We start from the raw sequence: 144179 nt of genomic DNA, 5'->3' as shown, positions 1-144179 counted from the left end.
CCTGCATGACATACAGTATGTATCTCCTTTAAGGAAGCAACTTATTCCTTCCTGTTATGTTTCAGCCAGGGTCATCTGCTAGGGTTCAAACTTCCCAGTTATATCTGTTTGTCATTTTTGATTGTTTACTTTGATTCTACCCCCTGACACTGCCTGTACGTCCATACTGATGTGACATCTTTCAGTGCCACTAGAGCCCTGGTGAGCCCCAAGACATCCGTTTTGTGTGCTATTCTCTATTCTACAGGTCAGCTTATTACATATTATACATTAATTACCTGTTTTTCATTCTGGATACATCTCAAAATACAGTCAAACACTAATGCCTAAAAACATATAATCTTGAAAGGAACATATATTTTTTCAATTATTCACACTAAGGAAAACTAATTTAAATTACAATTCCTTTACATTATTCTTTTAGGCATTTCATCTAAGTCAGCACAACCTCACTACAAAAATGATGTACGGTCCTTATTTTGAATATAATTATCAATTTGCCTCAGACCTTAAATGGGTAATTGTGCAGCAGTTATTTTCTTTTTTGCAAGGCAGGATTTACTTCAACCACATAATTAGGCTATTTATGAAGATGCTTACTCTCCTTCTGGTGAAACATACAAACTCCTGCTGTGTACAAACAACACAGCTTTCCAATTTCTCAATGCTTTATTAGCTGCTGTCTTACTTTTTTTTTCTCTGTACTTCTCCAGCCTATTATTCCAGCCAATTTAATATATCTTATTATGAGTAAGAAACATCTGTACTACAGCTCAGGTTAAGGTTCATCTGCTGTGAGGGGAAAATATGAATCCTTTTGAAATAAAAAAGATATTTCCAATCAAGTTTTGACACCATTGTCTTTTGTACTCATTTTTCAAAGAACCCATCACGTGGTATGCAGTTCTACTAATGATTCATTCTTTTTATTACTGCAGTTGATTCCATTTAAAAGTTTGCAATTAATTATAATATGCAGTTTCCTACAGGCTTCTGCTTTTTGTGATGAACTTTCTTACCTTCTTCACATTGACAACACCTTCAAATGGATTAGCATAATTGATAGCAAGGAAGGAAACCCAAAACTATTTTCCATCACAATCTCATTAGTTAAGATTTGTGATGTGAAGAGAAGCATAAAACCACATTTGATCAGAATTCCCAAATCCACCCTGTCCAGTTCAGGGTTATGAGAGCTGGAGTTCATCCCAGCAACACTCACTGCACTGCAGAAACCAACTCTGTATGGAGCTCCTTTAATTGTAGGGCTTGCTCATACACACAGACTATCATGGAAAATATTTTCTTCCATCTTCAAAGAAGGCAGTCACGAAGCCTGGATGTGAATGAACATTTCTTTATTTTCACATCAGTCCATGGAGTGAGAAGTCAATTAAACAATTCATCTGCTTTTATAATTTTCTCTGATTACTTAACCTCATCTAATACATAACATCATCTGACTCTTAATATGCATAACTTTATTACCTACTCCAATCAACTAATGCCTCTGGTAGTTTCTGACTCATGTTGATTATTCTGAGCACTGCTTTGTTACATTGGGGGTTTTGCAGATTGCCCTAATGATCTTAGCACTGCTTCACAGAAGGGGTGTATGACCTTTCCTGTTTATCTCCACATTCTTGCAGGGGTGTTGTTACTCATTTACCTCAGTCTAATCTTGAAAAATTACATTGGTAGTTTCTCTAAGATGAGGCAGAGACTTCATGTGCTTAAGCTTTAAGTTACATTTAGTTAACCCTTTAGTTACATTCTGTAATTTTCCTTGTGTTTAATAATTAATTCTGTTATGGTTTCATGTAGTAAATAATCTATACTAATAAAAGGCAAAGCCCTCACTGACTGACTCACTGACTGACTCATCATTAATTCTCCAACTTCCTGTGTAGGTAGAAGGCTGAAATTTGGCAGGCTCATTCCTTACAGCTTACTTACAAAAGTTAGGCAGGTTTCATTTCGAAATTCTACACGTAATGGTCATAACTGGAACCTGTTTTTTGTCCATATACTCTAATGGAGGAGGCGGAGTCACGTATCGCGTCATCACGCCTCCTACGTAATCACGTGAACTAAAAACAAGGAAGAGATTTACAGCACGAGTCAAACACGGGAACGAAGGTAAATGACATTAATTTTTGAGTGTCTTTTAATACTGTGTAAGCATACATATTAACACATGTGCAATTAAACGTGTGCATTTACGGGGTGATTTCTCAGGCTTAAAAGCTCGCCTTTTATCAAACGCGGGAACAAAGGTAAATGACGTTGTTGAGTGTCTTTTAATACTGTGTAAGCATACATATTAACACGTGCAATTAAACGTGTGCATTTACGGGGTGATTTCTCAGGCTTAAAAGCTCGCCTTTTATCAAACGCGGGAACAAAGGTAAATGACGTTGTTGAGTGTCTTTTAATACTGTGTAAGCATGCATATTAACACATGTGCAATTAAACGTGTGCATTTACAGGGTGATTTCTCAGGCTTGAAAGCTCACCTTTTATTAAAAAGGTGAATGCAAACTGTTTTCATTCTGAAGGGCACAAACCACGTTAGATTTCATGCTCAAGAGTAAGCTCAGCACACAGTTTGGTCATATTAGAACCGGAAGGACGAACTGACAACATGGTATACAAAGAGATTCTTAAGGAATAATTATTGATTCATTTTCCCTCAGTTTAAAAAGGTTTACTTTTCTTCTTAATAAAAATTTTAAAGCAGTACTTCGCCACTGTGAAGCGCGGGTATTTTGATATATATCAAAATATATTGCGTCATCACACCTCCCATGTAAGCACGTGAACTGACCCGCTGCCGTTTGCAATGCCATATTCGCGAGATACAAGTTTAATGAGAAGACACGAGGTATAAACGACAGTTTGGATCACTTTGTGACAGAGTTAAAATTGCTGTAGCGAGAAACTTTTAACTGCCGGGTCTTAGCTAACATTAAATAAACCCCGGGACATCGCAACATCACACAAGAGATCGGCTCACGTGAAGTGACTGAACGCAGCAGGAGTGATCACTTCGATGAATCAAACCTGTTCAAAAAACACATTACACAATTGGTAAGGTACGAAAACAATATGAAACCGATTGTGGATTTCCGTTCAGCCACTGAAACTTTGTGACGGCACGAGACTTCAGGTCACGTGTCTGCAAAAGAACCTCATTGAGGCAACTATTTTTACTGGCGGTGGCTCAGGGGAGAGAGTTTTTATTCCTCGCATCCCCGTTATACCCTCTGATCTCCCATTTCAATTCAAACACCTCCAATTTCCACTAAGGCTCTGCTTAGCAATGACAATTAATAAGTCTCAGGGACAGACCCCACAAAAGGTTGGCATTGATTTGAGGCAGGACTGCTTTTCACATGGCCAAGTGTACGTTGCATGCTCAACAGTAAGCTCAGCACACAGCTTGGTCATATTACAACCAGAGGGGAGAACTGACAACGTGCTATACAAAGAGATCCATAACAAATAATTATTGATTCATTTTCCCTCAGTTTAAAAAGGTTTACTTTTCTTCTTAATAAAAATTTTAAAGCAGTACTTCGCCACTGCCAAGCACGGGTATTTTGATATATATCAAAATATATCGCATCATCACGCCTCCCATGTAAGCACGTGAACTGCCCTGCTGCCGTTTGCAATGCCATATTCGCGAGATACAAGTTTAATGAGAAGACACGAGGTATAAACGACAGTTTGGATCACTTTGTGACAGAGTTAAAATTGCTGTAGCGAGAAACGTTTAACTGCCGGGTCTTAGCTAACATTAAATAAACCCGTGAACATCGCAACATCACACAAGAGAGCGGCTCACGTGAAGTGACTGAACGCAGCAGGAGTGATCACTTCGATGAATCAAACCTGTTCAAAAAACACATTACACAATTGGTAACGTGCGAAAACAATATGAAACCGATTGTGGATTTGCGTACAGCCACTGAAACTTTGTGACGGCACGAGAGTTCAGGTCACGTGTCTGCAAAAGAACCTCATTCAGGCAACTATTTTTACTGGCGGTGGCTCAGGGGAGAGAGTTTTTATTCCTCGCATCCCCATTATACCCTCTGATCTCCCATTTCAATTCAAACGCCTCTTTCCACTAAGGCTCTGCTTCGCAATGACAATTAATAAGTCTCAGGGACAGACCCTACAAAAGGTGGACATTCATTTGATATAGATATATATATATATATATGTAGATGTGTATATATATATATATATATATATATATATACATATATATGTCAATGTATGTATGTATATATGTATGTCTAGATATATGTAGATATGTATATATATGTGTATATATGTGTAGATATATATATATATATATATATATGTGTGTATATATATGTAGATATGTAAATATATATATATGTGTGTGTGTATGTATGTATGTATGTGTATATATATATGTATGTGTATGTATGTATGTGTATATGTATATATGTATATGTGTGTATATGTATATATATATATGTGTGATATGTGTATATATATATATATATATATATGTATATATATGTAGATGTGTATATGTATATATATATGTATATATGTGTATATGTACATATGTATATATATGTATATATGTATATGTATATATATATGTTTATGTGTGTGTGTGTGTGTGTATATTATATATATATATATATATGACAGCAACACTCATAACAGTGACAACACAATTACATATATATATAGATATGTATATATATATATATGTGTCAATGTATTTTTGTATGTATGTCTAGATATATATATAAGTACATATGTATATATATGTAGATGTGTATATATATGTAGATATGTGTATATATGTAGATATGTAAATATATATGTATATATATGTGTCTGTGTGTATATATATATATATATATATATATATATGTGTGTGTATGTATGTGTGTTTGTATGTATGTATGTATGTATGTGTGTATGTATGTATGTATGTGTGTATGTATGTGTGTCTATGTATGTGTGTGTGTGTATGTGTATATGTATGTGTGTATGTATGTGTGTATATGTATGTTGTATATATATATATATATATATATATATATATATATATATATATATGTGGATGTGTATATGTATATATATATGTAGATATGTGTATATGTAGATATGTATATATGTATATATATGTTTATGTGTGTTTATGTGTGTGTGTATAGCAACACTCATAACAATGACAAAACAATTACATTGACAATCATGTTACATTATTTTTAAAATGTTTGCTTTTCTTTTTCATAACCTCTTTAACACACTACTTCTCCGCTGCGAAGCGCGGGTATTTTGCTAGTAAATGTAATAAACTGTAAAAGTAATAAAATGTAATACATTGTAAAAGATAAAGTAAAAATTCCATAAAACCCATTTCACCTAATAAGCATGTCTTTGTTAAAATATACACCAGGAGAACATTCATAGTCCATATTGACAATAACCAGTGGTGGGATTTAAACCAGGATCCTGGATCTGCAAAGTTGAAACACTTAACACCACTGCCCTGGTATGAAAGTTGTACAGCATATTTTACATAAAGTCCAACACTACCCCAAGATTAATCATAAATGCCCCATTCACATCTGTCTGCTTCTGTGTACCAGGAAATTCAGTGCTCTTCACTACAGCATATAATAAATTGTTACCACTTTGTCAAAGTGGCTTCTGTTTAGGTTTGCTTAACATTTGTTAGTATGCCTTTTATTCCTTCTATCATTCATTTTCACCAAAACAGACATAATGAAATGCCTGAAAGACTTTAAATTAAACAGTGATTACCACTTACTATTTTTCAGCTAATAAGAAAACACGGCAACATTTTTCCTGATGTTTTGTTTTGCTTCCACAGGCACGTCTTTTGGCTGCTGGCTGCTATTGTACAGGATTTTTGAGAAAGTGTTTTTTAAAGGTTATAAAGCTTACAGCTAGAAGTGTCAATGAGAAATTACTTACCTACTTTAATGCCTGGCAGGGAACATTATGGCTTACCTGTCACAGAGCCAACTCTAGCACAGTTTTTATATAAAACATTTTTCTTCAAATCTGATGGTAGTGATGCATTCCTTTAGTAAATTTATTTGCACTTCCTGCCACTTTGATTCCACTTTTTACGTGACCTGTATTTATTTCAAGCATTTGTCTTTCACATCTTTCATGTTAGAATGATGCAGTTTAGATGACTGTCTTGCATATAACTGACCTACAGATATAAATAATAAAACACTGCATGTTGTTCTAAAGTAGTTTGTAGTTCTTTTCAACACTAACTGAACTCAGGACAAAGAGTTTGATCCCACCAGGGTAATAATAACCCACTGAGAAACAGAGGATGTCTGTGTAGCTAATATTAGTAATGTAAGTAGAATGCCTAATAAGGTATATTTCTCGTACATTCACTGTGCTTTTATCCATCATCTATGCCTTCTTTGGTTCAGAGATTTAGGGGCCAGAGCCTATATTGGCAGCATTAGAATCCAACCCTGGATTACTAGATACCCCTGGATGCACTTAGATACCCACATTTGATTCAGAGTTTCCAATTAGGCTGAAATTCATGTTGACTTGGGGAAAACAAGAATAACCAGAGAAGAACCCACATAAGACAAAGGAGAGATGTGGCATCCTTAGCAATTCAAATCACTGCTTTACTATAATGCTACTATTCAAAATTTATCATAGATAAAATAAAAGCACAAAATTATAGTTAGGTCTATAAATATTTGGACAGAGACAACTTTTTTCTAATTTTGGTTCTGTACATTACCACAATGAATTTTAAATGAAACAACTCAGATGCAGTTGAAGTGCAGACTTTCAGCTTTAATTCAGTGGGGTGAACAAAACAATTGCATAAAAATGTGAGGCAACTAAAGCATTTGTTTAACACAATCCCTTCATTTCAGGGGCTCAAAAGTAATTGGACAATTGACTCAAAGGCTATTTCATGGGCAGGTGTTGGCAAGTCTGTCGTTATGTCATTATCAATTAAGCAGATAAAAGGCCTGGAGTTGATTTGAGGTGTGGTGCTTGCCTGTGGAAGATTTTGCTGTGAACAGACAACATGCGGTCAAAGGAGCTCTCCATGCAGGTGAAAGAAGCCATCCTTAAACTGTGAAAACAGAAAAAACCCATCCGAGAAATTGGTACAATATTACGAGTGGCAAAATCTACAGTTTGGTACATCCTGAGAAAGAAAGTAAGCACTGGTGAACTCAGCAACGCAAAAAGACCTGGACATCCACGGAAGACAACAGTAGTGGATGATCGCAGAATCATTTCCATGGTGAAGAGAAACCCCTTCACAACAGCCAACCATGTGAACAACACTCTCCAGGGGGTAGGCGTATCGATATCCAAGTCTTCCATAAAGAGAAGACTGCATGAAAGTAAATACAGAGGGTGCACTGCAAGGTGCAAGCCCCTCATAAGCCTCAAGAATAGAAAGGCTAGATTGGACTTTGCTAAAGAACATCTAAAAAAGCCAGCACAGTTCTGGAAAAACATTCTTTGGACAGATGAAACCAAGATCAACCTCTACCAGAATGATGGCAAGAAAAAAGTATGGAGAAGGCGTGGAACAGCTCATTATCCAAAGCATACCACATCATCTGTAAAACACAGTGGAGGCAGTGTGATGGCTTGGGCGTGCATGGCTGCCAGTGGCACTGGGACACTAGTGTTTATTGATGATGTGACACAGGACAGAAGCAGCCGAATGAATTCTGAGGTGTTCAGAGACATGCTGTCTGCTCAAATCCAGCTAAATGCAGTCAAATTGATTGGGCGGCGTTTCGTGATACAGATGGACAATGACCCAAAACATACAGCCAAAACAACCCAGGAGTTTATTAAAGCAAAGAAGTGGAAAATTCTTGAATGGCCAAGTCAGTCACCTGATCTTAACCCAATTGATCATGCATTTCACTTGTTGAAGACTAAACTTCAGACAGAAAGGCCCACAAACAAACAGCAACTGAAAGCCACTGCAGTAAAGGCCTGGCAGAGCATTAAAAAGGAGGAAACCCAGCATCTGGTGATGTCCATGAGTTCAAGACAACAGGCTGTCATTGCCAGCAAAGGGTTTTCAACCAAGTATTAGAAATGAACATTTTATTTCCAGTTATTTAATTTGTCCAATTACTTTTGAGCCCCTGAAATGAAGGGATTGTGTGCATAAAAATGCTTTAGTTGCCTCACATTTTTATGCAATCATTTTGTTCACCCCACTGAATTAAAGCTGAAAGTCTGCACTTCAACTGCATCTGAGTTGTTTCATTTAAAATTCATTGTGGTAATCATCAATTTTCAGTAGCCCCCAGTTTGAATTAAATTCATTTTTTGCTTATGGAATTGGTTTTCCTTAATGAGCTGACATAGGGCAGTTAAAAATTGAATTTAATATCTTAAATGTATACTTTTGTATATGATTTCTGTGTTTATGTTTCAACATTTCTTTTTGTGTTCATGTGTCATTTCATTTTTAATGCTATAACTGTAACACCATCAGATTGAACTGGTTTGAATTATTGAATTATTGAACTGGTTTGAATTATTTGTTATGTACATAATTTATTGTTGCATTTTCTTTGGTAATTTATTTTTTATCAACTTCCTAGCCAACAGAAAACTTCTTCCCGCTTTATGCTTTTTAGGAAACTGGTCTACATCCACAATAAACCACATATCTCCACATATACTGTAGAAGAACATTCAAATATATTGTAATGGTGGTACTGGCAACTGTGGACACAGTGGCAAGCACAAATACAGTACTCAAAGCAGTAATCGGTGACTGTTATGTAAATTTAGGAGCAATCAAAAAAGCCTGCACAGATGCACCTTATAAAAGGGAAGCATCTGCACAGCCACTTGTCTTCAGTTTAGCACTGACGGCTGGGTAAGTGAGTCATTTTCAGGATAGTGAACTAATAAAATATTGCACTGCACTTTGCTACATTGGTGTCAGGAGTGCAGGATGGTGACTTACACTCCAATTCAGCAAAGCACCAAACCCCATGTAGAGGCTGTATAGATCATGAAGCGACTTCTGAGCTGTCCAAACAACAAGCTCATTTCCTCTGCCAGTTGCAGTTCAACACTTTTCAGATATCTTTGCAGCTAGTGATGAAGAATGCACACCATCCACACAGGTGACACCGCCCCCATATCGCCTGCATTGATGATGACAAATCACTGAGCAAAAGATTACAGAAAAGGCAGCTGCAGGAGTGATCAAACCCTCATCCAGTCTATGGGCAGCACCTGCCATTCTTGTACATATCCATCTTACTAACCGAAGGTTGTAAACCGGATATGGACGCAGGGTGCTGGGCACATTGAGGCGCACGCGCACTGCCGCCCGCCACAGAGTAAAAAAAGAAACAAGAGGATTCGAAGATTGTATTACAGTACGGAAACTCCAGAGGTCCACACCGCAGGGCGCTGGGTGCTGGGCGCAGAGCTCACCGGATGTACGGAATCCCCACAGGTCCATGCTGTGACAACGCGCGCGCCTACAACGCGCTTGCGAAAGGAGTCATGGCTCAAACCAACTGTGACAACGCGCTTGCGAAAGGAGTCACAGCTCAAACCAAAGAAAACACAGAAACGAGACTACGACCTGTGCACTACACCTGGGGTGAAGCGTGCACGCCAGGTTGTACAGCCGCCCGGACGCGACCGCCCACACCACCACATATACCTTCCATGATATGTCTTCATGCAGCGGCTTCACACCGAGGCGCATATTGCATGATTGGCCTCAACCCCTCAACGTCTCTGAGCTCGCAACTTCCTGGGTCTCGTGTTACATTATCAGATGTTTGTCCGGGATTTTGCCCATATAGCGGATCACTTGCATCAGCTGACAGCCCACGGCTCCACCTTCCTGTGACGATGCGGGTTCAGCTCCATGCTCCCATCTTCAGTTCGGGAGCCCTTGAACCCAACACCGTCGGTAATGTCACCAATGAGTTAGACAGTGAGGCAATAACATTAGAGCAAGGGGATGATGTAAAAAGTGCAAAGTGCTTTTATTTACAATCCAACAACAAAGTGTTCAAAGTAAAGTGCAGTGCTTCCACAATTCAATAAATAAATAATCCATTAAAAAACAAACGTGTGGAGGTTAAAAATACAAAAACACAATCCTTTAAAAATGAAGTTAAAACGTTATGCAGGAAGCAGTTTTTCTTAAAAACCCAATGTCAAGCCTGGTGCTTCTTCTAAACTAGCGTCTCACCTGCTTCTCCCGTTAGGGCCCTGCAGCAGGCGAGACGCTTTCTCTGCAGCTGACTTTCTTTTGCCACTACTTCTGCTGTTAGTCGCCATACGAATCCTTGGCTCCGGTCGGCTCCACCAGACAGCGACTTGGGATTCCCCAACGACCAAAGCACCCACGCTGGGGACACCACGTCCCAAGTCCCAACTCCCGCTGCCTTCCGCGGCCTTAAGTGGAGAGTCACTCGTCTCCTGGTCACTTCCGCCCTTCAAACTAAACTCTACAGAGTGACCACCTCTACTACTTACCCAGGAGTCGGCCAAACACCCAGGCTGACTGCTCAGCTGCCGCGAGCCTGCTCTCGCTCGCATTCCTGCACCGGCTTTCTCTCTTTTCTTGTTCATCCTTGATAGCCGGCTTGGCTTCCTGCCGAGAGGACATAGCAGCTGCAGCACATTAGCCCCAGGAACAATCATGGATGTGGGCAGTCTCTCACTTGTGCACTTAGGTGAGAAACGCCCACACCACAGATCGCCCTGAGACCTGCTACAGCCACCACGCTCCCTCGCTAAGCCGCGGGCGCAGTAATTATTTATTTAAACAAAAACTGGCCTTTGCTGGGAGAGCTGTGGACCTACAACACCACACTTCCAATGGACCCCTGAGTGTGAGGTTGCCTTTTGTTAGCTCAAAGAATCCCTTAGAACCTCATCTGTCTTGGCTGTACACGAAACCATTTATTATAGACACTGACACCAACAATCAGGGCATTGGAGCAGTCTGTCCCAACCCGAAAGGGATGTCGAGAGGGTCGTCGGGTAATTCAGTCACTGTCTGAGCAAGCCAGGGAGAAACTGTTGTGTCACTAGTTAAGAACTGCTTGGCATCATATCTGTTTTGTACCACTTCCGATCCTACTTGTATGGTAAACCCTTCACCCTGCAGATGAATCACGCCTCACTCACCTGGGTCTTAAACTTCAAAGAGCCTGAGGTGGCGTGCTTGCTCGAAACTCTGCAGGGATAGCAGTTTCACATCCAACACAGGGCTGGAATACGGCATTCCAAAGCCAACCTGTTTCTGTCCTCCCAACCACCTAACCTCACTTTATTCTTTGTTATTTAGTATTGCCTAATCATATTTTTATTTCATATAAACTTTTCTGTCTTCATTTTGTAAAGCAATTTGAGCTAAACCATTTGTATGAAAATGTGCTATATAAATAAATGTTGTTGTTGTTGTTGATGCTCTTTCTCACTGTCCCTGCCTCCTAAGTGACTGCCATAATTGTGCCCAGGCAGAAAAACACCAGGGATCCCCCACTAAGTGCCTTGCATTGAAAATAAAACTTAAATAGCTCCCCAGTAGGCATGGTCTTGGTGCAGTGGAGCTTCAAACACGTGCAGGACTTAGATGGCGAGTTGGTTGAAAGTTGGTCCTACATGGGCAAAATCTACACTGCATGGCCCCACCCTGAAGTCCTTCTGGAATTAAGGGATGGAGTGGTCTATCGGCACTGGGAAAGTCCGATTCCAGGTCGGCACCTGTGTCAACTAATGGTACCACGGAATGTCTGAAGTGAGCCACTTTGGTGTCGCAATGACTCTTGAGCGACTCCGCCAGCAGTTCCACTGGTCAGGTTGCAATTACAATGTTGTGCTGTATGTCCATTGCTGTAACCTGTGCACGACTCGCAAGAGTCCCACTTACACATCGCATGAACCTCTTTAACAGTTACTAGTGGGATCCCCAATGGAGCTGGTGGCGATGGACATCCTGGGACCTTTTCCTCGGTCTGAATCCAGAAACTGCTACATCTTCATTGCAATGGACTATTTTACCAAATGGCCAGAGGCATACAAAATTCTTGATTAGAGTGCCACTACATGTGCTAAAAGGCTTGGTGGAGGAGATGTTTTGTCGATTTGGAGCACCGGAGGATCTGCATAGTGACAAGGGATGTAATTTTGAATGAGAGGTGATGTAAAAGGTGTGCAGACTCTTCTCAGTCCACAAGACTTGGACAGCTTCTCTGCATGTCCAAAGCAACAGCCTTGTGGAGCAATTCATGTGCACCCTAGGCACTGGGGTCAACAGCTTCCTGCCATCCTGTGGGTGTATTGATCTGTCATTCAGGAGTGCACAGGTTTTACTCCTGCTATGTTGATGTTTGGAGGGGAGTTGCGTATCCCAGTGACCCTTGCTTTTGTCACACCTTCAATGTCCGGTCTCCACACCATACTCAGTCCCCAATACATTGCGGAAGTCACTCATGCCTTCGCCCAGACCCATCAGCATACAGCCAGCAACAGTCAGAAGAGGGCATATAACAGCCGCTGTTGGGGAGAATTCCCCCGAATCCTGGTGACAGAGTGTGGTTGTACGCTCCGTAGCAGAAGAAAGGGTTGGATCCTAAACTGTCTGACAATTGGCAGGTGCCATGGACCATCCTGTCTCAACTATCAGAGATAGTGTATCAAGTCAAAACAGGACACCAAACAATAATGGTTCAGCACTATCATCTCGCCCAATACCACCACAAGGGTAAGTTTGCCCTGCATGGTTCCACGGAGCCAAGCACCTTGGTTGTCCGGGCCCTGACCATCCTGACAGCCATATTATCTTCTTACTCTACAAGTGTCGCAGAAATAGTGGTGTCTCTAATGGCAGCAAAACTGCAGTGCAGTCAAAGGCAGCCACACTGCCTGGAGGTATTCGGTCACCGTCTGAGTCCTAAAGAGAACACAGCCAGGACAGCGATATTTACAGGAGGGCGGCTGTGCAATGGTGGTACTGGCAGCTCTGGGAGCAGTGGCAAGCATAAATGCAGTATAATCCAAGTGGGAAGACCCATAGTGGTTATTGAGCAACTGCTATGTAAATGTAGAAGCCACCAAAAAACCCTACTTGATGCATCCTATAAAAGCACTGATGGCTGGGTAAGCAAGTCCTTTTCAGGATACAAACCAATAAAACAACCATGAAAAAGAGCTCCAATCCATATGATCCACGCATGCTTACACCGCACTTTGCTGCAATGCCTGTATGTAAATGAAACTTTGGTATTTCTGAAATTAATCATAATATTTATTGTAAATTATCTTTTCTAATACAATGTAACACTTATCACAATAAAATGATTAGCTCAGTTTATAAATTAGGTATTGATTATTAATCATGTTTATACAGGCCTCTCCTCTCAATGGTAACTTGAAATTTGGAGTTTAAAACCCTCACTGATGTGGTTAATTTCTGGCCTTGTGCACCACCTTCTAAGTCTTTCAAATTTATCACTTGAAAATGTCTGACTGCACTTATCTTTACGGTATTACTGCACAGTTATTTTTTGGTACTACTCTCAATGTTTTGATGGTCAACAATATAACACTGCCATCTTAATCTTATCTATTTTGGTAAAAAAAATTAGTATCCATCATAGTTATACTCACATCTAAATTTTACAGAGGTTTATAAAGTGTCATATAATAAAGTTCTGTTTAATGTGTCTTAAATTAATTTATTCTTACCATGCTGTGGGAGGCACAGTGGTAGTGCTGCTGCCTTACACGAAGGAGACCATGGTTCAGGCCCTCTGAGCTCCTTTGTGAAGTCTGCATGTTCTCCAAGTTTCTGCATTGTTTCCTCCCTCATTCTAAAAATGTGGTGGATTCATAATACTAGATTTTGTGTTCACTTTGTGATGGGCTGGTGCCCTATCCTGGGACTGTTCCTACCTGATGCTTGCTGGGATTGGCTATGACTTCCCTGCAACCCCATTCTAGATTAGTGGGTTTGGAAGAGGGATGTTTCTATTTGGAAGAGAGATGTTTCTATGCTTCTTTGTTGCCTGCTAATTTCATTATTAGCATCATTATCCTTCTAATTATGTAAAATAATAATTATTTTGCAACCAGCATAATCCAATTCAGGGTGACTTAGAATCTGAGCAAACCCCAGCAGCACCAGTGCAAGTCAGAGTGTCAGTCAGTCCATAGCTGTACTCTCTCATAGATAGATAGATAGATAGATAGATAGATAGATAGATAGATAGATAGATAGATAGATAGATAGATAGATAGATAGATAGATAGATAGATAGATAGATAGATAGATAGATAGATAGATAGATAGATAGATAGATACTTTATTAATCCCAAGGGGAAATTCACCTACTCCAGCAGCATACTGATAAAAACAATATTAATTAAAGAGCAATAAAAACGCAGTGCAAGTTAAAAAAAAAAAAAAAAGAAAAATGGAGTGGAGAGTGCAAGGCAGGTATAATAGACAATAATCTTGTATGGTGTTAACGTTTACCCCCTGGGTGGATTTGAAGAGTCGCATAGTGTGGGGGAGGAATGACCTCCTCAGTCTGTCAGTGGAGCAGGACAGTGACAGCAGTCTATCGCTGAAGCTGCTCCTCTGTCTGGAGATGATACTGTTTAGTGGATGCAGTGGATTCTCCATGATTGACAGGAGCCTGCTCAGCGCCTGTCGCTCTGCCACGAATGTCAAACTGTCCAGCTCTGTGCCTACAATAGAGCCTGCCTTTCTCACCAGTTTGTCCAGGCGTTGAGATGTCCATCTTTTTTATGCAGCCTTCCCAGCACACCATAGCATAGAAGAGGGCGCTCGCCACAACCGTCTGATAGAACCTCTGCAGCATCTTATTGCAGATGTTGAAGGATGCCAGCCTTCTAAGGAAGTATAGTCGGCTCTGTCCTCTCTTGCACAGAGCATCAGTATTGGCAGTCCAGTCCAATTTATCATTCAGATGCACTCCCAGGTATTTATAGGTCTGCACCGTCTGCACACAGTCACCTCTGATAATCATAGTGTCCGGGAGGGGACTGGGCCTCCTAAAATCCACCTCCAGCTCCTTGGTTTTGCTGGTCTTCAGGTGTAGGTGGTTTGAGTCGCACCATTTAACAAAGTCCTTGATTAGGTTCCTATACTCCTCCTCCTGCCCACTCCTGATGCAGTCCACGATAGCAGTGTCGTCAGCGAACTTTTGCACATGACAAGACTCCAAGTTGTATTGGAAGTCCGATGTATATAGGCTGAACAGGACCGGAGAAAGTACAGTCCCCTGCGGAGCTCCTGTGCTGCTGACCACAATGTCAGACCTGCAGTTCCCGAGATGCACATACTGAGGTCTGTCTATAAGATAGTCCATGATCCATGCCACCAGGTATGAATCTAATCCCATCTCTGTCAGCTTGTCACTAAGGAGCCGAGGTTGGATGGTGTTGAAGGCACTAGAGAAGTCCAGAAACATAATTCTTACAGCACCACTGCTTTTGTCCAAGTGGGAGAGGGATCAGTGTAGCATATAGATGATGGTATCCTCTGCTTCTACCTTCTCCTGGTATGTGAACTGCAGAGGGTCGAGAGCATGGCGGACCTGTGGCCTCAGGTAGTGAAGCAGCAGCTGCTCCATGGTCTTCATCACATGTGATGTCAGAGTGACAGGCCGGAAGTCATTCAGCTCACCAGGACGTGATACATTTGGGACTGGGATGATGCAAGGTGTTTTCCAAAGCCTGGGGACTCTCCCCTGTTCCAGGCTCAGGTTGAAGATGTGTTGTAGAGGACTCCCCAGCTCCAATGCACAGGCCTTCAGCAGTCATGGCGATACTCGATCTGGACCCACTGCTTTGCTGGCATGAAGTCTCCTCAGCTGTCTGCTTACCAGGGCTACTGTAATTATGGGTGGGGGGAAATTCTCTCCTATGCTGGTATCAGCAGAAGGATGGGTGGAGGATGCAGTACTCTGAGGTGAGAGTGGGTTAGGGTGGTCAAACTTGTTAAAGAAGTTGTTCATCAGGTTTGCTCTCTTCACGTCTCTCTCGATGGTGGCACCCCACTTCGAGCTGCAGCCAGTGATGATCTTCATCCCATCCCACGCTTCCTTCATTCTGTTATTCTGTACCTTCTGCTCCAGCTTGCTCCTGTACTGCTTCTTCACCGCCCTGAGCTGGACTAGGAGTTTCTTCTGACTTCTCACTTGAGCTCATGCTGATCACCGCCTTTAAAAGCCCTTTTCTTCTGGTTCAAAAGGCCCTTGATGTCACTTGTAATCCATGGCTTGTTGTTAGCATAGCAGCGTACTGTTCTTACTGGAACTACACTGTCCATACAGAAGTTGATGTAGTCAGTAGTGCAGTCAACAACCTCCTCGATGTTCTCACTACGTGATCCCTGCAGGATATCCCAGTCCGTAGTTCCAAGGCAGTCTCTCAGAGCCTGCTCTGCCTCAGGGGACCACTTCCTGAATGATCGTGTGGTTGTAGGTAGCTCCCTCACTCTTGGTTTGTAGTGAGGCTGAAGCAGAACCAGGTTATGATCTGTTTTCCCAAGCGCAGGCAGCAGGATGGCGCTGTATGTGTCTTTAACGTTTGCATACAGTAGGTCAATAGTTCTATTTCCCTGGGTGTTACAATCCACATACTGGGAGAAGGCAGGCAATGTTTTGTTCAGCATCACATGGTTAAAGTCTCCAGCAATTAGCACAAGCACCTCGGGGTACTGTGTTTGTAGTTTAGCAATAGCAGCTTTGATGACGTCACACTCTATCTCCACGCTCGCCCGAGGAGGGATGTAAACAATAATAACAATGACATGTCCAAACTCTCTGGGCAATAATAATAGGGATGCAGACTTACGGCCAACAGTTCGATGTCCCTGCAGCAAGTGGAGATTTTAACGTTTACATGTCCAGAGTTGCACCACCTTGTATTCACATAGAGAGCGAGTCCTCCTCCTTTCCGCTTCCCGCAGGTATTTGCGTCTCTGTCCGCTCTAACTGTGCTAAACCAGGGTAGCTCCATGTAAGCATCTGGGATGGTGGTAGTTAGCCACGTTTCGCAAAAGCACAACAAACTGCATTCTCTGTAGGTCCTGACATTTTTCACCAGCGCAGCCAGTTCATCGATCTTATTTGGTAGTGAGTTCTCATTTCCCAGAATCACAGAAGGCACCGAAGGCTTGTATCGCCACTTCCTCACTAGCCACTTAGCCTTTAGCTTAGCGCCGGCTCTGCAGCCACGATACCGCCTTCTTACCTCGTCAGGTAAATAGGGAACCACACCAGCACAGGCCTTTGTTTTCAGCGCTTGAAGCTGACTACCTGAATAGACGAGTCTTGGCGTGTAAAAATCCATGTCCAAGTAGTAAGAAAAAGGTAGAAATATAAAGTCGTACACAGAGCTGCTGGAAAGGCTGCCACTCACGGCGGCACCTACCATATGCAATGCTCATGAACGCTGGGGTTAGTTTTCAGTTGTCAGTTAACCTAAGCAGCATATTTTGAGGATGCGGGATGACAGCCTGAGCACTAAGACAACAACATAAGTGGACACTCCACACAGACATCAGCTCGGCACTGGATTTGAATCCAGAACACTGCTTCCTTGAAACAGCAGGGCTAACCACTGTACCACCTTTTATCACATTATCAGTTTTTTAATTAAACTTTTATTTAGTTTTATTTCTATTTTTTATGTCTGACAGCCTTCCCTTTTGTTTCTTATTTTTCTGTTTTATGGTCCAGAAAAGGCAAAGGGGTAGGAAGAATGTGGTGAGTTGGTAATATGTGGCTTTCAGAAGAAATATTCTGAAATTACACCATACATTTGCTCATATTTCATAAATTGTCACATTCATTTTGTAATTGTTGTTGTGATCCAGCAGGGGGCACAGAAGCACCCTAGACACAACCTTACAGACACAAGTCCTGGGTTCAAATAAATGATTTATTATAAGAAAATACCTTCACCACAGGTTCATTGTAAAATACAGCACATAAACATAATAATTTTCTCTCTTCCTCGACTCCACCTTTGCCCTCTTCCGCCCAACTTCTGCTTGCCTGGATAAGGCAGAGCGATTCCTGTTATCAAAGACTCGGAAGAAGGTCTGGTGTTAGGACATGGTCCATTGCAAACACTTCCTGGGTCAGGTAGAAGTCCCATTAAGTAGGGATTATAAATCCCCCGCAGCATCCCCTGGCTGCACCCACTGAACCTAAGAGAACTATATTCTGGTACTCCAATTCCCAGCATGCCCTGTGGGTGTTTGAATTGCTACTGAAGCCCAGGAACTCTGGCATCTAGTGTATCAGAAGAGAAAATATTTACTTTCCATTGTCTCTCCCATTCCTTCCACTGTACTGGGATAAGAGTCCCTGTTCCATCCTGGGCAAGATGCTGGCACTTGTGTGCCATCCAACACATGGTGTAGGGGAGGTCCTGTTAATTTGTTTATGGATTATGTTACAAGTAGCTGTGTGTAGTCTTTGGGACAAAAAACAACCTGAGGACTCCCTAGCAGTTTTACTATATCTGTGAACTTGGAGAGGTATCAGCTAACTCTTAAGAATTACACAGGGCAGAGGACATGGACACACCTGTGCTTGCTGCCCTGCTGGCTTTAGTAAGATGACACTGGCGATACCATATCTTAGCCGTATCACTGGCATATGAGTCCTATTAATGTTTGTCAGGAACAAATACCTCCAGATAGACAATGTTTTTAGTGAAAACCTCAAGCCTTTCCCTCCATTGCTGAGGTGTTTCACTTGCACGTTGTTGAGCCGTGGCTTTTGTTTCCTTTTTGTGTCTCTTCATCTGCTGTCATTAGCACAATGTCGTTGTTGTGTGGTGACGATTGCTGCAAACAAGTCTTCCATAGGAAGAAGTGAGGTGCATGCTTGCACCATCTAGTCGCTGTAGTTGAGCGTCAGCAGAGAAGACAGCTCCATACACACATAGGTCTTTCGTTTATGTATGTCTAATGGTATAATACAATAAAAAAGTAGGAAAAACACACAACAACTTCAGTAGTAATGCAGATTAAGGTTGGCTGAATGTACTGCCTCATGTACAAATATGGCCATTTTTATCAGCCAACATGTCAGCCACATTCACAAAATAATGTAGAGAGCTAAAAGAACACAAGTTATGCAGTCATGTTACAATTGTGTGGCTTCTTGTATTTGTATCTGTGCCGTTACTCTCATCACTTCTCTCTCTTCTCAAATGATTCATGGTTAGCATATCCATTATCATTTTACATTATTATTTGAACATCTTGCAGTCACCAGCATCTTCATGTGTTTTCAAGGGTCACAATGGAGTAGAGTTACAACACGGAGGGGTACTGTGTGGCACAGACACTTGCGTTTCTCAGCCGACAAGCTATGCTCTCTTTCTATATTCTTGTATTTTTGTTTTATACTATGCTGTACATCTTCAAGTTCACCACAGGAGGCTGCTGTTTTCCACAGACAGTTCCTGTCTCATGAGAATGACTCCAAAGAACCTTAAACTTATTTTACTGTAGAATCCAATAGCTGGTCAAGAATTAATAGCATTGTAAAGAAAGAACCTACGGAGAAGGAGCACTTTTAACTTGCGGTGGAATCTCCGTGTGACCAGAGGCGTAGCTAGGGTTTTCAGTGCCCAGAGACAACTGAAGATTTCGCGCCCCCTCCTGTTTGCCAAAATGCAATGGGGAACATCAATTCGGTACCCCCTGGATGCTGCGCCCGGGGACAGATGTCCCCCCTTGCCCCCTCCTAGCTACGCCACTGCGTATGAGTTAAAGTGAGCCCTTAATGCGTAATATCCAGAGCCTCTGTTAATCTTTTTTATGTAGTGTATGTTATAGTATAACATACACACTAGGCAATATTAGAATATTGTCATCAATAGTAAACAAACAAGTAATACTTTTAATGTCTATATTTAAAATTAAAAGCTGTCACCATTTGGGTGCTGCTTTAGGCTGCAATACTCCCAAACCCTGGATGTAACACTGCAGTCAATAATGACTCTCAATTCCTTTTTAATATGGAGAGGATTTCATTTTAAATAGATATGAAACTCAAAACCTATTTTATAAAGCTATACAGTAAATCGATGAAATTGCAGTGGCTCAAACAGAAATAACCTTAAATAATTTATTACTAGAATAAAATCTTCAATTCCCTTGTAACAGCCACAGTTATTGCATTTGAATATTACATCGATACAAATTGATTTTTTTATACACAAATTGCTCTTTGCTTCTACAGATTTAAATTGATAAGGTCAGAAAAATCAGTACCATATTATATCAAGTAAGTATTAATGAATTTTAAAAAGGTAATCTCATAAACCAACATTGCATACTGTATAATCTATTTCCACACACAATATCATGTATCTCTCTTTATTGTAGATAATACAAACAAATATTCAAACAGAAGGAAAGAACGCATACTTGTAATTTTTATTTCTGCCATCTGAAAGGAAAATATTTCTGTAATACTGAAAATAATTTTAAAAAATACACTTACTTATTTCCAGTTTTAGAGGGGAACCTAATTTGTGTGTTAGCAGGTGATGGGCTCGCTTAATGGACTTTGGAAATAATCATTTTAAACTGTTTCATCAACATGCCTTTTACTTAAAAAGGAAAAAAGTGGGAGACTACATTCCCGTGGCTTTTGATGGGATTTTGACAGTCTGGAGGGGAAATCTTTCTTTAGGGATGCAGCACGCTATACAGAATTTTTCACAATAAGAATAATATTAATCCTTGATACTGTAAAGTAAATAGGCAGATAAAACAGAGATGTACTGAAATTATTTATTTCCTGAGCAGCATGGATCTTTGTGTTTAATCCACAACTGATGCATTCCATAATGGATTCAATAGCTGCTTATTGACCACTGAAAATTTATGCACATTAGAATTAGTTCCTCTGACCCTTAGATGGATTACGTGAGTCGGTACACAGATGGATGGATGACTGAACATAAAAAATTTTAGCAGTGAGAAGGGAAGGTTCCATATTTAAGACTGTTGATTTAAAATGTTTGCCACTTAAATGGGACTATATTTGAAATGTTAAGAAATATTTTTAGATTAAAAGAATGATGATAATAAAGTAATAATGTGGTTATTATAATGTGTACAATATTAAGTAGCCACCCTTCTCACTCTTAAAGCCTTAAAAATATTTAAGTTCAATACAAGATATTTTTGTATAGCATTCTTCACTGAGGGCGGCACGGTGGCGCAGTGGGTAGCGCTGCTGCCTCGCAGTTGGGAGACCTGGGGACCTGGGTTCGCTTCCCAGGTCCTCCCTGCGTGGAGTTTGCATGTTCTCCCCGTGTCTGCGTGGGTTTCCTCCGGGCGCTCCGGTTTCCTCCCACAGTCCAAAGACATGCAGGTTAGGTGGATTGGCGATTCTAAATTGGCTCTAGTGTGTGCTTGGTGTGTGGGTGTGTTTGTGTGTGTCCTGCGGTGGGTTGGCACCCTGCCCGGGATTGGTTCCTGCCTTGTGCCCTGTGTTGGCTGGGATTGGCTCCAGCAGACCCCCGTGACCCTGTGTTCGGATTCAGCGGGTTGGAAAATGGATGGATGGATTCTTCACTGAGTATGGGCTCAGAGCACTGTAACAAATTACAAACAATAAAGTTCACAAATTGCATAATGTACACATATGAAATACTGACCTGATTATATTTCTTGGACTTTTATTATTTTATATTATTGTACATTTGGAGGGCGGCACAGTAGCGCAGTGGTAGCGCTGCTGCCTCGCAGTAAGGAGACCTGGGTTCGCTTCCCAGGTCCCTGCGTGGAGTTTGCATGTTCTCCCCGTTTCTGTGTGGGTTGTCTCCGGGTGCTCCGGTTTCCTCTCACAGTCCAAAGACATGCAGGTTAGGTGCATTGGCGATCCTAAATTGTCCCTAGTGGGTGGGTGTGTGTGCCCTGCGGTGGGCTGGCGCCCTACCTGGGATTTGTTCCTGCCTTGCACCCTGTGCTGGCTGAGATTGACCCCCATGACCCTGTGTTAGGATATAGCGGGTTGGAAAATGACTGACTGACTGTATATTTGGATGATGCCTGTACTGTATTCATATTCATTACAACTAGATTTTAGGACAACACACATATTTTTTACAGTTGAAGCACAAGTGGGTAAAATGACTTGTTTAGGGTCAGAAGCAGGAATTCAATGGGCAGCCTCATGCTTTAAGATCTGATGCCTTGGCCTCTACAACATCCATCCATCCATCCATTTTCCAACCCGCTGAATCCGAACACAGGGTCACGGGGGTCTGCTGGAGCCAATCCCAGCCAACACAGGGCACAAGGCAGGAACCAATCCCGGGCAGGGTGCCAACCCACCGCAGGACGCACACAAACACACCCACACACCAAGCACACACTAGGGCCAATTTAGAATCTCCAATCCACCTAACCTGCATGTCTTTGTACTGTGGGAGGAAACCAGAGCGCCCGGAGGAAACCCACGCAGACACGGGGAGAACATGCAAACTCCACGCAGGGAGGACCCGGGAAGTGAACCCAGGCCCCCAGGTCACCCAACTGCGAGGCAGCAGTGCTACCCACTGCGCCACCGTGCCGCCCCTTCTGTTTTAAAATGTTCAATCTGGCAATGCTGTATAAAGTAATCAACATGCATATTGGAGTAAAAGTAGAGATACCTTTCTAAAAAGTTTCTCAAGTAAAAGTAAAATTTACCTAAGAGAAAACTAATCATGTATGAGTTGAAAGAATCTGATATCAAAATACACCTAAGTACATGTACAAGTTAATGTGAGCTCTCTGACCATTCTACTGCATATCAGTCCATCCATCCATTTTTGAAACCTGAGTATCTGGAGTAGGGATGTAGACAATTATGGTCCTTGGGAAAGATATTTAAAAGGCCATCTTTATTTATTTGACAATTGGCTTCTGGTGTTTTTTTTTTCTAATTTTTAAAAGCACCTCTCCTAATTGTCCTGAGTTCTTGTCTTGGTCCTATTTTGGTTCAGTACTGTATGTACAAGATATAGTGTGAAATTTTGGAAATACTAGTGTCACTGAGGTTTATGTTACTCACATGTTCCATTAGTTTCTTTTATGTAGCTATGACTAGTGAAATATTTAAATATATCACATGACTAGTCAGTGTCTATATCCTGAAAACTATTTTTGAGAAACATTTAATTAAGGCTAAGTCTTAGTGTTTTCAGAAAGTATTCAGACCTATTAAGACAAAGTGAAAATGTGTTTTCAGAAAGATCTGCAAATTTAATAAAAATTAAAAATAAAAATCCCCCATTCATATAAATATGCAGACCCTAGTTCAGTACTTTGTAGAAGTCCCTTTGGCAGCAGTTACAGCTTACAGATAAGCTTACAGTTTATTCCATTCTTCCTGGTAGATCCTTGGATGGAAATTGTCAGTAAATTGCCATCTTCAGGTCTCCGTACAGATGCTCTGTGAGGTTCAAGTCTGGGACATAATTAAAGTGTGCTTGTACACTTAACTAGAGTGTATTTTATGAATGGCTTAATTCCTTTCCTTTTCTGAATTTGAATTAAAATATCTTATTTCTATCTAAGATCTTTACAGGATACGCTTTTGATAGCTTCTAGAAATGCTGTCTGAATCTTCATCCTTACTATAGCCAGTGTCACTTCAGGGATAGATACAGTGAAAGGTCAGAGAGAAAAGCTGCGCAGGTTACTTTTAACAAAGCTTCTAATTTGTATAGAGAAGAAAAGTGTGTCACTGGAAGATAGAATTTGGAACTTAATAGTTTAAAAGTTGCAAATGGATGCTATTGCCTCTTCCACACATTGAATACTGCATAAACTTAACGAAGGTTGAAGCAGGTGATTTTCATGTACAGGGGTAACAGCTTTGAAGTAAGCTTCTCTTACTTAAAATGTGTCCTACACTTATTCCATACCTTTTGTAAATTGTAAGCCACTGGGTTTCTAGTAAATGGATGATAATTAGTGTTGACCCAGCAGAGCATACTAAGACAACGTAAAACAAAATTTCCTTTCCATTACTAACAAAGTGGTCAACATTTGTGGACTTCTCCCAATTTAAAACATATTACTGTACAAATATTGGTAGTCCAATAATGGAATTGAAACTGATGTAGTGCCATCTCATCTCATTTTTTTAACTGCTTTTACTACCGATGGTCACAGTGGCAGCAGGCCAAGCAGGTCAGCCAAGACTACCCTGTCTCCAGCTATAGATTCCAAGCTCTTCGTGGGGAATTCCAAGGCGTTCTCAAGATAGCCAAGAAATATAATCTCTCCTGCGTGTCCTCTTCTAAATCTGGAGATAAGTGACTCTGCTCTGGGGTTCTCCCAAATCACAGAGCTTATCACCCTATTACTGAGTGTCAACCCAGCTACCCTGTGAAGAAACTTCATTTCTGCCACTTGTATCCAGAGCTCATGACCATAAGTGAGTACAGGGATGTTGATCAACTGGTAAACTGAGAGTTTTGTATTTAGACTCAGCTCTGGCTTCACCAGTATGGACTGGTGCAGCACCTGCAGAACAGCTGCTACTGTGCCACACCACTTGTCAATCTCATATTCCCTTTCTTCATTAACAAGATCCAGAGATACTTGAACTTATCCATTAAAATCAGTAGTTCTCTCTTCAATTGGAGAGAGCAATCCAGTCTTCCCAGAGACTGAACAATACAAAACAATATAATACAATACAATTTATTTTTGTATAGCCCAAAATCACACAAGAAGTTCCGCAATGGGCTTTAACAGGACTTGCCTCTTGACAGCCCCCCAGCCTTGACTCTCTAAGAAGACAAGGAAAAACTCCCAAAAAAAACCCTTGTAGAGAAAAATGGAAGAAACCTTGGGAAAGGCAGTCCAAAGAGAGACACCTTTCCAGGTAAGATGGGCGTGCAGTGGGTGTCAAAAAGAAATACAATACACAGAACAGAGCACAAGTAATCCTCAATACAATATAATAGTGCAATAGAAATATTACAAGTACAGAGCAGAATTCAACAGGAGATGATATCACATGGTACGATTTGGAACTATAAGTTTAGACTTGGAGGTGCTGATCCTCATCCCAGCCACTTCACCCTCGGCAGTGACTTGCTTGAGTGCAGACTGAAGGTCACAGTCAGATGAGACAAAGAGAACAACATCATCTGCATAAAGCAACAATGCCAGCCCTATCCTCCACAGCTGGACACCCTCACATCCTCAATATTCTGTTCATGAAAACCACACACAAGGAATGGTGTCAAGACACAGCCTTGATGGAGTGTGACACCCACACTGAATAAATTCAATTTAATACTAAGTATTCAGATAAAGTTCTCACTGCATTTGTGTAAGGAACAAAGAACTAGCAAGAAAGGTCGTGTTAACCCCCAGCACAACATGTGATGCCACCTTCTACTTTAGAGTTCAGTAGATTTGCCTTTTTATTGCACGGTTATTTTGAGTTCTTGATAAATTATATTATAATTGAGTCTAACTTCTTAAAAAATGATTTGTTGATGTATGCATTGCATGTTGGGATAGTCTGGAGGAAGTATTGGAGCTTTGGGAGGATATTAATTTTGAAGATTCTCCCAGATAAAATAAGCGATGAGGAGCACCATCTATTAACATCTTGTTTGATGTTTTCCAACATACCTCCAAGGTTGTGTTTAAAGAGATCTTTATATTTCTTAGGTATTTAAACTGTTCTGATACAATTAGCAAAAAGGTATAAGTTCTCCTAGCAAGTTTAATACTAATGGAATAGAACATTAGAGCAATTCTTCCAAGAATGGGCAATTTAGCCCAACAAGCGCACCAATACTATTCACCTAATTTCTATAAAATAGCATTAATTCGAGTTTTGAAGGTCCCTAAAGTCCTACTGTCTACCACAGTACTCAGTAAATTATTCCATGTGTCTATTGTGCTCTGTGTATTTATATAGGAGGAGTGGTTAAAACATTATGCGCCTGACCAATTAAGAGAAACACCAGTGATGCTAAATAAGTTTTATAATTTAACATAATCCTTATAAACACTGATGCACTTGCTACACAGTTCACAAACCTTTTTGCCACTTTCTTGTTTGTACCACCACTCTTCTGTAGCTGAGATGATGGGTACATTATTACCATAGTGCATCGTGTAGAAACAGTCCTTTAGATTGGGGCACAGGTGGTAGTCACATTGTGAACAGGGCAGGTGTGGCATCTCTTTGAATCTGCAGTTTCACCGAGTAAATTGTAATCGGAGCCTTTGTCCTTGAAACAAAATAGGGTGCTTGACAGCTTTCTTCACTGATTTTCCCTGAATGCCTGCCATAGTTGTCAAAGCTTCTCCTTCTTCCTCTTCATCTTTTCTCACTTCTATGTGGGGTCAATTTATTTGATCAGCTTGGTCCACCACCTCCTTGCTGATCAAGCCCTTTTCCTTCAGATCTTCTTTTCCAAAGCATATCAGAATAAAACTGACAAATCATGTGGAACCTTTGAGAAAAAAAAGCAATATAGAGTGCCTCCTCAAGATCATAAAATATTATGTACATATTTTTGCTGATGCTGGATTGGACCTTAAATTTCTATGGTATTGGAGAATCATTGTGCTTAAGTGGTGTCAGTTGTTGCTTTATACATTTCTTCCATTCTGAATTTGTTACCTTGATATTCTGCTAAAAACTTTGCATGCAGTTATGCTTCATTCCAGGAGTTAATGTTTTGGGCACATGTTAGGATTTAAAGTCTCAAAAGAGGCAGAGATGCAAATTACTTTATAAAAGTAATTTCCTAAGAAGCAAAGGTCAGTAAGGAAGCTGAGAAAAATACCAAAAACACCAAAGTTAAAACAATAGCCAAAAATTTAAAGTCTAATGTCTAGTGAAGAGCTTGGTCCCTAAAGTCATTAAAAAATGTATTATTTTGACAGAGAGCAAGAGTCCTTCCTTTAATGGAAATTAAAGTTTGGACATTCTTACGTGTGGCATCTCACACCTTAAATGTCCAAGATTGTGTGACTGGATATGGGTACTGTAGCCACAAACAACATGGTGGTGACCATGGCAAACAGCACACAAAAATGTCGACAGTCACAAGAAAAATAATCAAATGGAATCACAAAAATATTATGAAAAATAAGTCAATTTTAAATATAAGAAATGAGCTAACAAAACATTCCAAGGTGACCCCTAAGCTCCTAACAGCACGTTATTGGGATTTTGCTCTAACTTTACCCTATACCTTGTCTTTCTTTCCTTTTCTTACCTTTCTTTTGTTTGCTAAATGCTTTCTCTTACTCTTTTCCAGGACTGATTATGGGGGCAGATGCTCTCCATTGTGGTTAAGCCTTCAGATATTGTTCCAGTTCTCTGTAAAAGAAGACACTGAGGCCTTTGTCCTTTGCTGAGGCCTTGACCAATTCTTCCATATCTACATCACCTCTTGTCATGCTGTTTGGTATGCTGGGTTTATTTTTTGTACTTCCTCAGAGCAAATTTAGGTTTTAGGCAATGCTTTAGGGTTTTTTTGGTGGGTTTTCAATTTTTCTTTTTGGTCATTTTTATTTTGAGTTTATTTTTGTCTTGTGGTTACTAAGAATTTTTTTTGGTATGTTTGATTTTCAGCTTTAATGCTAATTTCCCTTTGGTAGATTAAATGTAGATTAGATTAGAGTACATTTATGTTCTCAATAAAAATAATAATAAACATTGATTACATTTATATAGTGTTTTTCTCACTACTCAGAGAGTTTACATAGACAGACCAGAAGCATTCAACCTTGTTTTGGTTTCTTGAATTGTGAATAAATGTTTAATTTAATTCCTATTAAAATTTGTTTGAGGATTACTGTCAATTTCAAAATGATTTTTTTATCATATGCATTAAATTAAGCAAAAGGGTGGTTGTTGTCTACTCACTATACATACTCTTGTCTTTAGTTTACTAAAGAGGCAAGCGAAACACACAGAGCTTGTTCATATTCATGAAGAATGGACTCAACTGACCCATAATTAATTTGTTAATGTATCTCATACACTGTTACTCTCCTGTACGATTTGCTCAGTGGTGACATTTTGTACTGTCATTGATGTTAAAGGCTAGCCAAAACCATGGGTCATCTTGAGAGACGTCCTGTCCTGGCAGAATTCTGCAGACCATCTCTTGGCTGTGGTACATGAAGGGGAGTGGTCCTTCTACACACTCATTAGGAACGACTGAATCTCCAAAGGCAAATTGTTCTCTAGCATCAAACATTTAATGATGATGAACGTTGACATTGGTACAGAAACAAAAACAAAATAAAAACCGCAGATGGAAGAAACTTGTGTTTCACGTATTTTAGTACACAGGAGCTAATCTTTATCACAAACATAAAATACCTCCTTTCATGTTCCTCCTCAAAACATTTTTTGATCATATCATTAATGTAAATAATAGTAGTTTTTCTTGAGAAAATGAAATATTTCTTCACAGGCTGAATTGTGCTATCTCTTTTAGCTGTAACTGACAGCCTGGCTTATTACATAACGTTCAATGTCACTAAAGCAAGCCTATATACATGTGTACTGGTTTATTTTGATGCACAATGCTGTTGTAATTGCAACACTCTGTTAAGACTATTTGTCTTGTAGCTAGATTTTATTTCCCCAAAAAGAAATAATCAGGCACCCTGCGAAAAGTACGGTGATGTGCATTTGTTTGGTTTTGTCCACAGAACAACTGAGGCACACAAGAGTGTATTCTTTATTATTTAAGAACAAAAACTCACAGAAATGAAAACAAAATGCCTTTAATACCCTGCAGTGTTGGTACCAGGGTGCCTCTTTACACTGCTTGTGACTGTTCCAACACCATTGACGTCTCTGTATTATTCTCATCATTTATTTTTACCATAGTCCTCTTTTATTTACAAACCTTTTTACTTCTGCTGCTTTCAGGAATCTCCTAAAACCAAACATTTTTTCAACACTGTGCTCACTTTCATAGTGAAAATAATGGATTTTAGTGGAAATTAATGACTAGGCACAAAGTTATGCCCCTTATGTCTAGGAACATGTCCAACAATGCATGGATTGCTTTTCTAACAAAAGTACTGACTTGTCAAAAACACAGAGACCTGACATCATCATGTATTGTTCTGACTGGTGCTGAACCATTTAAAAAAGATGAGCCTCATGCACAACAATCATAGTATGTTAGAACTTTTCAAAGCACCCTTTATGTAGTGTTTCTTTCTTATTCTTCTTCTGCCAAAGAAGATCTCCTTCTTCTTTTTCTTTTTCTTATTCCCCTTACCTAATCTTCTTCTTCTTTCGGCTGCTCCCGTTAGGGGTTGCCACAGCAGATCATCTTCTTCCATATCTTTCTGTCCTCTGCATCTTGTTCTGTTACACCCATCACCTGCATGTCCTCTCTCACCACATCCATAAACCTTCTCTTAGGCCTTCCTCTTTTCCTTTTTTCCTGGCAGCTCTATCCTTAGCATCCTTCTCCCAATATACCCTGCATTTCTCCTCTGCACATGTCCAAACCAACGCAATCTCACCTCTCTGACTTCCCAACTGTCTAACTTGAGCTGACCCTCTAATGTACTCATTTCTAATCCTGTCCACCCTCATCACACCCAATGCAAATCTTATCATCTTTAACTTTGCCACCTCCAGCTCCTTCTCCTGCTTTCTGGTCAGTGCCACCGTCTCCAACCCATATAACATAGCTGGTCTCACTACCGTCCTGTAGACCTTCCCTTTCACTCTTGCTGATACCTGTCTGTCACAAATTACTCCTGACACTCTTCTCCACCCATTCCACCCTGTCTGCACTCTCTTTTTCACCTCTCTTCCACAATCTCCATTACTCTGTACTGTTACCTAATAAGTATTTTTTTAAGTTAGAATAGCAAGTTAAGTCAGTAGCACAGTGAAAATATGAAAATGACAATTTCCAAAAAAACAACTGAGGAGGACGCAGTTTGTTTTTGTGTTAAAGAGTCATGGAAGGAGATCCTGAGAACTGGAGTAAAATAGGAGAAAGCACTGTGTATTATTTAAGTTGTAGCTGCTTTCTGGACCTGTTTATCCTCTCACTGGGTTTCAGAAGTAAGGCAGGAAGCATCTCTAGAAGTGATATTATTGAATGTCAGAGCAAACTCACACACACACGCACATTTACTCATATCAGGACAATTGCTATTAATGTGTTTAACCTTTATAATGAGAGAGGATCCCAAAGTATCTGGAAGAAAAAAACTTTAAACACAGGAAGTGCAAAATCCACACAGGTAGTAAACAGACCAGGAGTTTAACCAGTGTGTGTGGGACTTTGAGGTAATAATAATAATAATAATAATGATGATGATGATGATGATGTACCACCTGTGCCAAGTGTCACAGTGGATGGATTCTCTACTCTTTACATGGCTCTTTGAGGTGGCTCACTATCATTAAATGGACTGCTTGACTTTTGCTGCACTAGCTGGAAAAATATGTGCGAATGTGCAGAGTACAGGCACTCCAACTATAGATATGTAATGCCAGCTCATTCTTTTGGTGATTCATTCCTGGTTGATGTTACTTGACCACTGCTGTTGCAGATCCCTCCCTTCAAAGTCACTACCCCCAGTGGCCACTTCCAACTCCTTGTAACAGCACACAAACTCATTGAAATGGCAGGGTGGTCTTTTCTCCCGCATTGGTGGTGCTACCAGTGTTGAGGGCAAATCAGCAGGGTTTAGGAACTCTGTATTGTCAGATGGCACAGCAGGGATGTTGTGTGTTGCACTGGCAGGTAAAACAACCAGGATTGTTAAGTGCTGTACTGTCATACGGTGTAACAGAGGTGTTAAACACTGGCTAGTTATAGTAAAGTAGACGAACCTTCTTGTTTGGAGATGCAGCTATTCTGGTCTCTTTGCTTTTTTACTTTACTGAACTGGTGTTGCAAACTGTATTCCAGGTCTGCATCTCAGCAGACTCTCCCTCCAACACCGCTTCACAATGCCACTATGATCTGCCTTGTCTTTTGCCTGCCCATTTTTACCACCGGCCCTGCTTCGTACAGCTCACTCAAGGTCAGTGGCAGCTCCATCTGCCACACTTTTTCCCAGCTCCATGAGCTTGAAGCTCTGCTAATGGACGTTTGCAGATGGAGAAGTTGTGGTGGAGCTGCAGAGGTGTCAGTCTCTAAGCTGTGTCCATCTCTATACTGCTGCTGCAAACGGCACTCCAGACTACAGATCTGAGCCACAAGACTCTCCAGCACCTCCTCCGAAGAGCCAAGCAGATTTGTTTTAGGTCTCCAAAGCACTCGGCATTTTGCTGAGTCAGAACTTAGGTCCATGTCCCGCTTCTGACTCCAATGTAGCGTTGGCGCCAAGTGCCACAATGAATGGATTCTCTGCTTTTTACGTAGCTCTTTGAGGTGTAATTGTAGCTACAGTTTATAAGCTGTCTCCAAATCACTTCAGAAATCTTGGTGGGCACAAGAAATCTCACCACACCTAGCCACAACAACCCATAATGTCATCACATCCCTGAGATATTCTCTATATTTAAGTGATTAGAAACCCTTAACTGATGTGGAGTCACTCTAAAAATCGATTCCCAGTGTTATCTTATAGGAACTCCTGGCTGCCATCTAGTGGCTTCAGGTTGTGTTACAAGTTTCTTGTCAGCACACCAAGATCGCTTTACTCACAGAACATCTTCAGTCAATTTATTGATCTCCTCTGTATCCAGCAGGGGGCGTTAGCTCCCTTGTTGGAATGAGTTCTTTTGTAATTGCGGCATGTTATATAACCTGAATCTGTATAGATATGATATTAAAAGGTGATACCCCTCCCTTAGTGATATGTAGGATCACATAGGAGAAATAAGTTATCTGCCATTTTCACCGCTGAGTTGGAAGGATTTTCAGGATCGGATGATGTTATCTCCCATCCGTCAGTTGGCATCAAAGGTGTGCTGGGCAATGTTCCAATGCTTTATACTCTTTCTTCATGTGCAGGCCCCAACTTAGGTGAATCATGCCATTCCAAACAAGGCAAAAGAGAGGATACAATTTCATGCTGATTTTGACACACAAAAATAGTATACAAAGGTCATCAGTCAAAAATGAAGCGGCTTGTGAGAAAGTGGCCTTTTAAGCCTTCAGTGCCTTCTGTGATCCTGGGAAATGTGAACTCAATATCAAATAAGATCGACGAACTGGCTGCGCTGGTGAAAAATGTCAGAACCTACAGAGAATGCAGTTTGTTGTGCTTTTGCGAAACGTGGCTAACTACTACCATCCCAGATGCTAACATGGAGCTACCCGGGTTTAGCACAGTTAGAGCGGACAGAGACGCAATTACCTGCGGGAAGCACAAAGGAGGAGGTCTAGCTCTCTATGTCAATACAAGGTGGTGTAACTCTGGACATGTAAACGTTAAAATCTCCACTTGCTGCAGGGACATCAAACTGTTGGCCGTAAGTTTGCGTCCCTATTACTTGCCCAGAGAGTTTGGACACGTCAAATTGTGAATTTCCCCTTGGGATTAATAAAGTATCTATCTATCTATCTATCTATCTATCTATCTATCTATCTATCTATCTATCTATCTATCTATCTATCTATCTATCTATCTATCTATCTATCTATCTATCCTCTTCAAGACTCCCCAAGAACCATGCACCTAGGCCAATATATTTTAGTGGAGCAGAGCCTCCTAAGTGCTTTTAGATAATTAAATGCCCCGCCTCTTCTTCCACACTCTGCACCTTCTCCTTTTATGGCCAGCTTTCCCACATGACTCTGCCCATTCTGACAGTCTGCCAACACTTTAGCATTGTGTCATTCTTCTTAATGAATGGATAGATGGGCAGCGTTGAATGCAAGGCAGAAAGAAACTGAGCATGGGTTGCCCATTGCGTAACACATCCACTCACACTAGGTGAATTTTGAGTCACCGTCTAGGATGTGAGAAAACCCAATATGGCTTCCATGGGGAGAACATGCAAATCCCACAAAGACAGTAAGTAGGCAAGGATGTCAAACCTGGGTCTTGTAGCTGTGAGGCAGCTTCATCATCCCCTGTGCTATCCTATTATACATAGTACTGTAATAGAATAAAACAAAGCAAATAATTCTAAGAAATTCAGCTAGTGCGCAGAAAAGTAAAAATATCAAACAGAGCTTGACAGGCAGTTAATAGAATAAAACAAAGCAAATAATTCTAAGAAATTCAGCTAGTGTACAGAAAAGTAGAAATATCAAACAGAGCTTGACAAGCAGTTGTTACACTCACCTTATTTTTTATTATTTCTTTCAGGAGTATTTGTCAGGACTGTAGGTTGTTTGTGTTTTATTCAGATCACTCCTGAGAATACTTGTAAAGGTTTGATTAGCATTCCTAAAATGAGATTGGCTGGAGGCAAACAAAAAAGTGAGTATAAAAAATAAGAAGAAAGAAGATGAGTGTGTTCATTCAGCCCAGACTTGCCCATGCTGCTATCTTGTCTCTCTTTCCTCAAGCGTATCTCCGCCCCCACAATCTGCCGACATCGCTTTGCTGGCTGTCAATTCAAACTGCAGCAGTTCACTTTTTGTCATGCAAGGGGGAATGTAGTGGCTGACTCTGCAAGTATGGATCTCAAGTCAGAATTGCTCAAATCTATCTGGTATGCCTTCACAGCCCTGGATGTCGAGAAAAGCGGCAAGGTGTCCAAGTCTCAGTTAAAGGTAAGGAAAACTTTATCCGAGGAACCTCTTTTTATAGCTGTGATGTACTTCAGCAAAGCCACTTCCTGACTTCTGACCTAAAAAAAAGTCTTTTTATTTTTTTTACCTAGTAGGCAATTTAAACTGCACAGATATGTGATAACATGTCTGAAATGGGTGCAAAGAAAATTCCAGAAAAGCTGCCTGATTATCACTTGAATGACTCAGCCTCAGCAGGGTTTAGTTGTCTTTGTGCAGCTGTTGAATAAAAAGAGCTCAGTTTTGAAATCATAGGCATTAATGGCTACAAGTGTGGCATGTTTGAGAAATAAAATTGAATTAAAATAACTTTTTAAAAATCTGTCCTAGAGGAAAGGGAAAGAGGTTGGGCTGTTTACAGTTGTTCATAGTTTAGTTAAAGTAAGTTTGCATTTTCTGGGCATCAGTACACCATATGTGCTGGATTGTTGATGTGTTCTTCGTAATTAACAAAGGCCTGGCTAGCTAAAAATCGGTTGTAAAGAGGCAGGCTTTGTTCTGGTGGGTGGCTGCAGTCAGGAGGCTGGATGATGGTAACCTTCAGTCTATGTATAGCTGGCTGTCTGGTTGGGGCACCATAAGAGATGTGTGATATGGAGCTGGCATTACCCCAGTCCTATTCCACTAAATGATCTGATAACACCTAGTACTCCCAGTAGGAAAACAAAAATGGCAAGTTTGTCCGTCTTCTTAAATATTGGAGTGAAGTGAGGGCCCCATATTTTTATAGAGCATTTTTTGACTTTAGGGATTTAGAGGCACAAACCCCATTAAAGTTTAGAAATCATGGTCATGTTTGTGTAGGATTCCGTGAATGTGATGTCAACAGATGAGAATGGAAGAAGCTTGTAAGAGTTTTCTGTGTGTTTTTAATAGATAAGAGGCTTGATGAGCCAACTTGTTCCTCTAAAAAGAAAGATTTCTCTATAGACAGAGCCAATGCAGTGTTAGAATTTACTTTGTTCTTTTGCCAGGTCTGGTCTTATTGCTCACCTATCCCATTCCAAATAACTTTTCCTTTACCCTGTGGTGTAAACAACATTTATTTATATGGTGTATTTTCATACAAATGATGTAGCTCAAAGTGCTTTACAAGATAAAGAAAGAAAAGTTTATAAAAAATTAAAAATATACAAATAAAATTAGGCAATACTAAGTAACAAAGAATAAAGTAAGGTCTGATGGCTGGGAGAACAGAAAAAAAAACACAAAAAAAATCCAGAGGGCTGGAGAAAATAAAAACAAAATCCGCAGGGGTTCTGAGGCCATGAGACCACCCAGCCCCTACTGGGCAAAACTAATGAAGACAACAATTTTAAAACCAAATTATAAAATCAGTACACAAGACGTTTTGAATTTTCACTGGAGTTTCGTGTAATAAATAATTGGTAATCAAATTGTTGGGCTGAATGGCCTGTTCTTGTCTAGATTGTTCTAATGTTCTAAAATAATTGTGAATGCGTGTGTCTTCTGATGGACTACCATTAGCTTTTGGCATATACTAATAAATAAGCACTTTAAGAAAATGGATGACTTCGCTCTGGAAGGCGTTTTCTCACACCCATTAATTCACAGCTAACAGTGGGCAGTTTTAGTAAAGCATTTTTTTTTTTGCACTTATTTTTTAGACTTGGGGAAGCACAGTGGCATAGTCCTTAATGTTGCAGTCTTTAAGTTCACATTCCCATCCATTCACTGCTACATGTAGCTTGTAGGAATCCCTTTGCCAGTATGTTCTCTGTCTTGAAGCTGTGCCATTTAAATCAAGTGGACGTTACTATGAGAGTGTACAAGAATGGTCCTAGAACCCTGATCAAGCTTAGTTCTGATCTTCTGTCCAATCTTGCTGTATGACATAACCCAATAACCTAACAAATAGAATAAACCATTTCAGTAAAAGGATTGGTGGATGGTGTTCAGCTTAGACTCAATGTGCACATCAGCCAGCTGTGATGAAATAGAAAGAAGGCTGGAACGACTTTTGGAATAACTGCTTTTTATTAAGTGTAAGTGTACACTGCTGATAGATTTTTCAACATTTAACAGCCAAATTTCCCCTGGGGACAAATAAAGTGATATCTATCTATCTATCTATCTATCTATCTATCTATCTATCTATCTATCTATCTATCTATCTATCTATCTATCTATCTATCTATCTATCTATCTATCTATCTATCTATCTAGCTAGCTAGCTAGCTAGCTAGCTAGCTAGCTATTGGGTGGGTTCAAAGTCTTTGAACTTTTGGTGGTCCATCCAGAGATTGTCCAGGCCCCCTGATTCCTGATTCCTATCTAAGGAGAAAGAACTTGAGACATCTAGAATTCTTTCCCTATGTGTCCTGAGGACCTAACAAGAGCAGTGGGGTGAACTAATGTCTGTTTGTACAGTAGAAACAGTGTCCTTTGAGTGCTGCGGAACGCTGGTTACTGTCATGGGGTGACTGAAGAGTAAATGGACAGAAGTACAGTTGGGCCATTAAGCAAACTCCAAAACATGTTTAAACAACACAACGATTACTTAAATTTCTAAACTAAATTCCTTTCTATCACAAATGGACTTGGAAACAGTCATTCATGTCTTTATTACATCTCGCCTAGATTACTGTAATTCCTTATATGTGATCACATCTCCCCCATTTTAGCCTCTCTCCACTGGCTACTGGTGAGGTGTCTCATTGATTTTTAAATCTTGCTGTTTGTTTTTAAAGCCTTTCATGGTCTCACTCCAAAATATATCTGTGACCTCCTTCTCCCCTATGTGCCACCAAGAGCACTGAGGTCATCTGGACGACTGCTCCTTATAGTGCCAAGATCTCGGCTTAAGTCGAGGGGAGACCAAGCTTTTTCAGTTGTTGCTCCTAGGCTTTGGAATGACTTGCTTCTGCAAATCAGGTCTTCATCCTCTATTGAGGTTTTTAAAAATCGGCTTAAGATCTACTTGTTTTCTTCTGTCTTTCACTGTGTATGATGGGATTGTGGTGGATTTTACAATTGGTTGTTTTATTAATCTGCTTTTGCATGACTGTTTGTATTGTGTTTATTTTAATGCTTTTTTGTACAGCACTTTGGCGCAATGTGACGATGCAGGTTTGCAGCATGCTCCTATCTGCTGTCCGGGAGCCCTTAAACCCAACACTGTCAGTAATGTTACCGATGAGCTAAGCAGTGAGGCAACAACATGGCAAGGGGATGGTGCCAAAGTGTCAAGTGCTTTTATTAAAACAACACAACAAAACAGTGTTCAAATAAATAAAGTGCAATGATTCAAAACAGTCTTCATTAAATAAATAATCCATAAAAACAGAGTGAAATTGTGGAGGTTAAAATCTCATTAGAAAAAAGTCTTCTTAAAAACAACAAGGTTAAAATAATGCAGGAAGCAGAGTCTCCTTTCCTCTGGCGGCTCCCCTGCTGCACCCGTCTGGGCCCTGCAACAGGAGAGTCACCCTCTCAGCAGCTGGCCTTCTCTCCACTGTCATACTGTTCAGTTTGCCTTACCAATCCCTGGCTCCGGTAGGCCCCGTCAAACAGTGACTTGGGATTCCCCAACGACCAGGGCTCTCACACTGGAGAAATCCACGTCCCAAGTCCCGACTCCCGCTGCCTTCCGCAGAGAGTTATCCGCCATTCATCACTGGTCACTCCCGCTATATGATCACTCAGTGGGAGCGACCACTACTACTTCTCCCAGGTGTCGGCCCAACACCCAGGCTCCCTGTACAGCTGCATGCGCGAGCCTGCTCTCGCTCGCTTGCTCGCTCTCCCACACCAGCTTTCTCTCTCCACTTACTGCTTTCTCCTGCAACCTCTGTTCGTTCTCTTTCTCTCTTTTTCTCTCCCCTAGCCGACTCACACTTCTATTTTATTAAGAGAGCATGGCAGCTGTAGCAAATTAGCAGCCCCAGGAACAATCACGGATGTGGGCGGTCTCTCACCTGTGCATTTAGGTGAGAAACGCCCACATTGCGAATCGCCCTGAGAACTGCTTCAGCCACACAACCACCACGCCCCCTCGCTAAGCCGCGAGCGCGGTGATTATATATTTTAAAACGGGCCTTTGATGGGAGCTGTGGACCCACTATACCACATGCAACCTCTGTTGTTTTAAATGTGCTTTTATAATCAACCATGGGACAAAAACATCAACACGATTTTGGTGTGCTTGTTAACGGCTTTAGTGACATCTGTCCATCCATCTTCAGTACTATATAGTATTTGCTTACCTTATCAATTCAAGTAAATGTAAGTTCAATGACTTGCTCAGGGAGTGAGTCTTCATTGTGGGATGGAGCCGGTTACCTTGAGGTTTACAGTTTAATGCTTTAAACAGAAAAATAAATTTAGATTAGGACAGGAACTAAGTAATTCAAAAATACCTTCTTTGGTAGCTTTAATTATCTTTGACTGCACATCTTTTACGGTTAGTGCCTGCCTGGTAGGTGATGCTGCTAGGATAGCAACTGGTTTATGTGGGTTATGTAATTTTGTCTATTTATATATATGAACTTAATTTGTTTTATTTAAATCGGTGCTGAGTTTATTGTTACATATGTAGTCCCTTCTATTTTTATGCCCTGCCCTTTCAATGTATCATACAGTGACTGATCCTGGATTCTATCTTGTTGCTTTATTTTGAATTGTACTCTTGTTTGCTTTGTAAAAGCACCTTATCATTTCTGGCTGTGTGGCAGGTGCTTTATAAAATCAAAAATTAATTGATAGATTGCACATTGCCTATAAAGTCTAGGGTGTCATATTGGTGTGGTTACTAGAGGCACTACTGCCTCACAGGTCCAGTTCACTGGGTTTTAATCTCAGTCTGGTTATTCTCTATATGGATTTTTCAGAGTCCTCCCTTTGCCGTGTGGATTTTGCTTCCTCAACTTAAAGAGATGCATATTAAGATCACTGGTGACTCCAAATCAGTACAGTATGAGTGAGAGAGAGCATGTTTGTGTGAGAGTGTGCCCCATCCAGGACTAATCTTCATCCTGTGCCCATTGTACAATACTGAAGAGGATAAGCATGTGAGAAAACATATGAATAGTGAATCATATTTAACCATCTACAATAACTAATTCTCTAGTTGTTTAAATATTGCTTAATTGTTAAAAAAGCTTGTGATGCTGTGCTCCATGAAGGGTATTATATGAAATAAAGATTACTAGAAGAAGGGATACCTTTTATTATTTAATATGAGTATATGACATTCTCGCAGAAGTGCCCCATATCTGTGATCGGGAACTTACTGTAGATTGTGCCACCCTGGTTAGTCTAGTTAAAGCAACTGTTAGTTACTTGTTTAATACAATCTACATTTGTCAAGGCTGGGAAAACTGGTGGTGAAGCAGACAAAGCAGAAATTCCATTTAGTTGATTGTCCACCTTTGATGTTTCCTTAGGAGTGGATCAATAAGCACCTACTGGGCCTTTTAGTTACTTCAGTAGTTTCATTGTCCATCTGTTTTTCTTAGAAGGTAGCAAGGAGTCACACTCGTTCTGTAACCATCAGGTGCAAGACAGTAAACAAATTAGGAAAGCTCAAGTGCATTAACACCACTGGCTTTGATGACCATGATGTGTACATACTGAAGAAGCTGGATGAGTGTGAATAAGTGTTCTTTTGTAAATAGTAATAGTTAATATATTTTAATGAGAGCATCATTCTATTAATGATAATCTGAAGAGAGTATAAAAAAGTCATCCAAGCTCTCTTTACCTGTGTGAGCATGTTGTCTATATCAGTGTTGTAATTTTATATTGTAACTACATCAGGTTTGTAAAGAATCATGTATAATTCCTAACTCCTCCCCATACCTGTCCATGGTACATTTTTAGTATTTGCATATGGTTGATGTTTTTGATCTCTTTTATACTGTATAGTCTGTACCTCTTCATGGATGCAGCGTGCTGATGTAAATCCCACAAACAGTCCTTGTCCTTACGGAGTCTGCACATTATAGTGTATTGGGTAAGAATTAGATATTCAGACCCAGAGATTGTGGGTTCAAATCCTGCAACAGACACTGTGTGAACTTGAGCAAGTCATTCATTCACCTGCCTGTTCTCCAACTGAAAAAAGGAAATGTAACCAGATGAATCTCAAATGTTGTAATTCACCTTGGATAAAGGCATCAGCCAAACAAATAAATAATAATATTAAGGGAAGTTTACTACTTATTTTATAAGATGCTTTGTATAAAAGTATCTGCTAAGAAAATAAATGTAAAGGTAATTCTGCCACTTTTTCATGTTTTCCTCCCACATCTCAGAGGTGGGCATGTTAGTTTAATTGGCGATTATAATTAGCCCAGTGTGAGGGTAAGAGTGCGTGGGCATGTGTAAGTGCATCCTATGGCTTGTCCGGGTTTGTTTCCTGCCTTGGCCCAACTTCTGCTGGAGTAGACCCCTGCATATGACCCTTAATGGGATTGCAGGTAATGTTGTATCTGGCATCCCATCCAGGCTTGCTTTCTGCCTTGCACACTATATTGAGTTAATCCCTATCAGAACTGAACTGGATTAAAGGGTTCAAAATGGATTGATTGGTACATTTATTGGATGGTAGATTTTGTTTGCTTTGTAACAAGGAGTTTATCAGCTTTAAATTACTTATAACATTTTAACAGTATGTACCATTTCAAGTAGCTTTACAAAGCAAATTTCAAAGTCACAGTGTGAGCCTTTGGGATGTTGCTAAAAAACAAGCGACAGGATTTGTTTAGTCCCATTTCTATCTGGGATGTCCTTTGGACTGCGTTTCATGTTCTTCCTGTGTTTGTGTGGGTTTTCTACAGGAACTAATCTGCCGTCAATAGTTCTAAAGTACAAAAATACATGAAGCTTGGCTCAGTATGACTAAGTGTGGGTGTACAGCAAACATGAGTGTACCACATGATGAAATGGTACCCTCATGCTGCCTTATACTTGATGTTGTTGGAATAGGCTCTGGATCTACAACTTTATGCTGGTGAAAGTTCTTACAATGGTATATGGAACTATTGCTGCCTACTATGATTCCCAATTAGCACAGAAAGCTATATTAATCTAATGACCTAATTTTGAGAAGATGCATTCTACCTTACAATTCCAGGAGACTGAATTCAAATCCCAACTTAATCACTGTTTCTGTTGCGTTTCCATATTCTTGCTATGTATGCATACAGTATGTGCCGGTGTAAGTAAATAAGTCAGGGAGTCAGTGAGTGTCTGCACTCTTCATTGGGCAGTAATGGTGCAATTCAATGTGGCTACAATGCCCTCTCCAGCATTGGTTGCTGTTCATTGCCTGATGTTACCCAGGTAGACTTTGGCTTCCTGTAACCCTAAAACTGGATAGAATGAATGCAACTGATAAATGGAGTAATAATAATTTCAACCCTGCACTTGATTCTAGTCATAGGCACAGTGTGCTGAGGGGGCAGTAGCACAGTCAACTGGGGACACAAGTTTGTGATACATAACATTGTGAAGAAGACTGAAAGTTTTCAAAGGTGATTTATAACTCCTAATAACATATACTGGTTAAAAAAGCAGACAGGGGGAGTGGAGAGTTTTCCTTTTAGTTAATTTATTGAAAGAATATATGTAATCACACGTATTTATTGACTTCAGAGTTGCTGTAGCAGATTTCAAAATGGTAACACTAATTTAGGTACTGCAAAAATGCATCTATTACTCATTTACCTTTGTGTAACAAGACCCTAACAAAGGCTTCTTTTGGTCTCCATAACACTTAAATAATCAGTAGAGATTATTCATCTCTGGGCACTACTGCAATTGATATGCTGATACAATTACTTATAATATGAAGGATTTACATTTCTTATATTTAAGTATGCAATATCAAGAGAAATATGTCTCACCCAAAACCAACTCGGACTCTTCCAAAGTGAAGTTATTTTAGTAGGTCAAATTGAACAGATAAATAACACTTTACTGAGGCTTTCTAAGTGTCATTAGCACCAAAGAAAGCCTTTGTAGTACCTAAATTAAATTGTTAGTGTACAGTATATCGTAACATACAGTATAAAGCTAAATGTGCGCAGTCCAGTTTGCAAATCAACACTCTTAAATTAATCTTTGCCAAATTTTGCCCAAAATTTCCCATATGAGTTTCCCATTTGTACAGGGGAACACCATATACAAGGCTTTTTTCCAAAATTTAGTTGGCACCCCATGTACCCCTGCTAGTATATCTATGTAGGTCAATTATAATGATCAAGTTTTGGTTCATTATCTAATGAGCACAACAGAAGAGAATTGTTTGGTGAATTGTCCTGGGTAATGGCTTTAGTTAGCACTGGCATGTGATATTTCGCTGTTTAGCAAAATGTTAAGTTATATAGCACAATGTGTAGATAGATAGATAGATAGATAGATAGATAGACAGATAGCACTTTATTTTTCCCCAGGGGAAGTTTTGCTGTTAAATGTTGAAAATTCCACCAGCAGTGTACACTTACACTTAATAGAAAGCAGTTATTCCAAAAATTGTTCCAGCCTTCCATCTATTTGATCACAGCTGGCTGATGTGCACATTGAGTCTAAACTGATTACCACCCACCAATTCATCCATCCATCCATTATCCAACCCACTATATCCTAACTAAGCTTGATCAGGGTTCTAGGACCATTCTTGTACACTCTCACAGTAACGTCCACTTGATTTAAATGGCACAGCTTCAAGACAGATAACGCACTGGCAAAGGGATTCTTACAAGGTTCATGTAGCAGTGAACGGATGGGAATGTGAACTTAAAGACTGCAACATTAAGCACTATGCCAGTGTGCTTCCCCAAGTCTAAAAAATAAGTGCAAAAAAACAATGCTTTACTAAAACTGCCCACTGTTAGCTGTGAATTAATGGGTGTGAGAAAACGCCTTCCAGAGTGACAAAATATTAAACATTAAAACGTCAACACCACCAATCATTCACTGGATCAGCAGAAGGCCAGGACATCTGTAGCTGCTAGGACCATTTGAGGTTGATACATTAGTTTTACTTTGATATTATTTTCTGCAGAAGTGCTGAAAGCTGTCCATTCTCTTTCCACCCTGCTAACCTTCCAGGGTCACAGGGAGCCATTGCCTATACAGGGAGCATTGGGTACACAAGCCCAGAGCAAGTTCAGAATGTTTTTTTCATCACAATGACAAAATCTTGCACTATTTTTACATCTGTGATATTTTAAAATTATTCTTACTTTTTTAAAGCTGAACATCAGAATCCATACACACATATACATGAAGCATATATTATACATTAAATTTTGCTAGATAGCTTTGTTAAGTACTCAAAGTCTGTTTTTGAGGAGACAAGCAAAGCTCTATTGTAAACTAATATAAAAAGAAAAGAATGCTGACATTTAACTCTGGGAGTCTGTCTTTGCACTATTGTGCAGTGGATTTGGGCTTTTTACTGAACCACATAAAACATTGTACTTTAAATCACAAATACAAGTTTCTGTTACATACACATGATTTGTGTGCAAGCGATGTGGTGCATAATTAATGCTGATGCTGCCTTTCACAGTAAGCGCATTACAAAACAAATTTCGACATTGTAGTTCAAAAGAAATAACATAGGAATTTAAATTATTTTGTAAATGAAGATCTATTTTTTTATTTGGTTAGCTAATCACTATGTTTTCTCAGTGACTCATGTAGCTGTTTGTTATAAAGCCCATTCAGCGTGCTTTTTTGCACTTTGCCATGACTCTTTGTTTAGGGAAAAGTCACCCAATTTATAACACCATAGAATGGAACTTTTGTGTAGAGTACCACTATATTTTGCCCAAAACCTTTAACCACTTTGTGCATTGTTTGGTACTGTTTCCATTACTCTTGATACTAAAACAGTGCATCACAGTGATTGTTGTTTCTGATTATTTTATTTTAGAATTACTGATATTCTGTTAGGGTGGCACAGTGGCGCAGTGGTAGCGCTGCTGCCTTGCAGTTAGGAGACCCGGGTTCGCTTCCTGGGTCCTCCCTGCGTGGAGTTTGCATGTTCTCCCCGTGTCTGCGTGGGTTTCCTCCCACAGTCCAAAGACATGCAGGTTAGGTGGATTGGCGATTCTAAATTGTCCCTAGTGTGTGCTTGGCATGTGGGTGTGTTTGAGTGTGTCCTGCGGTGGGTTGGCACCCTGCCCAGGATTGGTTCCTGCCTTGTGCCCTGTGTTGGCTGGGATTGGCTCCAGCAGACCCCTGTGTTCGGATTCAGCGGGTTGGAAAATGGATGGATGATATTCTGTTAGACTAGCTGATAGAATTGTTTCAGTTTGGTTAATCTGTTAGCTGAGATTCGCAACTTCAATAATCTATGAAAATATTTCATTGTAATTAGTGAAAAGTAATTGATGAGTAAAAAAATATCATTCACTTTATATGTACTGCATCTATGGACTTGCCTGACTGCAACCCAAAATCAGATTAAATGAATTCAACAGATTGATGCATATACAATATATATATATAATTCGTGTAATATGTATTCTTGTCATGTATTGTTCCTGCAAATGAGGGATCAGTTTAAATTTTGACAGCACTCGCTCTTCTGAAACAAATACTATATAACTAATAGCCTAAATTAGTAATAAATTTAATTTATTCCATTCACTAATATTCAGTAGCATTGCTTGTAACTACTTGATAAATGCATCTATTTTAGCAAATGTGTAGATAAAGGACATTTGTGTTTCATACTTCAAGAATCGTTATAATGATCTCAAGTGCCATGGCTTCTCCTGCAGGCTCAAGCTGTAGCTATTCTGTATGTGCATGTTGTTTTTAATCTTGCAAAAAAAAAAAAAGTATAGGTTATCATGGTCCAGACAGAATTATAACATGTAGAGCGTGAACTGAGGCGTCAGCTAATCTGCAGGATATCACAATGTCACATTTTTAACTTCCTTTCCTGCCTTCAGTCTTCTCAGGGTGTGGTTAGTTTCAGGAAAATGTGGGTGAGTGTAAGGTGGTCATTTGTGATGCTTGTCATGTCACATATTGGATTTTGTCAGGAGTGACAACTATGTATTTTGGTTGCAGTTCTTTTTTTGCATTAAAATATGTCATTGAACACCCAGACATACTGTGCAATCCACAGAGTGTAGATATAGCAGTTCTGTTTTTAAAATAAGGCAATAATTAACTGCATGGCCTGGATGAACACATCATAGGATCATTGCTATTATATTTCTATTCTTATCTCATTCAACATCATTCTGTTATTGCAATTCTCATAAAATTGTATATGTTGAATTGTCATTTTTCTGTTAACCTTAGAGAAAATGTTTTTGAGAAATCAGTTGTAACTACCACACCAGCTTTGCAGTTATTCTGGTATAGTTACACTAGGCAGCCAAGATTCTAAAATAAGACATGAAAAAGATTAAATTCAGAATTTATAGAACATTTCATTTTGACCCTGAACAAGATTAAATTCAGAATTTACAGTATAGCACTAGTTTAATCACTAAAATAATCTCAAGTATACAAATGTTTGTCCCTCTTTGTTGAACCGCATGTTTCATTAAATCACGAAGTGAAAAAGTTAACACCAGCTTTATAGAATACACACTGACACATGATGTATTGTAATGCACATTTACCAATTATTTTGTGACTTTAACAGATGATGATGAAGTTTAGGCAATCCAAATATAATTTTTTAAACTCATAACCATTTAAGTTTTCTTCTCCTTGATGAACTGCCTTATCCACTCTTTCTTATATTTTGCTTCTGTTTATCGATTCTCTGGAAAGCTGCCGTTATCTCAATGTTTATGGTTGCTTCCTAAGAATTGTCACTGTGGTGGATGCTAAGGAAATGTTAGTTTTTGCTTTACAAAATGTTCTTTTGATTATTCTTCATTATGATAATAACATTGTGACTAGAAAAAACATTTCCAGCTTCAACCTCATGTCTGTCTGGCTTATTTCTATGAAAAAGGTTTTCCTGATTTTCCCAACAGAATGCATTTGGTTGCTCTTCTCAGGTGAAGTTCTTGTGCTGCTGTATCTTTTTTTTTTTTGGAACGTGGTGACCAGAAGTGCACACCATATACCCTAGATGCAATCTCTCATATTGTGTAAGCGTGGGTTAAAACAGATAGCAATGCTGAAGACTTTATCTTGTGTGATTTTTACTTACACCAGAAAGAACAAATCCACAAATACATGCAAGCAGACATCGTCTCCATCTCTCCAACTCCTCACTCTCCCGAGAAACCCCCTCTCCTCCATCCCAAAGTAACAGCCTAACAATATACATGCAGGAAACAGGAAAATATTTTTAAGTTGACATTAGTCTTAATATAATGCCCCTTCTTATGTAATCATTTTTAACAACAAAGTACGGCACTTATTCTCCTTTTTAATTGATACAGCATGATGGACACTGCATTTAGATGGTGTGGCGGATGGCTGGGGCCATTACCTGGCCGGGACACCTCTATAGTAAAAGGACCAGGTGGGGGACAGAGAGCATATTCAGGGCATTACCTCTCCCAGCGCGCTAGATGGCAGCCCCCTGAAGTGGCAGCGGTGCCTCAGACTCCCACAGGGCTCCATGGGAGTTGAAGTTTGGCACAGCCCTGTTGGGTTCCATGGGTGCCGCCAGGGGGTGCTGCAGGAAATGCTGAGCTCTTAGTTGCAACACTTCTGCCACATCTGGAAGTGCTGCCAGAAGAAGATCATGGGACACCTGGAGCATTTCCAGGTGCTCTAAAAAAGGAGTTGCCTCACTCCATTCGGGGAGCCAGAGTCGGGAGGAAGAGAGACAAAGCTTCCCAGGAGGAGTGGAGGCAGAAGGAAAGAAAGAGAAGAGAAGAGAGAAGAAAATGTATGCTGTGTGCTGAGCTCTTGTACTTTGAACTGTGCTGTGCAGGTGGGAAATGGTGGCAAGGTGTTTCCCACGAGCAAGAAATAAAAAACGTGTGTGGTGAACTTGTCCTGCCTCTATCTGTGTCAAGTGTGGGAAGCTGTGTGCCCCTGCAGGCCACAATGGTTAACATTCTTTTAACCTGCATGTAAACTTGGATTGCTTTTCTAAATGGTCATCCAGTTATGGAGGATCATCCTGAGCTTTGTAAGCTGTTTTGCTCCCGTACAGTGTTTATCTCACCAGGGTTGGTGTTAACTGAAAATTTTGCAAGTTTCTTTCTGTACATAGATATTGTGGCCACCAAAGGTTGCACCAGCGCCCAAAACACCCGACACAACAGACACAAGGCAAAAAGTCCAGTACAACATACGTTCATTTTGGATGTGGGAAACATTTCCCAAGTCTTCCACCTGCACAGCACAGTTTAAAACACAAGCACAGTAAATAAAACAGCACTTAGTCTCTTCTTCCTTTGCCTTCTCTCTCTCTCTCTCCTTCCACCTCCACTTCCCCTCTGGAAAGCTTCGTCCTCTTCCTCCCAACTGGTTTCCCGAGTGAAGGGAGGTGATCCCTTTTATGCTGCATCTGGGAGCATTTCATGTGGCCCATCAGCATTATCTGGAAGTAATCCCAAGTTTGGTTAAAACCCAAAATAGGGCTCTGCACCTCCCCCTGGAGGGCTGTGCCAGACTCCAACTCCCATAGAGCCTTGCGGGAATCCAAGGTGCTGCTGCAACACAGGAGGACCATCTAGCGCTCTGGGGGAGGCAGTGTCCTGTGCACATCTGCTCCCCGTTCCTTCCAGTATATTGGCTTTCCTGCCGGGAAAGAACCCCAGCAGTCCATCACAATATACATTGTTAACATAATTTTGAAATAAGTTCTTTGAGTGGACTGAGGTAATATTTATTTGCTTTTCAATCAATTGCAATTGTATCAAGTACATTATAGAATATTTTACACCGATCTCTACAATAATGTATTCTGTTCATATGGAAAGTGTTTCTTTGAAATGTGTAATAATAAAGAACAATTCAACTAATATGTTTTTATAAAAACACATTATGCAGTTTAACTCATCTAACCAATCTATATTCACCTAACTTTAAAAAAAAAAACATCAAGTTGAGATTTGAAGATTCCCAAAATACTTTAATCTCTGCTCCGCATGTCATAACTTATTCCACATATCTATGGCTCCCTATGCAAAGAAAAACTTTGTAATGTTGGTGTGAAATTTACCTTTAAGCAAATTCTGGCCACAAATTCTGGTTGTTAAAGGGTTGATTATAAAGTAAGCTGGCTCTGTGTTTGATTAGCAGCAAAGCACTGCCTTCTAGTGTTTACGCATTTTCCCAATTTTCTACATGCACTCCACTTTTATTAGATATTCATGATAGATTCACTGGATGTTTTTAACTGACCCAAACACGAGTGAGTGAAGACACGTCAACACAAGTGCCCTTTGCGATCCAATCACATCTCATCCATGGCTTGAGACTGAGAATGCCACATAATCTCTGCCTTCCTATGAATATGAAATAGAAAACAATAGACAGCCAGATCCAGAGATAAAGAGATGAAAGGATTTAAAGATGAGGGTTCTGTTTGAAAAAGTATTAATCAGATCTGATAAACTGAACTATGCAGTTGGCTTCAACAGATGCCATGCTTAGGGCAAGACTTCCAGCTTACAGGTTAGTTGCTATTTAGTGTGAAAACTAGATGTTGACGCAGTGTCTCTGCAGCTTCCAACAAAGATTTCAATTCATTATTTTGAAATTTCAGTTTAAAACTGAATAAAAAATATAATACCACTTGTTTAAAATGTGTTATCACTAACTAACTAAATTAACAAATGAAACTCCGTTTAATAGAAGATACAACAAGGTGATCAGAATGATGGACTGTATTTGTGGCAGGATGCTCATTTGATTTAACACACACAAACATATACCTACACACCCACACACACATGCACACAACCCAAAAAGGCATTCTTTATTGCACACAAAAAAATTCCAACCATATGATGTCAAAAGTCAATATAATTTATTTAGAGTGGTAGTTCAGTTATTGTTAATGGTGGGGTTAGAAGAAAGACATCTTCAGACCTTATTGTGTTTTGGTGAGGATGGAAATATAACCTCCCAGTTGTAAAGATGATACTTCATCCCATGCATTACCTTAATAAATGTATAGTCCTCACTGTTGTAGAGCCTTGTTTGATGCATAGAAACTTTCAGAATTGGAAGACTGTCGTCATATGGCACGGGTGTCATTGCTGAAGGCAGATTAGGATATTCAATTGACTTCTTGTTTTTGGCAGAGAAACCAGACACATTAGTCAAAAAGAAGTAACAGTCCATCACATGGTCTTTCTGTTCTCGCCATATCATCGGAACAGCAAACGGCATCGTCTTTCGAGTGCCTCTGAGCCAGGCTCTCAGACTGACAGCACATGTCGCACAGCAAATGTGAGGCACCCATTCCTTGTCTTGATCACCAATTTTGCAGCCGAAATACAGATGATAAGCTTTCTTCACAAGAGCAGTCATCCAACATCTCTGAGGCGCACGTGTATATTCGCCACAGATATAGCAGAATGTATCATGGCTGTTACGACATTGACGAGACATATCGCCTGACACCAAAACGTCTATAGCATCAAGCTTACTTATTGCTATATTGCTACAGATACTATACTTTACTATAGTGATACTATACATACACACTGACTATCTATATTAACCAAATGAGCAGGATCAGTGTATGCAAGCCACCTTTATAGCATGCTGAGACAGCGTCAAGCTCGTTCAGACCTGCCCAGGATGTCAACTTCCACAGAACAGCTTCCAACCTGGCCTGATTCAATTCCTGGACATGCCCAGGCTGCACAAACCGTTGTTGATAAGTCACTTACGGGAGCGAAAATGTTTGGATACAAATATAAGAAAAAATCATGACAAAACTGAAACAGTACGTGATGGGCAAATTTTGGTGTGATATTCGTGATCAGCACCCAAAAATCTATAAGAAACACCCAACAGTGTTCAAGAAGCAAAAACTTTGTTGTGCAGTGTAATCTCTGGGCACATCTAGTTTACCAACTGCATGCCATTCTTCCAGCACAGTTGTGTTCAGCCCTTTTTCTGACAGCCAATACTGTGCACTCTAAAGACGATTGTTTTGGGCCAACAAAAAAAATTAACGCAACACTCTGCATTGAGCTTTTTGAGTTACTACAACTTCTGGTTAAAATTACGTAGAACCAACCCACAACACTGAGTAACTGGAAAAGGTTTTTCCTTCAGATCTTAAATTACTGAAGCACCATCTACTTAAAAAAATATAGGATACACACAACTTCTTAAATTCACTTCACATAAAAATTAAGTTGTCCCAACTCATTTACGTTACATTTTTAGAGACACTTTTAAGTTCTACATACTTAATTATTAATATATTTTAAAGTTGTGATTATGTAAAAAATGAAGATGGTGTAATTAGTGTTTTCTGCCTATAATTTTAAGCTTTATCAAGTTTAATTACTTATTACATTATTAAAACTACAGCCACTTAAAGATTGAAAGTGTTGCAAAATTTACTTTATTTGAAATATAATGTTGCATTTTTACATTTTTCAACATCTTTCAAAAACGTTGTCTAACAAGTAGCCATACTACAGTAGCAAAAATATAGGCCTCAATGTAATATCCTAACACAGGGTCACGGGGGTCTGCCTGAGCCAATCCCAGCCAACACAGGGCACAAGGCAGGAAACAAACCCCGGGCAGAGCACCAGCCCACCGCAGGGCACACACACCAAGCACACATTAGGGACAATTTAGAATCGCCAATCCACCTAAACTGCATGTCTTTGGACTGTGGGAAGAAACTGGAGCACCGAAGGAAACCCATGCAGACACGGGGAGAACATGCAAACTCCACACAGGGAGGACCCAGGAAGCGATCCCAGGTCTCCTTACTGTGAGGCAGCAGCACAACCACTGTGCCACCATGCTGCCCTTCAATGTAATATTCAATTGCCAAATATGTCAAACCCGACTTCTATTGCAAGATGAAAAAACATTTTACTCTACAGCTTCGGAGTACACTCTAAACCTTACAACTGGAAAATAAGTAAAGTCAAAGAAAGATTATTACAATTAATGAAGTATCAATATGCCATCAGGCTTACATCCAGTAAAGCAATATTGCGTCCAAAATCCTTAACCAACATACAAACGCATGTGAGAAATCATTAGAGGCTGGAACAAAAAAGTAATGTTAAGAAAATATGATAAGATGGACAGCACTAAATTTCACTAGAGCTATTCAACCTGTTATGCAAAATAAGTAAATGATATTTACTATATTAGAGCAATGTAAATAATTATTAGCTTGAAATTGCTCCTCTATCACTCAAATATTCGTTCTATCACTCACCATATTTGTTTTTTTCACTTGCAGTATGGCGTTATGATCTTGTCACAGCATGTTAAGTGGGAGGAGTTTCATGCACTCATGAAGCAGAGAAATTAAGTAGCCATAGCGTTAGATTAGGTTAGACGAAGTTGAATTTTGTTTTTCAATAAATGAAAAAAGGAATTTGAGTTTAGATTACTTACAAGTCTAAGCTAAAGTATGTACTAATATAATTCTTTCACGTCAACAGATTAAATAATGTTTTCAAATTAAAATATTTAATAAAATCATAGAACTTGAATTTTTAACCTAATAGCATGCATTTGATTAAGTGATGGTTAGAGGTCCCTTGAATTGCTTTTTACAGTGCTGCCTGACAGAGTCAGTACTGTACAAAGGGTTAACAATTACAGAAAGTTCAGCCGCAATCGTGACCCTTTTTTTCCATTCTGTCATGGTGGGTAAAAAACGAGACATCAGACAGAGAAGCTTTGGTTTGGTTTGTGAGAACTAAAGCACCTGTGTTCCTTACACCTCGTCGCTGCTTTTCAATAACAATATTTATTTGTATAGCACATTTTTATACAGCAATGTAACCCAAAGTGCTTTACAAAATGACAAAAAATACAGTTACAAGAAGAGAAAACAATTAAAAATAATAAATAATATTAAAGAATAAATAACAACACAATAAGGTAAGGCACTATTGTTCTGGTTGAGCCCACCTCTATGACCCTATGACTACGACTAAAGACAAAACCTGATTTTGTCAAGGTGAGTCATGGACTAGTTGGAGTTTGTCACACTTTGAGACTGGCTTCATGGGAGTGTGACAGTGATTGCCTCTAACTGGCTAAGATTATATAAAAGAACAACAACAACATTTATTTATTTATATAGCACATTTTTATACAAATGATGTAGCTCAAAGTGCTTTACAGGATGAAGAAAGAAAAAAAAGACAAAATATAAAAATAAAATTAGGCAATACTAATTAACATAGAATAAAAGTAAGGTTCGATGGCCAGGGAGGACAGAAAAAACAAAAAAAAAAAAACTCCAAGGGACCTCCCAGCCCCCTCTAGGCATTCTACCTAACATAAATGACCTCAATCAGTCCTCATGGTATTCAGGGTCCTCATGGAAGAACTTGATGATGACGGTCATGTGGACTTCGAAGGCTGCGACTGAAAAGTTGCATAATGTGATATGACCTTAACAGGTGGCGCAGTGGTAGTGCTGCTGCTTTGCAGTAAGGAGACTGTGGAAGATTGTGGGTTTGCTTCCCGGTTCCTCCCTGTGTGGATAGCGCTTTGAGTACTGAGAAAAGCGCTATATAAATGTAATGAATTATTATTATTATTAACATGCATGCACTGCAGGTAAACAGATAAGGGGGCTGCAAAGGGTATGGGAATCAAGGACAATGAAGATTAAAAAGGTGAAAACCAGAGTGGGTGTATAAAAGATGAACAATTGACAGGTCAAAAGGTTAGTCAGCTGTTCAATGCAAGGGGAATGTGTGAACCAAGTGTAAAGATAACTTTATGCTTGAAGGTATTGTGATAGAACATAAAAAGACGGAAAGATCAATGCCATGATCAAGCAAGTTAAATGTGCTACAGCAGGCTTGAGCTCTTTGATCTGGCATTTGACTTTAAATCATCTGCAAACCTGTCTGGTATCTCTATATATATAAAATCCAACATCTGTTTGTATGTCTGTCTATATGTCTTTTCGCTTTTCCGATGATTACAGGGCCTGAATGACTAGGCCTTGGTGGGCAATTTAGCCTGGTGATCAGGATACACCCTGCTGTTTGCAAAGGATTTTTACAGTATGACCACGGAGAGTCAGGACCTTAGTTTTATGTCTCATCCTAAGGATGGCGTCAAAAATGTGAGAGTGTAGAATGAAGACAAAGTCCTCCGGGATGCAACCCCAGGGCTCTTTAAGGCCGTGCAGCAGTGGTAGCTCTGCACCGCCAGACTGCTCTAATGTCATTCATTATCAGACTTGAGTGGGCGAGAAGGAGCATAAGAGCTCACAAGTGCACACATACAGTATATGTCGGTGCTGCCGACCCATTGACTACTCTGTAGGCAAGCATCAAAAATGATCTAAAAAGAGGATTGACATGTGTCCATCTCAGTGGGTTAAACATAAGACATGCCACTACGTTTTTGAACCCTCTATTGTGTCTTGGTAGTGCAGGCAAGTACCTCTGCCAGTAAAGTAAAGATACTGCCAGTTAGGTATCTTAAGTGCTTAATTGTAGGAGTCATTTGCGTTACTACAGAATTACATCTTGCCTGAAGAAGGGGCCTGAGTTGCCTCGAAAGCTTGCATATTGTAATCTTTTTAGTTAGCCAATAAAAGGTGTCATTTTGCTTGGCTTTTCTCTACAGAAGAAAGACATAGAAAGAGTATTTAGTATCCAAGATATGAAACAGCCAATTAGTTTGTTATTAGTTTACTGAGTGGATGTTATCAGTATATAGCAGTCTCATAGGAGTGAACCAGCTGAAGATTTACAAGGTTCTTTATCAGCAAATAAAAGACTGATAAGACTGGTCTTGCTCATTAACAGCTATTCAGTATTTATATGTAGCTTTCATTATTGTCCTTAATGTGAGATAAGCAATACAACAGTATATATTTATGAGGTAACCTTTAACCAAGTGTAAACATAACCCTTTACAAAAATGCTGCATATTTAAGAAAAGTATGCTCACGTAAAAATGAAAAGCTCATTTGTCCACATTTATTGAGTGGACCATTTAGCCATATATCTTAAGTATTGCACATTAAACTGTGGAGACACACTCCATGAATAATAGCTTCTTTTATCTCCCAGCTTAATGCTATCTGAAAAACACAGGCAGGAAACAAAACACTTGATCATTAGGGACAAAATAGCACTTGAATTTTAATGCTGATTTAGCTTCTTGACACAAACATCACATCAACATCATCAAATAACAGTCCCTGGTACAACAGAAGTATGGACTTGTTTCCTTTCGTGTCCTTTCTTTCATGTCCAGGTGCCCTGAGAAAAAGTCTAAAAGCTGGATGCACAATGACTTTCAACAAGACAGGGCTCAGATTTTAAATTATTGTGACACATGAATGGCAGCACGGTGTGGTAGTGGTCCATTTTATCATCTGATTTAGATATTGTTTACAAAATAAGTCCACAAAATAATACAATTCCATACACGCCCTTCCGTCTCTTTATATCCATTGTAGACATCAGAGGGTGCTCATTCGGAGTGGCTCTCCAAACACCCAACACAACAGACAGAGGCACAAGTCCCAGCACAACACAGGCTTTGTTTCAGTGGGGAAGCGCTTTTCCCTCGCCCTTCCCCAAACTGTAAGCACTATAAGCACAGCACAGGGTTCGCTTCCCGGGTCCTCCCTGCGTGGAGTTTGCATGTTCTCCCCGTGTCTGCGTGGGTTTCCTCCGGGCGCTCCGGTTTCCTCCCACAGTCCAAAGACATGCTGGTTAGGTGGATTGGCAATTCTAAATTGGCCCTAGTGTGTGCTTGGTGTGTGGGTGTGTTTGTGTGTGTCCTGTGGTGGGTTGGCACCCTGCCCAGGATTGGTTCCTGCCTTGTGCCCTGTGTTGGCTAGGATTGGCTCCAGCAGACCCCCGTGACCCTGTGTTCGGATTCAGCGGGTTGGAAAATGGATGGATGGATATTTGTTTATGTAACCATCTACTGATGTTCCAATAGTAAAATCTCTATAAACAATTGGACTTTGGAATGGAGCTATATCAAAATTTTCAATATTGTGGTCCAAGTTGGATACGCATTTAAAAATTAAAACTGAAGATTAATCATAATACAATCTAAACCATATGCACTGTATTTAAGAAATACTTATTTCTGTTTAACTTATTTGTTTTATTTTTGTAAGCCTTCTATTTATTTGGGCATCAAGCAAATAGCACTTTAGAACAGTAACATCACAGGACACAAATACTATTATCATTCATTAGACTGCTAATAACAAATCTCCAAAATCTTCCAATAGACAGTACAGACTGAATATTTCATTCATACAGTATGTGACAGAGGAACACTAATAACACTGGTCTACAAAAAATATTTTTTGTTTGCTACTGGGAACTTCAGAGCAGCTCTTTACTAAGTTTTTTACCCTGATTTCATATATGAAATTGGAATTAAGCTAGCACATCAGGTTTTTGAAATACACCTCATTGACGTTTTGACACTTTTGAATATCAATATAATAAATCAACACAGTATCTAGAGTTTGGACTATGTTCCACCAAAATTATTTGAATGTGTTTATTCTGAAAACAAACCAGAAGACACTTTAAAACATGTTTATGTCAATTTACCTCAATATAAAAGCGAGGTCAGTGTGTTCAAAATTGCCTGAGGCCTTTGCTTTTGCGCTTGTTCTGCACATCCGTCTCTCTTTGAATGAACCAACAGCAGTCACCAATCATGTAAATTTTCCCTGATATCAGTTTTCCATCACCTTTATACCTTGATGAGATCTTTCCCCATACTCATCTCTGACATCACTTAGATTTGGTGGAAAAAAGTTGAGATGAGAATGTAAAAAATGCATCTTCAGTGAAATTCTGGCTCCCGTAAGCTAATATACTTTCAGCATATTCTCCACAAGCTCAGTATAATTCTCTGCTCTGTGACTGTCATGAATATTCTGTACAACCCGCTTGAATGACGGTGTTGATTCAGTTGGCTTCAGTTTCCTTTTGAACTCATTGTCAAGCATCAGTTCACGTATTTCAGGGCCAACAAAAACACCTTCCTTAATTTTGGCTTCACTTTTCTCGAGACCAAACTTTTTCTTAAATGCCTTTACTGTCCAGTCACCCTAGTTGTCCAAGACCTGGAACATCATAACTAAAAAACGGGACATGTTGAAGTACAGATGAAAGAATCCCAGTAGCAAAATGCTTGTTGACCAGTGGTGGATGCTCAAAGGACTAATATCCAACTAATCATGGGGATGGAAAGACATGCAAGCCACTAGGTTTGTAATGAAGATTTCTTTAGGGATAGTTAATAGACGGATTTATGTCAAGAAACAAATGGGTTCAAACTGGTTAATAAATTCCAGATGATTTTGGGTGCAGGAATAACACAATCTTTATCTTACACAGATCTGGTCCAAAGTCCAGCTTGAAAAACTCTTTTTCCCATATCTCAGATTAGTTTTTCTGGCATCTCTAACCCAGAAACAAACATGGCTAGTAAAGAGTAAAGCTTTGAGTGTGTATATAGGAACCCCATACGGGATGTTTGTTGAACACTTGCCTGAGTATTATGAACCATTATTTTATAAAACTAGGGGGCTCTGCCCCCTGCTCGCTTTGCTCGCCCACCCCCAGGTTTGGTTTACCAGATATACAATTTAAAGAGATTGTTATTTTCATGGGAATTGTTACATATGCATTTTTTTCACTTTTACTTTAAAACTTTTGTACAAACAATACATGTCCGTTATTTCCGGCCCCGGGCGTGGTTAAATCTCTTTCTCATAGGACGTATAATGTTGCTCGTGTTGTGAAGGGGGGGCGGCTAAATGCACGCTAAGGAGATGCCGTTGGTTCAGCTGCTATCTTTCTGCTGCTGGTGAGTGGCGTGTTCTGCTTGTCGTGCTGCACGTCAATCATTTAAAAGCCTGTACAGCAGCTGTCCTTTTGCCACTTCGCGTCTCTGCTGCTCGTGTTGTCAATGGGGGGCTGAACACACGTTAAAGAGGAGCAATCGGATCATCTGCTAGCGAGCTGCATGTTCAGCTTGTCGCTTGTCGTTGTTTTAAGAGCTGGAAGCACATGAAGCGTGTCTGCCAAAAGCATTCCAACAACTGCTTGGTTAGATGTCCGTGAACTTGTTTTAAATGTTGTCTCACTGCCTTGTTTCGCGTGACGTAAAAATGTCTCTCTCCCAAGATTTTTTTTATAATAGATGATAACTTATGAAGAATTACAGTATCTATGGTAAAGACAAAGCTGTGAGGCGACTACAGAGCATAGTTATGAGTAGGCACTCATGTTGGAAATTTCCTTAGAGGCCTCTGGTAAATAAAGTTCTTAAAATTAGATCATAACTATGAGCCATCAGGTCAGCATATTTGATAATGATCATGGCTAAAAAATAAAATACCCTTCAAATCAGTTTCTGTAAAGCTGGGTTGGTGCTGAGAATATTAGGGGGACTTAAAAACTTGACTAATGCACTGGTTGATTATAAGCAGTATATTTGATATCACTTTATATGTCAGGTGGCACGGTGGTGCAGTGGTAGCGCTGCTGCCTCTCAGTTAGGAGACCAGCGTTCGCTTCCCGGGCCTTCCCTGCATGGAGTTTGCATGTTCTCCTCGTGTCTGTATGGGTTTCCTCCGACAGTCCAAAGACGTGCAGGTTAGGTGCATTGGTGATCCTAAATTGTCCCTAGTGTGTATTTGGTGTGTGTGTGTGTGTGCCCTGCGTTGGGCTGGCACCCTGCCCTTGCACCCTGTGCTGGCTGAGATTGGCTACAGCAGACCCCCGTGACCCTGTGTTAGGGTATAGCATGTTGGATGATGACTGACTGACTGACTTTATATGTCCCAAGGGGAAAATGTATCTATTTACAGAAGCTCAATAAATAAATATGTAACAAGCAACAATAAACCCACTGAAACACCCGCAAGAATTACTATAAAGAAAGAAAATTTCTGATTTGACTAAGAATAAAAGAGCAATCCCAGTCACAGTTACGCATTATGCAGGCGTATTGCTGTTGGTATAAGAAACAAGAAACAAACCTTTCCACTTAACTCCTATATTCCATCTCACCTTTATTATCAATATATCCCATGGGTGGTGGCTCTGAGGCTAAGGATCTGCGCTGGTATCCTGAAGGTTGCCGGTTCGAATCCCCGTCACTGCCAAAAGAGATCCTACTCTGCTGGGCCCTTGAGCAAGACCCTTAACCTGTAATTGCTCCAGGGGCGCTGTACAATGGCTGACCCCTGCGCTCTGACCCCAAGGGGTATGCGAAAACTAACAAATTTCTAATACGAGAAATCGTATAAGACGAAATAAAGAACAAAAAAAATAAATAAATAAATAAGTGTATAATCGTCTAAGAATTTCTGCAAGTGACGTGACCGTCTGTTATATTTGTAGTTGGAGATGTACAGAGTGAAGAAGACAGGACTGTTCCTTGTGGTGCTCCAGTGTTGCTCATATCCACATCAGAGACACAGTCTCTTAGCCTCACAAACTGTGTCTGCCTGACAGATGGTCCATTATCTAGGACACCATAGGTTTATCCACCTGTGTATCTCTGTGCTTACTCTTTACAAGGGATGGCTGGATGATTTAAAGAAGTCAAAAACCATAATCCTCACAGTCCTTGTGGAGCAGAGAGATAATTGCGTCCTCCACTCCAATCTTTGTTTGGTAGGCAAACTGCAGTGGGTCCAGGTGGTCTTTCACAAGAGGATTCATATAATCCAAGACCAGCCTCTGAAAGATCTTCATGACGTGAGTTCATCTGTAGTGATTAGGTAAAGAGCCGCATGCCTCTTTTTTGACTGGAACCATGCAGGATGTTTTCCAGTGCAACAGCACTCACTGGAGCACTATGGGAAGACCAAACGGGTCACAGAGGATACCACAAAGTAGGCCAATAGAGGCCTTAAGAACTCATGGACTGACTCAATTTGGTCCAACAGCTTTAATTATATTTGGGGTTTCCTCAGTTGTCTCATCACTTGGTCATCATTTATGGACAGCCTATACTGGTCAGAGGTAGACTCATCTGTGACAAAACCAGTTGAAATGATAGTAGTTGTTGATATAGTAAAGATGGTGTCTGTGTGCTGGTTATTGGAAGAAGGTGGCAGTGGTTGAAGGAGAGAAAATCTATTAAAAACTTGGTTCGGGATGTTAGCTTTCTACACATTCCCTTACAGCACTTGAGCCCTGGATTGCTTGAGTCCAGTAGTTATGCCCAGTTCATTCCAAACATTTTTCATGTTATTATGAGTGATTATTATTATGGTTCCCTGAAATGGAGGGACCATGTATAAATGTGGTGTGACCAAAATTTATGCAAATACACCGTACTACAAGGATGTTGTATCATGTTAGCCATTATGGATATAGTGAGAATATAAGCAAAATGACACCTTTTATTGGCTATCTTGCCTGAAGAAGGGTCCTGAGTTGCTTCGAAAGCTTGAATATTGTAATCTTTCTAGTTAGCCAATAAAAGGTGTCATTTTGCTTAACTTCTCACTGCAAATACACTTATACTTACAGCCGAATTGCTTGATTTTTAATTTCAAACTGTGGAGCAGAGGGGTAAATCAAAGAAACAGGTGTCTTTGTCCCACACATTATAGTGGGCATTATAAGTGTTCTCTTCTTCTCATTCAGGAGACAGATGGTGTTAGTGCCAAGTTCACTGTCACTGAAAAGAGTGTGGAAAGGGAAAACCTATGCAAATAGTAGTTGAGGCCATGACGGGCTTTTTCAGCAATTCAGTGCATGATTTCTTCTTAGATTTTGGAACATTGTATGCAAGTACAGATTGGCTTTCACTGTCCTACCATTAGTGTGCATGAGGGCGTAACTAAATCTTTATATTCTACAAAAATGTAATTTTGTAATCTAAATGGTGAGATATTTTTAACTGTTTATTATAAAGAAATTTTAAGTTTTGGAGGAAGCATTAGTAGTGCTGCAACTTTACAGATCCAGCCAGCATTGTGGGTTCATATGGTGTTTGTACATTTTTCACATATTTGTAAGTTAGGTGAGTTGGTGATTCCAGATTGACGCCTGTGTGAGCGGACTCTCTAAAGGACTTACATAATGTCCAGGACTATTGTCTGCCCCATAGTTCTGACGTTGTTCTTGTATGTGGTGTAGTGCATGGGGAGGACAGAACATATACCTGCAGGTTATAACATCTTAAAGACAGTGTTTTCTTAACAGCCTTCTGTTCATTTCACAAGTCTATCTAGTCCTGACATGCAGAAGTCTTTTGTTTATTTATATAGCATACTGTAGACAGTCAGAGCCTGAAAAAATGTGCAGAGGCTTGTTACAAAAAGGCTCCAAATAGGACTTTACTATGCTATTAAAGGGTGTTTGAATGTGTTTAAACTTCACTTGAAGCTGACACCGACTGACAGACGTTATTTTTTCTAAGAGAGAAAAAAATCCCTTACATTATCATATTGTTTACTTTTAAGAACACTGTATAAAACAGGGATAGGTAAATAATAATTGCCACTTATAGTTATGCATATTTTTTTTTAAAGTGTTGCATACACCCAAAAATGTATTACTCAGTAACTATGTGTCACATGAATGGGTACTGTAACCCATTTGGAAAGGAACTCTCACAGTTTTTTCTTAAATGTATGTCGCTTTGTTCACATCAATCCTGTACTCTAATTCATCACAGACCCTTTGTAGCAGAACACCATCAAGCATTCCTTCATTTTTTAAAATGCCAAATTATGAAGAAAATTAAGAATAACTCTACAATTTGGTACATAACATGTTCGAAGGATACATAGATACATTTTTGAATGTATTTAATTGTTTTTGAATTATCCTACAAATAAACATGATTACTGTATATACAGCTAGCTGTATAAGCCCTGGGACCTAGAAACTATTGAAATCGTCAGAAAATAAACTGAAATGTAGAGATGTCGGGTAATTGAAAGGAACTATTCTGGGCATCTGTCTCCTAGGAGGATTCAATTTGCCGACATGCTTGCATCGCCTGTGTATTGCGGCGGGAGGAAAAGTAAAAGGGATACTGGTTTACCGATGTTAGCGGCTAAGCGACTTTGTCTTTCTTCTGAGGTTTCGTTTTGCTGAAGTGCAGGCCCCACTTGCGTTATTAGCGGCTAATTGAGTTTTTTGTTTCCTCAGAGGCGGAGCCCTTAACCCGACTCTACCTCTAACTTCCGGGCCGGACAGACACACACACTTCCACGCGTAGACGTTTATACAGTACATAAGATACTCAGTATACCTGTTAAATGGATGAGAAATGTAGTAGTGCAGGGAGATGTTCTGGAATGATATAGATTAAAGAAGGAGATTAATAATAATTCATTACATTTATATAGCGCTTTTCTGAGTACTCAAAGATTCTATCCACACAGGGAGGAACCAGGAAGCAAACCCACAATCTTCCACAGTCTCCTTACTGCAAAGCATCAGCACTACCACTGCGACACATTAAGAGTGAGATGGAGTTTACCGAATGAATATTTTTCATTAGAGAAGCATGAAAGCAGTCCGTATGTACAGAAAAGGAGTTGTGTATTTCAGTAGGCCTAGAAAAGCTCCAGTTTCCTCCAGTTTCTATTCTTAGTACTTTTTAATTTTATGTGTTTCAAGTACTTTCTCTGGGTGTGTGATTGAATACCCACTCATATAGACTATAATGCAGGGTTTTTAACTAGGCCACAAACTAGGCCTCAAATCTCCAACGAGGTGTAGAAACATAAAGTAAGATTCCCTTGAACTTCAAGAAGCAGACCTTTGGCCTACACACACAACAAAACAAGGCTAAGGTGCAAATTCAAAAAGCAAGATAGGAACCACAAAAATTATTATTAATGATCAATCTCTCTGTTAATGAAATATGCAAAAAACAAAACAAGAGGAAAAGGTATCAAAAAGTGTCAAAAAATACTTTATTTACTTGTTTAGATTTCCTTGATTTTGAGCATCTCTAGCATTGTAATCCAAGTCTAGCAGCACATTTATTGGACCACAGATGAGTGGCAAGCTTGGATTTGCAGTGACAAGTGAGATTTGGAAACTTAATCCATAATGAAGCACTCTCTATGGTCACGTATCACAGATCCTGAAAGTGTGGTTGTCCTGTGTAGAGTAAAACAGTGCAAAAGGAAAAAAGAATAGTATAAACATTAGCCAAAAAATAAGGAACTCTGTGGTTACCTTCTCATCTGCTCCAAGGGTATGTAAATAAGCAAACTGCCATCTCTCACATTTCATGTTACTATATACAAGTAATGGCTCCTTTAGGGCTCTTTCTTCTCTGAAAAGGAAAGACAGCAAAACAATTTAGAGTGATCAGTCATACAGTGACATTTTCAAATCCTCGCCAGCTTATAGCTTAATTGTAGTGAAGTTTTTACTGGCTAACAAATCAAAGAGTAGTCAGTAAGGATTTTTTCCACAATTCCCTAAAATACATTGAAAATTCACCATCCAGAAACATACTATAATAATAAAAGCGAGGACTTCCCTAAAAGTTTTACACGCCTTTGATAGTCATACAATTTAATTTGTGACTCAAAAAGCAAGCAAGAAACATTTGGAACAGAATGCATGACACACAGTGGTGGTCAACGTGAAGAATTAACATCCTTATTTAGCTAGATTTTGATTTATGATTTTACAAAGCAGTTTAGTTTCAACTTAACCAAACAGCCGTCACTGGCTGCAAACAAAGTGAAGAACTGTGAAAAACATGATGACAGGAACTCATGTTAGTTTTTGTTCCAGTATTGATATGTTTAAACTAGCTTCTTGGGTTGTGAAGTATTTTTCAGTGTTGTCATTTTTATTTATTTTGTTTATTGCTTGCATTATTTTGTGTCACCCTGGTAGTGACATCATTGTCTTGCATTGTGCGTTGCAGCCAATGGACGCTTATCCATTTAAGTTGAGGTGCCATGTGGCTCTCATCAGTTTATCTGATGTTTTGGTGTTTAGGACCAAAAGTCTGCGGGAATGTCTTGGCAGAACTATACCCAGATGCTAAAGGAAAAACTCTTCATAACAAGAAATGATAATGTGGAAAGCTCAAAATTCCATCATAAAAAATCCAAAACATGGTAAATAAAATGGTGGCACTGTGATGTCATGAAAATAACGATGAAAAAAATCAGTATACTGAAAAATGAATAAATGCACAAAATAACTGAAGAAACGAAACTGGGAGGTAAGAATGATTCACAACACATAACACTTGTGACACAAGAAAAAAAGGGGTTGTCATGGGATTACAATTGGCAAATGGACAAACCTTACCTTGAATTAAAAATTCTTACCTTGAAATGAGATAAGTAATGACTAAATGACAGTTGTAAAATATTGATAAATTGTGTATGTAATTCAGAACTAAAATCCATGAAAACAGCTCCCCAACATCTTCAGAGAATGTCAAGACTGGCCTCACTGTGTATACCCAGACTTTCGTTGACCATTAAAGAGCTTACAGTGATGCTCTAGCTGCAATGGCAGTATGATAGAGAGCGGTCATGATAACCCAAGGGTTTTATTCTCTGTAGTGTGATGATGCGGGTTTGCTGCATACTCCCATCTGCTGTCCTGGAGCCCTTAACCCGACACCGTTGGTAATGTTACTGATGAGCTAAGCAGTGAGGCAACAACATAGCAAGGGGATGGTGCAAAAGTGTCAAGTGCTTTTATTAAAAACAGAATAATACAGTGTTCAAATTAAATAAAGTGCAGTCCCACCTACATTAATAAGCTACTGCATTTGGCCCAATCAGCTGTATCCCTTGAGACTCCGAAAACATGTCTCTGCTTTTTCCATGATAACATTATAAACGTAAATAATTCAATTAACAAAAGTTCATCCTCCTTCTTCCTCCTCTTCTCCTTCCCTCTCTCTTCAGCTCCTTTTTCAAATTTTCAGCGGTTTCATCACCACTTAGTAATGACCTGCTCCATCAAATCAGGCCTACCACTTGTATAATGGACTGACTGTTACAATAATAAATACTACCCTTGACACTGGCTATGTGCCAGCTTCTTTAAAGATTGCTTCTGGAGCCCCAATGATAAAAAAACATCTTGATGCTGACAATCTGAACAATTTCAATTTTCAGTTATCTTTTCTATCTAAAGTTCTTCAATATGTTGTACTTTTCTAAGTCTTCAGTCACTTGTAATAAACTGATGAAATTCTTTCAGTTTGGGTTCAGAGCACAGTACTGCTGCAAAATTGCTCTGCTTTTGGGTATTTAATGACTTGTTTATGGCACCAGGGCAGCATTTGATACTGCCAAGCATGATATTCTACTGTCCAGAATGGAGAACATTCATTGGTATCTCTTACAGCACCCTTCAGTGGTTTAGAACATTAGAACATTGAACCAATCTGGATGAGAACAGGCCATTCAGCCCAAGAAAGCTTGCCAGTCCTATCCAGTAAATTCTTCCAAAATAACATTTTGTTATTTTGTTCAAGTCTAATTTTGAAAGTCCCTAAAGTCCTACTGTTTACCACACTATTTAGTAACTTATTCTTATGGTATATAAATGTCTGTGCCTGTCAGTGTGAAGAAAAACTTTCTACTGTTCGTGTAAAATTTACCCTTAACATGTTTCCAACTGTGTCCCCATGTTTTTGATGATCAAATTTTAAAGTAACAGTCTTAATCCACTGTAATAGTTACCTTTATTATTTTTACACTTCAATCATGTCTTCTCTTAATATTCTTTTGCTTAAACTGTATAGGCTCAGCTCTTTTAATCTTTCCTCATAATTCATCCTCTGTAGCCCTGGAACCAGCCTAGTCGGTCTTCTCTGGACCTTCTCTAGCGCTGCCATGTCCTTTTCATAGCCTGGAAACCAAAACTGCACACAGTACTCCAGATGAGGCCTCACCAGTGCATTATAAAGGTTGAGCATAACCTCCTTGGACTTGTACTCCACACATCGTGCTATCTATATATATAAAACTAGCAAAATACCCGCGCTTCGCAGCGGAGAAGTAGTGTGTTAAAGAGGTTATGTAAACATATATATACATAAACATACTGTATATACATAAATATATACATATACACATCCACATATATACACATATATCAACATATATATACACATACATATATATATATATATATATATATATATATATATATATATATATACACACACACATGCAGACACATATACATATATATACATATACATATTTGTATATCTACATATATATACACATATATACATATATATACATATACATATTTGTATATCTACATATATATAAACATATATACATATATATACATATTTGTATATGTACATACATACACATATATCTATCTATCTATCTATATATATATATATATATATATATATATATATATATATATATATATAGCTGATTACCCAGTGGATTCGCTCACTGAGTGCAAGAGAAAAAAATAAAATGTATGTATAAAATAAGTGTAATTGCCAAATTTATTTTTGCACAAATAAAGAGCACTTACAATAACATAGAAATCAATATAAACAACATTAACATCATTATCATTTGAGAATATGAAGTAATATATAAGAAGCACATTGCATATAAATATAAATTATTAAACATTAAAATGTTCTTCTATAAAACACTACCGTGGCTATTCGTTTGTCTGTCCAGGATTTTAAATCAGCTGTAGCTCGCAAACCGTTTCACCTATTGACTTGAAATTTGGTACACAGATACTACGTCACGTGTACTATTCGCTTTCCCACACATATGAACACATATATATATATATATATATATATATATACACACATACATATACACACACATACACAGATATACATATATATACATAGTGCGTTGCAACACGGGCTGTGATTGTTACATGGGAGGGAGACGACAAATCACAGCTTCCCGCTTTGTAATCGGGCTTGTGATTGCTGCTTTGACGGATGCCCAGATCCCACAGTATTTCCCCTTAGGAGAGGCGTTAGGCAAGTGTAATTGAATAGCGGTGCTGCAAGTTATTACTCTTTTTATCTTTATTTAATTTTATTGTAGAATCAACTCACAGCTGCGCGCACCAGTGCGTGCGTGGCGGATGCGTACGGCTGACGTTTTCATTGTCTACCACCTTCGCTAATCATTCTTGAGGCAGATTGAAGACTTAAGTGCCAGCTTAACTGAAAAATTAAAGAAAACATACTAAGTTTTAAAAAAAATCATTTTTAACAGGAAAAGATGCCGACGAAAGAAGAGAAGCAGCGGGACGCTAGGGTCAAGAGCTGCTCATTAAGCAGCAAGCGCATCAACCTCTGAGCAAACGAATGTTAAACGTACAGAGAAAGAGGATAAATACTATGAATGGTCATGTCAAGTGTATTCACTCCACGTTATCGTGCAGTGCGCTGTTACTGGTATTTTGATAAAAGAATCTGAATAACATATAAGAAGCGTATAAATTATTAAACAGTAAAACATTAACATTTAAGAAGTAAAGATACATTGAGTACTACTGTAGTGCTTTCGGGTATAGTACATTTTTTGTTTGCCCATTATATGCATAAATGTATACATTTTTTGGTGTACCTACCCAAGAACACGCGACATGACCCGGCAGTTAAAAATTTATCGCTCCAGCAATTTTAACTCTGTTACAAAGTCATCTAATATGGTATTGCAAACGGCAGCGGGAGTGTTTCTATAAACTCAATTTAAACTTACTGTTTACACCGTGCTTTGAAGATGCATAGTATGCGACACGTGTTTCGCCGTAATTGTGGGCTCATCAGGAGAACACAGTCACTGCACTCCCTTACGGGAATCGATCCTCGGACGTAGAGGCGAAGCCCCTAACGTTGTGCCACGGCGTGAGGTTCGTTCATTTGACAGCATGTAGATCGGGGTAATTACATTGCAGGCATTCGTAGTCTGATTCACAATCTGATTGTATGGGTGGTTACCTACCCGGTAACGCTTGTGGTTGGTGAGCAAGTCGGCTAACTTCTGCCACGGTGCCCTCTTTCAGTTGCGAGAAGCAGATCATACAATGGTTGAAATAGTTTAATATATATAGCAAAATCACCGCGCTTCGCAGGGGCGAATATGGTATTGCAAACGGCAGCGTTTCTATAAACTTAAAGTTACGGTTTATACAGTGATTTGTTTCATATTCTTTTCCTACCTTATCAATTGTGTAATGTGTTTTTTGAACAGGTTTCATTCATGTAAGTGATCACTCCTGCTGCGTTCAGTCACTTCACGTGAGCCACTCTCTTGTGTGATGTTGCGATGTCCACGGGTTTATTTAATGTTAGCTAAGACCCGGCAGTTAAAAGTTTCTCGCTACAGCAATTTTAACTCTGTTACAAAGTGATGCAAACTCTCGTTTATACCTCGTGTCTTCTCATTAAATTTGTATCTTGCGAATATGGCATTGCAAACGGCAGCGGGAGCGTTTCTATAAAGTTAAGGTTACGGTTTACACCGTGCTTTTTTATACCTCGTGTCTTCTCATTAAACTTGTATCTCGCGAATATGGTATTGCAAACGGCAGCGGGAGCGTTTCTATAAAGTTAATTTAGACTTACGGTTTACACCGTGCTTTTTTATACCTCGTGTCTTATGAAGATGCTTGTATGCGTCACTCACTCGCTTCTTATTGTTTCGCTGCCTTGTCAATTGTGTAATGAATGTTTTCTTCTGCGCTCTTTGGGGCTCCTCCTTCTTTTCTACGTACTGAGTTCACAGTCAGTTCACGTGATTACGTGGGAGGCGTGATGACGCGACACGCAACTCAGTCTCCTACGGCCATCTTGCTGCCTACCATTACAGTATATGGACAAAAAAGAGGTTCCAGTTATGACCATTACGCGTATAATTTTGAAATGAAAACTGCCTAACTTTTGTAAGTAAGCTGTAAGGAATGAGCCTGCCAAATTTCAGCCTTCCACCTACACGGGAAGTTGGAGAATTAGTGATGAGTGAGTCAGTCAGTCAGTGAGTGAGTCAGTCAGTGAGGGCTTTGCCTTTTATTATTATAGATTCTTTTCGCGTTTGAAATGGAAATTACATATGACCACGTGATATGGAAATTACCTATGACCACAGAACATATTATAATACAGGAACTAATCACTTCATTTGTGGACGCCATTTTTATATCGTCTTTACGAATTGTTATTATTTGTGTGCGCCCCGCATCGCCCTCTCCCACCCCTCCTGTCTGGACTACAGCGCTGAGCCATCCGCCGCCAGGCATGTTCTGACAGAGAAGTTCTATTTATTTGTCCACGTGACTGTCGCTGAAACTGCCACATTGTAACTTTTTTTTAGTTGGCAGTACTTGATAGTAGAAGAGATGAGGAAAACAGCTTTGCGTCTTTCTACTTTTTAACTGCGCCGAGCTGTAAACAATGTGAAGACGAGACCACCTTCAGCTGCAAGGGGTCGTGAGAACAAATTGGATGCTGGGAGGCGTGGAATGTCGGGCAGCGTCCTCTCTTCTTGCACTGTTTGTGACACTTCACGTGCCCTGTCGGCTCCTGGGAGAGTGGAAATCTTTGCAAATGGTTTGTGACACTTCACGTGCCCTGTTGGCTCCTGGGAGAGTGGAAATCTTTGCGAATGAGTGTAATCGCCGCCATCGAAGCAGGATTCTGTTTGTAAATTGTCCTGCACAACTACTTACTGTCCCTTAAGGTAAGTTCGGGTCACTAAAACCCCACAACATTCAAAGTTGCTTTTGTGATTAATTATTTTAACAAGTAAATCACAGGCATGTAGTGTAAGGTTGTCAGGCAAAAATTTGGACAATCACATAGAAAATGTAATTTCTATACCACAGCGGTTGTGTAGCACCTTTCACAAGGGATCAACTACTTACCTGTTGTGTTATAGCGCCTTTAAAATGTAGTTTACCCGAAACCACTCCAGTAGTGCTCAATGTATCTTTACTTCTTAAATGTTAATGTTTTACTGTTTAATAACTTATAGACTACATTTTATTTTTTTCCCTTGCACTCAGTGAGCAAAGCCACTGGGTAATCAATTAGTATAACCTAACATTCTGTTAGCCTTCTTAATGGCTTCTGAACACTATCTGGAAGTCGATAGTTTAGAGTCCACTATGACTCCTAAGTCTTCCTCTTAAGGTGTACTTTTGTTTTGTCATACCTCTCATTTTGTATTCAAACATAACATTTTTACTTCATATGTGTAATACTTTACATTTACTGACATTAAATATCAGCTGCCACAAATCTGCTCAAGCCTGTATGCTATCCAAATTCCACTGTCCCTCTCTTCAATAGGCAAAAGTTAGTTAGCCATGGCACCAGCAGGTCCAGCTCAGCTCCAGTCACACAAGGGTTCTGTCCTCAGCCTTCTGCTGTTCTGTATCTACATACTTCCTCTTGGCCGTATTATTTGTAGCGTTAGACTGGGCTATCATTTTTATGCAGAAGATACTTGTGTCTATTTCAGTATTAAAAGTGAATATTCGCCAGGGTTATATCAATTCACACATTACCACAGTAAAACCAAAGTCATGCTAATTGACACCATAAACCAGTTTAAGAAAATGACTACTTTTGAATCACTCTTTGTGATGATGTCATCTTCTTCTTCTTCTACTGTAACTCCCTACTGGCTGGTGCTCCTTCTAATATGTTTTCACAGATCCAATAGGTTCAAAACTCGTAACACCCATACTGCTCTTCCTTCACTGACTCCCTGTGTCTTACAGGATTGAGTATAAAATTCTAACAAAGCTTTAAATGGTCTTGCTCCAGACTGACATGAAGGTATTGGTATGAATGTGAGTGTGTGTGTGTGTGTGTATATACATGCATGTGTGTGTCCATACGTACACACTATACACACCCACACATTCATTTGCACATCATTTGTACATCTCCTTCATAACTGAATTTTTGTGGAGCGCTTTACACATGGGAAAGGTGCTATATAAATGAAATATATTGTTATTATTACTTGCAAAACAATATACTTAGATACTAACACCTTTGTAGCTGTTAATACTTGTTATATATTGTACACTCATTATATTCTTTATTCTCTTTTTCATTTCTCATTCAATAGATTTAATAGATGTAATAAGAATGACTTAGGAAAATCATAAAAACAGCAATAATAGGACAAATGAATGATCAAGCAAGGACCCCTAGGAAAAGACATTTCTTTCTCATTTTCTTCTCAACCCAGAATACAACACAATGCCCACTAATGAAAAACTGTAAGTTTCATATGATCATCAGCAGCAGCTATATTTTTGTCCTGTTTTTCCCGATGAAGCAACATATCAAGATAGGCTAAGCAGGCCTTGCATTCCTCAACATCTTCTTATAGCCCACCTTATGTGAATTTCCCATTGGGATTAATAGGGATTAATAAAGTATCTATCTATCTATCTATCTGTCTATCTATCTATCTATCTATCTATCTATCTATCTATCTATCTATCTATCTATCTATCTATCTATCTATCTATCTATCTATCTATCTATCTATCTATCTATCTATCTATCTATCTATCTATCTATCTAAAGAATATGCTCCCAGGATAGTCAATATAATCTCTCCAGTGTTTTCTGGTTCTTCCCCTTGGTCTTCTGTTGGTGGGATGTGCCTAATACACCTCCTGATGGAGGCATCTAAAGGTGACCCACCTACAGAAGCATAGTCAGGCCCAGCCTGAGAAAACTGCACACCGCCATGTGGGCTCATCACCCTCAAAGTGAGTGGTGAAGATGCAATGCCAGTCAGGTTGACAGGCTAGAGTGGGACACATCCTGGCATTTGAGACCTTAGTGATGGAAGGAACACATGCCGAAGCCAATGTTTTAAACACTTACATATACAGTACAGGGGCAAATCCACAGCTACTCAGGTTAGATTTAAATAGTTCAATGGCTTTTCAATTTGGATGTTATAAATTGCTGTATTTTTAAATAAAATTCAAGGAAACATTAAATTGTCATTTAAGTCACTTTTCACTATGACTGAAATCTGACCTGTAAAACACAAGAAGCATTCAACAAGCTCTGGTGGGTGTTTAGATAAGCACTATATACTGAAGGTTACAAAACAGTTTGAGACACCTGATAAGAAGTAAAAATCTACTGTGTGAACTGGTGGAATGCAGTAAAGATTTTTGCCATAAATGTGGAGTTAGTGATCAGTGAGATCTTCTTAAATGAAAGCAATTTGGGGGTTTATTATTTATTTCTTTGTACATGGTTGGTTGGATTGAAAGAGGAATCCTAACCGTATAATAAGAAGGATTGATTTGATCATGAAAACATTCCAGTTTGAACAAAACAGGTATCGAATTTAGGCCTGGATCATCAACCTGTACTTTTTTTATACCATAATTATTCAATTGTTCATACAAATGAAACGATGCACCATTTTGTGCACTCTTGGTGCTACGTTTTCATTTATGAACAGCTGTTTTAAAGAAAAATGAGCTTTGTCCACACTAACATTTTCACATCATTTTCAAAATTATTTCTCACCTAGGCATAGGTGTTATAGTCTCACAGTGATTAGTGAAACTTAGACATACATAGTATCTTGTATCTCTAAAATGACTGAAAATGGATTTGATGCCTGCCCTGAGAATGTGTGTATCAGCAGGAGCAGGAAGAGAAAGTGTCCTCCTTGAAGGGATGGTTACACTGCCATTACAGGATTTATTACAAAAGTGACTGGTACATTTTTTTCATTTGTTGCATATGTGTGCTGCATTTAAACCGTACCAAATGCAATTTAGATGCATACAGGTAAGCAACACAACAAGCATCATGGAAAGCAAATCTTCGAGGTCCTTTATGTAGGAATAAGGTTTTCTTTCGTGAGGTGTAACCAGTCAGAAACTGAGACATAATATGCTGGAACCAATCAGGGAAGGGCTACATAATAAACATGAACCAATCAGAACACAACTACAGTCTGCATTTTCAGACTTCCTCGTTTTGACCCATCCACACTGTGCTGTTTTCAGAAATAAAAGGCTCTGGAGATCATTTTCAAAAGTCTCCGTTTACAATTATCGGGATAATGTAAATGGAAGGAGAAATGGAGACTCGTGTCAGCATTTTTAAAATGACAGATGTAGTAGTGTGGATGTAGCCTCAGACTCCTCCTGACTTGGTGGTTATGTAACACTCTAATACAATCAAATATGCAGCCTGCAACAAAAAGTTGCCTACAAAAGTAGTCCAATGTACATAACCAACTATGGAATTCTGAAGATGTGGCCTGCATGTACATCACACTCCTGGTGTCAACTTTAGAATGTGTATTGGTCTTGCATCCAGCAGTGACAAAAGGACAAAGTCAGTCCTTCTTTAACCAAGCAAAGTGGAATCACAGAGACATGACAAGAACCGCACCCCTTTAATAGTTCAGGCTTCTTTTAAAGTGTGCTGAATTTATAAATCCTGCCTGCTTCTCGGTGATCTGACTGGTTTTTTTTATTCAGATGATCCCTTATGTGCACACTTCCGGTTGCTGTGGGAGTGACAGCATTTGGTCAGACGGCAGTATTTATCCTCCGTCTACCTAGTATTTCATCAGCCTTTCTATGCTGGGAAAATCTTCCTGTATTTAAACATGTACTAAAATTTGTCAGACACTGCTTTCTGTTTTAAAAGGGTACTATGTAGTTGTAAATTTGTACAGTTGCAGATTGAGAACATCTAATCAAATGCTGTGTTTTTAAAAATGGTCGGTGTGTTACTTTTTGTGTTAAATTTGTAAATACTGTGGGTCACTATGATCAAAACCGTTCTTAATAAAAATGTTTGTACCAATGTCTGTAATTAAAATGTTTATTTTTCATTGTTTTTGTTTTTTTATATAAGCCAAAAAGTTCATTATTAAGTGCTGCCCACATTAACACAACATTGAGCATCACAGTCACCAGAATAGCAATTTATTGTATGTTTAACACTCTGCTTTTCATTAGTTTATTCTCTGTGATTCACTTTGACATGACTATTTTACATTGCCATTTTTGAGTGAAGTTTTCTAGGAAGAATGAAGTGGGATTGGGTTTCAGGTTTCAACACTCTTTCGTACCATGCTTGATTATTAAGCTCTGCTGATTGTACCATCCTGTTATGTGGTATCCAAGTTACAGTTTAAGTATGGAAAGAAGTAGCTCTAGCAGAAGATCTGGAAGGCTGAGCAAACAAAAATGGGACTGGAATTTGTCTCAGCAATACTGAGTGCAAGACAAACAGGAATGTGAATGTACAGTTTGCCCCAGTCCGTCACAAGGCCTATTCACAAACACAAACTCAGCTCACTCATACTGAGCCTGTTAAACACAAATGGCCTAGTGATGTGAGAAGAAAACCAGAAAAACTCATGCAGACGTGAGGGGATTATTCAAACACCGCATGGGCACTGGGCAGTAACCACTATGACACTATACCACCTTTGCCTTCATGTTCCCTGGTGTATTTTAAAGATCTATACACACAGTTCTCTTTCTGGTCTGTCTGTTCTTCATTATAGAAAGCAGAGTAGACCTGATATAGAACATTATCAAAGTAAAATATAGATTTTCTCAAATCATGTTTCTAAACTGGAGGGTTGTGATATTATGTGGACTTATGGATGCTTTGTGAACCATATTGCAGGCGTATTTTAGATATGAGTGGAACCGTCGTATGAACTGCTGTCTGACAGCTCAAGGGGTCTGGGCTCGGTTTCTAGCTTAGACACTGCCTACGTGTTTTCCCACTGTTCCTGTGGGATTTCTCCAAATATTCTAGTTTCCCATCACTCCAAAGATGTGCATGACAGGTTAATTGGCCCAGTGAGAACTGAGTCTGGGAGCTGAATCCTGCCTTGTCCACAATGCTGCTGGAATAGGCTGCAGTTCCTCATAATCCTGAACTGGAGTAAGCATGTTTAGTAAATTAATGGATGTCTGAAACAGTGGGTTCATACATGGGTGTGCATTGTTGTTTTCTCTCTTGCAATGAAAATAATACATTTTTGAAAAAAGGGATTTTATTGTCTGGCAAAGAGCAAGATTTTCAGTATCTGTACATTTTGCAAAAAATTGCATGCTTTGCTTAAGCTGGCATACAGAGGTTTCTCCACACAAGACACATCATTAAAATTTGTTTTCCTTGCTGTAAATAACAATGAAAATAAAAATACAGAGTTCCATAGCAAAATCTACTATGCCAGAAGTTTTTAGTTATCCTTAAGTTCTTTTTTTATAAGCCTGTTAATCTAACAGAACCAGAACGTTGACCAAACTTGTTTAACATGTACTAAATTAACACCCTGCTTTGTTGTATTCACTCAGTAAATGGTATTATAAATTTTATAATGTGGACTACATTTAGGACATGGAGAAGGGCAATGTCAAGATACACTTGTCATGCATTTTCCAAGCTTACCTTAGTCCACATTTGTAGAAACATACTGAGCAGTATAACACACAATTCTCAAACCTGCTGAATCCAATTCAAGATCACAGAAGACTGTCATCTATCTCACCAGAATTAAGCATAAGGCAGGAACCCACCTTGAGTGGGGTGCCAGTTCATCATAAGGGGGATTCGCATACTCCAACAACTAAGAGTCGCCAAATAACCTAATGAGCAAAGAAAAATGAATGGATTCTAAAAAAAAAAACCATATAGATATGGGGGGAAATGTGCAAACACCACACCAGCCACAGCCAGCCATGAGATTTAAACCGAGGATGCTAGATCTATGAGGCAATACCTTAACTGCTATGCCACCCTAGAAAAATGAAACTTAACATTGAAATATTAAATATGGTGAAGGAGTAACAGCTAAAACATTGTTTCTAAATTTCTTTTTTAGACAGACAGACAGACAGACAGATAGATAGATAGATAGATAGACAGATAGATAGACAGATAGATAGATAGATAGATAGATAGATAGATAGATAGATAGATAGATAGATAGATAGTGTGGGGTACAGCCCGGACACAGACAGGTAGACGTGATGTTTTCACCACACACGTTTATTTACAGCTGTTTACAATAATCAAAGTGCACAATACCCAATGCCGCAGCACCAATCACCCCTTCAGTCCTGGCCTTTCACAATCCCTTTACTGTCTTGTGTCCGCCTCCACTCCTCTCCTCCGAGCTCTGTCCACTTCCACCCGACTCTTGCTCCCGAATGGAGGGAGGCAGCCCCTTTTATTCACACCCGGATGGGCTCCAGGTGCTTCCCGACACTCCTCTGCTAACACTTTCCTGTGTGGCGGAAGTGCTGGCTGTGCACCCGGATGGACTCCGGGTGTCCCCGATCCTCTTCCCCCCAGCACTTCCGGGTGTGGTGGAAGTGCTGAGGTCCAGGGTTCCCAAGGCAGCGGGGCACCCCCTGGCGGTGACCACGGGTCCCTACAGGGTTGTACCCCTACAGGGTTGTACCCGTGGCCCCCAACACAACCAGGGTGGTCGCCCTCTCGTGATCTGGAGGAGGCACAAGCCCTCCTCCGGTCCTCCTGGGCGTCCCGGCTGGGTACCACCTCCAGCCGCGTGCCACAATAGATAGATAGATAGATATCCATCCATCCATCCATTTTCCAACCCGCTGAATCCGAACATAGGGTCACGGGGGTCTGCTGGAGCCAATCCCAGCCAACACAGGGCACAAGGCAGGAAACAATCCTCAGCAGGGTCTTTGGACTGTGGAAGGAAACCGGAGCGCCCGGAGGAAACCCACGCAGACACGGGGAGAACATGCAAACTCCATGCAGGGAGGACCCGGGAAGCGAACCCAGGTCCCCAGGTCTCCCAACTGCGAGGCAGCAGCGCTACCCACTGCGCCACCATGCCGCCTAGATAGATAGATAGATAGATAGATAGATAAAATTAGATAGATAGATAGATAGATAGATAGATAGATAGATAGATAGATAGATAGATAGATAGATAGATAGATAGATAGATAGATAAAATTTTATTTGTCCCCAGGGAAAGCTTTGGCTTTTTACAAAAAGTCTTTAAACAGATAAATACATAAACAGATAGATAAAATGATGGCATGGCCAAGTCATTCATAGTGCGAATGACTCAGTAGCACAAACTGAGTTCCATCTTAACCCACGCGGTCGGTGACCACAAGGCTGACCGAAGCACCACTGGATGGATCGAATTAAGGACGATATGAAGCATGCCGATGTAGACTCAGAAGACACTCTCGACCATGCCAGGTGGAAACATGCATGCTGGACAGCGGACACTGCACCGATGCGGAATAGCCTCTAGGATGAAGAAGAAGAAAATCAGACAGATAAAAAAATATACACATCTCCCCTCTTTTCTACTCATAAAGTTTTACTCTGGCTGTTGGCCTTCCTCTCTTTCTCATGGGTGGGGGTTGAATTGAAACGAGTTTGACTAATTTGTATGGAATGTTACTTGCTTTTAATAAATTCAATAAAATAAAAAAAATACACACACATACACAAACTATGGTCTGAACACACACCAGAATGACATAAAAGAAAGAAAATATGAAAAGAAAGAAGACTTTTGTCAAGGCACTCGCATCACAGTGAGGCATTATGCAGACATATTGCTGTTGGTATAAAGGAACCCCAGTAGCGTTTCTTGACAAACTTCTGCTGAATAATTAGTTGGCTGAAAGTCTTCAGTTTTAGTGTGTCAGAGAGAGGATGTGCAGCATTACTCATAATGGCACTCACTTTTGCTTTAATTCTCTCCTTTACTACGTCCTCCATGTGGTCCAGAGTGCATCCTATAACTGAGTTTGCCCTTTCAATTAGCTTATTAATGCAGTGGGCCTCTCTTGAAGTGATGTTACCAGCCCAGCACACCACAGTGAAGAAAATTGCACTGGCCATCACAGTTGAGGAAGATGTAAAGGATGCCACTTCCTACATTAAAGGAATGTAGTCTCCAAAGAAAAAAAATGCCTGCTCTGCCTTTTCTTATATAGCTCTTCTGTGTAATGAGTCTGGTTCAGCCTGTGGACCCCCAAGTACTTGTAGGAGTGGACCACCTCTACATCCACTCCCTGAATAGTGACTGGACACAGAGGCTCCTTGATTCAGCGAAGGTCAATAACAAATCAGTATCTGTCACTCCTATTTTTTTCTCCTAATCTTGCTTTCAAAAGAACTGTCTGACAAAAATGAAAAAAGTTGAAAATAACAAGAAAATACCTGAGTTTATTTTCAGCTTTAATACTGTATGTATGTATTTTATGATCTTTATATCTGCAACTATCTAAAAGCATTATATTATGAAATTAATCTACAGTGTGTTTAAACAATTGGTTGTAATAATAAAAAATTTTATCACCACAGGAGCAGTTTCTAAATAATGAGTGAGTTAACATTGAGTGCCGATGGGGAAAATCTGCTTTATGGTTTATATACTGCATGTTGTATCTTGTTAAAATTATACACAGTAATTGCATTATAATTGATTTGCTAATTTCCACATTACGATTAAATCCACAAAACATCTTGTTAATATAATATCAAGTACAGTATCTTAAAAAATTTGAAAGGAAAGAGAGAGCACAAAATGAACCAGAAAGAAAGAACCAACAGCTAGTATGGCCTTCCTCTAATGTACAACTAACAAGCTAATAAGTCTCAACACAGCTATCTGGGAGTTGTAAAGAAGCTATTTAGATATGCAAGTACAGTACCTTTAATCTTTCTTGACTGTAAGACTTCCTTTTACAAATTAAAGTAGTAAGATTTATATTAATAGAACTGCGGTACATAAAAATAATCTGAATTGAGTAGCAAAATTATTTTTGTTTATTTATTATAAGTAGAGTTCAGCTTTTATAGAATGTTTATTTATAGAACCCCTGTCCATTTTTCTGTTATTAAATGAGCAAAGTAAAAACATACACTCATTCATAGCACTTACAATACTTCTGAACTTCTGATAGATAGATAGATAGATAGATAGATAGATAGATAGATAGATAGATAGATAGATAGATAGATAGATAGATAGATAGATAGATAGATAGATAGATAGATAGATAGATAGATAGATAGATAGATAGATAGATCTTTATTGGTTCCATGGGGGAAAGTTGGCAAATTGGCTTTTTACAGAAGCTCAAGAAGTATTATAACAAACACATGAATAACCCCGCTAAAACATACACAAGAATTACTAAAAGGAAGAACACTTCTGACATTGGTAATGATGCAAGAGCAGTCACAGCAAGGCATTATGCAAGTGTATTGCCATAGATATAAAGTAGCATTTCTTGACACACTTCTGCAGAAAAATTCAGTGTGTCAGAGAGAGGATGCGCAGCATTATTCATAAATGCCCTCAGCTTTGTCTTCATGAGTTTTGTATTCATATTCTTTATCAGAGTGAGCATTCCTCCTGCATCCCAAAGATGTTTGTGAGAAAAGGATAATAGCTTTGTCTAAATTAGAAGTACGAGTGTTTGTGGGCTGGTGTTCCAACATAGAAAATGGTGGGTAACGCTCTCCAAATTCCTGAACTAGATAAGCAGCAAGAATTTAGATGAATAGATTAATCAGAGATGCATCATATAATGTACACGCATCAAATATTCACTACAGTACTTCAAATCCATTCATACTGAAATGCACTTAATCCAGTTTTGGGATGCTGGAATCTATCCCATCGACATCAGAACAGAAACTAAATGTGAACTAGATTTACATTTAGATGCCACTTTATTGTAGAATTTTCTTAGACATTCACATTCTGGACACATGTAAAGTGTCTAGTTAACCTAACCCACATCTCTAGTATATAGGAGAAAACAGAAGTTCCCAAACAAACCCACACAGAGCCATGAGAACAACATGCAAACTCCACAGCCATAATATTACTGTGCTACCCTACTTCTCTAAAATATAAAGCAAAATTTTGATGCAATAAAATAAGAAGGGTGCTGGTATAATAATCCAATCTATTTACTTAAGCATTCTTTGCTTAAAATCATTATATATATAATACCATTATATACCATTTATATATATATATATATATATATATATATATATATATATATATATATATATATATATATATACAGTATATACCATCAATACCATCACCATTACCATCATTCAAGGCACTTCACTGAGGCCTTTTCAAAAATGGATTATGATGGGCTATCCCAGCATCTTTACAAATTTACAAATGGAGAACATGCAGTACAACCTCAGTATCAGCTTTAAGTTTTGTTGCTCTCCAGCACAAATAGATAGCAATCTCTTGCTGGCAGGAGGCACTACTGTAGTTTATTATGTGTCTCCTCATATGTTCATTTTATAACTCAGTGTGACATGTGGGCATTGCGTTCTGACCAATGCTTATTTAAGCTTTCCAAACCCTCTTTAGTGCTAGAGGCTAGTTTAACAGATATAAGTGCAAAAAATGAACAAACCCTGAGTGGGAAGCCAGTCTACTCCACAGCACAATTTACGCACAAACTCACCCTTACTCACATCACCACAGGAAGCTGTGATTGAGATCTAGATAAACAACAGAACACTTATGGTACCAAGACATGGGGAGAAAGTGCAAACTCCAAATAGTCACTAACTGGGCTAGCTATTAAACCCACACTCATTTTAGCTATAAGGCAGGAAAACCAAGCATTACACCATTGTGCCACCTAGGTTTAAAATGTTGAAAAAGTAAGTATTTACTGTTAGTACAGGGAAAGGCAAGTTCTTTGCTAGAGGGCCATGAAAGGCTGTAGGTTTCATTTCTTAATCAATGGCTAACTCTGGCAAGTAAATGAGTCGCATGCTGCTAACCTTTGTGACTATATGGGTTTATTTAAGTAATCCAGGGGTATTCTTGTCTAGCATACCCTTGTGATTATTTTCTCTTTAACATTTTAGTATTATCTCTACCTTTTAACCCAATCTAATTATTACATATCTTCATTCTGAAGGCAATTACGTATTTCTGCCTGGGCAGAAATCCCCCCTTCAGATGAAAAAGACCATTTATTTTATACAAGTAGAAGGAAAAGCAAGAGACTGAAAACTGATCTGTCATCTAATCTGCAGACATTTCCGGAGGTAGTCAATATATTATCTCAAAGATGACTAAATTAAAATAAAAAGGTATCTAATTAAACAATTATTAGATGTAAAGTTTAAGAGACTACCAGAACTGAAAACACTGAGTCACTCTGGTCCTTCAAGGTCGAAACTGGCTTTTCAAACTTTGAATAAAAGGAAGTAGGAAAATACTAAATACTAAAGCTTTTAAGCATTTGCATGTCTTGATTTCTTTGGCAGGATTTGTTATATTTCAAGACTTCCTCTATAAACTACATCTAGAATCCTCCATAAACCATGTGCAGTTATTTTTTATTAATTTTTAATTATAGAATATTGAAAAATGATCTCACGGGAAAGAACACCAAAAAATAAACTATAATGGCATTAAAAGCAATATGGACATAAGGTGGAATAGTTAACATGCATTCCCTGTGTGGTATTCAAATACAAAAAAAAAACACACTCCTTAAGAATAAAAGTAACGTAAGCATTTCAACACGACGAGACCATTTGGTCCATCAAGCTCATTTAGTTATCTAATAGCTCATCCAGATAAGTTTTAAAGTTGTCAAGTTTTCTGCTTTGACTGCAGGACTCAGTAATTTATTCCAAGTTCCCTCGAAGTGCTTCCTGGGTTTAGTTTCAGATGCACTCCCTCTTTTCTTCCACTGGTGTATTCACTATAAATATGATTCACTGTTCAATTGAAAGAATTCTACTGAATCAACTTTATTAATGCCTTTGAAAATTTTGCAGACCTGGATTAGGTCCCCATGTAGCATTCCTTGCGTTGAGACTAAACAGGTAATATTACATAAGCCTGTCCTTTAGTCTTGCAATGTGCTTGGTTGGTCTCACCTGCACAGTTTTTATTGCTGCTGTGGTTTTTTTGTAGTGTAGTGACCAGAACTGCACAACAAAATTCAAATGAGGTTTCACTAGCGCCCTCCAGAGTCCATCCATCCATCCATTTTCCAACCCGCTGAATCCGAACACAGGGTCACGGGGGTCTGCTGGAGCCAATCCCAGCCAACACAGGGCACAAGGCAGGGAACCAATCCTGGGCAGGGTGCCAACCCACCGCAGGACACACACAAACACACCCACACACCAAGCACACACTAAGGCCAATTTAGAATCACCAATCCACCTAACCTGCATGTCTTTGGAATGTGGGAGGAAACCGGAGCGCCCGGAGGAAACCCACGCAGACACGGGGAGAACATGCAAACTCCACGCAGGGAGGACCCGGGAATCGAACCCAGGTCCCCAGATCTCCCAACTGCGAGGCAGCAGCGCTACCCACTGCGCCACCGTGCCGCCCCTCCAGAGTCTCACCATAACATTCCTTCATTTATATACAATACTTCTTGTGATAAAACCTAACATTTCTTTAATTGGTTCTGCACATCTCCTGCTCCCTCTCTAGCCCTTCCATTTGCCCTGATTCCTCCCATCTGCTATTGGGACACAACAATTATTATGTGACAAACAGGAGATATTTCAGGAACATTGTGGATGGTGGCATGACTCATGGGTTAAGTCGTAGGGGTCCGTTATCCTTTTGGAAAAGCTGTTTTCCATTGTAGGTTACAGCAAACCAGTTTCTTAGAGTTCTAACTATAATTTAGTTTCTTCTCTTCTACAAGCTACCAGTCACATTATTTAACTGATCTTATTTCCAAAAGACCGGTATTAGTTAAACTGTTTGTCAGTCTTCTTGAAGGTCTAATCCTGTCAGATTCCTGTTGTTAAACATTAAATTGAACAATATTTAACCAATCTTTTTTGTACACATTACACAATTTTTTACTGGTTTAAATTTTGTTTTTCTTGCAATACCTTGGGAATTTTAAAAGTGAAGTGTTTGTTTTAGAGTATTTTGCAGAAGCTTTTCTGACTGGTGAAGCACAGTTTCTGCTTTATGATGTCAGAGGCAGACTTTAAAACTGAATGGCTAAATGAGAATTAAAGTCAGCAGCCATATCACTTGCCCTTCATCCATCCATCCATCCATCCATCCATTTTCCAACCCGCTGAATCCGAACACAGGGTCACGGGGGTCTGCTGGAGCCAATCCCAGCCAACACAGGGCACAAGGGAGGGAACCAATCCCGGGCAGGGTGCCAACCCACCGCAGCACTTGCCCTTCAGAACAGGCAATTCATCTGCGGCTAAGCATGTTCAGACCCGGCCAGTACTTGGACAGGAGACCATCTAACAGAAGCTTGGGTCGTTGTTGGTAGAGGTGTTGGTGAGGCCAGCAGGCGGTGCTTACACTGTGGGCTGTGTGTGGATCACAATGCCACAGTGGAATGATGGGAAAACTGTGCTGCCAAAATGGCACTGTTCTTCAGATGAGATGTAAAAGGTTCTGACTCTCTTTGGTCTTAAAAGAAACCTGGGCGTTTCCCCTATGTTCTGGCTAAATTCCCTTTCCTGGCATAGTCATTCTGGCTTCTTAATCATTCCCCATTTCTAAATGGCACTCTCATCTCTTCAGCACCTAATAACTAATATGTGGTAAGTATTCTGGGACAAAATGGATGTCGTTGCATCATCAAGGTGGATGCTACACATTGGTGGTGGGTGAAGTGGCTGCCCCTCTCTACGTAAATTGCTTTAAGTGTTTTGAAAAGCACTATATAAATGCAATGTCTTCTTCTTCTTCTAATGTTCGTCACTAATATTCTGGGAACTGCAGAAACTCAATTACATTATAGCTACTATTCTTTAATGTGCAAATTCCAATATGTTTCATACTTTTTGTTTTCCATGAATGTTCTATTGGTGATTATTTACTTTAGCTCGTGAGTGACAATCTGTAAAACCGTCAAGAACTGGAGGTCAATGTTTAAGGAGTGAGTGTAAAAACGTTATACACATTAGAAAAATGCTTTATCAGAACAGGCCATAAAGCCCAACAAAGCTCACCAATGCTATCCACCTAATTCCTCCAAACAACATCACGTCAAGTTTTGAATATTCCTAAAGTTCAATTGTCCACCATACTGCTTGCTAATTTATTCCATGTGTCTATAATTCTCAGTGTAATGAAAACATTCCTAACATTTCTGTGAAATTTCCAAGTGTGTAACTGTGTATCTTGATCCTCTGTACTAATTCCTTTCATAATTTTAAACACTCAATCATGTCTTAAACTGATAAGATTCAACTTTTTCAATGTTTGCTCGGGGTGGCACGGTGGCGCAGTGGGTAGCGCTGCTGCCTCGCAGTTAGGAGACCCGGGTTCACTTCACGGGTCCTCCCTGCGTGGAGTTTGCATGTTCTCCCCGTGTCTGCGTGGGTTTCCTCCAGGTGCTCCAGTTTCCTTCCATAGTCCAAAGACATGCAGGTTAGGTGCATTGGCGATTCTAAATTGTCCCTAGTGTGTGCTTGGTGTGTGTGTGTGTGTGCCCTGCGGTGGGCTGGCACCCTGCCCAGGGTTTGTTTCCTGCCTTGCGCCCTGTGTTGGCTGGGACTGGCTCCAGCAGACCCCCGTGACCCTGTAGTTAGGATATAGCGGGTTGTATAATGGATGGATGGATGTTTACTTGTGATTTATACCTCTCAGTCCTGGAATCAGTCTAGTCACTCTTCTCTGGACTTTTTCTAGCACTTCTATGTCTTATTTGTGGAAATTAAAACAGCATGCAGTACTCTAGATGCAGTCACCCTTGCATGTATAAAGTTGAGCATAAACTTCTTTGACTGATATTTGTACCTCAGTTTGTGAGAGTCAAGGACTGTGTCTCTGATATGGATGTGAACAATATTGGAGTACCACAAGGAACAGTCCTGTCTTCTTTTCTCTTTACTCTGTACACCTCTAACTATAAATATAACACCAGATCATTGCAGAAATTCTCAAATGATTCTGCATTTATGGAGAGTATTGATAAAGAGAATGAGATAGAGCATAAGAGTCAGGAGGAGAACTTTGTTTCTTGGTGCAAAGATAATTGTCTGCAACTAAACATTAGCAAAACCAAGGAACTGGTTATTGACTGTCACTGCACCAAAGAGCATCTATGTCCTACAAGTACTTGGGGGTCCACACCAGTGACAGGCTGTACTGCTCTAGGAACACAGAGGAACTATATAAGAAAGGGCAGAGCTGGCTCTTCTTCCTTAGGAGACTACATTCCTTTAATGTAGGAAGTGACATCCTTTACATCTTCCACAACTCTATGATGGCCAGTGCAATTTTCTACACTGTGGTGTGCTGGGCTGGTAACATCACTTCAAGAGAGGCCCACTGCATTAACAAGCTGATTAAAAGGGCAGGCTCAGTTATAGCACACACTCTGGACTCCTTTGAAGTAGTAACAAAGGAGAGAATTAATTACAAAACTGACTGCCATTATGAAGAATGCTGCACATCCTCTCTCTGACACACTAAAACTGATGCCTTTCAGTCATCTATCTATCTATCTATCTATCTATCTATCTATCTATCTATCTATCTATCTATCTATCTATCTATCTATCTATCTATCTGAAATTAACATCTCCATCATTAAAGAACTGGGACTTCTTCGCTGTCCTCATTACATTCACAGAGGCTCCAGTCGAAAGTTCATCTTCCATAACCAGCCAAAGTGCTCTGCTACCAACATTCCATCTTTCTGGTCATCTGTCGCACGTTTGACGCGTCATCAGGGCACAGTCGCTCCAATTACTATCAACACTGGAAGTATCGTAAGATCTCTGCACTCTTGCATGGGATACACCCGAGCCACTGACAGAAATATCGTGAGGTCTTCCCATCCCCGGCTGGATTTATTTTGTGGAGTGGATTCTAAGCTGCGTGGAGTGGATTTTAATGTTTTGCATCCTGTACAGAGATTTACTTCACAGTCATTGGTTAAATTTGAACTATTTAATTCTCAATCTATCAGCAATAAATCCACACTGATTGAAGAACACATCTGGGAGAAAGGACTTGACTTCATGTGTCTGACAGAAACCTGGCACCAGTCAGAGGTTTACTCTGCCTTAAATGAAGCCTGTCCACTTGGCTACAGTTACTTGGAGGCAGCTTGCAGCACTGGGCGTGGTGGTGGACTAGTTATTATCCACCGTCAGGACCTGGGGTTGTCCCCTATCTCGATACCTGCAATATCTTCTTGCGAGTGCCTTGCATTTAAATGTAAGCCCCCATTTCCCATGACTGTTCTCCTTATCTATCGACCTCCAAAACCCAACTCTGCCTTTATTCCGGAAATGACTGATCTTCTCACAACACTCTGTGCTACTTCTGCCAACATCATAATTTTAGGAGATATAAATATTCATGTTGACAATCCCATAGGTTATCTCACTGTTGATTTCCTTGAGCTGCTAGATTCTCTCAACCTACAACAACATGTTGATGTTCCCACACATTCTAGGGGTCACACTCTTGACTTGGTCATTTCAAACTGTGCCCCAATCAGAAATCTACAGGTATATGATCTTGGTATTTCAGACCACAAAGTAGTGTCAATGGAGCTGCCCTTTTTCTCCCCCCATATCAAACCAAAACGACAGATCTATTTCAGAAATCTGAAGAATATCAATGTGGATGCCTTGGCCTTGGACCTTACATTTCTCTCCTCTGACTTTATCAGCTCCCTCTCTGTTGCTGACCTCGTGGATTTTTACAACCAGTCCCTGAGCAGTCTTCTGGACTTCCATGCCCCTTTAACATCCAGGTCCGTCTCATTCTCATGCTCAGCACCTTGGTATACCTGCGAGCTGCGAAAAATGAAGGCGGCTGGGCGTGTCCTTGAGCGGCGGCTCAAGGCCTCTGGGCTGACTGTCCATAAACAGGCTTACAGGGAACACATGAGGGCATATGCAGAAGCTCTGAAGGCTGCACGGTCCAAGTTTTATTCCACCATCATCAGAAATGGCTCCAGGAACCCTAAAAAACTTTTTTCAACTATAAATCATCTTCTCAAACCTCCTTTACCTGCCCATTCTGAGACCACCGATGAGAGGTGCAACATGTATATCAACTTTTTTAAACAAAAAGTTGATAGTATCCGTTTACACCTCTCTACCAAGGATATCTTGCCCTTCCCAACTGTTGACTCATTGTCTGAGACTGTCCAGCCTCTTTGCTCTTTCTCTGTTGCCACACGGGAAGAGGTGGAGGATGTCATCAGGAAAATGAAACTGTCTACTAGTTCCCTGGACCCTTTCCCCTCACCCTTGTTGAGGGCCAATATTTCTGCCGTCTCTCCACTTATCACCAGGATCATAAATCAGTCCCTCCTGGCTGGCCATATTCCTTCTGCACTAAAAACTGCTGTCATCGGACCTCTACTGAAAAAATCCACCTTGGATCCTGAAGTTCTCTCTAACTATAGGCCCATCTCCAATCTTCCATTTCTCTCTAAAGTTCTGGAAAAAATAGTTGCAGCACAACTTCATGATCATCTCAAACTGAATAACCTGTTTGAAAAGTTTCAGTCTGGTTTTCGCCCTGGCCATAGCACCGAAACAGCCCTGGTCAGGGTCACCAATGATCTTCTGATGATGGCAGATACTGGTTCTCCTTCACTACTTATCCTCCTTGACCTGACAGCTGCTTTTGACACAATAGACCATAACATCCTTCTTCACCGCCTGCAATACATTATTGGACTCTCAGGAAATGTTCTAAATTGGTTTACATCATACCTCATTCACATTTTCAATTAAATTAAACACATTTCATTTATCAGATAGCTGTTTAATTACCATTGACGTAAACAAAGTAGTGGAAAATAGCTCTAAAGGTATGCTTATTTATTAACAGCTGTGGTTTAAAAAGATGACCTATGATGCACAAAAATATTTGATGCATTACCCATGCAAGCTAATTGATTTTTGGTTTTGGATAAGAAAATATAAATGATGAAAGCCTGAGTCAGTTTAGCACCATTCACACTATGTCAAAATTTACTGGGTACAGCATAAAAAAACAAGCACAGACAAAACACATAAAAATAGATAAAGGTAAAAACCATGTATAAGCCCATGAGAGCAAGTGTCATCCCTGCGGTCAGTTTATAAAAAGACAAGCACTGCTTTCTGCTTTTGTTTGAACTTTGTTTATCTAGAGTAAACAATAAAGTCTTTCCTATGACACACTGCCTGCCAATACAAAAAGTACAAAACAACAAAGATAAAGCAACAATCCTGTTACTTCTCTGGGCTTACCACTTAGTCCTTCACACCTGCAAACCACAAAGTACCACCAAAAATTCACTTCCTTTGCCATCTCTCATACTCTCTAGCCTGTCTTCTGCTCCAGTCACAGAGCTGTTGACTCCTCATGACGTTAAGCTCACTGAATCTGTGGCTTGAAGCAACCTTACAAAACCCTACTTCTGGCCAAGACTGGAAGTGCTTTAGGGATCAGGAATGAGTCTATAAAGTCACAGTGCACCCCTTATTATGCCCTGTCTCTCAGACTGGACTCTCCCTTAGTTAAACGGGCTACCTGGTCCCATTCCTTCATCTTGGGGACAAGCTATTCTTTTCTTCTTTCCAAAGTGTAATTTGAAAGGCTGTAATATAAATATGAACAAGTATTAACTATTTTAAAAAAAAATTTTTATAGTCAAAACATACTCTAGTGATGTTACAACTGCCTTTCCACCCATTCATTTTTGATCCCACTTAGCTTTAGCTCAGGGATACTGAGGCCTGATCTTCTTCACTTCCCAACGTGTACAAGGCAGAATGCAAAAATGTACAAGGCTTCAGTCCATCACTGAAATGTTTCATGTTTCACACACACTCATAGAGGGCCTGGTCATAATGTCTAACTAAATTAACACAAATTTTTGGAACAAGAATAATGGTGAAAACCCACCGAGTCACACAGGTTGAACATACAAACTGCACAACAGTAGTGACCAGGCCAGTTTTCTAATGAGCTTCCAGGCCCACCACCATACTGCCCTCTGATCATTTGAAAAAACAAAATTACGCTCTTAAAAATCAAGGTTCTTAACTGGAATGTTATGAAATGTTCTTTATGGGGTTGTGTGGTTTCTCATAGAAGTATTGTTTGACAAAGCACCATACCATTTTGGAAAGGGTTCACTGCATATCAAGATGGTTCTTTGGGCTTTGAAAAACTTGCAAATATGTAGAAAAAAAACTGAAATCTTTAACACATGATAGGCTCCCAGGGAAGACGTTGACAAATTAAGAAAACCTAGACTTAGCCTGGGTTATTGTGGGTCCTTTTAAAATCATGACTTATTGGTATTTCACAAATCTGTTACCATTAATTCATGGTAAGTCTAAATAAATAAAAGTTCTTTCTGGAACCATCATGTGGATGGGTCTTTTGGGAACCAAAAATGGTTTACCTATGGCATCCCTCTGAAGAACCAGCCAGGCACATGCAGACACAAAAAGAGATCAAGTCCAAATGTACATCTGAACTTTACTATACAGTACTATGGTTTTATAGCAACAGTTTTGTATGACTTGCATTTTTATATTTTATTACATTCATTAAAATGTGACAGATGATGAAGCAATGTAAGCTTAAATCTGAAGCATTCCTACTTTATTATTGATTCATGAAGAATAATTTTCTGCTCCCAATTTTACGGACTGGTGGCTTCATCCCAAAAACAGAGCCTATTACTCCATTTGCCCAACATAATAATGCCATATTTAAGTTTAATTTTCTTGTGTTTTTTCTGCAGGTACTATCACACAATTTGTACACAGCACTGAATATTCCTCATGATCCTGTGTCTCTAGAAGAGCATTTTCGTGACGATGATGATGGACCTGTTTCAAACCAGGGTTACATGCCATATCTCAATAAATACATTCTCGCAAAAGTAAGTACAATGAGGTTTTAGTGTGCGGGCTGCACCGGGTTTCAGCATTTATGTCAAAGCACATCTGCAGTGTGATGATTTAAAAGGGCAAAAGTGATTTTAAGTATTCTACAATGGGGAGAGGGAGCTTCTGTATACTGAAATGAATCTAAAGTTATCAGACCTTTACTGCGAATCAGCAAGCTAAAGAACTGTCTAGAGACTAAGTGCAAAGCAGGTGCTTTCTAGTGTGACTTTGCAAGGTCAGAGCAGGATGTTGAAGTCGTTGCCTAAAATATGACTACAAGGAGGATCATGTACCAGAAATAAACCACAGCTGCTATCCATTCATTGGAAACTGTGAGGTTTCCTGTTTGTTATCTGCATTTCACACCAGAGCTACATACTTATCAAAATCTTTGAGGTACAATAACTTCACTTTATGGTGGAATCTTAATGTCAGCCTTAATACATTATGCTGTTCTTTCATTATTTACATTAAAATATACAATGCTACTCTTAAATCACCACCCTGAAATCCATAAAGTTAAGATTCTGATATATCAAGGTTTTAATGTTACACAAATGACAGGTCTCTGTTGATTATAGGAACTGAAAATATTCACAAAATGGTTTCAGAGAAATATGACCCCCACCCTAAAAAAAGCAAATTAGACCAAATAATAAAAATGGGGTTATTTCATTATATAGAATGCTAATACAAAGAAATAATTACACAGAGACATAAAGTGATAACATAAACACGGCCTATAGCTTTACTTTACACAGCCTATTGTACAATCCTAACAAAATATGATAATACAATCACCATTCCACCTTCACTATCGTTATGTTTCACCCAGGGTTCGCCCCCTGGCTAGGGTTCAAATGCCTTTTTTATATCTTGCTTTGTTTATTTTTGATTCTTTTGTTTTTGCTAGTACTGTTGGTCACTTAGTTTCTGTGCATCTATGTATCTTCTACTATGTTTTGTGTATCTTGTGGGTAGTTCCCTAAGAGGCAGGACCACCTGCCTATCTTCATCAGGGGGCAGCCCACATCCCCATAAAGGCTGAGAAAACAAGCAGTCTCTAGTAGTTCATTTGAATGCGCTGGTGGTGTTGGTGAGTCATAGTGTCTTTTTACTTTGCTTGTGATTTATTGTTCTGGAGTTTGACCTTTGCTCTTTTTTTAACGGTGCTTTTGAATTTGTGTATATGAATATTGTTTGTTAAGAGACTTTAGGTAACTTCTTCTTTGCTTTTTGTGCCCATCAGAGCCTCCTTTGCTTTTTGAAAAACAAATCTTTTATTTATAAAGATACCATGTTTGCCCTTTTGTGATTAACTTGGGTTTTATGTTTTTTTTCCCCTTTATTGGGCATTTTGAGGTATTTTTGGGACTCTGTTTACTAAGATTCTCTCCAAGCTCACAAGAATGATAACTCCCATGTTCACGTATCCTGTGGCCAGAGGAGCTTTAAATCCCCAACGCTGAAGACATCGTGAGGTCACTTCCTGTAGCGGGATTGCTCTGCAGAACTACGATATACAAGCACCCTGAATAGCATAAGAGGAAGGTGGCCACACATAAGTTAGTATGCCAGCTATCTTTCTGAGGGCACACAACCACTATACCAGTCTTCTCCACCATCCTTTTTTAGGAATGCTTATCCAATATAGTTTTTTTTCCTGGTAATTCATAAATTATTCATCAACTTTCCAAAACAAGTTAGAATTAGCCTCCGATACATGATTCCACAAGATACACTTTACATCTGACTTTGGCCATCTTCAGCTTTGCATGTGTTATTGTACATTATTTGATGTTTGGGGTTGTGTTTCTTTAAAATAAATAATTATAATAATTATCCTTCCTTCAGTCCAGTTTCAGCCCTGCTACATATTGAGAAAGCACAGAAGATCCCTGAAGTAATATTATCAGATAGCATTACAACTTGACCAAAAGTCAATGTGGGGATGTGTTTTACTTTTTATTGCCTTTCTTCATCTCTAAAACACAGCCAACCAATAGTCTGAACAGTTTTAACTACCAATAAAAGAGAAAGTTTAGCATGCATAAATCAGGTAAACTCTTGCAGAAAGAAGGAAAATGATTTAATCTTGCACTAATGTTTATCTAAAAAATATAAAAGAACAAAATACTGTTAATCGTTTTATTTTATGGTTGTCTAACAATAGTTTCAATAGGTCTGAACTGAGCTTTCTTCATCCATTAGTCTCCTGCTATGTAGCCTACCAGACATTGAATATTTCAGTTTTGTTCACAAATTAAGAACCTTTTTAATACCAAAAGAACCAACTTCATATGCAGAGAACTCATCCCAGAATGAAATGGCTCTTTATCAAGTAATGGTTCTACTTGGAACCACATGTTCCAATAAAATGTCATTACAGAAGTAATATTTTAAAGAGTGTATGAAGAGAGGCTGGACTTAACATGAACCTTTTCAGTTTCAGTAAACCAGCGTTTCTCAACCTTTAAGTATTTGTGACCCGAGTTTTCATAACAGTTTTAATCGCACCCCCCCTAAGGTTTTTTTGAAAGGAGCCCACTAATACCAATTTGTTCTTTTTTAATTAATGATATATCATAGATGCATATTTTATTATACCTACTTAACTTTTATTGACATTTACCTAACTCAATATTTATTTTTCTAGTATCAGAATGTAGTTTAAGTTAATTTGTTTTGATTTCAATAGATGTATTTTTTATATTTTCGATTCTTGTTTTCTTTTTTCACATCTTCACGCCCCCCTTTTTGTTACTTCGCCCCACAGATTGAGAACCACTGGAGTAAACAGAGATTAAGAGGTGACAAGACTGAGTTTAAAATTATGAAAAGAATTAGTAAAGTAGATCATTGCTGTTACTTTCAAAAAAATTCTCTAACAAGAACACTGGGACATTGTTGTAAATGTATTAAGAGTAAATTTAAGAGTAATGTTTTTCTTCACATAAAAAACCACTAACACATAATACATAACCAAGTACAGTGGTAGAGAGTAGGGGCGTCATGTATAAACAGTGCATACGCACAAAAATGTTGCATACACCCATTTCCATGCTCACTTCGAGATGTATAAAAAGTAAACTTGATGTAAAGCCATGCACATTCTCACAGCAGCCTCACACTTTGCATTTGCACGTTTCTGCTCATTTTTACAAACTGGGGGCACCCAGTGTCAAAATAGTGCTACTGTTTCTGTGTCATTTCCTTTTCTTTTTCATATTCTCATTCTTGATGCAGGAGTTATCAAATACACCAAAATTAATTGCATATTAATTACATTCTGTAACAATAATGTTAATGGTGCACGGAATGGCCAAACTATTCCAAATACCATAACCACTTTAACATTGTTACAATAAATTGCAAATGGAAGAGAATTAGAAGAGAGCAAACATTTATAGATGATGATGACTGGCTTCCAAGTCAATTTCAATTTCCAAGAGTTATCCTCTTGGAGCTGTCAGATGCCGCATTTATTTTTTAACCAATTCATTTAATTTGTGGTCAATATCACATAGTACAGCCTTGTATTCCTTAGCTCATTGGCCACATCTCTCACAGCATCCACTCCAGAAACAGCGCCTTTCAGCACACAACCAGATGGTCACCTAGTGGTTTCCAAGGCAGAGGTGTGTGTGCGGCCAGCTCCCAAAGATGTGCAGGGTAAAGTCGCGTCCTCAGCATGGGGGTCAGCTTTTGTCTGAAACAGAATAAACAGACAGTAGGCTGCAACTCGCTTTTCACTTTGACTTTGATATCTGACAGCTTCTTTTTTATTTTGTGCACTGGGTGACTTTCTGAACTTGAACTTTCAACTGCCTCAGACATGCTGCATTACTCCATCAACTTCCTTTTCGTGCTTATACCACTGCTTATGCCAACAAATAAGTGCGTTTTTCTTTTCCTCCACTTTGCATTAACTGAAATTTACTGAGTACTGAAATTGTACTTTTTTTTCCACAGGCTTTTATCATTGTCTTTTAACAAAACACTGAACAGAAGGGGTTATTTATATTGGAAGGAGTCGGGGTGGGGCTGTAGGAGTGTGGATGTGCATTAAATTTCACGCTCATTGGGCTTTATAAAGGGGAAGTGCATGGAACTTGGTGTACACACAGTTTTGTGCATCTGGATTTTTTTGTGTGTTTACACATTTCCAGTTTTATCCATACACCATGTTTTAGTTTGAATTCTACACACAGCATTATACATGAGGCCTTAGGACTTTGGGGACCTTCAAATTTTAACTTCATTTAATTTTGGATAATATAGCCAAATAGGCTCACAATTATTCTAATACAAAAATCCTCATAACCATTTTCTAGTTTCAGTGTTTCTATTGCAAAAGAACTGGTAGCTATATCAGAAAACATTAGTACTCTTTCATTTAGTCTGAAATTAAGCTGCAAGTCCTTGGGTTGGGAGTGGAAAGCAAAGCATCCAGCGAAGACTCAGAAAGAGAGTAGCCTGGCACAGGTTTGAACTCAGATTAACTGGAGCTGGAAGACAGCACTGCTAACAATTAAAAAACATAATATTCACAATTAAGGTATGAATTGCATTTCTAGAAATTACCATGAGACTGTTATATGGGGGATACAGTTTTTTTTTCTTTACAAATGAGCCTAACCTTATTTAGAATTGTCTATCCCCAAACAGATAAACAATGTCTTTCTTTACTGCTGGTAGTCTGTACTATAAAATCATGTGAAGTACATTTTAAAGCTAAGCTTCATTTTTAATATACTTCATGTCTCAGAAATACTTTAAAAATAGATTTTATAAATAACATCCATCCATCTTCATAACCCACTTATTCCATTAGAATTACAGAGAATACACCAATGTATGGGACATTAAAATATTATAGATTCCACCCATACACAGATCCTCACTTTAAGAGTCTGGAATGAACTTAACATGAACATCTCTGACAGCAAAAAAACCCACCTGGTCATGATAGGAATAGTCAAACTTGAGAAAGAGAGGAACCATTTGGGGTAATGAAGAAACATATATGCAGACACAACCCAAACAGTGGCTGAGTTGGGACCTGAGCCCAGATACTGTACATAGAATTGAGATGCAGCAGCACTTACCTGTCCCAATATGCCATGGGAAATGGAAAAAAACAATAATGGAAGGAACTAATTGGCACAAAAAATAACTCTTAACAGTCTGAACAGTTGTCTCTAACCTTCTAAAGAGCCCTAAATCCAAAACAAAAATTAGGATTCTAAAATAAGCTGCTAATAAAGCAACAAAAAGAAACTGTGCCAGAATGAGAGACAGAAGGAAGGAAGAAAAACAAAGAGAGTAACAAATAAGCCCATTCACTGTGACTTTGTAAGAGAAGTCCAACCTCGTTGAAGTGCCTCTGTGTGGATAGACTCTCTCGTCTGTACCCCATCAGACACAGAGCAGTCAGACACTGCTGACCGCTGCTGAAGCACAGGATGTAGTAGCACCATTACCAAACTAGCCCCTACACTTTAATCTATCCACCCACTCTCTTTATCACACACATATTGATTGACCTTTAGCTAAGCTTGTTGCCTTCCTACACAAGAGCAAGATCAGAGCAGCCTTAACTCATTTAATTCAAAACTTGGTCAATTTTAGGATGCAGCACTGCTCTCTGAGTTTCTGTTATAGCATTTTTTATGCCTCTACATGGCACCCGCCACTATATTTCTTTCCTCTGTTAGAAATCGGTTGAGACTTCCAGTCAAGTCTGACTTCTTTTTTTAGACTTGCAGCTGTTAACACTGTGACCTGTTGACTGTCTCAGTAAGCTTCAATCAATTAGTATCAAAGGTCATTTTTAATGGGCACCATATTCAAGTATTTCACCAAACAACAGATAATAATAATAGCAAACAAAAGGAAATTTAATATAATGAAAGCAGAAAATGCACTACTCTTAAAACAAAATAACAGCTTTATTATAGAAGAGAAGTCAAGTGTTACTTGATGACAAGTAGTACAGTGAACATATAATGCAGAGGAAGTAGACTTTTAATTGAGGCTGAAAATTTATACGAAAGCATAAAATCAGTGTCAAAACACTGAACAGGATGCGTTTTAAAGCATTACATTAGCCCTGTAATGCCCACCCCATGGCGTGTTTCTGACTTGCATTCAATGCTTCCAGTGACAGGTTCCCCTTCAACCCTGACCTACTGTAGATTAACCAGGTTTGACAATGGTCTGTTCTGTTCTAACACTCTTTGTCGAGACCCATCTTGTGTATTTTGCCATTTTCTAGGTCTAAAAGCAAAATTAGATTTTTTTTTAATTAAAAGGAAGGCTAGGCACTGGAAGTGTAAGAGCCATTTCCTAGTTACATAAGATTCCTAAATGTTTTACTAAATGACAATGCATAATCTATGGGAGGTTCCTATAACCCCAATAAATAGAATTGAATTGGTATATTCTTGCCATTTCTAACAGTTCTGACTGAACATTATTCTCAGTTAGTGACCAACCTTGCCATGTGTAAGGTGTAGAGGGCACATGGTTTTAAACCATGCCTATGTGCCTATGGGCCTTTTGAGTGTGTGAAGTAACAACGCACTTATTTAAGTGCAGAGCCGTACGCTTAAGGCATACAGAAGAAGAAATTAAGAACTTTTAAGTACAGAAATAACTAAAGTTTCTCAAGAAAAGCTAAGTTTAGAGAAGATATATTTTCCTTTTTTGTGTAACAACTTTTTTCTTTATTCTTGTGTGGATTATTTGCTTTTAATTTTCACTAAATATTTTTAAAATGAACTTTTGGACTAAGAGATTTCTTTCTGCACGCGTTTTACCCGTGCTTGAACTCACCTTATACTTCGGCAGCTACAGCAAGTATAACACAAAGTGCAAATAAAAAGGTAGAAATAACAAACATCTGATTCCTACAGGGCCTGCCTTTACATATAACAAATCCTGACTACCACACAGAGTGGGTGAATACAAATCCTTTACGTTTTGTTCACCTTTCACTAATGGTTCTTCTCCTCACCATGGCTTTGACTCCCTCCTGCTAGTTCAGTTCTTACCCACTACTCACATCTCTTGATTTCGGTTTACTGTCTATATACTGCAGCTGAACAGCTTCCAGGTGCCCAATAAGAGTTACTTCTGAAGTCCTAAATATTGGGTAGAAGATATGGGTCATACACTTAGAGCTCATTTTGGTAGCTCAAGATGCTGACACATTTACATATCACGACAAAAACCTATTATTTAGTCGAAAATAGTTTGTCCTACCCATTTGTCTTTGTAGACCCATTGTCTACAGTACCTTCGAGTGGCTTAGAATGACTCCCACAATACTACTAACAGGTCACTGATGCTTTATTTAAATGGTTCAAAGTTTCTTGTCACTCTGCTTCTGTTGGTAGTGTCCTCTGCTGTCCTTCCTCAAGTCTACCGACACCACCTTGTTTTAACTCATGTGAATTGTTTTATTTGTGTACAACAGTAGTACATTAAAGCGCAAACATGGGTTACTGCCATATTGCATGTAGTACCAATTAGATGTTTATAGGTTTAGGAGGTTATTGTCATGTATACATGGTACTAGGAAATTCTCATTTGCATGTGCTAATCAATATACAACTTGTCTTCAGTACCGTGATTAGTGCGTAAAGCAACCTTATCTCAAACAACCTTATCTCAAAACTTCCATCCTCCTTGCCTAAAATAAACCTTGAAACTTCTGCAATCCTTATCTGAAAAATCTTACAACATAGTTTACAGCACTATCTACCATTAGTGACCTTAGGGAAGAATAATAAAATGGAGCAATATCAACAGTGCATATGTTAATAATGTTGGTCAGAGGCTAAGGATCTGCATTGCCATCTGGAAGGTTGTAGTTTCAAATCCTGTTACTGCTAGAAGGGATCCTAACGTGCTGGGCCCTTGAGCAAAGCCCTTAACCTGAAAATTGCTTCAGGGGTGCTGTACAATAGTTAACCCAGTGGTCTTGACCACCAAAGACAATTTCCCCTTGGAGATTAATACAGTGTACCAAATACCAAAAAACACCAAAACACAGAGTGTCCTTCATTTCACTCCTTTTGGCCTTTTCTCACTCTCTCACTTGAACAAAATTCTGACGTTCAAATTCAGTATGATTACTGCAATGCGCCCCAAACAGCAAGCAAACTCCACAGCAGTCTCATATTTTATAACTCTACAAAACTAATGATTTTTTAATCACAGTTATAACATGCTTTACAAAAAGTAAGAATGCAATGCAGAGGAATAAACCATAATTGTATAGATTACTCTTAAAAAAGAAAAACACTAAACTATTGGGAATAACAGGTAAATGTCTAGGACAGGGAATACACTGTGGCTGCAGGTTTTTGTCCCAACCAGTTTCTGGTTTTAATAGGACTCTTGGGCTAATTAAGTGAACTGTTATTTCCCAGATTCTGTGTTGTGGGAACAACATGGAAATTAGAAAACTAAATTTGATAAAAAATATATTAAAATGTACTAAGCAGTTAGATGGAAATAACATATTTTTATCTTTTGAACAATAGTTTCATCTTGATTTTCATTCATCTCTTCCAGGTGTTCTAATTGTTTAATTAATCCATTATTTACTAATTAGTGGGGCTGACGCTAAAGAAGTTGCAGCCTTTCACGATTCTGTGCTGTTTGCCTGTTTGTTTAGTGTCTGCTCTGTTAGTTTTTAATTGTCATTAATAAGATACAACGAAGGGGAAAAACTGCACAGAGAAAGGGCAAAATATAATGAAATCAACAAAAGAGAGTTAAGTATTTACATCTATAGCAAAAACAGAAATATTTCTAAGTGTTTTATAAATTTAAATATCATGCTGCTGTGGTTTACTGAATGTACAATAAGAGAAAAAAAAAATACCAGCTAATTAAATGAGATTAGTGTTATCAGTTGTTGTCACTGATTATGAATCTGTTTAAAATGTAAACATGAAGCCAGAGTGGACCCCCGGCACAGACTTTGAGAACCTCTGCTCTAGAACGTCAACTAAGAAGAAAATATAATCAACGCATGAGCTGACCAACAGTAAGAGCTGATAGACATCAAAGCATCACTATGGTAAAAAAGATTGGATTCACATTTAAAATGACCTTCCCTTCAATATATAGTCAATCATATTAAGTCAAGTGGAAAAAGAGGAAGAATATAAGTACAGCAAAAAAATAAATAAATAAGCACACTCTGGCACACATATGTGTCCTGTCTTTTAAGGCTGATGGCAACTCATCTCCATTTCAGTAGATATGTAAACAGGTCTTTCTTTTTCTCATATCCTGAGTTGCACAAGAAAATATTTATACCTTCCAAAAGTTCAAAGCATGGTAGACTTAGGGAGCCTGGGCTGAAGTTTTAAAGAGTAGGGGTTAACCCAAATGGAGTCAAATCACCAAGAGATGAAACGTTGTCAAAATAGAAACAAGTCGAAAGCCTAATCATAAACCAGAAATCAAAGTCAGAGAGAATATCGGAAACCAGAAGGTAGAGAAAGAATATACAGTATGTTCGGTTTAATAGAATTGTTTTCCCAGTCTCAGATACCAAATGAATCTTTGCTCTGGATTTAAAGGGTCACGCTGATAATGCAAGTCACATGTTGTACTATACAAGTTCCATGGCAACTAGAAGCCACGTGATAGTGATGGAAATATTAACAAAATAATGTTATGCCACTGTGAATAATTAATCATTACATTCAGGAAACATATAGCTGACCAAAACCAATACAGAAAGTACTAGAAAAAAAGCAGCCCACAATCCCAAGTAATATATTGGTCTGAAAAACATTTTAAGAGAAAAATAAATTCTCAAAGTGCACAATACGTAATAATGACAATTGGCATGACATTGCACCCAGCCATCATTATACTTTACTGCATGCTCTTTGTTAAGTAGATAGGCAATCAAAAAACTTGTCATCACTCCAGCAGACCCACAATGCCCTCCATCTGGATATTTTAGATAGATAGCACTGATGCTGATGTCCTATGAAGTGTTACAAAGTACACTATTCTTTCTGCTTCCTGACACTGCCCTAGTAATAGTATGGTTACAGTCACAATACAGCTAAAATTACAGAATTTTAATATTTTTATTCCTATGTGACAATAATCTGATTTTGTCATAGAAGGGGACACAGCTAAAAGTACATGGAATCTCAACCTCTCAGACTGTATGTGGTGCTTGCATGTGAACAGCTTCTGAACTTTTGAATCGAATTGTCTGTAAATTTAAACACCCCAGCCAATTATAGACACTGTTTAAAATAGATAGATAGATAGATAGATAGATAGATAGATAGATAGATAGATAGATAGATAGATAGATAGATAGATAGATAGATAGATAGATAGATAGATAGATAGATAGATAGATAGATAGATAGATAGATAGATAGATAGATAGATAGATAGATAGATAGATACTTTATTAATCCCAAGGGGAAATTCACAATGAATAAATAATAATAATAAATAAAATAGAGTTAAAATATTATCTAAATGCTGTTACCAGAAGTGGTGGCCAACAACATGTTGAAGAAGTTTTGAATGTCACCCCATCCGATCAAAATAATATAATAAATAATCAGAAGCAATGATGGGAATATGACTGCCAGGAACGGTACCTGAACATTGCGTACCTTTCAAAAGTCCTCCAGGGCATTCTGGGTGTCATCACCTGAGGCAGTACTCTGCCGTTATAGCATGGTGTAAGGCCTACAAAGTGAATGGAAGATCACATACACTGTCTATTTTCTGATGCCAAAGAGGTAGGACTGCAAGCAGTACTCTGCACCTGTCATAAACTAATATATTTGAATTGGTACACTCTTTTTGACGGGGCATATTTTTCTAAGAATGTCAGCCAGGCATTACAAAACATCCCCATTTTTCACTCAGAAATTGTGAAACCAATGATTTTCATCAAACCCCTCCAACTTTCTCTGCTTCTCTCCCACCAGCATTGGGTCTTCTTTTGGGTCCGCAGATTTCTGTTGACAGAGATGGCAGTGATAACTGTGATCAAAGCTACAGCTATGTTCTTTCATATTTGCTGTCCCCACCCCCTTATCTCCCTTGTTATCATAAGCTGATGCATTTTCAGATGCCCTTTTCTGAAAACAGTTCTAGTAATTGGTTCAGCAACCGTGCTGATGGCATTCATAGTGGTGTAATTATCTTCATGTGGGCAATATTCAGGAAATATGTACGTAATTACCCATCAGACCTGTATCACTGGCATAAATTAATTTTAACAAGCAGGAGAAATATCAGATATAATCTAAAAACTGGAATTGAATCACTTTTAGCTGCAGTGTAAAAGTAGCACACAAGAGCATTTGCAAATGCTTAATATGTATTCCAGAAAATACCTCATATGTTTTGTACTCCTCATTAAGAAAGAGGTTGACTACATCGAGTTTCAGATTTGGAACACACAAGTAAATAGATAATCTATTGATCTGATTCCACTGCTTGTAAATCGTACTTGGAAATTTCAAAGAAGTCATTCGTGGATAGCCAGGTAGTAAAGCCCATTAATGGACCTCACAGTAACATTTCATTGTTCATGATTAAAGTCTAATAAGGAGGAAAGAAGAGTAGCAGTAAACCATATATGTTCAGGAAGGCTCTCTCCTTCATGTCATATAATCTCACTTTATTACATATATGAATGTAAAATATAGGCCACCTTATCTATCAGAAACATGGACAATTTGTTGCTTTGCATGTCCACAGGTTTATTTTCTCCAATTTCCCAGCAACTGGAGTTTTTCTTTCTTTTTCTGTCCTCCCTGGCCACTTGACCAGAATTTGTAATTAAGCTGGACATTAAGACTCTTTACTCTTCTAAATAATACTTCTTTCTTTCACAGACTTTTTGTAACTCTGTTTAGCTATTAATATTGCAAACCTACTTTCATGTATGAAAATGTACTATTTATATAAATCCTGTTGTTGGTCTTGGATGGATCATCCTATTTTCTTATCGCTTTATTAATCTGTTTAATGTTAATATATGTTTTATATATATAAGAGAGAGAGAATGAATGAGGGAGTGAATAAAGGGGTCAGAATACTTTCTAAATACAAGGTTGCTAGAGTTAGTAAGAGAAAAAAAGGTCAAAAAATCAAAGGCGATAGTAAAACTAGCAAATAAGTGAATATAGAAACAAAAACCTAGAAATAAAAAAAAATTGACTTATCAGCCTGTTGTCTGACATTTAATGCTAGCCACAGCAGTGTGATAGCAACTTTATTGTATCCATGTAAATAAGGTTTATAATGCTAATGACTGATACATTCATGTGTTGGGCAATGGATGAGTAAAATTGATGATACTGTAAATGCATGTGTACCAAAGCCTCGACATGACTAGGCTAGAGTTGTTAAACCAGGCCAATGAGGTAATGACAACCAGTGCATGTCTCCAACACAACTTGCCAACTATAACAGTGGTGAAAACGTGTGGCTATATATATATATATATATATATATATATATATATATATATATATATATATATATATATATATATATATACATTGTCACAAAGACGAGACATACTCAAATAAAGGTTTGGGGCAGCCACCCATATAATCTGGAAACCTGGCTGCAAAAGTCGTTTTATGAGAAAAAACAGCACTGGTGTGCATACAACTGAGTCCAAAACAAGACTGAGGAATTAGGACAAAGGGTAGGGTTTTAAAGGGGGAGACAGGAAGTGAGGTCAAAGGATCAGGGACGTGTTCGTTCTCCATTGGTTCAGGCCCGGATGTGACGTCAGAGGAGCCGGAGCCAGTAAGGACTCCTTCCATTAGCTCAGTCCCGGAAATGATGTCACGAGAGCCAGGTGGAATCTCCCGGGAATGGTCTGCAGGCAAGAAAAAAAAAGAGTCAGTGCACTCTGCCACCTCCCGGCATATCTCAGAACTGCCGTCACTCAAGCCCTTTAGCTGCCTCCCATGCGCACGTGTGTGACAACATATGACTATATATGACATATATATAAACTGCTCAAAAAATTAAAAGAACACTTTGAAAACACATCAGATCTCAAAGGGAAAACAATCATGCTAGATATTTATACTGAAATAGACTGGGTAGCGTGTTCGGAAAAAAAAGGATGCCACATCGTTTGATGGAAATGAAAATTATCAACATACAAAGGGCTGATTTCAAAGACCCCCCCAAAAATCAAAGTGAAAACATGATGCAGCAGGCTACTCCATTTTTGCCAAAATGTAATTGCAGCAACTCCAAATCGTACTCAGTAGTTTGTACCCCAAGTGCTTGTACTGTATGCATATCTGACAATGTCGGTGCATGCTCCTAATGAGACGACGGTTGGTGTCCTGGGGAATCTCCTTCCAGATCTGGACCAGGGCATCACTGAGCTCCTGGACAGTCTGAGGTGCGACCTGGCGATGTCAAATGGACTGAAACATAATGTCCCAGAGGTGTTCTATTGGATTTAGGTCAGGCGAACGTGGGGGCCAGTCAATGGTATCAATTCCTTCATCCTCCAGGAACTGCCTGCATACTCTTGCCACATGAGGCTGGGCATTGTCGTGCACCAGCAGGCACCCAGGACCCACTGCACCAGAATAGGGTCTGACAATGGGTCCAAGGATTTCATCCTGATACCTAATGGCAGTCAAGCCCTTCAATTATATGTGGTCCCTAACACTTTATCATTGTTTACTGTATATCCTATTTTTAATTATATAAAAAAAATAAAAAATACTTCACAATGTAAGAGATATAACTAACCTATTGATAATTAATGTTTCCAAAACGTTAGGCATTAAATGTATAAAATCGATTGACGACACACAGATGTTGATAATGATTCTTAAACATAGTTTTTAATAACTATGAAATCGTGTCAGTTTTCTCATTAGGTTCTCTCAGAAAAAGACCAAAAAACCTTTTTTAAGAACTTCCTTTTTCCTTCTAAAATCCCACCCACTAACATTCTACTGGAAATTACCAACAACAGGAATGTCAATCAACATCAATATAAATTTAACTTGTTACTGAACATACAAATACACAACAAAATGAGCACCTGCCATAGGGGAAAAAGGAAGGTAATTGGTTTAGTTACATACAATGAACTTAATATATTTGGTAATTTAAGTAAATTTCACTTAACTTTGCTTTCCTTCTCTTATTTCGTACGGCACTTGTACCTTAAGAAAATTTCATTTGCATTCCCTTTATCAGATAAAATTAAAATAAAGCAAAAAGAAAAGAGGAATCGCTTAGTAACAGAGTTTACATTTGCATACAAACTACTTCTCTGGAAATTATATTGACACAAGTCAGAGTAAGGAAGACACTATATAAATGTATAAATATAAAAGGTAACAAATTTTGTTACAGAAAATGCGGTTATCCAAGCTCTTCTCCCCAAGTCACAGAAGCAGCCAAATAATCAAGCTCTTAATAATAATAAGTAATAATAATACATTTTATTTGTATAGCACCTTTCCCAAGCTGAAGGCACTTAAAGAATATAAGAAAGAACGGCAGGGTATACAGTATATAGCGTTGTACAAACCAGATAGATAAATGAAGAAGATTACGACAGTGAATAGTGCAGTCCCGTCCAATGCCATTTCAGCTAATACTGAAGCATGAATTCCAGGAATCTGAAAAAACCAGAGCAGAAATATTAAACCTGAAATTATTAAGCCTTTTATTATCTTTCTTTCCTTTATTATAATTTAAAGTGCAAATGATAAGCATCCTTAAACCCTTTACCCTTAAAAAAATGACAATGGTTATATCATAAATTGATGTATGTACAATACCACCACCATCACAAGATAATAAGTATAACGCTAAAATGAATGATGACATCTGAAGTGTGACCAAATAATGTGTACATGCCTTTACTTTGTTATTCTCCAAGCACATCCTGGAAGATTTACATGTTAGGTTAACTGTGGGCTCTAAATCATCTCTTGTATCTGCTTTTTCACACACCTGTATCATATGTATACAAATTTAGCTATGAACTCCATAAATAACATGGCATGTCTTTCTTTTAGGCAAAAGAAGGAACCTTTGATAAAGAGACATTTGATGATCTGTGTTGGATGATGACATCAAAAAAAAACTATAAGCCAAGTTCTGATAATGGGTTCATCTCCCGTAAAGAAGCCTTCAAACTATGGTGTCTTTTTAACTTTCTGTCAGAGAACAGATATCCCCTTGTCATGATACCTGAGGAGGTAAGCCTGTATCAATTTTATTTCCATTGCTTTTGCATATCTTAAGCCATTGTGGTACCACTGAAATATTGTATGAGAATGTGTTATGCTGAAAGTTTTGGTGTTTTAATGAATTGTTTACAGTCTTGGTTCAAATTTTTGTTTTCAGTTCTAAAAGTCACTTTTCTTAAATCAGAATTAATTATAATGTTAATGAAAAAAGCAGAAATCTTTTAAACATTTTTAGTCATATCAAAATTTTTCAAAATCTATTTCTAATCAAATCCGGTTCAGGGTTACAGTAACCACTGACAAAAGAAATAAACCAGTCTTGGATTATTTTCCAGCCCATCACAGGGCACAGTCACACTTAATACCCACTCTCACTTACACTGGGTCAGTTTCATAATAATCATAATCATAAGTATAATCACCTAAATTACAGGTCTTTGGAATGAAAACTGGAGGACTCATAGACAAAGGCCACCCCGACACATCATACCGGCAACTAATGGGCCAGGATTTGAGTCCAGGACTCACTGTGCTAATCGGCATTTCACAATGCTGCCTGTTCATAACTAGAAAATATTAAAATTTACAAACATGGGCTTTTTAAACATTGAAAAGTACAATTTATTCTAAGCACTTTAACCAACAAATTCCCAAATATTCAGTCAATCAATTATAGTGCAAAGCAATCAGGTTCTACTACATTTCATAAAATTATATTGCATAAGGATTGTACTAGTAGTAGTAGTAGTATTTGTAGTAATATTGTTTATAAACAACAACGTATTAAAATACTTCATTTTATTTATAATTTAAATTGCACACCACTGAAATAGGGTTATGTGAAGACTCTGTATAACTATATTATAGTGGAAATTTGCTTGCTCAAGTGCAAGTGACTAATATGAGGTCTGTTGGTGCGTTCATTCATTCACTGGCCCTACGACAGATGCTCTCTGTACTGGCACAGTAGCTTTGTCCTGTCTTTATGTTCATGTCACCTTTCTTCAATGCACTTTCACATCTTTGAACCTTTCAATCTTATCTGTACTCATTCTCCATATCTGGATGTATTACACTTGGATATATCAATGCAAAGCCTGTGTACCCAAGTAGCCCTTTTTAATTTTTTCCTGATGCCATTAAAGGGCTCCAGGTGAAAGTAAAGTCCTGTGTGATGGTAGGAAGAGGACTGAGTCCACCTGGGTATGACTTACACATTCAGACACAGTTGCCCATGCTACCTGGGTGCTGCCAGGAATCATAATATACAGTATAGATAAAACTAGGAAGGTTGAATTCCTTTAAGTCAGAAGAACTTTCATTTTGTTCAGGCTAAGGCACTGGAGTGGTTGAATATCCACATGTAGTGGAGTGCAGATAATCAGGGCTGGAGATCAGCCTAGAATCATTGGGTTATGAAACTGAGATCAATGTCAGCCTACAAGTAGGACAGTGACAGCATGTGCTATAAGAACAGACTGTAGAATGTAGGATTATGAGTCCCCATCACAAAAGGGAAATAATTTGTAACCCAGCACAGCCCTTACCTAATAATGTTAATATGAAACTGTACACCCTATCAATATGTACATTTTGAAAACATTACGTATTTATTTTACTAATTAGAGTTTATGTGTCTTACAGCTAGTTTTTTTGTTAATCCTGATATGTGTCTGCTGCCTAAATATTGCAGTTTCTCCCCAGGATCATTAAAACACCCATCTGTCTATCTATTACCTTCAATGTAGCAGTGATATGATGCTCAGAGTAAGCCTGTTACAAGTATCAATGCCAAAAAGGCAGATCTCATCTCACAGAGCTGAGTAAGCAGCAATAAGTAGAGCCATTAACTTTTGGATGATTTGATAATATAAATCAGACATAAAAAGCTTAATTGCAATGAAAAAAACGGGGCAATCAAAGTCAAATTCAAATAAGAGACAGAAGTATCAAAACAACGAATATGCATACCCAAATTATAATCAGCAAAACAGTTAAAGAAGTCGAGAGGTCAGAACTTGCAGTACAAGTTTGAAAGGCTGTCTACACTAAACAACAAAGATTTTACTTCCTGAGCACTTTTGGGTGTATCTTATGGATTTTGACCTGCTGATCACAAAAATCAACTTCAGATTTTCCTATCACATATAATTTTATTACAATGGCCAGTTTTTGTGATTTTCTCTCATGCAATAAGTGTAAATATACAGTGCAGAAACTAGTGATGTAAAAGTAGTAGCACAGCTATTAGGAATGCAGCTTGGATATGTTAAGTACTCTCATTTCATTTGTGAATGGGACAACCACACTAAAGAGTCTCATTACATTAAAAAAAATCAGGCCGGCCCATAAGCATTTGGTTCCAGGGCATAAGATACCTGTTGACCTCACAAAAATATTTTTGCCCCCTCTTCATATAAAGTTTGGACTGATGAAAAATTGCATGAATATGATGAACAAAGAAGGTGAAGTATTTGGATATCTGATGTTTCCATGAATAAGTGATGACAAGATTAAGGAAGGCATTTATGCTATTCCACAAATCAAACATTTCATCAAAGACAAGTGGGGCAGGAGGAAAACTGCATTGAAGAATGTTGTTGAGAATTTTCTTGACAACTACTGAGTACCATACTATCTTGTCAACACTCTTCAAGCATGCAAAACCATGAAGTGCAGCATGTTGCTAAAGATTCATTTTTTGCATTCACACATGGACTTGTTCTCTGCTGATCTTGGCGCAGTAAGTGACAAACATGGTGAAATGTTACACCAGAATACTGCAATGATAGAAAAGGGCAAGTGGAATCCATCAATATTGGATGACTGTTGTTTGGAAACTGAAATGAAAAGCATCAGATGCTGGCTGAGGCAGCAGCAGAACATTTTTAGCTCATTTGGACTAATGCAATGTGTCAACATCATTAAGTGGTTAAACACACTAAGTTCAACTGAAGTTAATTTCATGTTTCTCCAAATTTCTATGTGATAAATTTAATCTGAATCTGTGTTCAACTTGAATGTTTATATCATATTCACCAAAAAGTTGTCAGGAAGCAAAATCTTAAAAAAATGATGTGCTGACAGTAAATGAAAGACTTGATTCTGTAATGGAGTAATGAGTAAGTACAATGAACACATTTAAAAAATATGGTCAAATAAGTGGAAAATAGGTCTCAGATGGCTGATAAGTAATTTCCTTTACACAAATGTAACAGAAGGTGAGACGCATGGCCAAAGGACATAGAAAAGGGATAGACATATTAAAAACATGTATCAAAAAGAAAAGAGATATATACCTGTTTAGATAGATAGATAGATAGATAGATACTTTATTAATCCCGATGGGAAATTCACATTCTTCAGCAGCAGCATACTGATACAATAAATATTAAATTAAAGAATGATAATAATACAGGTGAAAAAAAAAAAAAAAAAAACAGACAATAACTATGTATAATGTTAAATATTAACGTTTACCCCCCCTGGTGGAATTAAAGAGTCGCATAGTTTGGGGGAGGAACGATCTCCTCAATCTGTCTGTGGAGCAGGACAGTGACAGCAGTCTGTCGCTGAAGCTGCTCTTCTGTCTGGAGATGACATTATTTAGTGGATGCAGTGGATTCTCCATAATTGATAGGAGCCTGCTGAGCGCCCTTCGCTCTGCCACAGATGTTAAACTGTCCAGCTCCATGCCAACAATAGAGCCTGCCTTCCTCACCAGTTTGTCCAGGCGTGAGGCGTCTTTCCTCTTAATGCTGCCTCCCCAGCACACCACTGCGTAGAAGAGGGCGCTCGCCACAACTGTTTGATAGAACATCTGCAGCATCTTATTGCAGATGTTGAAGGAAGCCAGCCTTCTAAGGAAGTAGTATGTATGGGAAGTAGTTTAGGTATGGGATTTACAATTTCAGGCTAAAATCAGCACACTGCAATGGTGAGTGTATAACAGATCTGCTCAAACAGTACTGAAAGCTTGAACTTCAATTTATTGCCAAGCAATGCCATTTAGTGGAAATTTCTCTTTGTGTTACAGCCATACCCATAAAGAAGTAAATACAATTAACAGCATAATATACAGTACATGACACCATCCAAGAATTACACAGTATACGGTATTAATGAATAATAACAAATTTCACAAAATCTAAATACATTGTAAAAACAATTTTACAATGCAGAATATCACTCCAGCACAGTAATATACAGTATATGGCAGGTCTTTATAAAATTAGTATCATGTAGGTTGAATGGAGAAGTTTGGAGATCAGGAAAAGAAAAAGATGAATCAGAGACTATGTTTAACCAGAATGACTAGTGTAGGAAAGAAACTCTTTGTGTTCTGAGTAGTTCTTGTTTTTATTGCCTCTTGTTTAAAGCAACAGCAATGTTTGAAATAAACAAGTAACAGCCTGAAAAAAAGGGAAAAAAAGCAAAAGCGTTGGACAGTCCCAATCCATAATTCTAAATCTAGCTGTGCATATTTGGGCATAGTGACCACCTGGACACCCTCTTTGTGGAGTCTGATCATTTTCACATCCTAAAGATATGATTTTAGATTGATTGGTGACCACACAGTATATTGTCATGGGGTGAGTGAGGACTGTCAACTGTTTGAGGGCTAGTACTTACCTTGTGACCCTAAAAAAAATCAGGCTCAGAAAATGGATGGATGGATGGATGGATGGATGGATGAATGGATGGATGGATGGATGGATGGATGGATGGATGGAGAGATATTTATGCTTTATTAGCACATGTTATTAGCAAATAATTTCTGACACTATATTAGTATAGAACATCCACAAATCAGTGACAAATCCCTAATGATTTTGTAACAGCACAACAGTATAAGTTTAACTAGAAATCCAGGTAGCTAAAAGCAAGCCCAAGTGCTTTAATGCCTCCTTGTAAAATATGCCCTTGGACTGATGTTATTGTTACTGATTTTCTTAAGTCCTTATGTCTGTGATACAGGTTATGGATGTGTTGAATAGTCCTCCAGCCACATGCTTTTTGTGATGACATTTTGCTTTGTAATACCTGAAAGAAGTAAGTGGAGAGGAAATTGGAAGAATTAATAAGGGCTTTGGAAGATAGAGGACTGAATATAAATTGGAAGAAAATCTGAGGTTTAAAAATGATCAGGATTCAGAAATTAGCAGGCAGGGAGAACTACTAAAATGAGTGAATATGTTTAACTATCTAGGATCAGTGGTAGCCCAAATGGAGAATTAGATGCAGAGTTAATGTTCAGAATGCAACGTGGATGGAACAATTGGAAGAAGATATCAGAGGTATTGTGTCATCAAAGAATTAAGACAAAGGGTAAAGGTAAACTGTTTTTAAAACAGTGATAAGACCAGCAATTACGTATGGAACTGAGTCATGAGCAGTAAAGGGAGAGCAGGAGAAGAAGTTAGATGTGACGGAAGTTAACATGTTGACATGGATGTGTGGAGTTACAAAAAAAATGACAAAGACAATCTGAGGTACAACAAAAGTGGGAGAGATATCTGAGCATTGACATGTGATGAGGAGAGACAATGAATATGTGGGCAAAAAAGTGATGGGAGTGGGAGTACAGAAAGCAAGGGAGGCCGAAGCTGGGAAGACTGGGAAGGAGGTGCAGGACCAAGCTGTTTGGAGAAGGTTGATCAGGCATATTGACCCAACACAGAAGTAGAAAATGATGAAGAGGAAGAATAAAAAGAAAACGATTATTAACCTGTTGGCAGGCCTGACATTGGAAAAGACATTCTAATCCAAAGGCAAGCTTGTTATTGACAAAACACCACAAAGCAAGAAGATATCTGCTATATAACTTGACCTATTTTCAATGGTCACGTCATACAGTATCTCTGATCAAATAACATTTACACTACAAGAATCCCTCAGTTATGGGCTTCTCATTTTGGACACAAAAAGGGAGAAAACTTGAAATGATTACATAGGTACATACTTTAGAAAAGATTACTGAGATTAATCTAATATTAAACAGATTTGCAGATAATTAGACAATGGAGAAAGGAGGTTGTATGCTGGAGAGCATACTTCTTTTATGACTTGCTTATCCCGTTCAGAGTCTTATGGATCTGGTACTTATTCTGGTAGACCTGGGTACAAAACAGAAAACAACTCTGCACAGGTAACAGTCCATTGCACACAACCCCTCACTCATACTTAGCCACTACTACATAACATAAAAAACTTGGTTAATCAAACTTTGGGTTGTAAGGAGTGGAGACTCCCAGACGCATCAGGCACAAGGCAGGAATGCCAGACCACTCATGCACACACCACCACTCAAGCAGTCCTAATTAATTGGTCGCATTGGACAGTACTTGATTATGGATACATACCAAAACATTTTTCAAGTTCTTTCTTTAGTTTCTGACTTTTAGGGCTTGAAATTCTGCAATGCTTTTTCATTTTGTAATTTCAAATTTCCAACTACATATTGGGACTTGGTGAAAGATACAGGAATCATTTGGTCTTTGAATTCAGCAACACTAAGCAAAAAGTATGTCTAGTTATTAGGATCTAACGTCAAACCATTAGTCTACTCAGTTCTGACAACAGATTCATTAATTTTTTGCTTTCTCAACTCCCAGTCCCTGCTTTATAAATGTACTTAATACTTTTCACAAAACTTTGACAAAATGGGGATTGGTATTAAAAGGATGTGGAATGATATTTTATGCTATTTTGAGGTTGATGATCATGACTATGATAATATTTTTGAAATCTGATTCTTTACTGATGGTCCTAAGAGACACTCCTAGAAAGTTAAGAATAATAAATCTCAAACATCAGCGTGTTGGGTTTTGTTTTGAACTATTTCTCCATCAGTGATTATGAATATGATGTTATTTTTGGCTTCAGCAGACCCCCGTGACCCTGTGTTGGGATTCAGTGGGTTGGAAAGTGGATGGATGGATGGATGTTATTTTTGATTTGTGATCCTTTACTAACAATCTAGCTCTCTATGGACCTCAATCAGTGGGTGAAAAACAGCACATTTCCATTCCAAATTGAGAATATTTAGACTTTAAATATTAAATTGAAACACACATTTTTGATATTTCAAATATATGACACAACTATTCTCGTTTATTCTATACTTCTGCTGCATGAAGTAAATCATTATATTTCTTATGAACACCCCAAACCAGGGTGGGTTACACTAATGCTGACTTTTTCAAAAGAAAAAAAACTAGCAGACACCTACTATATGATTCAAATATGATACAAAAACACTGTCATTCAAAAGAAAAACGTTGCGTTTGGAAAATATATGGATGGATGATTGCAATATTAGGTACTTTCAGATATTCAGAATGCTTTTTAAAAAGTATAAGCACTTTTTTTGAGACAGCAAATTACAGGAAAATAAAACAGGTGAAATGAAGGAACCCACAATTTGACTGTTTCTGGTTTAGAAACTGTCAATTCTCTAATCCTCTGAAAGTTCCTGGAATTTATATAAGGGGGTTTTCTTAGAATTGCATTCTTCATTATTACTAAGTTATAAGATATTCAAGCACTAAACCATTAAAGAAAGACAGTAGTTGTATTTGCATGTCCCTCTGGTATTTTACTGAGCCCTTCTTCTGCGTCTTTGCTTTGCTCCAACACACCATAAGGTGTGCGTGTTACATTGACTAGCGACTACAAATTGGCCATGTGTTACTGAGTTTGGCCGCTGATGTGAGGGTGGTCTGTGATGGAATTGTGTCCCCTATGTGCTTGGATTTTTGCCACTGTATCTTTGAATTCGTATAAAGCTGAACAAGCTAATTAAACCCATGAAATGCAAGAAAATGTGAAAGCAGTTAAATATACAAATCCATCAATCCTTTGAGTAAACCCACCCTGTTCAAATTCGGCCATGGAAAGCCCGTGCTTACCCCTGAGTAATAGGTACAAGTCAGGAACTAACCCAGCTTGTGATGGAATAGACTCAGCTGGTCATCCCTGACACAAAGAAAGGAAGAACATGTAAACTTCACATACAAAGTGAGGTGACTCTGAGAGAGAGTAGTACTTTCCTCAGCATTACCATGCCAAAGAGTGGACATACACTATACTTTTAAATGAAATTAGAGGTACGGTCCTTCTGGTAGTCTGGTTTTCCTTGCACTTCCCAGAAAAGTATTAACCACTATATCACCCTGCCCTCCATGTGTAAATCAGCCCAAACATAATATTTTGAGTAAATGACCAGAACAGTCTGAAAGATTTTTCCCTCGCTTCTATTTAACCTGCTCAGCACCAATAGCCCTCATTTACCAAAAAATGTATATATGTCATATTTTTGAAGAGGATGAATACAAAGTCTCGTATTCTCCTGCCTTCAGCTTCCTGCCCAGAAGTGAAGGTTTCCTGTTTAAGTTGAAGATGAGAAGATAGAAGCACTAGTTGCTAAGATACTTGCGGTAGAAGATTATCACCTAACACGTTATCCTGCCGCTGTGATTATATTTAGAAAATTAGACAAACTTTTTTCTTCTTTGCCTTAGGCTGAGTGTAATATCCTTGTGACATCAGTAACACAAAATAAGTGAAAGGAACAGATGAGGCCCTGAAGAGGTGAACAGTCATCTAAACTCATCAATAGATGCAGTATATACATTTTGTCTATACATTATTTCTCTAATTATTTCATTAAAGATTTCAAATAAATAAAAATCTCTAGAAAATTTTAATGATATCTCACAATAATCTAAAATATAATTGTCTGTTTTTGCTAAAGTCAGCATTGAATATTTTGGTCAAGATATTCTGGCACAGACCATATTCACATTAGCTCTTCTGTATGACACTTTGATCCTGGTTTGAAATTGGTCAAATAACCCCAAAATACTACAGATCAAAAAAATGCAATGTCAAGGAAGACTCCCAAAAACAAAGTACTTACAATGGGTGGCACAGTGGTTGAGTGGTCAGCACCTCTGCCTTACACCTCAGGAAGGTCATGTGAGTTTGCATCTGTATGGGCTTTTTCCCACACCTCAAAGATGTGAGTGTAGCTTATCAGAAACTCTAAGTTGGCCAAGTTTAAGAGAGTGTGTTCTTCCCATGCTTGTGTGGGGTTTTGCTTCAACTGCTCTGTTTTTCTCCACATGATGTGCTTTCTTAGTTAATGGGCTACTTTAAGGTGGCCAGTCTTGTAGTCAATTTTGTTCTGATAGATTCAGACAAATTGCAATCACATATTTGCAATGAACAGTTTTAGAAAATAAATGGATAAATGGATATTTGAAGCTAGAAGAGTAAAGATCATACAAATAAAATTTTCTTCACAGTATGAAAGACAATTTAGTTAAACAAAATGCAACAAACTAACACACTGAGGAATATTATACAAATTACTTTCACAAAATAAACACCATTTTGCACCAGAGGCCAGGCTTGAAGATATCTGTTTTTTCATTAAAAGTGAACTTCAGTTAGGGAGAATATATAATGGTGTCATCATTTTCTTGATTAGAAGTCAGATGAATACTCAGTTATTATATTCAGGTGTGACACCCCCCACCGACTGCCCCTCATAGCTGCAGGGGTCCTTGACAGTTCAAGGAGGGTCTTCCCCTATTGATTTACCGTACATCACTCCCAGTAACAGAACACAAACTCTCTGGTCTATAACAGGAGACATCCTCAGTGTGCCCTTGTTTATTCTTCCTTCATCTCTGCGTCACAGCACCAGAGATGGCCACTCTGTCTTTTCTTGTATCTCTTTTCTAGACTTTCCCATTGCCTCTGTGTATTCTGCACTTTTTGTTCTCTATAATTTTGTATAAAGCTATCTCTTAAATAAAACAAAAGTACTAACACATTCAAAACATTAAATTATTGTGCTGACATTGCTGCATTGATCTATTATTTCCCTACAGGTTGAATATTTGATTAAAAAAATGTTTTCAGCACTAAGTTTGGAATGGGACAGAAAAGATTTGGATGACTTCTACGCAGAAAACCCAGAACTCATGAATGGAATATCTGTGTGGAAATTCCTGGAGCTAATGGAGTCTAGGAGGCTCTTCAAAAGTGTTACTTCCGAGTCTGTTAGTCTGGCAGTGGATGAAGTGTTCCAGGAGATATATCATGATATTCTGAAGAAGGTAACTCACCATCTAGATACACCATACTCAGTTAAAAAGTCTTTGAAACTGGATCAAATGACAAAGAAACAACAAAGGTTCTCAATAATCTCTAGAAATGTTGGAAAGTGAAACTGAATAATCAACTAACACCTGTAGCTATTGTTAAAGGGTACTCCATGGTTTACATTATTATTTTAGATTTTATTATGTGTCAAAACACTATAATAAAACTCTTTCTGTGAGAGTAGAGGATTTTAGCTTCACATTTTGACTTTCCAGCTCATCTTACCTACTTCCATATCTAGAATTCCTTTAACTGTGAAGTGCTGGGGTTGCAAGTAACCACTTACTGTATATTCAAATATACTGCCACTTCAACATTCTGCTCTTCTGTATTGTTACAGCCTACTCCTAATGGCTTTGATGTAAACTACACCCTAAATCTTCAGTTGCATCATTAAAGATGCTAAATGTAATGTTGAGTCTTTTCAGTAACAATCAGGAACCATCTTGGAACATCTTAATGTGGTATATAGATGAGTAATCCCTGCTAGTCTACCATACAAGTGCCCCAATCAAGAGGATAAAGATGTAGGTGTCCTGCTCCAGTAGCTTTTAGGTCCACTATGTCTCTTGTGATTGCTAGTATAGTACCTAATATGCATATCTTGTTGGCAGGGTATGCGGATAGGGTAGAGTCAGGTCCATAGGAAATAAGAGAGATATAGAGAAAGTGAGATAGATTAAGAGAAAGAGAAACTGTGGCATGGTGTATGTTGTTATACAAGGACAGGGCAAAATGTATGGCCTTTGCAATGTGTTAGGTGTCCTAACATTACATAATGTAACCAGAATAAGAGAAAGAAAGAGGAGTGCAACCGGACAAGAGCATATTAGTTGTCTAGGTGCCTTCAGGCAGATGGCTAAGCAGATGATGTCATTGTATGACCCTCTCTTATGTAGGGCCATTTAAGAAGTGCCAACATCTCCAAGACCCTAAAAAGCACACTGTCTCAGGATGGAATAGTGTGGAACCTTTCTATTATTCTGATAAGACAAGCAGTATAAAGGGCTATCTTGGAAAACTGTCTCCTTAGTGCCAACAGAAAACACAGGATTACTGAGACTGCAGGAACTACCAGGGAAGTGTAATCTGGTATCCATGGTGAAATTTGTGACAACACCCCATTAACAAATAAATATTTCCTGAGATGGAGTTTAAAGCAGCCTCACTTAGGGTACAGTCAAAGTGTGCGTTGTGGGCAAATACTTGACTGGTGGCAAAACGTGAGAGGCCAGGTGAGAAAGAGATAATATTATACGAGTAAGAAACCACAGATCTCATGATAGTAGATCTAATACTAAAGGCAAATTTATTTAAACCAAAATAATTATGGTTCTGAGATACCACGTTATCAGCATAAGGAGATTTCTGTTCTGTTCAGGTCTTTCCCTTTTGATCCATCTTAACTCTGACTGCTTCCAGAGATGGATAGCAAGGGGTTCAATAATTTGCATTATTTTTATGGAAGGGGGCTTCTGGGCTGTATAGAGCAATTTAACCAATGGATATATTGGGATCAAACACAAATGTATGCCAAACAATAAATATCCCCATTCAAAGGATTTTCTGCATCCAAATATGGAAATTGCAATTAATTTGGAGAATATATTGCCTTGCACAAGTGCCAAAAATTGGATGATTGCCGTATATACTCGCATATAAATTGGGCCTTGAAACCCGAAAAATCGATCATAAAATCAGACCCTGACTTATACGCCCGTTCAAAAATATGACACTTTTTTTTTTTTACATCTTCTTGCTTCCTCCAGTCTAGCACCAGTTTCTCAGACACATCGAATTTTGTTGCAGCAGTGCATTTACCAATTTCTTTCGCCACTTCAACAACTTTTAATTGAAAACCAGCTTCATATTTCTTCTGATTGAACGCTCCATCATAGATAAGGGATGCTCTTACGATAAAGGTGTATGAGGGTGTGAGATACAAAAAACACTAAACAGTGCAAACGTCACTTCGGAGTAGTTCGGGTATTAATGTGTGGTCATGTACGCACAATACATAGACAAAAAAAAAGCAGTGTGCTCTGTGGTTACTCTCTCAGGTGGGCGTTAGCAAATCATAATCATTTGGACCAATAGCGTGAGTTTTCCACATTCAACTTATACAACCGACATTATAAAATACCGGAAATTATTAAAATCAAGCCCAGACTTATATTATTAAAATCAAGCCCAGACTTACAGTATATGCGGGAAAACTTAAACATGAGTATACAGTTAGGTCCATAAATATTTGGACAGAGACAACTTTTTTCTAATTTTGGTTCTGTACATTACCACAATGAATTTTAAATGAAACAACTCAGATGCAGTTGAAGTGCAGACTTTCAGCTTTAATTCAGTGGGGTGAACAAAACGATTGCATAAAAATGTGAGGCAACTAAAGCATTTTTTTAACACAATCCCTTCATTTCAGGGGCTCAAAAGTAATTGGACAATTGACTCAAAGGCTATTTCATGGGCAGGTGTGGGCAAGTCCGTCGTTATGGCATTATCAATTAAGCAGATAAAAGGCCTGGAGTTGATTTGAGGTGTGGTGCTTGCATGTGGAAGATTTTGCTGTGAACAGACAACATGCGGTCAAAGGAGCTCTCCATGCAGGTGAAAGAAGCCATCCTTAAGCTGAAAAAACCCATCCGAGAAATTGCTACAGTATTACGAGTGGCAAAATCTACAGTTTGGTACATCCTAAGAAAGAAAGCAAGCACTAGTGAACTCAGCAACGCAAAAAGACCAGGACGTCCACGGAAGATAACAGTGGTGGATGATCGCAGAATCATTTCCATGGTGAAGAGAAACCCCTTCACAACAGCCAACCAAGTGAACAACACTCTCCAGGGGGTAGGCGTATTGATATCCAAGTCTACCATAAAGAGAAGACTGCATGAAAGTAAATACAGAGGGTGCACTGCAATGTGCAAGCCACTCATAAGCCTCAAGAATAGAAAGGCTAGATTGGACTTTGCTACAGAACATGTAAAAAAGCCAGCACAGTTCTGGAAAAACATTCTTTGGACAGATGAAACTAAGATCAACCTCTACCAGAATGATGGCAAGAAAAAAGTATGGAGAAGGCGTGGAACAGCTCATTATCCAAAGCATACCACATCATCTGTAAACCATGGTGGAGTCTGAGTGATGGCTTGGGCGTGCATGGCTGCCAGTGGCACTGGGACACTAGTGTTTATTGATGATGTGACACAGGACAGAAGCAGCCGAATGAATTCTGAGGTGTTCAGAGACATAATGTCTGCTCAAATCCAGCTAAATGCAGTCAAATTGATTGGGTGGCGTTTCATGATACAGATGGACAATGACCCAAAACATACAGCCAAAGCAACCCAGGAGTTTATTAAAGCAAAGAAGTGGAAAAGTCTTGAATGGCCAAGTCAGTCACCTGATCTTAACCCAATTGAACATGCACTTCACTTGTTGAAGACTAAACTTCAGACAGAAAGGCCCACAAACAAACAGCAACTGAAAGCCGCTGCAGTAAAGGCCTGGCAGAGCATTAAAAAGGAGGAAACCCAGCATCTGGTGATGTCCATGAGTTCAAGACTTCACGCTGTCATTGCCAGCAAAGGGTTTTCAACCAAGTATTAGAAATGAACATTTTATTTCCAGTTATTTAATTTGTCCAATTACTTTTCAGCCCCTGAAATGAAGGGATTGTATTAAAAAAATGCTTTAGTTGCCTCATATTTTTATGCAATCATTTTGTTCATCCCACTGAATTAAAGCTGAAAGTCTGCACTTCAACTGCATCTGAGTTGTTTCATTTAAAATTCATTGTGGTAATGTACAGAACCGAAATTAGAAAAAAATTGTCTCTGTCCAAATATGTATGGACCTAACTGCATACTGTACTTATTTCAGCCTTCTTTAGATTATGCAGAGTACACTCTATGGAAGTTACATTACATCATAACATTTAGAGATCTCTGTAGTCATTCTTTAGTTGTGTCCTTTTAATTTTTATACCCTAAATGTCATCTTCCAGCAGCAGACAAATTAGAAACTTTGTCACAAATAACCTACCCAGCTTCACTCACCTGTTACCTACAGTATATGAGTCCCTGAGGTGATACTGGCTAGTCTGTGGAAAGACCCAGGCAGCATCTCCAGAGAATATTAACAAATTTTAAGGATTTACCCCATGATGATCTTAAGGAATGCTGGGAAAGGGATCTTTCAATTAAAATATCAAAAAAGAAATGGAATTCAGCAGTTTACAAAATATGTTCTAGCTCAATATGTACCAAGTAGGCCATAAGCAATGTTTCAAACTGGAAAAAGTACAGTTCTCTTTACAATGATCAATTTAGACTTTTTTCAGAATTTTGCAAGAATTCATTAATGTAAGCATGCCAGGCATGTGTTAAACCTTATTTGCTTATTTATTCTCGTATATGAAAAACCACTTCAGACAGGGTTCTCTCCTCATATGCAAATGTCTGTGTCAGGTAAAGGTTGAGTATTTTGCTTCATGGATTGTCTCTAGAGCATATTATTGTACCTATTATATTTTTTATTTCTTATTTATTTATTTTTGCTTTTTATTCTTTAAATAAAGAAGACCACACTGAGATAATGACAAAACCAATGTGACATTGCACAGGACATAGAAGAGGAAAACAGCAAATTGAAACAAAAGCGAGAAATTTGACAACCTATGGCTCCATATTAACTAGAACAAACACTTTCGAAGTGTGTGCCTCGTTTATAATAAGTATATTTTGTTTCCACCATGAATGTGTAAATAAATACTGTCTTTTATATGGAATGCCTTATTTCACATCACAGTTTTAGCAAATGTTTTGATACCTTTGTTCACACTGTATTTCGCATTAAGAATGACACATTAAGGCAGAGGATGAATTTAAACACTGCAGCCACAAAGGTATTCTATCTGAAAGAATTCAAAAATGTAGTTTGCCATTTTTCATTTTTAGGATTTCTAAATAAGAGTTTAGTTAAGATATGACAAACTAATAATGGATCATTCATCATCCAGACTTAAGCCAGTCTTGTTTTTTATTCAAAAAGAGGATTACTGTGTTCAGAGTTGTTCATTATGCTACTTGTCCATATTGCCAGGGTTATATGTGGAAGAAAGGACAAGTTCGAAGAAACTGGAACGAACGCTGGTTTGTCCTCAAGCCATCAAGCATTTCCTATTATGTCAGTGAGGACATGAAGGAAAAGAAAGGAGAAATCAAGCTTGATAACAGCTGTACTGTAGAGGTAAATTTCCAGAGTCTATCACTTGGTTAAGATTCAAAAAAAGTGTTAAGATCAAGCAACTTATTCTTTATAAAGTATGTTTAAAAATTACACTGAAATCCATTTATTGCATGTTTGGCCTAGACATCCAATTAAATGAATAAAAATAAATTTGGATTGCCTGTAATTCATTATGATGGAAAAAATACTGATAAATGGATTAAAAAAAAGGAGTTTGCAATATTTTAAAACTGATCTTTTTTGTAGTTTGAGTGAGTCTATGGAGGGCCAAATGGCCTCCAGCTGTCCACTTTGTTCATTCTTGAATTTTGCAAAGCCACAGAGTCTAATATGTTATAATGGAGGCACCAGACCTGGCGGCCAAAATCATGCACAAGGCAGGCAACAAACCCTGAGTGAGGTGACAGTTCATTGCAAGGTATACCCATTTACAGCATATCAATTTAAACTCACCAATAAACCTAACTTACCTATTTTTGAAATATCAGGCAGATGAATCTGGAGAAATCACAGGAGAATATGAAGAGAAAGTCTGTACAAATAGTGACTGTACAGAGATTTGAATCAAAGGTGTTAGAGTTTTAAAAAAATAGTAATGTCAAGTGCAGTAACCTAAGGAAAGATAGCAATGGAAGAGAAGAACATAAAACTATTCACCATAGGTCATAACAAAAGTCAAATCAAAGTCTGTCTGCCACATTGACCACATAACCACACTTTACTGCACAGTAGGCTAGTGTCCATGATTCTGGAAGAACCTGAAGGTCTAACATTGACCTAATGTTTCATTCATAACTTATGAGTGATAATGTGGACAAAAGGGTAACAGCAAACATCACCATATGACACCAATAAAAGAAAAAGAATGAAAAAATCTCCAACAATTACAATGATGCCCTATGCTGGCTGGGATTGGCTTCAGCAGACCCCCATGACCCTGTAGTTAGGATATAGCGTGTTGTAAAATGACTGTCTGACTGAATTACAATGATTTCCAAATTGAATAAAAAACAATGTCAATGATCTTGCCAGAAGCTCCAACAAATGAAATGACAAGTGTTGAGCTGCAATTTGAATGTCTTTAAATGGATTTATACAACACCAGAAAACCAAAAGTACAATTATACTTAACTTATAGAACATTCAAATTAAACACTGTAAAGTGTTTAGAGAATATCAGCTAAGAGCAATCAATTTTTATTATAACTAAGTGCATAACTAAACTATAACTAAGAGTAACTAAAAACTCTCAAACACAGTCCTCGAAGAAGCGCCTGTCACGAAACACAGCATCCCAGGTAATTCCGCTGAGGTTGTGGCAATGTGCTTCCCTACAAGCTGATGCAATTGCAACTCTTTATGACTTACAATGCTCGTATCATGTGGTTGACCTCTCTCTTTGCTATGAGCACTTTGTTTTGTGATCAGAGTGTGTGATTTTCAGTTAGCAGAAGACCTGTGGAAAGCACTTGACTATCAGTGTCATATGTACATGCAACATCTTTTGCGGTGCAAACAGTACCTCACAGTCCGCTCAGTGTGTACGCACAGCCATTGTCCTGGCTCAGAATTGGCATTCCAATTCATCCCAAAGGTGTTTAATAAGATTGAGGTCAGGGCTCTGTGCAGGCCACTCATGTTCCTTCATGGCTTTATACACAAGGGCATAGTCATGCTGGAACAAGAAAACAGCCTTCCTCAAACTGTTGCCACAAAGTTGGAAGGACACAGTTGTGTAAAATGCCTTGTATGTTGTAGCATTAACAGTACCCATCACCTGAGCCAGTGGCCTAGCCCAAACACTGAAAAACAGCCCCAGTCTATTAACCCTCCTTCACCAGACTTTACAATAGGCACTCGCCAGTCCAGAAGACAGTGTTCTCATAGCATCCACCAACCCCAGATTCATGCATCAGACTTCCACACAGTGAGGCATGATTCATCCCTACAGAGAACATGTTTCCATTGCTCCAGAATCCAATGGTGGCGTGCTTTACACCACTCCAGCTGAGACTTGGCATTGTACTTAGTGATCTTAGGACTGTGTGCCACTGCCCAGCCATGGAAACCCATTTAATGAGGCTCCTAATGCATAGTTCTTGTGCTGATGTGGCTTCTACAAGCAGTTTGGAACTCTGATGTGATGCAAAAGAGGACAGGTAAATTTCCCTGCTCTTTGAGTTTGTGTGGTCTACCGCTTTGTGGCTGAGATGTTGTTGTTGTTCCTAGATGCTTCCACTTCACAATAACAGCATTTACAGTTGCCCAGAGAAGACTTTTCACATACTTACTTGTGGCAAAGGTGACATTCTATGACAGTGTCATGTGAAAAGTCACTGAGCTCTTCAGTACAACTTATGCTACTTGTTAATGGATATTGCATGTCTATGTACTTGATGTCATGCGACTGAAATACCTGAAGTCAGTAACCTGGAGTGTTGTCCACATACTTTAAACCGCTCGGTGAAGCAAAGCGTATAAAAATAAACTGATAGAAACAAAGTGTGGAAGTATGAAATTTTCTTCAACATTTAGGATTTATCGAATATTTCAAGATGGCATAGCTGCATAGTAGTTACCACTATTGCTTCATGGCTTTAAGGAACTGTTTTTGATTCCTGACCATACAGACATCTCTTTGGATCTTGTAACTTTTACCCAAGGAATGTGTGGGCTATCCTCTAAACACAAATGTACTACAGCAATCGGTTAGCCTAAATTGGAGCTGCTTGAGTATGGATGAGCCTTATAATGTACCACCATCTTTACCAGGGCTAACGCTTTCTGCTCAGTTTTGCTGCACTATGTCCTGGCTCTCTTGCCCCTAAACTAGATTAATAAAATAACTTGATACATAAATGCTACCAGGACTATGAATATGGATTCAGAAATTCTACATTGTGCATTCCAGCCAGCCACTTTTCTAATTAGAATGCAAAGAAACCATGTTTACCTGCAAAATCTACAGGAAAGAGTTTCTCTTGCCTTGTTCTTACAATTCATTCAGGTCAGTTAAACATATATTTTCCACTTTCAAGTCTATTCCAGATAAAGATGGTCGACGCTGCCTATTCTGCATTAAAACTGTCAACAGGACTTTTGAGATCAGTGCATCGGACATGAAACAACGTGTTGAATGGATGCAAGGTGAATACCAACTACTTATTGTGTTTAAGGTCACTACCTCAGTATCTGCCACATATCAGTTAGGTGCAAATAACTTGTAGTTTCATGATGGGAATAAAATATCTAGGTATGGTCAGGATTATGTAGGTTTGATAACGCATGAATTGTGTTGTACAGAGTGGAAGACAAATCTAAGAAGGGTTTCCAATTTCATATCACACATCTGATAGATAAAGCCAAAACGTAGTAGTGCACTGACTTTCCTGGTATTACTAAACACCAAAAACAGAAAGATTATTAAAATTACAGTTCCTTGGAAAGACTCTTATTTGTACAAGGCTTTTCTGGTTTTATAAGTTGCATCCTTTTATCTAGCAGTGTAACAACCACTCACACGAGCAAGCACTCAGCCATAAGCAACTGTATGTTTCCAAGAGGAGCTTTTACTCCTATGTTGTGATTGCAGAAGAGGTGCTCTCATGTGTGATTTATTTTACAAGGTTGGGCGCACGCATTGATACAGCGTGTTGCCACACCCACCACATGATGAAACAGCTCAAGATCCTGGTGGGCATCCTCCCAGGCAGACACACAATCCAGTCCTATCCTCCAGAAATGACCATCTATCTGCCACTGCCAGGTGTTATGTCCTGCCACTCAGGTCCTCAACAATGAGGATCCTGCAAGTCAGATCACCCTCTGGGAATCATGCCACATGGCTGTAAGTGCTGTAACTGACACCTTCACAATGCAGGTCATGTGCCTCATTTGGGACTCCGTGAGCAATCGCTTATTCGACACAAAGTCAAACTAGCGGTACCCAAGGATTCTCCGAATAGACACAGTACTGAAGAAGTCCAATCTTCGTCTGAGGTCACTGGATTGCGTCCATGTCTCGCAAACATATAGCAAAATAGGAAGCACCAGGACTCTAAAGACTTGGACCTTCGTCCTTTTGCATAAATATTGGGAGTGCCACAAACCCCTTTCCAGTGACCTCATGACCCCTCATGCTCTCTCAATCCGTCTACTAGTAAGAGTTATCAGAGACATGAATGTCACTGCCGAGGTAAGTAAACCTCTTGACAAGTTCAACACTCTCTCCACAGACAGACAGTGCTGATGGCTGTGCCCAAGAGGTCATTAAAGGCTTGGATCTTGGTTTTTATCCAGGACACTCACAAGCCCAGACACTCAGACTCCTCACTCAGTCTCTCGAGCGCCCCGATCAGAGCCTCCACTGACCCAGTGAAGATCACAGCATCTTCAGCAAAGTCAAGATCAGTGAATCTCTCTTCACCAACAGATGCCCCACATCCGCTGGACCCCATGACCCTGCCCAACACCCAATCCATGCAAGCACTGAACAGAGTAGGAACAAGAACACACCCCTAATGAACCCCAGAATCAACTGAGAAAAATGCAGAGGTTCTGCATTCACTCTGCACAACACTCACAGTATATTGTTTATGCAAGTGCATGTTTCACTTAAGTATGAGTTACCTTATGTGTTTTGTTTTTTTAAATAAAAATGACAAAAAAAGAAGATATCATGGAAATTGAATGTCATAGAGTGGTGTTTAAAAACTTAACAGTACTTAATATGTAGAAGATGTTTTTCAGTCAGTTACCAATTTAAATATGCAACTTTATAACCTCCAACAAAAGACCTTGCTAAATGGTTAACAACACAACGTTTTCATCTGCCAATGAGTGTGACTTGTCACCATATTATCACAACTGATAAAGAGTTGGTGATGTACAGCATTTTCAGATATCCCTGCCTTTATTGAATAGATTTACACATGCTGAGACATTGTTTCCTCCTTGACAAAGAAACTGGGCATGTGTAATTATGCTTATTAGTGCAGCAGTAAGTAGCAAAAGTAGAGTTCTAGAAAATGGTGCTTTAGTTATTTTTCCTTTTGTACCCGCCTAATTCTTTTTTCTCCACACAGCAATCCAAACATCCCTCCGCCTCTTATCAGAAGGGAAAACATCATACCAGAAAGAGTTAAAACTTCGAAGAATAAAGCTGAGGGAGCAGAGTGTTAAAGATAAAGAAGACCTGCAGCTGCTCCGAGAACTTCAAGAAGAGAAAGAAAGGCAGATTCAAGAAATTGAAAATTTGAAGAAAGTAAGTTGTACAGGTCACTGTTTGGCAGACCTGATCTTTGCCCACCTTGCATTTGTCTGCAAATGAGCATCCAGTCACAAATAAGAAGCCTAATTAGATAACTATTAGAAAAGGTCAGAGGTCAGACAGAACACAAGGTGGTACTGTGGCAAGACAAATGTACAAGAAAGCAGACGACAAACAGTTCTGTTGTAAATGTGCAGTGAATTGCTGCCCAACACATTGCAGGACTGTTCACTTCAGAAAAATAATTGATCTGTTCGTTATGTGAATTGTTTCATTAAATAAAATCTATGTTCAACTCTGTAGATTCAGTATCATTATTAATATTATTGGTGTAATGCATCTGACATTTTAAACCAACTTAAAAGATCATGACACAAATGCAGTGATTGACACATTCTTTTTTTAGAACACAGACTTAACAAGAGCATAGCTAAGGTCACACAATGAGTTAGAGGTGAGGACTTAACCAGCAGGCGTTTAGGTTAAATTAAAGGAAAGCTCTAGAAGAGTGGCCACCTAAAGTATTACCTACATTATAACCACTAGTGGTGCACACTTCAGACTGTTTTTTGTTCTAAAAAAAGGTGAACAGTCATCTTAACTCTAAATTTATACATGAGGATAATCATATGGAATGCGCAAGTCCACTAATCCATGCATTGTTAATCATTTAAACCTTTTCAGTCATGAGGTGTGCATGTCCTCTTAAGGTACACTATTATTTTAATAACAGAATGACTGAGTTATCGAAAGCTTACTTGCAACAGAAATGGACACATAAAAGAGGAATAAAGATTTCCTGTTACAGAATGCTGGTGTAGGCAATAGGCATGTTATCATGATTAGGGCTTCACACTATACCTAAACAAGCCCATTGTCTTATTTTCACGTCTCAGATTTAACCCTAATAAAAAATGTCATCATTATAATTTCATTTTCAAACTTCTGTCAGAGATACTGTATGATGTCTGACCAAAAAGGAATAAGCAAAATTGTTTCATAGTAATAAAACAATTGTTTCATTGTTAATTTATTAAATAATAAAATGTGTTTCATACATAGATAGATAGATAGATAGACAGATAGATAGATAGATAGATCTGTACATGCATACATATTACATATTTCACTAATCCCAATGGGAAATTGTAGTAATGCAATAGTCCACACTTAATAACAGCAACAAACATATATGGAAACAAAATTCAAGTCTAAACAGCAAGATAAATAAAATACATACCCATAATCTGTTTATAATTAATATTTTAACATAGAAGAAAAGTATGAATACTGTACAACAGTATAATTAGTATAATAGTATCAGTATCTGACATGACGATTCAATGGAAGCCTGGTCAGGACTGTATTGTGACCAGAGAAGTATGCTATTATCAGCATCTGCAGCTTATTAATAATGTAAGAGTTTAAAATACATAAAAGTAGAACTCCATTGCTTGAACTAACGCTACACTATTATTATTAAAAAAGAAATTGGAGGAGGATGGTGAGCACATACTGAAATAAAAAAAAAATTCAACCAGTACAAATCAGCTTCACAAACCCAATTCAAAATATACCACTACCTTCCTGGAACTGCCTAAACCCTGACCTGTTCAATTATTTACTTTTCCAAGAGTATTCATGTACTCATTTAGTCATGTAGTCATTCATTTTCATTTTTGTAGTGCTCACATTTAAAAATAAGTTTCCATAAGTGTTTCTTTTTAACTACAGAAGCAACAAGAAGCTGAAGCCTTACGAAGAGAGGAAGAGGAGCGAGAATGGGAGCTTCAGAAGGAGACTCAGCTAGCATTACAGAAGCAGCTGTTAGAGGCTGAGAAGGTAACCTCAACAGAGCTGGCCTTTCTCATAATCCAAGGGCGCAGTTGTCTGATAACTGGACTAGGTTGGCTTTATGCATAATATTCAGGGCCCCTTGAGTAGCTGATTAACTATGACATTTCTCCCAGCTTTAAGTTTCAATTAATTAGGCTGAAGACGCCCCTTAAAAGGTATTCATGATAAATACTGTAAATATCTCCATTACAATAAAAATAAAACTGGGAGCTGGCAATTGCTTGATGTTTTTAAATATAGTATGTATATGTGAGGTAGGAATACTATCCGTGGTATAAAATACAATCCATCCTTTAAATCTGATTTAAATGACACAGGGTCCCTGTAGCCATCCCTGGAACATATATCAAAGAGGCTAAGTTTGAATCCTGCACGTTTGTTTTGAATTCATCTCAAATGGAGATTAAGAACAGACACAATAGACGTTCTTAAATTATGTAAAGATGATGTCAGTCATTGCTTTACAATTAGTTTCTTACAAAGAACATGGAGGCTTAGATGGGGAATGATTCACATAGAGAACCACAGACAAGTTAAAATACAGAATAACTGATGATAGTACTATGGAGCCTTTTACATTTCAACAATATCTGTAAAGGTTTGTATGTTGGAATGAATGGCCACTCTTGTCAATACTTTTTGTGTTCATAAGAATTACTGTGAAATCACTTCAGGTGACTCATGAGAAAATCACCACATATGATGCATCATTAGACTCATCTTGATGTCTAGTTATGCAAGACATTGAGCTTTTTTAGGTTCTCTTCTATTTTGTGCCTGAAAAATCCTAATTTTTAGGACATTTTGGATCCTTTTCTGTGCAGGAAATTACAACATTATGAAAAAGTGTAAAGCAATAATTGTTTTCGCCAAAAATAATCAAAAAGACTTCAAGTGGTGCATGCCACATTAACAGACCCCAGGGGTCCACCCCCTAATGGTATATAGGAGGTCAAAGATACTTCTTTTCAAAAAGCTTTAAAAAATGGGGATCAGCAATAATAGGCATATGGAGTGTCATTTTGTGTTATTTCAAGGTTTTTGATAATAAAAAGTAAAATATTTTTAATATATGATTTTTTACTGGTGGTTCTAGCCCTCTAACAGTCACTCCCAGAAGATTAACAGAACAAATTTCAAACATAAGCATGTGGAAGATCATTTTAGACTATTTCAAGATAAGTGATTACAAATATGTCATTTTTTATCCTTTACTAGTGATCTAACCCTAAATCAGATGGTGAAAAATTAATATTTCAAACATTTGATTCAACTATTTATTTATTATGTACTTCTAACTTATGAAGTAAATCAATACATTTCCTAAGAATGCCCTGAATAAGGGCAGGTTATGCTAATTCAGATTTTTTCCCTTATGTTTTTAAAAATGCTTTTGGATTTGCTTTCCTTCACAGACTCGTGCTATAATGGCAGCAGAGATTGCTCAAAGAGAACAGGAGTCAGAGAGACAGCGCCTGCGGATCAAAGAACTAGAGACAACACAACGGTCACTGGAGATGGCACTGGATGTTGAAATCCAGGCAAGGCTTGAAGAAGAGAGAGCAAGGGTCGAGCAGGCAAGGTGAGACTGTGGTTACCAGCATTTTATTCTACTGGTCAATGCAAAAGGTTATATGAGTGCAAAAGTTATTGAACATAGTGACACATTGAATATTAATCAAACTTCACGGCTACTTTTACCAAAGTAATGGAAGGAGTTTGGCAATGTCTCTTTATCTCTACATTATTTAGCTCAAAAGTCTTTAAAATACAAGTGAATATGAAAACCTTAAAAGAGAGAGAGACACGCTACAATTAGAACTTTGCTTTGTCCTAATAGTTTGTTCTAACTGGTTGTTGTAGACTTATTGAAGAGGAGCAGGAGAAGCTCACACAACTGAGACTGCTGCAAGAAGAGCAACAAGCCCTTCTAAATCAAACACAAAAGGAGAAGCAGGAAATTCACCATATAGTCACAGAGCAAGCAAATGCTCTGGAGAATGCAAGTCAAGAACTGAAAAAACTTCAAGAATCCAAGCAGAAAAATGACCAGAATCTAGAGGTAAGTTAGTACACATTTTCATTATATATATATATATATATATATATATATATATATATATATATACAGTGGTGTGAAAAACTATTTGCCCCCTTCCTGATTTCTTATTCTTTTGCATGTTTGTCACACAAAATGTTTCTGATCATCAAACACATTTAACCATTAGTCAAATATAACACAAGTAAACACAAAATGCAGTTTGTAAATGGTGGTTTTTATTATTTAGGGAGAAAAAAAAATCCAAACCTACATGGCCCTGTGTGAAAAAGTAATTGCCCCCCTGAACCTAATAACTGGTTGGGCCACCCTTAGCAGCAATAACTGCAATCAAGCGTTTGCGATAACTTGCAATGAGTCTTTTACAGCGCTCTGGAGGAATTTTGGCCCACTCATCTTTGCAAAATTGTTGTAATTCAGCTTTATTTGAGGGTTTTCTAGCATGAACCGCCTTTTTAAGGTCATGCCATAGCATCTCAATTGGATTCAGGTCAGGACTTTGACTAGGCCACTCCAAAGTCTTCAGTTTGTTTTTCTTCAGCCATTCAGAGGTGGATTTGCTGGTGTGTTTTGGGTCATTGTCCTGTTGCAGCACCCAAGATCGCTTCAGCTTGAGTTGACGAACAGATGGCCGGACATTCTCCTTCAGGATTTTTTGGTAGACAGTAGAATTCATGGTTCCATCTATCACAGCAAGCCTTCCAGGTCCTGAAGCAGCAAAACAACCCCAGACCATCACACTACCACCACCATATTTTACTGTTGGTATGATGTTCTTTTTCTGAAATGCTGTGTTCCTTTTACGCCAGATGTAATAGGACATTTGCCTTCCAAAAAGTTCAACTTTTGACTCATCAGTCCACAAGGTATTTTCCCAAAAGTCTTGGCAATCATTGAGATGTTTCTTAGCAAAATTGAGACGAGCCCTAATGTTCTTTTTGCTTAACAGTGGTTTGCGTCTTGGACATCTGCCATGCAGGCCGTTTTTGCCCAGTCTCTTTCTTATGGTGAAGTCGTGAACACTGACCTTAATTGAGGCAAGTGAGGCCTGCAGTTCTTTAGATGTTGTCCTGGGGTCTTTTGTGACCTCTCGGATGAGTCGTCTCTGCGCTCTTAGGGTAATTTTGGTCGGCCGGCCACTCCTGGGAAGGTTCATCACTGTTCCATGTTTTTGCCATTTGTGGATAATGGCTCTCACTGTGGTTCGCTGGAGTCCCAAAGCTTTAGAAATGGCTTTATAACCTTTACCAGACTGATAGATCTCAATTACTTCTGTTCTCATTTGTTCCTGAATTTCTTTGGATCTTGGCATGATGTCTAGCTTTTGAGGTGCTTTTTGTCTACTTCTCTGTGTCAGGCAGCTCCTATTTAAGTGATTTCTTGATTGAAACAGGTGTGGCAGTAATCAGGCCTGGGGGTGGCTACGGAAATTGAACTCAGGTGTGATACACCACAGTTAGGTTATTTTTTAACAAGGGGGCAATTACTTTTTCACACAGGGCCATGTAGGTTTGGATTTTTTTTCTCCCTAAATAATAAAAACCATCATTTAAAAACTGCATTTTGTGTTTACTTGTGTTATATTTGACTAATGGTTAAATGTGTTTGATGATCAGAAACATTTTGTGTGACAAACATGCAAAAGAATAAGAAATCAGGAAGGGGGCAAATAGTTTTTCACACCACTGTATATATATACAGTAGTTTTCATTTTATGATTTTGAATGAAACATCTTCCACATTTCAATGGACTTTCAACATTATAATGATGTTAACTGAAGCTTCTGACCTCTTAATATCATCTGAGCATCATTTATTGCCACTGTCTTCCTAAGCCATAGCCAATCTTGATACTATCATCAGGATAATCCATCATGTCACAAAGCACACACATTATCTCAAGCTTGCTTCATGAACATGACGTTGACTTCAATCCCCAGATCACAATTCACTAAAACATCTTAAGGATTACATGAGTGCTGCCTGAATTTGTGGCTAATAAATGTGCAGGAACTTTGTGATGATGTCAAGTCTTCATAGACCAAAGCTTTTACTTAATGTTCCCAACACTTTGATTACAGGTCTGAAAGAATTCTGGGACAAAGCTGGGTACTTCCCAGTACTAGACAGACTGGTGTCTTTCCAATGCCAAATAAATCATGCAGTCAATTTTACTAAATTTGGAGAATCACACATGGAGCACCATGGGTGGAATTCAACTCAGGACAGCCACATTACTAACTGAGGCATTTCACCTGCCATTTTAAACTGGCAAACTACAGTGATGACTCTAGCACCGTAGTTAGTTTTATTCAACAGAATAAATGTACTGAACATATTGTATCAAATAAACCTATAGAGTTATATTGGGTTTGGGTAGATAATATTACCTATTCAATAATACTCCATAAGCAGTGTCAAAAAAATCAAGTTTTTAATAGCTTTTTGATTATTTTGACAGGAAGCAACAAAGAAACTTAGAAAAGCTAGTCGTCATGTTACACACTGGAGTGTGCAGCTTAATCGTCTTAAGCAGCCGGTGGGCCCAGGATCAAATACTGTATCAGGTTGGTGTCTCCAATTAAAATAACAAAATTGACAGCTTAATACCCTGGTCAAAAATCCAAATACAGCATGTTCTTGGCAATTTCAAAAATGCACTTATTTCTTGATGACATTTTGTATTATACCTGTAATTACTATAAAACTATAGACATTGTTCTAAATCTTCACCTGTCTCCCCCACTTTTAAACCTCATAATTTGGCAAGTTCATTGATTTATTCATTCTTCTGGTTTTGGAATTAAATCTGCCCTGCTTCAGACATTAGATGACTCTCCTGAAGTGTAAAGTGAACAGAGAAACTGTGCTGCAGCTGTCTAAGGGTTCATTCTGCAGTTTCCAATAAACCGACTTCATTACCCCATTCTTCAAGGATATTTTATTTTGCAAAGATTTATAACACCGGTGCTTTAAAGCTAACGTTGAAACTTTGAGCTTAATGTCAGTTTGGTCACAGTTACAATGTGGAAACAACAAGTGCTTAAGGCAGTTCCTGAGAAGCCTATAGTTCATTAAGTTGATGCAGATCAATGAACTTGTTGTGGTTTCAGAACCTGTCTTGAGAACTTTCTGTCCATTACACAGAAGAATCAATTTATTACATGGCATCAGAAAGCTTGGACTGCCACTCACTATAAACAGAATTATAGCTAATTCTCATCTTCTTCATGACTCTTCATTTTTGTGGCACTAACAGTTAACTACCAGTAGAGTAATTCATAAGAATGGAGGACAAGAGCTGGTGGATAATTTAAAGGATAGATTCATATCTCTTAAATCAATGAGAACACGTGGTCAGAAAAGGAAAAAGGGGCAGTAAGTAATACAAAATACAAAATAAATCACATGAGTTTATGTGGTCAAAAATGAAGAAAAAGATCTAACATGAAGTTAGCAAAATTGTAGTCAGCAAATCATAACTAGCTGAACTAGAACACTGAGGGTCAATGGATCAGCAAAATGTGAAGGATAGTGGTCATTTTAAATTTGCAGCAAGTAGACAGAATGGTTTCAAGTGCCTAAAATTTACATGTCATGCAATTGAAAGCAGAACGCTTTATCAGAAATAAATATCATGCAATGAATATTGCCAAAGGTATGGTAATAGGAGTCTGAGATAAGCATTCCTGGAAATCTGGATAAAGAGAAAGGTACATTCAAAGTTCCTTTATTAATCTCTGCAATGAACAGTGAAGCTGCAGTATTTATCAGAATAGCGACTCATCAGACTATTGTGGTTTTCATGAGCACAGTTATGAACATATTTATGACTAAGGAGCAGATTAAAAAAAGTTGCTCCAACCTATTTCATGAAATTTAGTCAGCAAAGTGGAATGTAGGCAACAAACAGCACAGTAAAAAAGTCACAGGAAAATGTCTGTATGCATGACAGTCACAATAAAGTTCTCTAAAAATATAAAGGAAACATACAAAATGCTGAACATGTCGCAAGATAGGACATCAAAGTTTTACAAAATTGAACTATCAAGACTGTGAATGATAAGTGCTAGTCAGTGAACTCTTAGAAATAGGTATTCTCATTATCTGAGTACCTTTTAGGAGTTTTTGCCAAGCTGACTATGCTATTGAGCAGTAGATTGTGAAGTTGCTCATTGATGCAGCTGGAATTTACAGTAGAATTGACAAAGGAGCAAATTCAAAGATCATGACTTTCAACATTCTAAAAGGAGACTGCAATCTAAACTCTCACTATTCAGTCCTGTTGTTAGTCTTAATTTGCTTGAACAATGTTAAGCTAGCCAGTTTCATGTTCATTTGGTATTCACAGATATATCTGCTTATTAATGCAAACAGTCTGCTTCTTTAACCAGCCAATCAAGTCGCTGTAACTATATATACTGTATGGGTTTTGGACAAAAAAAATTGGAAAGCTTTGTGTGGACTTCAAAGTGTTGTAGCATACTTAGACAGTATTTTGGAGGAGGACAATGCAAACCTGAAATGGGTCCTGTTGAACATGGAGCCATCTACTTCTGCATGGGAATAAACAAAAGTGTATGTTTAGAATAAATCATTGACATTTCTTGGGATAGCTGGTTGAACAAACAGACGTAGCTGAATCCAAGCAAGGACAATGCAAAAGTAACTCTGAAATGCTCTACTCCATAGAAAATGCAGGAGATAAAAACAGTGCATGGAATATTCAGTTATGTAGATGGTTATACTTCTCATCTGTTCACATTAGGTCATCCATTATACACCATGAATGGTTCACACTCCAGATCTAGCACAAACAGTGACTACAACAGAGTGAATTGTTGCACTGAGACAGCAACTATGGAAGAAATGGTGCACTACTCCAGACGACAATCAGAAACCTGTTGCATACTGTTGTAATGGAAACAGAGACCACAAGCAGTACTCTATCTGTGAGAGTTTGGAGAAGTATGGCATGAGAGACATTAAACTAGTTTCTGATCACAAGTCACTGGTCCCACTCAACAAGGATTTATATAAGGACCGAGTATGACACCAAACAGACATATGAGGCTCAAATCTAACTAGCAAAACAACATTCCTCAAGAAAGAAAAGAAAGACACCCATGCATACATAGAATACTATATTGTGGTCATTAAGAATAAGCCTGCAACAGTGAAGAAAATGGAGAGTATTAAAACAGCTACAACATCAATCCCTCCATGCATTTTCTGGCCCACTTGTTTAATTTTGGGTCTTGGGGAGCCAAAGTCTACCCTGTCAGGAAAGCATTTGTTTTTTGTTTTTGTACTATGGGCTTGTGGCTGCTATGGGGGGTGTTGTCAGCATGATTCCACTATAAAAGGTAGTGCACTTTGCAAAGCATCCAAGCATAGACAACATTAAGTGAAGACTTTAGGAAGAAACATTGCATTTGAACAAACAAAACTAACTGAATTTCTTTAAATACTGTTACACTCATCTGCACTAATATGGCAGCAGACATTTATTTTCAGATGTTGCTGTAGATCATCAAATCAAGGATAGCCAGTTCATATAATTAACATCTCAGTTTCAATCTATCTATTTGAAGTGAACTGTCAAAATTTATTTGCATAATTACATGAGGACATTTCTTAGCAATTCTATATATCCTGAAAGACAATTTTCTTCATGTAATGAATAATGACTGCATCAACCACAGAAAACATTTCATATAAGGTAACATAGACTCTCTGAATCTATGAATACACACAACACAAGTATAGATAGTAACTGATCATAACTGCAACTTCTTTGAAATGTCACCCACATTGTTTGAAGCTCTAGGTAACATTTACTTGATTTAGCACCCCAAACGTGTCTGTTATTAAATGACAATCCATAAACAGTTGGAAATAATGGCTTTAAAGTCAAACCAATTTACATTTCCTAAAATAAACACACAAGTGAGAAAATAGAATTCTACAACAAAAATACTTTCTACTTGCCCATATATGTGTAAATCAGTTCCTATACCACCACTGTAGTATCTCATGTCATGTCATTTTTTAACCTGTTTAATCTAGACCAGGGTCGCAGGGGATCCTGGAGACTAACCTAGCCAGCCTAGGATGTAAGGCAGAAAGAAATCCTGGACAGGGTGCCTGTCCATTGCATGGTTGAACACAGACTCCCACATCTGGGCCAATTTCGCATTGACAATTCACCTAACCTGCATGTCTTTGAATGGTGGGAGGAAACCAGAGCACCTATGGGGAAACCCAGACAGACACAGGAAGAACATGCAAACTCCACACAGGGAGGACATGGATGCAAACCCTGGTCTCCTTATTGCAAGGCAGTAGTGCTACTACTGTACATTGGTGCTGCCCTGTAGCGTCTCATGATACACAAAATAAAAACAAAATGTCCAGCACTGGACATAAATCTTCATCCTCCTAAATGGCAATAAGAAAGAAAGTTACATTGGAAATAGGAAGATGTTGATGTTTACATAGGGTAGGGCTACAACCAGGCAATATGGATCTCACCAAGTGGGACAAACAAAAGGCTTGGCATACATGTACTCTGGCCATAATGTAAATGTCTCACTAAGGCCTTACTTCATTACCTTATTCTGTCACAACACCTTCTTAGCCTCATCCTTCTGCAGGCATCAAGTCAAAGATACCCATAGCGTCAAAGCAAGATTATCACAGGTGCTTCACTACAAGATGAATATGATCACTCAGGTTTTTTTTTAATCATTGGCATTGACTACTCTAAAATAGGGCCTATACATCTGAGTGTGGTTGTCTACATGACTGTGCCTTGCAGTGGAAAAGCACCCCTTTTAGGACTGGCTCCTGTGGTAAACCTAGAGTTGCTAAAATAGGCTTCAATTCTCCATGACACTAAAACTAGAAGAAGTGGGTTCATAAATACAGCATGTGGATGGATGAGCATATCTGAGCAGACAAGTAGAATTCTGATCACACTTTCCATAATAAGTGGTATTCCACCTTAATGTGCACTAATAGCATAGCATCATGATAGACCCTGGCTTTCCAAAGTGCTGTATTGGATAATGTGGAACTAAAAATGGATGGTTGATTTTACTATTCCTGTGACCTATTTATAGGATCCATATAGTATTTATTATTTAAGAAATAGTGTAAAGCAAGGTCTGTATTGGAATTTAGGAAAAGTACAGGTCAATAGATACCCTGCTTGATTATGCATTTCCAGAGCTTTTGTCATTATTTTGTGTTCATGTAGAGGACATTATATTTTATGCTTCATATTTCAATGTTAGCTTACTTGAGCATGGCTGAGCCCATTAAATAGCCTAAATATTCTAAGTTATTGTGTCAAGTGCTCTCTGCAGCATATTAGTAAATTGGTAAAGTTCATGGACTCCTGTCTATATTCTAAGTGCAGGACTATATATCCGCTTTATGATGAAGCAGGCAGCACCATGAAGAATGTGATGCTGCATGCTGATCTAATCCGGATCCTCTTTGTGTTTTCTGACTACTGTTAATCAATAACATTAGCCATTCACTTATCTCCAAAAACAATCTTATAAAATAGAAACTGCTACATTTAGTCTTAACTTGGAAAATTGCCAGGATAAAATATAAAATTATCAGAAGAGTTGCATTCTTTCTTTTATTCATACATACCATTCATGTGGAAATTTACCAGTAAATTGCAAGAGTAGCTTGCATGCATGAAAAAAGCATGGAGAAGAATGGAGGTATAAGATAAAAGAGTATGAGCTTGTTAGCTTCATTTTATGATGTCATTAACTTGATGGCAAGAGCCCAAATATTTTAATACATTTTTAGTGAGGCAAAAAATTGCCTATCTAGTGTTGTAACTATTTGGTACATGTTTTTGGGGGAGTAAAACGTACCTAGAAGCCTCTACCCAGTATTAAACCTCATTTAACACACTTCTAACATATAATATTGTGCAATATATTCAGCTATATTGTGAATGAAATACTTTAAAACATCACCTGAAATTAAAAGGAAGTACATGTAAGATGAAAGTGTTGCTGAAATTTGGAATAAATCAGTAATCAGTCATAAAGTTGCACTAGAAACATTTCACAACCTTTAAAAAGTATCTGGATGAGTTATTGGGACAACTTGGCTAACCAGGAAAGCTTGAGGGACTGAGTGGTCTGTTCTTGTTTGTCAAATTTTATATGTTAATATGTAATAAATACAATATAAAATTTTACATTTACTGTAAATGCTTTTGATGGTCTGATGCTTATCAGAATAAAATTGTAAGCTGACTGAAAAAGAAATGGACATGCATACATACAATAGTGAAATAATATTCATTAACAGTAGTGATCTGATTAATGTATATTAAGTAATTCATTCTGTGTTTATTAGTGTGAAATTTCAACTTGTTATTCTATTGTCCATTTAGAAATCTACAGTGGAATAATTTTTTTTACAAACTGACTTGAAATAATAAAAGCATTACTCTGCGTATTCCTTTATTTCTAGGTGGAGCTCACCATAAGGATTTACCATTGCCTGGAGCAACAGGCGCTTTTTCCAGCAATGAGTTTATTGTCAAACAACAATTTAAAAAAACTGGACAGAAGTCACAAGAAGATCAGTCTTCTGACACTCTACATGAATGGGCTGTGCTACTGTCTTCCGATGAGGATGAGAAAGTTCAAGAACAGTTGAAAAAGGTTACAATGTCAGAGGCTTCCAGGACTATGTAAATGGCAAAACAGAATTTCATTTTGGATCTGTGCCATGTAACACAAAAGAGGTGCCAGCAAGTTACATGCTGAAATGGGGACTTTTTTGTTCTCCAGAACAAAGCTTAATTTTCATAAACAAGAGCTGGATTCAGAATGTCACAATGCAAACAGAAGCTGGCCACAAGATGGAAGTATTTAACAAAAACAGCACAAATTAAGATAAAAATGTAACCGTTGAACTTACATATGCTTCATTCAGGGGTTTGCAGGCTATCTACAAGCACTGTTGGGTCTGTTCTTGTCTGTAAAATTGAGAGCAGTGTCTGATTAAACAATAAATTCAATTAAAAGCAGCACTTGGCCTCTAAGTAGTAATGGAAATTTTAAAAAATAAAAAGATTACTGTAGAGGGGAGTTGGATGGGTGGTTTTTAAGGGGGCATAATTATACACCACTGCTTTCCACTTATTCTCTGTGTTAAGTTCCTATGTAATCACTGTTACCTAACATCTAAGCTAACAGGTATCAATGAATGTGTTTAATAGGTTACACTCTCAATGTGAAATTTTATTACAATGTACAATAAAAAAAAATGCATCTTGTGTGCTTTCCTCACACCATGCTTAATAATATTTATATTTAAATGCCTTTTGAACATTATTGTGGTGCAAGCACACTTTCACTGCACTGATTTACCATATTGAGATATAAATATTTTGAGAATAAACTTTCAAATGAAGCAAAAGGCAGGTGTGTAAATGTGAGGCTTTGTAAGCTTCATAAATTAATCTTTTCTATAACTTTTTTTTTGGTTTATAACAGGCTAAATTACACATATAAATAGAAGCATGTTGAAAACGCCACCCACCATTACCAGTCCTGTTAGCCATGACTACATGTACCATTTACCAAGAATATATGTTAGCTTAGTCCCAAGTTCCAATGACTCTGTTTTTCTCATAAACCTTTTCATCAGGATAAATGCTAACTCAATGCTTTTTATATATTAAAACTTGTAATCTTAATGGTTTGCAAACTGTTGGTAACTGCAAGCTGATTAGTTAATGCTATAATATGACAGACAGACAGACAGACAGACAGACAGATAGATAGATAGATAGATAGATAGATAGATAGATAGATAGATAGATAGATAGATAGATAGATAGATAGATAGATAGATAGATAACTTTATTGACCCCAAGGAAAATTTGAAAAATGTATTTACAAATCGTTGTATATTAGCCTGAATAAAGTTTTACAAGCGAGTGAAAAAATTCAGCAGAGTTAAAGCCAAATGATTCTACACTTCATTCATTCATTAATTGTCTATTAGCTGGTCAGGACTGCAGGGAGCTATAGCATTTATCTCTACAGCAGTTATTATTGCAAATCACAAACTATACTAGATGTGACTCTAAGGCCATGTTTACATTACCACTCCAGTGTGACCTGATTCCAATTTTTCTCCATACTTTATTTGATATAGCTCAGATTTTGGTGTAAACATCCAGTATCACATGGTATCTGACTGTTTTAAGATCCAGTACAGGCTGCTTTTGTGTAGTACTGAATTTCAGTTCAGTTCCAATCACCTATATCCAACCTGAGTTTAAAAAGTCAGATCAGATTTTTGGTCAAAGGATATAGTTTGATTACATTATATTTGTGCATCATGTGACACATTAAAATAGTCATGTTAAATGAAGAGAAGAGTCAGTGGTGTAATGTGGAAACAATGTTCTTAATAAATATATAAGGCAATAAACTTAATTACCGTATATACTTGCGGATAAGTTCTCCCACGGATAAGTCAGGACTTGATTTTATCGTAAAATTTCTGGTATTTTATGTCGGTCTTATAAGTCGAATGCAGAAAACTCACACTATTGGTCCAAGAGATTATGATATGCTAATGCCCACCTAAGAGAGTAACCACAGAGCACACTGCCTTTTTTTTTCTATGTTGGTGCGGCAATGTGATGTTTCAGCTCCTAACCTCTATCTCTCTCTCTATTGTGCCTACATGACCACACTATAATACTCAAACTACGCCAAAGTGACGTTTGCACTGATTTGTGTTTTTTGTATCTCACACCCTCATACACCTTTATCGTAAGAGCATCCCTTATCTACGATAGACCATTCGATCAGAAGAAAATATGAAGCTGGTTTTAAGTTTAACATCATTGAAGTGGCGAAAGAAATTGGTAACCGTGCTGCTGCAGCAAAATTCGATGTGTCTGAGAAATTGATGTGAGATTGGAGGAGGCAAGGAGAGGTAAAAAATTAAATACATTTAGGTGTCGCATTTTTGAACAGCCGTATAAGTCGGGATCTGATTTTATGATTGGGTTTCAAGACCCGACTTATACGTGAGTATATATGGTAAACTAAACTGGAAAGTTCCACAGAATTTGAAGAAATAGCATAAGCAGAAAACCATTCCAGGATTCATGCTGATGCCTTACCTGCATCACTAAGTCACAGCAGAGTATATTGTAATGACCCAGGGGATATACAAGATGGAAAAATGGATTTAGTCTTGGATTGCTGGTGAATGGCCCGAAAAATGAACATTAGCTTCGTTGACACTGATTATACCATGACACTCAGGTCTTCAGCAGCGACACACACTCCCAGCCAACTTGTTCCTTTGCCCACTTATACACACTGCCGGCACCATCTCACTCCCCTCACTCAGGGTCACAGGCAACCCATATGCCATATTGTTCTCTTGGCTCTCTAGCCAGCTCAAACCCTGTGTCCAAATTGGAGCTTGCTGGGGGCCACATGTCCAGGTCAATGGACTTTAGCAGCGAGGAGATGCATCGAAAGTGGTCTCTAAGGATCCTCCTCCTGCTGCTCATGGACTGGTTTATATAGCCAGCTTATCTAGGTATTACCACCCCATCAAGCAGTCCACCACCACCTGAGGAGCATGTCCTTCTCCAGACCGGGCCCTGAGACTGCTACAATACATTCCATATAAGCAGAATGTGTACATAAATACTCAGGCCATTTTTAAACTGTGTTATGTATACGCTACAGCCATTGGATTGGATTTTTTACGAATTCTAATTGATACCTTGTTTTGTAAACACTGCCCAGCTCAAATAACACACACTGCACCAGTGTTGCCAATCATCTTAATAGTGTGTGTTTTTTTTAATGAGTTCAAGCTTTAAGAGTGTTTCTACATGTTATGGCAGATTTTTTGATCAGCATAAAACATTCATTTCAAAGGCACTTCAGAAGCAATTACTCTTTATGTAATAGTTACAGCACAATGAAAGACAAGCAAAAATGAAGTATAAACACAAGACAAGAAAGCATTATAGAATCTAAATAACTAGCAGACCTCCGAAAGCTAAATTTCTGGATAATTGTAATGTTTGTTGGCTTTCATTGCAACTGATCTGTTAATCAGTTTACAATACTCTTACCTAAACTATTTTGTATGGTTGGTACTTTTCCAGATACAGTAATCTAAAGTTTGTGGGTGGCCTGGCCTACTCCTTCACGTCTGGCATCCTGGTTTCAAGTCCTGTAGCTATCCATTTTTCAGGTACTGCAATTTTCCTTCATTTTCAAAGTTGTGAATGTTTGGTTAATAACAATTCCGAATTGGCCCTAAGTGAGCATGGGTGTGCACTTAAATGGGGCCCTACAATTGACTGGCACCTTGTCCACGGCTGGTTATGGCCTTGCTCTTGATACTACAAGCATAGGCTCTAGGTTTCTGCTCCAACTTTCTTGTCAGTTGCAGGCCAAGGGAAACCCTTTAACACAAGAAAAAATGAAATTTAAATCTCAGTTGTATCCAATAATAGAAAAAAATAAAAAACACATACAGACAAACAGTTTAAAAGTAGCACAAAAATTCTGAAATATTAACATCATTTGAAAAAAAAACAACAATTTGTAAATTGCCTCTAATGGTTTGACAATACGGTTTTGACTAAACAGTTAAACCATGCATACTCTGCATTTTATTATCTCTGATATCCTTAAAAAGATGGATGGCATTGGGAAGAAAAGAACTGGAGTGGTCTGCGTGGATTTTAAAGCAACTAAACTCCATCCTTAGGTATGTTCTGCATGCAGTGGATGTCTGTCATCAGCTCATATGATTTCCACGTTATTCACATGGCTATCTGACAAACACTTAACCAAATCATTCACATCAGCTCCAGTAATTTTGACAGCATGTTTAGAAACCTGATGCAGCTTTTTAAAATTTTGATCAACTAAACCAGTCAATGAAACTGTTAATTGACTGAATCATACTATGATAAAAGGACAACATGAAGGCCTTGTCCACTTTAAACAGTGTCACACACGTGTGAATAGGAGACAGCTAAAGGGCCTGAATAATAGTAATCCCATGCCATACCAGGGGGTGGCAAGGTGCACTTACTATCTCTCTCAATCCCTTGCAGACCATTCTCGGGAAATCACACTTGGTTCCGGCGCATCTGATGACGCCACTTCCGGTTTTGGTGCTAAAGATGACAGCACTTCCTGTCCTGATGCTGTCACTTCCGATTCCGGCCCTAATGACATCACTTGCTCCACCCTCCTTTAAGTCCGCCATCTTACCTCTACATTATCAGTTCAGTTGTGGACTCCGATCTGTAAAGATCTGTGATTTATTTTCAACCTTTTGTAGCCAGGACACGATATACGGGTGGCTGCCCCAAACCTTCTTGATGTTTTTGTGTGATATTTGTGACAACAGTCAGAGTTTACTGAGGAGAAATAAGCATTGATTGCATTTAGCATGGATATTTGTGTAATAATATTTCAACTCAAATTATTATCAAGTTGACTTACAATACAAGAAGTCAGTCACTCTTTCCTATCCTACCAACACGGGATGGACACATATTTCTGCCTCTTAAGCCAAACACATTTATATATTTAGAAACGAAAGTTCTTATTGTAATGGCCTTCATTCTCCTCAGATAGTGGTCTACTACCACTGTGTCAACAGCATACTTGATAAAAGAATAATGGCCATTGTTCTCCCTCGGGTCAGTGGTTTAGAGTGTAAATAACAAAGGAGACAGAACACAACCATGAGGTGCCCCTGTATTTGAAAGAAAAGCCTTTGAAAATCTGTCAGGCACTTTGACTTTCTGTGAAAAATTTAAAGGAATGTCTGGAATCCTTAACTTAATAAATGGGTTAACATTCATGCTATTCAGTTTCCTAATCAGTATTTGAGGCTGAATGGTATGAAATGCTGAAGAAAAATCAAGAAAGTGCTCTGACAAAAGAAGAAGGCATATCAAGAAAAAAGTAGGTATGGTATAGGATAACCAAAAGAGAATTTTGTACACTTCTGTTAGCACAGTAAACAAATTGGAAAATGTTTTTTCACAATTTTTTAAGCATTCAATTGCAATGGGAGTGAGAGCAAATGGGCTATTCTCATTCTGACTACTTGGCCTTGAAGTTTTCAGAAGTGGGGTAATGACTGATTGTTTCCACAGCTCAGGTACAATACCACAGCTCAGGGACCAGTTAAAAAAACAAATGAAAAACTAGAGAGAGATGCTTGAAACATTACTTCATGAGCCATCCTAATATGCCACTTGGCAACACTACCTTGTTGGTTTTGACCTGGTGCAATGATTTCTCCACTTCAATTACGCTAACCTCAATCACAACAATATTTCTGCATTTTTAAAAAAAAGTGCTTACTTATGAATTAGCGCTGCTGCCTCGCAGTTAGGAGACCCGGGTTCGCTTTCCGGGTCCTCCCTGCGTGGATTTTGCATGTTTTCCCTGTGTCTGCGTGGGTTTTCTCCGGGTGCTCCGGTTTCCTCCCACAGTCCAAAGACATGCAGGGTAGGTGCATTGGCGATCCTAAATTGTCCCTAGTGTGTGCTTGGTGTGTGTGTGTGTGTGTGCCCTGCAGTGGGCTGGCACCCTACCTGCCTGGGGTTTGTTCCTGCCTTGTGCCCTGTGCTGCGCAGACCCCTGTGACCCTGTGTCAGAATATAGCAGGTTGGAAAATGACTGACTGACTGACTTACTTATGAATTATTGATACTGAAATCACTGGTTTCAAATCTTCTAAATAAGTTGTTTAGTTTATCAGCTAGGAGCTTGTGGTCCTTGTCTACTCTCTTATCCATCCCATTCAGGATAGGGAGGCTCATCCAAAGCTGTACAAAATTGTGCAATATAATCTAGATGTAATGTTTGAAAGCAAGGTTATAAATAAAAAAATACATTTACTCTAGTACGCCATGATGAAGCCATCAGCCCTCAACTCACACTGAAGCAGGATATTCTTTTAAATCCACACTAAAGCTGTAATAGCAGGTGAACTTGTGGATATTCCAATCCTAGTACAGCTATAACACAACAATATCAGCCAGGATATACATGATTAACCATTGCAGTTCACCAAATACAAATACATCAGTATTTTTTTGCCTAATTATTCAGACTTATATTGTGGTTTCTACAAAGGGCACTGTGACACAGAATCCACTGAGCCTTTCTTTTTGCATTGTTGTCTCCTGCATTTTCACACAAATCCACATCTTTAAGTTTTCACATTAGAATAAACTATTCCCCTTTACTACATCGATTCACTTTATTCTTACCTTTTCTCTAAGACAGGCTCAAAACTCTAACCCAAATTTATACACACAAAGCTACCTGGTAGAAAAACAGCC

The 144179-nt window shown here is 38.6% G+C and overlaps 1 protein-coding gene across 1 annotated transcript; it reads left to right on the top strand.

Moving 5' to 3' along the window:
- Positions 1 to 33506: 33506 nt before the first annotated feature.
- Positions 33507 to 138099, top strand: LOC114663267 (differentially expressed in FDCP 6 homolog). The gene is made up of 12 exons (XM_028817006.2): positions 33507 to 33813; positions 88731 to 88871; positions 103971 to 104153; positions 114044 to 114271; positions 119433 to 119579; positions 122618 to 122726; positions 124664 to 124842; positions 126583 to 126690; positions 128121 to 128287; positions 128569 to 128767; positions 131226 to 131331; positions 137276 to 138099. The coding sequence occupies exons 1-12, from the start codon at positions 33577 to 33579 to the stop codon at positions 137500 to 137502; spliced, it is 2031 nt and encodes a 676-aa protein (XP_028672839.1). The 5' UTR covers positions 33507 to 33576; the 3' UTR covers positions 137503 to 138099.
- The last annotated feature ends 6080 nt before the right edge of the window (positions 138100 to 144179 follow it).

Source organism: Erpetoichthys calabaricus, chromosome 1 (assembly GCF_900747795.2).
Source record: "Erpetoichthys calabaricus chromosome 1, fErpCal1.3, whole genome shotgun sequence".
NCBI lineage: Eukaryota > Metazoa > Chordata > Cladistia > Polypteriformes > Polypteridae > Erpetoichthys > Erpetoichthys calabaricus.
This window is presented reverse-complemented; position numbering and strand designations above follow the sequence as displayed.

Bases quoted from the DNA above. Each gene is read 5' to 3' on its own strand.
- LOC114663267 (XM_028817006.2), top strand. From the start codon at position 33,577: ATGCTGCTATCTTGTCTCTCTTTCCTCAAGCGTATCTCCGCCCCCACA. The intron at 33,814-88,730 runs GTAAGGAAAACT...TTTTTTCTGCAG, and splicing joins TGTCCAAGTCTCAGTTAAAG to GTACTATCACACAATTTGTA. The intron at 124,843-126,582 runs GTAAGTTGTACA...TTTTAACTACAG, and splicing joins AAATTGAAAATTTGAAGAAA to AAGCAACAAGAAGCTGAAGC.